The 109108-nt window shown below is 36.8% G+C and overlaps 3 protein-coding genes across 4 annotated transcripts in view; 1 reads left to right on the forward strand and 2 right to left on the reverse strand.

The window, feature by feature from the left end:
* Nucleotides 1-352, reverse strand: part of TLR10 (toll like receptor 10) — a 12186-nt gene extending 11834 nt beyond the window's left edge. Inside the window, exon 1 of the mRNA XM_012552287.3 lies at nt 224-352. The gene's annotated coding sequence lies outside the window, so the exon portion shown is untranslated. The remainder of the gene's footprint in view (nt 1-223) is intronic.
* Nucleotides 353-18015: 17663 nt separating this feature from the next.
* TLR6 (toll like receptor 6) lies at nt 18016-38498 on the reverse strand. Of its 2 annotated transcripts, none has more exons than XM_023506051.2 (3): nt 38146-38498; nt 31754-31870; nt 18016-21204 (listed from the first exon to the last, which is right to left on the reverse strand). In XM_023506051.2, the coding sequence occupies exon 3, from the start codon at nt 21171-21173 to the stop codon at nt 18756-18758; it is 2418 nt and encodes an 805-aa protein (XP_023361819.1). In that variant the 5' UTR covers nt 21174-21204; nt 31754-31870; nt 38146-38498; the 3' UTR covers nt 18016-18755. The 2 variants fall into 2 exon arrangements, with proteins under 2 accessions (XP_023361819.1, XP_003773361.1); XM_003773313.4 differs by having other exon boundaries at nt 38100-38498.
* Nucleotides 38499-38553: 55 nt separating this feature from the next.
* FAM114A1 (family with sequence similarity 114 member A1) lies at nt 38554-100726 on the forward strand. Its single transcript, XM_031943197.1, has 14 exons — nt 38554-38634; nt 44661-45010; nt 53768-53855; nt 66794-66904; nt 68062-68165; nt 72443-72577; nt 76720-76872; nt 81090-81213; nt 84517-84599; nt 87444-87602; nt 89125-89264; nt 91107-91179; nt 95117-95170; nt 97823-100726. Exons 2-14 carry the CDS (start codon nt 44669-44671, stop codon nt 97922-97924), a joined length of 1668 nt encoding a protein of 555 aa, XP_031799057.1. The 5' UTR covers nt 38554-38634; nt 44661-44668; the 3' UTR covers nt 97925-100726.
* Nucleotides 100727-109108: the final 8382 nt, after the last annotated feature.

The following is a 109108-nucleotide window of genomic DNA, read 5'->3' on the forward strand; positions in this document are numbered from 1 at the left end:
CTCTTTTACTCCTTTATTCTGGAAACTACCTGTTACCTGTAGGAGAAAGGCAATCTCCATTGTTTGACATGTAAAACTCTTCACAATCTAGTACCAGATGTGTACTCTTTCCTGAATGATAATACAGCTTTGCCTCATGCATTCTTCTATATAATATTCCACATTCCCAATCTGCTCATTTTGCTCAGGTTGTCTTCCAGGCCTAGAATGCCCCCCTCCTTACCTCTCCTTTTTGGGGCTCTTTCAATGGCGGCTGGGTGGTGAAATGGATAGCGTGCTGGTGTTGAAATCAGAAGACAAATTCAAATCTGACCTCAGGCGCTTACTAGCTAGATGATCCAGGGCCAGCCACTTAAAATTAACCCTGTTTGTCTCAGTTCCTCATCTGTAAAATAAGTTAGAAAAGGAAGTGGCTAATCACTCCAGGATCTTTGCCAAGAAAGCCCCAAATAGGATCATGGAAACTCAGATATGACTGAAACAGGTGCACAACAACAGTCCTCTTCAAAGCTAATCCCAAATAGTGGTCTTCCTTGATTCCTCCCCACCCCCTTTCCCCATTATTAGTGCCCTTCTCCCCTAAATTAATTTGTTTTGAGTATTGATTTTATTTTTGTTCATTTACATACTTTTGGTTTTTCATTTACATTTACTTCCTAGTGTTCATATTGTTCCCTTTCTGACCTCCTCACAACTAAAATGTTAATTTTTAGCCTAACGCTATTGATGGCACATAGTAGGTGTTTTATGGATGGAGCTGATTTAAATTCTGTTTCCTGTATCAGCTACAACTATTGCAGATCACACTCCTTCTCCTACCTCAAAGACCCTTTCATAAGTCTTTCTTGCTTAATAGTGATAGTGATAATGGTGAGAAATATTGTGAGAAAAGACAAAGTAGTGAGAAAGGGAGACTAAGAAGTTATAACTATCTTCCCTTTATGCCCATCATCCATTTTGTTTTTCCTGTTTGAGTACAATGATCAGATTACAGAATGTAATCACTCCCGTTTTGTATCTACTAAACCCTAATATTGTAATTCCAAATGGAATATTCAAATTTCATGCTATCCTTCTTGTTGATACTTTTGGTTGTGACATATCAAATACATCCCAACAAACAAAATTGTTCTACAAAATGCATTTCCTGAAAACAGTTAAGTAAAACTGAGAGTAGTTATGACTAACAATACATGCCAATTTTCTTTTCTTTTCTTTTCTTTTTTTAATTCACATTGCTTTATTAATCAAGAGCAAAAGAAAAAAAAAACCATGGGAGAGAGTAAAAAAAAAAAAAAAAAAAAAAAAAACAGAGAAAAGAAGTGAACCTAGCATGTGTTGATTTACATTCAATCTCCTTAGTTCTTTTTCTGGATGCAGATGGCATTTTCTGTCCAAAGTCTCTTGGGATTGCTTTGGATCACTGAACCACTGAGAAAAACCACACCTTTCATGATTGATCATCGCATATTCTTGCTATTACTGTGAACAATGTATTCCTGTTCTGCTCGTTTCACTCAGCTTCAGTTCATGGCAGTCTTTTCAGACATTTCTAAAATCAGCTTGTTCATCATTTTTTTATAGAACAATAATATCCCATTAACTTCATATACCACAACTTGTTCAACTAATTGATAGGCACCTACTCATTTTCCAATTCTTTGCCACTACAAAAAGGGTTCCCACAAATATTATTTGCACATGTGGGTCCCTTTCCCTCCTTTATGATTTCCTTAGGATACAGACCCAGTGATGGCTCTTCTGTGAGAAAGAGTATGCACAGTTTTATGGCCCTTTGGGCATAGTTCCCGATTGCTCTCCAGAATGGTTGGTTTGTTCACAATTCCATCAACAATGTATCAGTGTCCCTGTTTTCCCACATCCCCTCCAATATTTGTCATTTTCTTTTCCTGTCATCTTAGCCAATCTGAAAGGTATGAGATGGTACCTCAGAGTTGTTTTAATTTGTATTTTTCTTTTCTTTTCTTTTCTTTTTTTTAGATCTATAGAAATTTGCATTTTTCTAATCAATAGTGACTTAGGTTATTTTTTCATATGATTTATTGATGGCTTTAATTTCATCATCTGAAAATTGTCTGTTCATATCCTTTGACTATCAATTGAGGAATGACTTGTATCCTTATAGATTTGACATAGTACTTTATATATTTTAGCAATGAGAAGTTTTTCAGAAACACTGGCTGAAAAATTTTTATCAGCTTTGTACTTCTCTTTTAATCTTATTTCTGTTGGTTTTGTTTATTCAAAATCTTTTTCAATTTAATGTAACCAAAGTTGTTAATTTTGCCTTTCATAATAAAACTTTTGAAATAAGCCAACATTTCTAATACAATGTTGAATAATAGTGATAATGGGCACCCTTGTCTCACTCTTGAGCTTATTGGGAATGTCTCCAGCTTCTCCCCATTACAAATTATGCTTGCTGTTAGTTTTAGATAGCTATTGCTTATTATTTTAAGGAAAGCTCCATTTATCTCTATGCTCTCTAGTATTTTTAATAAGAATGGGTGCTGTCTTTTGTCAAAAGTTTTTTCTGTATCTATTGAGATTGTCATCTGATTTCTGTTGGTTTTGTTATTGATATGGTTGATTATGGTAATAGTTTTCTTGATATTGAACCAGCCCTGCATTCCTGGTATAAATCCCACTTGGTCATAGTGTATTATTTATTGATAAGTTGCTGTAATTTCTTTGTAAATATTTTATTTAATATATTTGCATCAATATTCATTAGGGAGATTGGTCTGTAATTTTCTTTTTCTGTTTTGACTTTTCCTGGTTTAGGTATCAATACCATATTTTTGTCATAAAAGGAATATGACAGTACTCCTTCTTTACTTATTTTTCCAAATAGTTTATATATTATTTTTTAATTATTTTTTAAATACTTGGTAAAATTCACTTATGAATCCATGTCACCCTGGAGATTTTTTCTTCAGGAGGTCATTAATGGTTTGTTCAATTTCTTTTTTCTAAAATGGGACTATTCAAGTAATTTATTTCCTTTTCTATTAATATGGGCAATTTATATTTTTGTAAATATTCATCTATTTTGGTTAGATTGCCAGATTTGCTGTTATACTGTTAGGCAAAATAGCTACTTTAATTTCTTTGTCATTGGTGATTCATGCTAATTTTCACTTTTATCTCTTAGAATTTTTTTTTAAAACAAGTAGGAGGAAATGTGATTTAATATAAATGATTTGGATTCAACTTGATCTATTGTATTTTACCTTTTTCATTGCCCTCTGGTATTGTCTTCATTTATACTGTTATGGTCATTGTGTATATTGTTTTGGTCTTACTCTCTTCATTCTGTATTACTTTATACAGGTCTTACTAAGTTTTTCTGAATTTTTCATATTCATTGTTCTTTCTAGGGCAATAACATTTCTACAGACATTTGTTTAGCCATTTCCAAATCATTTAGAAGTTTATTTCCAGTTTTTTACTATTATAAATAGTGCATCCATATTTTTGTACATATGGACTTTTTCTTGCAATCAGTAACTTTCTTGGAGGTATAAACCCACTTGTGGGATCACTGGGCTAAAGGATGTCAACATTTTGACATAATTCCCAATTGTTTTCTAGAACTATTAGGCCAATTCAAAGTTCTAGCAGCAGCAAATTAGTATACCTGTCCCCTCCAACAACTAACACGTAAAATTGTCTTAAATTCCATTAATTGTCCATTAAATAATCCATTAAATTGTCCTAAAATTCCATTATGTTCTTAAGAAGTCAGATAAAGTCTACTTTTTTGGCCCATCTCCTCACCCACAGTCATCTGTCCCTCTTAGGAACTCTCATATCACTGTATTGTCTATTCCTCTCACCTGGCATTTATTGTTGTCTTATACTATTAAAGAGATTGTCTGGCATTGTGGATTGAGCATAGGACTTAAAGTCAGAAATATCTGTCAATGACACATCGTATGACTAGGCTAGTCACTTAATTTTTCTGAGTCTCAGGCTCCTCTCTGAGGTGGTAAGTTAATGAAAAGCTACCACCAGGATGAGTCATTGCAGATTTTACTTTCTCAATCAGGATAATATAAGCCCTTCAAAGGGAGAGATCCTATTTTAACATTCATTGCATCCCCCATCATGAATTATGTACCCTACACTTAAAGTACTCAATATTTATTCATGAAGTACATGGCTGGGAAAAGATGGCAGCCAGAACTGAATCTCCCTATAGATTTATGCTTTATACAAGCATTGGAGAGAACAGTGTAAATGTGTGTGTGTATATATATATTTTGTAAATAAAAATAGATCTATCTATGTAGATATAGAGATAGATATATATGCATCTGTTCTACAATTAAGGGATAAGTGATAGCCTGGAGTCTCCCCCTGCATCCTTATAATGTCAAGAGAAATCAAGGAGAGATTGTCTCTTGGTAGTTGAAAGATCCCCTCCATTTGTCCTTGTGGGAAGCAATGGAAAGACAAGAAGCTTACTGCCTGGGCAGACATGGCTGAGTGATTGGAAAGGATATCCACAATGATAAAGTCACAAATACTTTTAAATATTTGACATTATGCTCTATAAGTATGATATGTATCTATGCCATATTATATTGTGCCATATATATATATATACATATTCATATAACTAGTAGTCACCAAAGAGAAGAATTATCAGCAAATTTATGTTTCTCTTTTGATATGAAGTATAATCATTATTTATAATTCAGAGCTTTTCTTTTTTTAAAAAGGTGATTCTTTTTTAAAAAAAATTTTTAAATTTTTAATAGCTTTTTATTTACAAGTTATATGCATGGGTACTTTTACAGCATTGACAATTACCAAACCTTTTGTTCCAGTTTTTCCCTTCCTTTCCCCCCCCCCCCCCCACCTCTCCTAGATGGCAGGATGACCAATACATATTAAATATGTTAAAATATAAATTAAATACAAAATAAGTAGACATGTCCAAACCATTATTTTGCTTTAAAAAAAGAATCGGACTCTGAAATGTTGTACAATTAGCCTATGAAGGAAATAAAAAATGCAGGCTGGCAAAAATATAGGAATTGGGAATTCAGTGTAATGGTTCTTAGTCATCTCCCAGAGTTCTTTTGCTGGGTGTAGCTGGTTTAGTTCATTACTGCTCCATTGGAATTGATTTGGTTCATCTCATTGTTGAAGAGGGCTACGTCCATCAGAGTTGATCATCATATAGTATTGTTGTTGAAGTATATAATGATCTCCTAGTTCTACTCATTTCACTCAGCATCAGTTAGTGTAAGTCTCTCCAGGCCTCTTTGAAATCATCTTTTTGGTCATTTTAAAAAGGTGATTCTTAAATATTGGTTGAATCAAATGTTAATATAATTTTATCCTTAACTTTCTGTATCAATGTGTAAAAGTATTGATTAAAGCTAAGAGAGGAAAGACTGGGAAATCCTAACATCCTTGCTAAATTTCAGTAGGGTCTTATTTGTTAAAAGTCACTAATATATGAAAGTAAAGACTAGTTCAAATACATGACTATAGGTAACAATTGAGATGGGAAAAAAGAGATCTAATTAATTTGACGAGTTTCAGTAAATATGTCCACACCTTTAGCTTGCATTCAAATCAAGCTTTTAGTTGAGCTAATTAAATATTTAATCATAAGAGGAGTGGAATAAAACCTGTTTCCCCCAAACAGGGTCTCCTCAGTAATCACAGATATTGTTAGATTCGCCTCCTCCTCCCTTTCCTACTTGAGTTGGCTTGAACCTGGTCTTGTCTTTGGCTATTCCCCAACATAATCTCTGCTGAAGATCCTGCTATACACATTATATCATCACCAATGTTTGTTTACTCTCTGGGTAGCTCAAAACCTTCTTAGAGAAAGAAGCGAAGAAGGAGCGGAGGGGTGAAGGGAAGAAAGGAAGGGAGAAGAGTTAATGGAATAAAAACAAGAGATCAAAGAACCATGGGGAAAAGGGATTGATGAAGCAACAAAGGGTACAAGAATCCAAAAAGGAAAGAAAAGAAAGAAGGAAAAGGGGAGAAAAATTGAGTTGGATTCTGAGGGGGAAATAATGAGAAAAGAAAAAAGAAAGAAAAGGAGATGAACAATTAATATAAAATGGTGAGAAAATTAAGGATGCAACACAAACTATGACATGGCCTTAGAAAAAGAGAGAGAAGATGCTGAAGAGCTAAAGGGATGAATGAGGTACAGGAAAGAAGGAGGAGGAGGTTGGGCATTGGGAGGGGTTATTGTGATCCAAATGATAGTTGTAAGTAAGCCAGCAGAGGCCCAGTTTTCCTTCCAGGAATCATTATGAAGAAATATGAGGAGATGCTGAATGGGTCATGTCCCATCTACACAGATTGTTGTTGTCTTTGTCCTTCATAATCCTTGAGGCTTACTTATTTATAGACAATGATATTTATTGTATTTGTTTTGATTCAATGTGAAAAAGCCATCAAAGTCACGGTTTCTCTTTTTGGAGTTATCCAAGTATCTGAAAAAGCAAAGAGCTCTTCTCAAAAAGTTGTCTGGTTTCTTCTGCCATCTCCTGAAATGTATTGGAATTACACCTTAAAAATTACATAGAATCATGGAATTTTAGCACTGCAAAGCTAGCTCAATTTATACAGACAACAACATTAAAAAAAAATTTTTTTTTTAAATGCTTAAGAACCCTGATCAATGATCAACCACATCTCCAGAGAGCCAGTGATGAAGCCCAATATCCATCTCCTTGCTGAGAGAAGAGATAGCCTCAAGATGCAAAAAGAGACCAATATTTTTGGATATGGCCTCTGTATAGATACATTTTGTTTGATTATTCTTTCTCTTATTTTTTAATTGAGGGAGAAGTTGAGAGAAAGGAACCCTCTCCAAAAAAAGGGGGCTATTGAAACATTTTTTTAAATGTGCAGAAGTAAATAGGAGGAAGTTCAGAAGGAAGAAAAGTACGTAAAAGCAGGACAGTTTCCAAAGTAATGTATGGAATTATATACTTTTTTAAAAAGGGATATGATATGGATATTTATAGTTTTGTAGAAAAACCTCCTTTTGTGTCTTACTATATATATGAAAATGCCTTTTGGGAATTGGAACTTCAGTTCAGAATTGAAAAGTTAAATTTAGAAAAATAAAAGAATATTTTGAAATCAGAGGATTCAAAATCCAACAAATAATTACTGATAATAATTCTGATAATTACCAATAATAATTTTGATTATTATTACCTATGTGACATTGGGCAAATTATTCAACTCCCTGCCCTTCAGTTTCTTTTTTTTTTTTTTTTTTAATTTAATAGCCTTTTATTTACAGGTTATATGCATGGGTAACTTTACAGCATTAACAATTGCCAAACCTCTTGTTCCAATTTTTCACCTCTTACCTCCCCACCCCCTCCCCCAGATGGCAGGATGACCAGTAGATGTTAAATATATTAAAACCTTCAGTTTCTTCATTTGTAAATTGGGTGATAAATTGCCTGATTGGAATAGATGGCTTATAGGTTCCGTCCAAGTTTAGAGGATGCTATCAGGAATTATTGTTCTTTAGCAGCCCAGAAATGATTGAGTTGTCTCTGGTTGGCAAGAATGAATATTTAACAGAGGAAGTTCTAGGAGCTTCTTCCTCTTAAAGCAATGCCCTAGATAATCTCCTGTGGGACCTTTCTCCCCAGTTCTGAATATAATTGTTGCTTCTTTTCATGGGCACAAAAACTATCAAAAAAAATGGATAGACATACTCTTGGGTCTAGCAGATCCTGCTGAACAAGGAAGAATTCAATTAAAGGACAAACAATAGTTTAATCCTGTTTTCTTTTTTTCCCCCAATTTTCTTTTAAAAATTCTGCATTTTAGTTCCATGAAACTGGCTTCCTTGCTGCTCCTTGGACAAAATGCTTGGACATTTTCTCTGGCTATGTTCCATACCTGGAGAGCTCTCCTTTTTCATCTTCATCTCCTGAATTCCTTGACTTTTTTCAAATCATAACTAAAATCCCATCTTCTACTAGATATATTGTCCCCCCCCCCAATTCTAATGACTTCCCTCTTCCAATTATTTCCTGCTTTTCTGTATGTAGCTTATTTTCATGCACTTGTTGTATTCCCATTAGAATGTGAGCTCCTTGAGGACAGAGACTGTCTTGTGCTTCTTTAGTATTTCTAGTGCTTCCCACAGCATCTGCCATTTAGTAGGAACTTAATAAATGTTAATTGACTGATTTAGCAAGCGCCAAAAATATATTTCCATAAACAAAGTAGAAGAGAAAAAGCTGATTGTATATAAAACCATGAATCTTTATTATATAATTTGATTTTTAAAAAATAGATATGTGGAAGTGGGAGCCATTAGGTGGTGCTATAGTGCACAGAGTCAGGGAGACTCATCTTCATGAGTTCATGAAAATGACCTTGGGCAAGTCCCTTAACCTTATTTGCCTCAGTTTCCCCATATGTAACATGAGTTGGAAAAGGAAATGGCAAACCACTCCAGTATCTTTGTTAAGAAAGCCCCAGATGGGATCATTAAGAGTTAGACACTTCTGGGGGAAAAAAAGAAACAAAAACAAACAAAAATATAGAAGAGAGATTAGACTGCTTTGGCCTGGATCTGGTCTCAGAGGACATCACCAGGAGTAATGGATCAAAGCGGAGAATGTTAAGTTTCAGCTCAATGTAAAGAAAAGGTTCCTAACAATTAGAACCACCTCAAAAAGAAACAGGATGTTTTGAGAACTAGGGCAACATTTTTAATAAATGTTGATGCAAGAATATTGTATAAAATATTGATGATCTATTGTAACCCATTTAAAAGAGGATACACTGTGACCAGACTGGATTTACACTAAGACTTAAATGAACTAAAATAGCATGATCAGAGCAAGAATGATTTCTACAATGACTACAATATTATAAATGAAAACACTTTGAAAAACATAAGCACTTTGATTGATGCCTTAACTAATTTTGTCCACAGGACTGATGAGGAGGAATTCCTTCGCCTTTGGGTGGGCTGTGGAAGTACAGGAAGGGATAGATATTCAGAAGCAATCAACATAAGAGAAATTTGTTTTGTTTTGCTATTTCTTTCAAAGGAAAGCTTTAGGGAGGGGAGGATACTAATTAGGAAAAAATTGACACTAATACAAAGAGAAAAAGAAGAGAAAAAAAGAATCTCAATGAGGAATCTAAAAATATACAAAAGAAAGCTTAAGGAATTTCAAACAAACACATGGCTTTCTTTGTGTATGGAAATGTTCATGCTGTTGATAATTTTCTAGTTAGCAATTTTTAAAAATAGTGTAGATATCAGACTGTGAAAAGCTTATTTTGTATCAAAAGTCTCATTAATTCAAACACAAGAGATCAAGATAGGAATTGATTCAAAATTAACCAAGTAGAGATTATCTAAAGATTTTATTTCTAAAAAATAGGTTATATAGTTGACAGGAGAATAGCTTCAAATGGCATGCCATTTTGAATAGACCATTATGTTTCTCAAAATTTTGCTCTATTTGTTTTCAATTAGAGAGATTGGAGGGAAAGAATGAAATTGTGGAAATAAAATCCAAAATATAGGGTAAAGACCGTGAAAAGACATTTAATTTATCCATCTGGTCAGAACGATATTCAGAAGGAAGGCCATGTATAGTTAAGTTGTTTCTAATGACTCAAAGAGTTTTTCACAATATCCCTTAGTTAATCTATTCCACTGTCAAGATAAACCTTTGTTAAATCCGATGTATGTTATTCACAATGTACTTTCAACTCATTTCTTCTCACTGGCAAATTCTCTCCCCTCTCATCCTATTTTTTCTGAAATTTATTTGGGAATAATGGAGAGACTGGAACTATAATTTCATGGATATAATATGGAACTTATGGTGAAAATATCTTCATCTCTATCAATGCAGATCTGTGACTGGTCTGTAACTTAGAGTTATCTAGGGTAATGTGAGGTTAAATGACTTGGCCGGCATCACACATGCAATATATGTTAGAATCAGGACTTAAATCCATTCAGACTCCTTGATTCTAAAACATACTTCTGACAATATAGGATTTTTTCCTATAAAGGGATCCACATAACCACCTCCTACTTACTGTTCAGTCATTTGAGTCACGTTTAATTCTCTATTACCCCGGTTGGGCATTTTCTTGGCAAAGATACTGGAGTAGTTTGTCAAATCTTTCTCCAGCTCATTTTATAGATGAAGAAACTGAGGCAGAGTTAAGTGACTTGCCCAGGATCACACAGCTAGTCAGTGTCAGAGGCTAGATTTGAACTCATAAAGACTCACATTCCAAACTCAGTGCATTATCCACTGCAGCATTAATGTTCATATTATGGCAGTCTTTATGACTCCTCTAAAGAAACTTAATATTTATACAGGGATGTTCCAAGTTCTCTTTTAACAAAACTTCAAGTAGGCAGAAAAATTCAAAATGCTCTAATCATTTTCTTGAGTGAGTTTTTCTTTTTTTTTCTTTTTTTTTAAATTATAACTTTTTATTGACAGAATATATACATGGGTAATTTTTTACAACATTATCCCTTGCACTCACTTCTGTTCTGACTTTTCCCTTCTCTCCCTCCATCCCCTCCCCTAGATGGCAAGCAGTCTTATACATGTTAAATATGTTATAGTACATCCTAGATACAATATATGTGTGCAGAACCAAACAGTTCTCTTTTTGCACAAGAAGAATTGGATTCAGAAGATAAAAATAATCTGAGAAGAAAAACAAAAATGCAAGTAGTCCACATTCATTTCCCAGTGTTCCTTCTCTGGGTGTAGCTGCTTCTGTCCATCATTGATCAATTGGAACTGAATTAAATCTTCTCTTTGTCGAAGAAATCCACTTCCATCAGAATACATCCTCATACAGTATCGTTGTTGAGGTGTATAATGATCTCCTGGTTCTACTCATTTCATTGAGTGGGTTTTTCTTTGGGCTACAGATATTGAGCATTTATATCTACTGCTGGTGGTTAGCTGGAAACTTAATTATGAAATCCTGAGGTCTGGTTTAGGAAGTTGTTAAATTTTTCAGTTTCAGTGCAAGCATCTTGAAAAAAATAGGATCACCCTATTAAGAACTGCAACAAGTTCTGGTAAAGAACAGAGTATATTTATGACTTTTCTATATAAGTTGCCTAAGTTAGCTTTAATTTGCATCGTAGAAATTGGAAATATTCTCTCACTTCCTCTTGAATAAAGCCTTTAGTATTCTTCATAATCTGGCTTCCATGTTCTTGGAAGAGGAATCACAGACTCTCAGATGGATGAGGCAATTGAGAAGACACCAAGTCCAACCCAAACCATTCCAGAGCTAGGAATTCCCTTCAAAATGTTACTGTTACAAGTACTTCTCCAGCTCCACTTGAAGGAAGCCATTCAATTTTGGAATATCTCTCATTATTAAGAAGCTATTCCTTATGTAGAACTATATGCCCATGAACTATCTATCACTGACCTCATCCACCATGAAGCATGGACTCATCGGCTCAGAGTCAAATAGAGAAGTTGAATTCCTTTTCCTTAAAGGGTCCAACAACAACAAATGTTCTATTACATTTCTTTTAAGTCTTCTGTTCTACGGAAAAAATAAGATGAGAGGAGAGAGAATTTGCCAATGAGAAGAAATGAGTTGAAAGTGCATTGTGAATAATTTACATTAGAAATATCCTCAGTTTTCTTCACAGACTCTTTTATAGCATGGTTTCTTGTTGCCTCACTCTCTTAATTCCCCCCATCTGGACTAAGACTAATTCCTGTTTTTTCTTGGAGGCTTTGGTTATAAGAATTTTGACTTTGTTATCTTCCAAGTGTGTGTTTTGATTTTCTTTGTCACCACAGTAACTTTCTATAATCAGAACTTCTTTCTGTTGTTTGCTCATTTTTTTCCCCAATCTATTACTTGATTTTTAACTCTTAGTTAAAACAGAGCTCTGCTTTCAGGGTGGAAGGTAGACTGTTCCAAGTTGTAGGGGTTTTGTGCAGCTATTTTTGGAGATACTTTTAGGGATGCCTAAGCTTTCAGTTCTTCTAAGGTAGTGGGATCTAAGAAGAGCTGTTTACTATTCTCTTCCCTTGTGTTCTGGTTTGAGTGACCATAGGCACTCTCTTCTGCCTCTGTGCTGGTAGAGACTCCTGTAATCTCCTTCTGACCTATTTTATGACCCCCTAATGGTCTGAAGCCTGAGAGAGCCACTGCTACTGATTCAGTGTCTCCTAAGACCTGTTCCTGGTCTGCTGAGACCTGGTCTGTGCTGCCCTGGGCTGAGCTAGACTGTGCTCCACCCTTACCCAGATCTTTCCTGCCAGCCTTCTAAGTTGTCTTTGGTTGGAAAATTATTTTACTCCATCCTCTTATGGGTTCTGCTGCTCCAGGAATTGTTTCATGGCATTAGTTAAAGGGGTTGGGTTTGGGGGAGAGCCCAGGAGAATTTCTGCCTCTCAAGCATTATTTAAAAATATGCTCTTATTGTAATATTGTGGGGTTTTTTTTAATTAAGGAAGAAAATATATTACAAAATTCTGCCTACACATAAATTAAGTGGAGAACAAACTCTTGCCCACTGAATCTCATAATGTTGCCCTGAGGCCTGATCAGCTGGAACAGAGCCCCAGAAAAATATGTGTACTGTGCTCCTGGAAAAAAAAATTAAACAAGCTCTAGTACCACAAATAAAAAATCCTGACTACTTAAAGTAGAACAGCTATGGTGTCAGAATTACTGAAACACATGAAACTAATCTATCTGTGGAAGTCTCGTGTATTACTGACTGTAGGAGTTCAACAAATGCTTGTTGAATGAATGAGGTAAAAAAGCAAATATTTCCTTATGAAGAGATCGCTGTAACTAGGGCATGATGACTGGGGCTTTACCCCAGGGCCTTAAAATTTTGAGGGTATTGATAGCATTTGTAGTCCTCAGAAGGTTACATGTTTAGCCCTTGCTCTCTCCAAAGTGGTCAATGATTCCTTAAATGTCAAATCTGATGACCTTTTTGTCCATCCTCATCCTTTTTGACCTCTTAGCAATAATTTAATACCATTTACCCATACTCTTTCCTCTCTGGGATTTTGAGAGGGTTTTCTTTTGATTCTCCCCCAACATATCTTATCACTGTTTCTTTTCAGTCTCCTTTTTGGTTTATCAAACACATCATGCCCTGCATTTATGCCTCCAAAGACTCCACCACAAGTCCTCCTCTTCTCTCTACACTGTCAGATCTATTGACTTCAACAGCTCCCATGGATTTAATTAGCATCTCTAGGCAGGTAACTCTTAGTTCTATATATTGAGTTTTATATATTCTCCTAGGCAGCTAGGTGATGCAATGGATAGAGCTTTGGGCTTGGAGTAAGGAAACTGGGTTCAAATCCAGTCTTGGACACTTTTTGTGTGACTATAGGGAAGGTGGATTGGCGTTGGGAGAGACTTGAGGCAGTTGAACAGTTAGGAGGCTGTGGTAATCATCCAAATAGGGTGTTGACAATATCAGTATAAAGAAAGGTATAGATGTGGGAGATGTTGTGGAGATAGAAATGGCTAGCTCTAAGCAAGTTACTTAGCCTCTGCCTGCCTCAGTTTCCTCAACTGTAGCCCCTTCAAAGATGCTATTTTTGAAGTACTTAGCAGGCTGCTTGGTACATAGCAGTTACTATATCATAATACTATATTATTATATAATATTATAATACATAGTAATTATAGCTATTGTTATTATTATTTATTCTCCTGAGTTCCACAGCTACTTCACCAACTGCCTATTGGACTTTAGAAACCAGATGGCAACATATATAGAAGAGAACGCATCATCTTTCTCACAAAATGTACCCTTCTTCTTAATCTTTTACTATGAAAGCCATCATCTTTCCAATTATCTAGGTTTACAACCCATCATCCTCCATACCTTCCCCTCACTAATCCAATAACCTTAGTTCTAAATCTAGCCATTTTTGCCTTCACATATATGCCTTTCTTTATGCTGACATTGTCAATACCCCAGATAAGAGCCCCTGATCTTTCACTCGCATGATTGTCATAGTCTCCTAACTGTTCAACCTGCCTCCAACCTCTCCTCCCTCCAATCTGCCTTCCATATAGCTTAACTGGTTTTACTAAAATTCAGGCTTGACTATGTCACTTCCCTTCTCAAGAAGTATCAGTGACTTATGATCTAAAATATCAGTTATAAACTCCCCTCTTTCACATTTACCTTGAATAACCTGACTCAGAGCTTGTTTTTCCAGCTTCATTAAACATTACCTCCTCCTTCATCAGATTTAAATAATGAAACTCTCTGTCTTAGTGTTTTATCTCTAGAAACACTCCATTTCTTGGTCTATTCCTTGCCTTGTCTATATCCCAAGCTTGGAAAGTCCTTTCTCCTGTATTTTTCCTCCAAGAATCCCTGCTGTCGCTTCAAGACTCAGCGTTAGCATCACCTTATATATAAATACTCTCCTGATTTGGAAAAAATGAAATCATTTCACACACATACACACACACATATATTTATATAATATATATAGTATATACACATATTGGACATGTTGTCTCCTCGATAGAATGCAAACTTTTCAAAGATAGGGACTTTTCCCCACTTCTCTTTGTATTACCGGCATGTAAGAAATGCTTATAAATGCTTGTTGATTGAGTGATTTATTAATTTTCAAGAATAATTATTATACCTTTTTCTTCCTCTTCCTTTCCATGGTAGCTAGACTCCAGCTGAATTCCTTCATGACCTAGCCCTCCCTTGTTACAGGTCAAAGATTGAAATGGGTTGGGATTAGAAGGGCAAAGGATATGTAATGTACATGTAACTGATATTGTTAACATTTTTATGTTTATATCTGAAATATTGTATAGACAACAATCTTTAAAAAATGGAAAACATCATTAATACCATGGTTTACCATCAGGACTTTCAGTCAAACCCCAGAATAGTCCATTTTTTCTTCATCACTTTCACACCAGATATAATAAGATATTCAATGGCAGTTGGTCAAAGAAACTAAATAATTTTAATAACCTATTTCCGATATGTTTCAATATTGGCCAGAATATGAATAAAGGTAAAACTGAATTTTTTTCCAGTTTTGACAAGAATGAAATAGGAACATTAATCCCCATCCTGCCCACATTTAATATGAGATAATTCTAAATTTATCATTGTGTTAATCGATACATCCAAAATAAAACAGAACGGCTTGTTTGGTGGGAAGACAATGTTCAGTCTTTTGGTGTGTAAGTGCTGGAGGCTCTTTGATTCCTCATTTCTCATAAGTTTCCTTACACTAGCAAAAGGTTATTTAGATGTAAGTAAGCAATGGATAGAAAATTTGATTTTCCTATTCTTAAAGTACTCACTCAGCTCTTCAACTTCAACCCAGTTGAAACAGGTTGTCAAATTGCTTATAAACAGGCAGGACATCAAACTCTTTTAAGGAGATCCCTAAATACATAAGAAATCTTTCACAAGTCATTGCGGCATAAATCCAAATATTCTGGATTCTGGTGAAAACACTGCTATCAAGGTGTTGGATTCCACTATAAGAAAATATAAACACTCGTTAAATGACAAATCTAAGACTTTTGTTTCTGGTGCTGTTTTAGCATACACTGAGAGAAAAACTGAGTAATTGGCAGCAATTTCATTTTCCACTGAGGATTGAATTTTATTTCTGAGCATTAACATAAAAATGGGAACAAAATGGAAAGTTCTGAAGACAAGTTGCCTTGATCTAAACATGTTGTTGCAATGGTGTGGGTTTTATATTTGCTACTTTGCTAAAATTATTGTTTCAACAGCTTTTCAGTTGAATCTCTAGGATTTTCCTAGTATACCATCACATTATATGCAAAAAGAAAATTTTATTGCCTCATTGCCCATTCTGATTCTTTCAATTTCTTTTCCCTCTCCTATTGTTATTGCTGATACTTCTAGTATAATATCAAATAATATTAGTGATAATGGGCATTCTTGTTTTAGTCCTGATCTTGTTGAGAAGGCTTCTAGGCTCTTCCTATAATAGATAATAGTTGCTAATGGTGTTAGGTAGATGCCTTTTTTTTTTTTTTTAACATTTTAAGGAAAAATCAATTCATATCTACATTTCATGTATTTTTAATAGAAGTGAATGTTATATTTTGTCCAAAGTTTTTTTCTGCATCTGTTGATATATCACATGATTTTTGTTATTGATATGATCAATTATGTTAATAGTTTCCTTATATTAAACTAGCCCTGCAATATTGGTATAAATCCCACTTGGTCACAATGTATGATCTTTATAATATGTTTTTATAATCTCCTACTTGGTGTTTTATTTAGGTTTTTTTGCACTAATATTCATTGGTGAAATTGGTCTATAAAAAGAATCTAAAAAAGGGGGGAGTAAAGGAAGGAAAGGAAAAGAAAAGGGAGGATGGAAGAGATTGGTTTGGATTTATGTTGGATGTTTCCAGAGAAGAGAACTTTATTGTACCTCCTATTTAAATAGAGGCCCTGGAGCTCTTGGCCCTCTTCTCTATTCAGAGAATTCAATCAGAAGGGCAAAGAATATCGATGTGATCTAAGTACCAGCCACTTTCAATCTTGCAGTATAATGAGATTTCCAATGATGAGATTCTTGGTGAACCTCCATTGGTATTCCATTGGTAAACATGGTGTGTTTTATCTAGGTCCATACCCAAAGCCTTTCAACTTGTTCATTCAATAAATATTTATTAAGTGCCTATTGCATGCCAGGAGGGCAGCTAGGTGGAACAGTGGGTAGAGTGCCAGGGCTGGAATCAGGAAGACTCAGCTTGCTGAGTTCAGACACTTATGCTGTGTGGCAAGTCTTTCAACCTTTTCTTCTCTGAAAAATGAGGTAGAGAAGGAAATGGCAGACCACTTTAGTATCTTTGCCAAGAAAACCCCAAATGGGGTCATGAAGAGTTAGACATAATTGAAATGAAAGAAGTTCAAGGGTCCTCTTTTTAATATGAGGGAAATTCTCAGAGAACTAAGATCACACCCAAGGCTTCCACAAATAATGAAAGTGGGCTTCTGGTTCCCTGCTTTTCCCATTATTATATGTTCCCTCTAATCTAATATAATGAAATACCCGCTTTTTACCACTTCTCAATTCATTGTTTGTTAGACCATGTTAAAAAAAAAAACCTTTTTTTTTCGTTTTACTCTACCTATTCATCAAATTCCTGAATGACTAAACAATGTTGAGGAAAGGATTGATGAAAATCTGGAGAAAGGTGTTCGGTGAACCACAACAATGGAAAAGAAAGTTCTTTTATACTAAAATCCTTAGCGCTGGTCAGATGGAGAGACATCAGAAGTGGCTATGGTTTTATCAGTGGAAAGAACTTTCAAAGCTATATTACTATCTGTTTTACCACTGCATCCTAAGCACATGGGACCTTTCCATTGGATTTAGAGTTGAAGTCTTGTGTTTTGGTAACAACAAGATTATATGATAATCAATTCTGATGGAGGTGGCTCTCTTCAACAATGAGATTGTTCAGACCAGTTCCAATGATCTTGTGATGAAGAGAGCCATCCACACCCAGAGGACTGTGGGAACTAAGTGTGGATCACAACATGGAATTTTCACTCTTTTTGTTATTGTTTGGTTGCAGTTAGTTTTCTTTCTCATTTTTTTCCTTTTTGGTTGGATTTTTCTTGTGCAGCATGATAATTGTATAATTTGTAATAATACAATAATGTGTAAATATGGGAATATATCCCATAAAAACTCAGAGGTATGACCAGTAAGGTAGAGAATATCAAGATTATAACAGAAAGGTTGGAACTGCCTTAAATTTAACAAGATGAAGTGGTGGATTGAATAAGAATAAAAGCAAATTCCTTTTGTTGTTGCATCGTTTTTCAGTCCTGTCCAATTCTTCCTGATCCATTTGGGTTTCTTATTGTTTGTTGTTGTTGTTATTTTTGGCAAAGACATTGGAGTTGTTTGCTATTTTCTTCTCCAGCTCATTTTACAGATAAGGAAACTGAGGCAAACAGGGTTAAGCCTCAGGATCATAGAATTAGTGCTTCTTAGCACAAGATTAGGACTCACAATAACTCCAGACCCAGCATTCTATCCACTGAACCACATAACTATCCTTCCTTTATATCATAAGTTCAAAATATCATCTGCCCAAGTTGACTGGGGGAGATCTAGTTTGGTTGGAAGTTCATTATATGAACATTATATAAAAAGAAATTTGAGGATTTAGCTCAATGGAAATTCAATGAGTCTGTAGAGTATGATGAGATTGTAAATGACATTTGATCAAGCGAATGTATATAAAACATTTTGTAAGTATAAGCTCTTGTATTTACTAATATTATTAGACTATGTTGATACAAGCACAGTTTCCTGAACAATAAACGACGGAAGGAATAACCCCAGAGTATTCTAAACTGATCAGACCACATCTGTAAGTTTGTGTTCAGTTTGGGATAGAGAACCTCAGAGACAGGAGGATCTAAGTTCAAGTCTCAACTCTGAAAAATACTTGTGACCATGTCTGCTCCAGAACACATGTAGATAAAATTACCCAGATCTCTTAAATCATAGGTCCAGCCCAATCTCATTAAACTAAATAAATAAGATGAAATCAACCATACTATTGCTATGACCATAAAAACACCCAGCGAGTCACACAAGTAAGTAGGTATAAATATATTTGATTTGTAGCAATTTTATATAATAAAAATTATAAATTATCTAAATTTCATTGTCTTCTGTAACTAATGCTAATTTGACATTAAACGCTGCTCTGATGTTAGCCCAAAAGAACACCTGCTTACTCTTCTCCTTGGGCCATTCCAAATAGGTTCTCTGCGCCATGAGAACTTTCAGCTTGTGATACCGGGTAGGAATGGTGCACTGAGGGATTGGTTCCAGTAAAACAAGGAGTAAGTTATCAGAACCTTCACGAAAAAGTTTGTGGTGAGCAAAGTAAAGCTCATAATGGCACCATTCGCTCTGAATGAAGTTGGGGGACAAAATGAAGATAGACTTGTGGCTTTTCTCTATACAGTTTATAATGTTTTCCACAATACTCTTTCCGGGGACAAAGTTTCTCTCATGAAGGCAAATCTTGATGTTTTCATCTTCTAGGTTGGGAATCAGCTCCTGCTTTACCCAGGCAGAGTCCCGTTCGCTATAGGAAATAAAAGCATGAAACTGGTACGTTCTTTCGAGGTGGTCCAAGGAGATGTTCCTGGCTCTGCGTCGCGTCCGAGTCCATTGTAATATCATCCTCAGGTACCACGGCAGGTCGAAGTGGATGCACAGAAAAGCTGTAACAATCATCAGAACTAACCCGATGAGGAGAACAGTGATGGTGATCAGAACTAAATTACACGAGAAGGGAGACAAGTGAAAGTCTTTTAACTGCGTCCCCTTATAGCTATCCGGAAAGGCACACTTATATGAATGTGGCCATCCCCTCACCACTTGGTCCGATAACGTGGCTATATTTCTGCTAAATTCTCTTAGGCTACAGGTACACGTGAATGGGTTGTCTCCTGCTTGTAGTGATTTAATATTCTGGCAGCTGTCGAAGAAATGAGCAGATGGGTGGGTAACTGAATTATACGTGATGACCAATGTGGAAAGGCTCCTAAAGGTACTGCACCCCGGAAGATCAACTAAAGAATTAGAAGCAACATTTAGTTCTTGCAACATTTCCAGACTGGTCATGTCTTTAAGGATGCTCCTGATTTTGTTTCTGTGTAGATCCAGCACTGTGATCCTGGGAGGTAGACATCTGAAGACAGAGTCAGTGAGCTCATTGGAAGACAGATTTAGGACCAATAGACTTTCAGCCCAGCTACAGTTTTTTTTATCTTCATAACTGATGGAATTCTGGCTTAAATCCAGATGTTTCAGAGACTTCATTTTCTTTGTCATGAGAGAGATTTTGGAAAGTTGTGTAAATTTGTTCTTTTGTAAGATGAGTGTTTGTAAGAGGGTTAAGTTTTCACAATCTTGGAAAAGACTCTCCGTGAAAAGACTGTTAGCAAAGTCCAAATACTGGAATGGGCTAGGCTTAGAAGGGCAAACCATATGCAACATACGGGTACTTGATAATATTAACATTTTTATGTTCATATTTGAAAAGAAATCATACAAAACATTTTGTGAAAATAAATAAACTTTGATGATACAAAGTTCTATTTTTAGTCCTTTCAGTGAAGTTTCACTATAGCTAAATGGTTCAAAATCAATTTTATCCACCAATGTGAGGTTGTAGATATGAAGATATTCCACAGATTCCAGCCAAAGAAATTGAAGACTTTTTACAAAGCATTTCCAAGTAGTTTCCATATGGTAGAGGGTAAGATTCAGAAATTTTGCCTTATTGATTAGTTTTGACAAAAAATCAGTGAGAAGTGAACATTTATCATCATCTACATTAATATTAAATAGTTCCAAATGTCTTAAGTTATATACTGACATATTCAATTGGACAGAGAACGGTTTATTTAGAGGGAGGATAATTCGTAGTGTCTTTGTATTCAAAACCGGAAGATTCTCCAGTGTGCTTTTTTCCCCATGAAATCTTTCTAGATCCAATAGGATGTGACTTAGATTCAAATGGCTAATTGGTAGCAAGTCTGATTTTTGTATTCTTGTAGCACTCAGTCCCAGGAAATCTAGTCGGGACATGTTAGCAAATTCCTCACAGATGGGGAGAGCTTCAAATTCATTGAATGAGAGATCTAAATGTATGAGGTTCATGAGATGATGGCAAGAAATCTTCCTTAATTTATTGTGGGATAAATCCAAGTATTCCAGATGCTGGTTGAATCTAAACACATCGATATCAAAATGCTGGATCCTATTATAAGAAAGTTTTAAAACTCTCAGATTTCGAAGAGATTTGAAGTCCTCAATCTGAAGCTTAATTATATTGTTTAGCGACAGATCTAAGATTGTTGTTTTTGATGACAGATGGCTCGGAACGTGACTGAGGAAGCTGTTTGAATAGTTGCCTATAAAGTCATTTCCCAAAGAGTGCTGGCTTCTACTCCCAAGGATCAGCATAAAGATGTGAACAAAATGAGATGTTCTGATGATTGGTGGCCTGGGATTAGCCATCGTGCTGCAGTGGACATCCCAAAGGGTCACTGTCATTCTTCAGAGTATCTTAATACAGGTCCAAATCCTAGAACAAAATCCAGAAGACATATTTGTTGAATGAATACTAATTCATAATAATAAAGTTCTAGTATGTTACCCTAAGCCCACCCAATACAATAACAACTGGTGTTTATTTGGCCGTTTAAAGCCCACAAAGTATCCACAATCCACTAACTCATTTGGGTCTCTTAGGAACCTTGTTCAGTAGAGCCCCAAGTATCGCTATCCCTATTTTATATGGAGAAAAATTGAGGTAGAGAGAGATTAAGTGATTTCAGGAGATAATAGATTTAGTACTGGTAGGGAGTTCAGACTCAACTAATCCAACTGGCCCATTTTGTGGGTAAAGAAATTGAGACTCAGAGAGATGATGTGAATAACCCAGGGTCACACAGCTAGGAAGTATCTGATAGGGTACTTGAACCCCTTCCTGATTCTGGGACTATATTTTGTTCTCTATGCCATACCACTTCTCTGGTGACTTGTCTATAATTACATATACAAATGTCAGAGGTACTCAGATGCCTGTTAATTCTATATTTGGTACTCTATATAATGTACTGATTCAATTAATTAATTAACTTATTTTTGGCAAGTTATTTAATTTCTCTGTGCCTCCGTTTCTTTATGTATAAATTACATAAGCAGTATTACATGGAAGATAGGAAGTTGGTCTTAGAATCAGGAAACCTTAGGTAGAAATGCTACTTCTCACAATGTTTGATGACAGGTGAAACATTTAACCTCTCTGAACTTCAGCTTCCTCATCTGTGAAAGGAAATAAATAGACCTGTAGCACTTACCTTACAACTTAGAGTTAACTACTACTTTATCTCAATGAGAGGTAATGTTGTTACCTTTGTTGTTAACATGGAGTAACATGTTAACACAATACAGTCTGAGCTTGGGCATCCCTTTACAAAGTATGGAGGAGATTCCCAGATAAAATGAAAGGACCACTAGCTAGCCGAATATTGGTGATACCCAAGGTGGTTTTTAAAAATGGAATCTGTGATTGCTGTCTTGGAGAGGGAAGAACTAAAGGAAGGAGGGAGAAAAAAAAATTGGAACTCAAAATCTCACCAAAATGAATGTTGAATTATTGAATGCTGAAGTATTGTTACATGTGATTGGAAAAACAAAAATACTCTTGCAATTTTTTTAATGAAATCTGCCAGACTTGCCAGTTCAAAATAAAGAGCAGCCCGCCCCCGGAACATATATCAAAAAGCACAGCAGTATGGGGAGATGAGGAGGATGTAAGCTGGCGTGGTGAATTTAAAGCACTGTCTCCCCTTAAAATGTATATACGTTGAACTGATAGATGTCAACTAACACTGTCGCATCATTGATATCTCCTATCAATTTCAAAATTTCAATGTGTTTGCTTTTCTGTTCTTAGAGAGTTTTTGAACTGTAAGCACTTTAGGTATACTTATATCCTAAATATTGAAAAGGAGCATGTCTTTGGATTTTTCTGGTGCTATGTAATTGTAATTCCTTAGTGTTTCTATGGTCTTTTGTAGACATGCCCTACATTTGTTCCTCAGGTACATCCCAAAATGTCATCCATGTAATGTAATAACATAACTTTTGGAATGCTTTCTTACTGGAGCAGGAGCAGACATATATGTCTGGTGGGAGGATCAATAGCAGCTAAGTTAATGCTGCCCCTATGAGAATGGACTTTGAAGCAAAACAGGAGTTTTACCCTTTTATAGTTGAAAAATCCCCATCAATCTGTGGGAAGGCGTTTTACAGCAATTAGGTTAAAATGAGGCTTGGTTTTTTAAGCAGGGCTGCTGTTGAAGGCCTGCCAACACTTTCACCTGTTCCTATCCAATGGAAATGATACACCAGTGTGGATAGAGCAGTGGTTTAAGTAAAGATAAATTCAGGCCTTATTAGAATATAGTACAGGAACAGTGCCAAGGACACTTAAAACCTTCTCTAAGTCCTTGGAATTCCCAGTGTTTGTTGTGAAAGAAATCTGGAAAATGGAGGATTACGGTTCAAGAAAAGTGAATGAACAGATGGAAACATGGGAACTCTTCAGCCTGGACTTCCATCTCCTACTCAGTTGCCTAGAGAATGGCCTTTGGGTCATAGATATTAAGATTGTTTCTATTCTATCCCTCTGGATAAGGAGGATAGAAAAGATTTGCTTTCAGTGCCCAGCGTTAACAGCTGAGCCTTTTAAAGATATGAATGGACAGTTTTACCACAGGGAATGGAAAACAGCCCTACTATGTGTCAAATGTTGTTGCTGCTCTTGCTCAAAGAAAGCATTCCCAAAAGTTATGCTATTACATTACATGGATGACATTTTGGGATGTGACCTGAGGAACAAATGTTAGAGGATTCACAAAGACCATAGAAACACTAAGGAATTAAAATTATAATAACACCAGAAAAATTAAGACCTCCTTTTCAATATTTAGGATAGAAGTATAATAAGGTGCTTACAGTTCAAAACTCTCCTTAAGAACAGAAAAGCTAAAACATTGAATGATTTCAGAAATTGATAGGAGATATCCAATGGATGCGACTAGTTGTTGGTTGACTACCTATCAGTTACAACGTATATGACATTTAGGAGACAGTGCTTTTAAATTCACCCGCCAGTTACAAAAGAAGCTCAAGAGGCTTTGAGAGAAGTTGAACTGGCTTTATCCAATGTGGTTTGAAGAGTCACTCAAAACCCTTGGAGATATCAGTTTTTGCCACAAAGAGGCACCCACAGCGTCCTTCATCAAGGACACAGTGTGATAGAGTGGGTGAACCTCCCAGCACAACCAGATCAAAGCCTTACACCCTACCCAGTGCTTGTGGTTAGAATTTTATTAAAGGCCACTGTTTGAGCAGTACAATTATCTGGACAAGACCTGATAAATATACCTTTATACCAATATACAAATTAATGTGTGTTGTGAGACCATCCCAGAGTGGCAAATTTTATTAGTATACCCAATTTTATGTATCCATTAAAGATAACTAGACTATTACATAATTGGCGTATGGACTCTTGAGAAAAAGTTTTAAAGTTCCTCTTCAAGGACCAACAATCTTCACGGATGCATCCAACATAATATTTGTGCTGTATCTCATGATCTAACTATAAAGAGGTAGTCAGAACTCCTTTCAGTCCACTCAGAGAATGAATTTACGATCATTCTACTCTTACTTATTATCCAGGAGACATAAATATAATATCTGATTCGGCCTATTCAGTAGTTGTGGAAAAAATTGCCAAGCCAAATAAATTTAAGCCTCTAATTATATATCGGCTCTTTAAGAAACTTCAAGAGCAAGGTGAAAGCATCCAGGTAAGATCTATATAACATGTCCATTCTCATAGTGGACTTCGGTCCCATATTTGATGGCAATTCAAAGGCAGATAGCCTTTCTAACTTATGTTGGTCAATCCCTTTGTTCCAAGAAGCTCAGGATCTCTTCTAAATATCATCAGGCTCCGAGCTTCGTTTAAATTTGAATAACAAAAGAGGAAGCTAGGAGCATAGTAAAAGCCTTCGCTGCCTTCCTTTCCACGCTCCCACACTGCCTCAGGGAAGAACCTCGGTTTGAGACCCAATAATCTGGCAAATGGATTGAATTATAAATCTTTTGTCGCCTGTCTTTCATCCATGTTTGGTAGACACCTTTTCAGGTTCACTTTGCAATGCCAGCAGAAAGAGACGGCCCAAGTGGTCACTGAATTCCTCATACAAGCATTTGCCATTATGGGTGTGCCAAAGCAATAAAAACAGACAATGGTCCTTTATACTTTAAAATTTTGCACACTTTTTGTCACAGTATAAATTTTACACACAAGGCATACCTTTTAATCCTCAAGGACAGGCAAGTGGAGAGGGAAACAGAGATATTAAGACACTACTCCAAAAACAAAAGAAAGGGGAGCCCAGGTAACCAGAGAACTTCTAAATCTAGCTCTTTATATTAACTTCTTGATTTTGAAAGATGCACTGGTTCCGGCTGACAGGTTTTATAACCCCGGAAGGTCAGTGTCCAATCGAGCAGCTCCACTATCTTTAGATAATCGCCAGGTGATTGGAGAGACCCAGAAAGTGGTGAATGGAAAGGACCAGATAGGCTAACCTTTTGGGGAAGGGTTTGCTTTATCTCTACAGGTGGAGAAGGAATCAGATGGGTGACGAGCCATATTCCTTGTCCATCGGAGAGGGCAGACCTTTGAAACAAAGGAGAAGACCCAAGAAATATCGGGTGGTGCTGTTGCTGATTGTGTCACCATTAAAGAGCGTGGCAGTTATGGCGTTTGACTCATGGACATCAAAAGATTGTTGGACTTCAAAACCCTCAGGAATCATTGGATTCTCTGAGCCATAGGACTGAAAACCCTCAGGAATCATTGGATTCTCTGAGCCATAGGACTTGAAAACCTCAGGAATCTTGGATTCTCTGAGAAATGATAAGACTTTACAACACTTAAAATCTGCTGGAATCATTGATTCCTAACACATAAAAAGACTTTTCAGGACTTCAAAAACTCAGGGGATCATTGGATTCCTGACATGTGAAACAATGGACAATAGATTGGTTTTGGATATCTCTTGGCTGCTGAAGAAGGGTATGTGTGACTGTTGTTTACATACCCACCTTCTAGGACTTCTGGTGATCTTTTCCAACACCATGTTGATTTATATTGTTTGCTATTCCGCTACTTTGTGTACAATTCATGTTGTTAACACCACATGAGCCCTGCACTGACTGAGGGAGGGTCATCCAAAGCCTCTTGCTATTGCTATGTGCTTGTGTAATACCTCCCATGCTGATGGGTTTGTGCTAATAAGACCCTTCAGCCCAGAAACCCTTAGCAGCCCCCATTTCCCTTTGGTGCTTTTCATCTCCCTTCCTGAGATGTCAGGTAGGGGATCATCTCCTTTTAGTGCTTTCACGCCTTTTCTGAGAAGTCAGGAGGCTGTGATCACCTCCTTTCCGGTGCTTTCACCTCCTTCCCTGAGAAGTTAGGGGCTGTGATCACCTCCCTTGGGGCTCTGACCTCTGAGGGTCAGGGATGGCATGACCACGTGTTCTAAAATAAAAGCGGAAATGTAATGGGCTGAGGTTTGAGCTGATGCACTGAGGTCCCAAGTCATGAGGCTAGATAGTAATTGGGCTATACTCTATTAATATACATGATTGGATAAAGAATGGTCCCTGCCCACTCTCCGTGCAAGTCCTGATGTGTTGTATAGGAAATGACGATTTTGGTGGGTGGAGGCAGAGAGAGAGCAAGGAAGACAAGTGGGGGGAGATTGGGCTGGGTTCGAGACTCCAAGCTGCTGGTTGTGTGGCTGCTGGTCGAGCTAGCTTCTTGACTCAGCTGCACACATTGCTATCGCCGATTCTCTTCCACCTCCGATCCTTCTTCACTGAGAATAAAGACTGACGATTTTCCCCTAATCTGAATTCCTGACTCCTGTTGATTTAAAAATATACGATCTTCACAGGAGGAAGTACTTTCTCTCCTCTCTTCCATTTTCCCCATCTCTAATTTTGCATTGTAGATACTTTTCCAAACAGAGACTAACACATCCAGCATGGAACACAGATATGTACTCAGCAGGAAGAAATAAACAGAGAGAATAATTCAAGTCAAAAAACAGCTTCAAGGAACATGACCCCTGGCAGCAGAAAAGAGAGTCAATTGTGGATTAAAAGGAGAATTAGCCCGACAGCCTGGGGATTGAAATGCAGGAAGAAAAGCAGAGAAAATCAGAACTCAACTGAAGGACCTTCCCCAAAGAGATCCTGCATCTAGGATGAAGCATTGTGAAGACAACACTAAAACAGAAAGGACATTGGGACCCTAAAATATTGGATGTACTAGTTGTCTCGGCCAGTTTTATTCCTGCGTATGTGCTTCACTACCACTATATCCCACATCTGTGTCCAGTCTTTCCATAGGCACTGTGTGTATTTGTGGGCTATTGGCCCCAGATTTGGGGGAGAAATATCGTATAGGAATTCTCCTTGATATCCCATCTTAGTAAATGTCTTAGGAACTTTTATTTTGAGCTACTTGTGTTTACTAGCTGACTCTTAGAGAGAGCCTGAGTTACATAAGTTTAGGAATATGGTCTCACAGGATAACCTTTGAATCTTGGAACCATAAAACTGCAGACATCCCCATAGTACTGTAAGGGGAAGCTACTTATGTAAAATTTCATCAGAGAATAGCTCTTGGAGTTAATCAAGATAATGTATATAAAATTCTTCATAAATGCTACAATACTACTTTATTAATAGTCTGAAGAAAAGCAGACTAGGAAGGTAGCAAACTCTGAGGATGTATATATAACACAGAGGCAAACAGGTCCACTCCACTTAAATAATCTGTGAACACATCATTGCATTGTAGCAAAACACAAGGATGCTTTGTACAGTCTATTCATAAAGATGGAAATATATGATTGCTTTCAATTGTTGATATTTTTTAAAAAAGATTCAGCACTTAAATGATAAACTTCAGTTATTCAGAAACTGATTTCTCTGCATCATCTAATTATCCCTGAATAATATCAGAAAAGTAAGATGTCACTGTAACTATAGATCAGTCTTTTCGGGCTATCAAAGCAGATGTCAAAAATAACTTTACTAATTAAAGTTTTTCTTTTGTATTTGAAAGTAACAAATCCCAAAGGACATAGCCAAGATGATGGATTAAAGTCAGCATCCTGGCTAAGCTCTCTCAACCTTCCCTTCCAAACAACTTTAAAATAACAACTCAAATCAAATTTTGAAGTGGTAGAATAGCAGCAGAATCAACATCGGCTTCCAGAACTCAGTCCATGGACTGTAAGGAATTCAGACAGCTGGGAAGAAAGAGGTACAGGGCACCCTGTAGTAACCCTGAGTATGATTGCACTGAATGACAACTTTAATGCTCATGTGTAGTTCTGAGTCATAATTATAAGGTAGAAAGGAGCACTGGTGGTCAGTCCTGAGAGCAGGCATCCTAGTTATAGTTTCAGGGCTGAAAGAAGAGCTAACACTTATGGTTGCAGGAGAATAAGGGACTTGGTCACAGTTCTAAGCCCAAGAGGAATGATAATGCATATATATAAAGGGCAGGAAGGATTCTATTTGGGTACAGATGAGAGCAACAACCACATCTCTTGATGCATCACATCACCTTGGAAATATCAAATTTGCTGACTCCCAGAATTAGCTCTGACAATAACACTGTGAAAAAGTTTGAAGCTTGGAACAATGCCTTCCCTCTCCCAGGTGAACAGAACCCAACTCTAACATTAAGTTCAAAGTCAAGAAAATAGGCTAGGAGAATGGGCAAAAAGCAAAAAATAAAAGTTTATCATAAAAACCTATTATTGTGGCAAGGAAGACAAAGACACAAACTCAGAAGAAAACAACCAAAGCCTTAAAGAAAAATATTAATTGGAGTCACATTCAATACGAATTCCTGGAGGAGTTAAAGAAAGAAATGTGTGGTAGGAAAAAAATTGGGAAAAAATGAGTGATGTGAGGTTATAAAAAGAGAACTAACAACTTAATATAAGAGGCACAATAAAATAGTGAACAAAATTGTTGCTAAATTGGCTAAATGGTAAAAGAGGCCAAAAAAAAAATCACTGGAGAAAAGAACTCCTTAAAAGGCAGAAAAGAGCAAATGGAAAGGAAGTGCAAACATTCACTGAAAAAATTAACTCCTTAAAAAGCAGGATTTGTAAAATGGAGTGGGGGTATAAAAGCTCAATGAAGAAAACAATCCTTCAAAAATGAGAATTGGTTGAATGGAAACTAATGACTACATGAGATAATAAGAAACAATAAAACAAAGTCTAAAGAATGAAAAAAAAAAAAGAAGAAAATGTAAAATATCTCACTAAAAAAAGTACCAACCTGGAAAGCAGATTAAGGAGAGAGAACGTAAGAATTATTGGGCAACTTGAAAACCATGATTTAAACTCATTTTCCTTTCTTTGCTCAGTTGTCTGAGAGGGTCTATGACACTTTATGTCTCCTACAGAGGGTTTCTGGATTCTGACATCTATCAAAATGACCCAACTATCCCAAGAATCATGGGAAAAGAGTTAACGATGTCATAAAAATATATAGTTCACTTATTGAGCAGGAAGGACCTTAGAGTTTATCTAGCCCAGCATTTTTATTTTACAAAAGAAGAAATTCCTCTCAAGTTTCCCAGGAAGAATAAAGGAAAGAACTGGCTCAAGATCATGAAACAAATGGCACTGAAGCAGCTAAAGGGCATAGGAGGATGAGGATGAGGATGATGATGATGGCATATATATAGTGCTTTAAGGTTTATAAAACACTTTATAAATGTTATCTCATTTGTTCCTCACAACAACCCTGGTGTTAATGTTATATTCATTTGCAGCTGGAGAAATTGAGGCAGACAGAGATTTTTTTTTAAGGGTCACACAATTAGTAAATATCTGAATGAGGATTTGAACTCTGGTCTTTCTAACTCCAAGTCTAACTCTCTATTCACTGTGTCATGTAGCTATGTGCCTTTTGTGTAACCCTCAGCAAATCAACTTTTCTATGCCTCAGTTTTTTGCATCTGTAAAATGGAAATAATAGTATTAGTAGTAGCACCTGTCTCCCAGGATTGTGTCAGACAAATGAGATAATATTTGTAAAGTGCTTTGTAAACTATTAAGTGTTACATACGTGCTAGCTATAATTAGCAGCAGCTTTAATTGTAGTGACTTTGGCATTCAAACCTAGGTCCCCTGGCACCAGGGCCTTTCCCCTACATTTTATTAGCCTTCAGGAGAAGATGATGACAGATAGTTTGGTGACTAGCAACACTAAGGGAATTGTAACTAGATTTTTTTAATGAGCAGCACAGGGAGCATTAAGTTCCATTCTAGGTCTTCAAAAAATCAAAGTTGAAGATCATCAAAAAGGAATTGAAAAGGCCCAGGATGTGACTATGCTGCATTCTGTTACTAACCAAGAATTGGGCAAGAGAAATTGCTTCAAGAATTGCATGATACACGAATGATACATAAGCAAAGGAGGGTGGACTAGGAAGTAACTGATAGACCAGATGATCCTCTGATACCTACGTCATGGCAGGAGAACAGGAAGATGTCTCAGCATGGCCAGTGGACTTATTTCCTCTTTTCCTTTTGCCATGGACATGTTGGGGACGAACATGGATGGGGGTTGTGTAAGGGCTGAGAATAGATAGACAAATAGATGACAGATAGATAGATGATAGATTAAATAGAAAGAGAGAGAGAAAGAGAAGGAGAGACAGAGAAAGAGAGAGAGACAGAGAGAAAGAGACGGAGAGAGAGAGGGAAGGAGGGACAGAGAGAAGGAGAGAGAGAGAAGAAGAGGGAAAATACAGACCAACAGAGATTCTCCTCATTGGTCTACTACATCAATCATCAAAGCCAGCTATGATCAAAATGGGGAACTATGGTGGGTGCTCAGTCACCTGGTTTAGAAATTCTTGCTTCCGTGCCTGCCCAAATTTCAGGGGCCAACCCACCTCTGATGGGGACACCAGCTATAACTTACAACTTGTTTTCATTGGCAAGTCTGCCAGAAACCCTGTAACAACCGGATTTCTTGGCTTTAGACCCTCTGCTCTGCATCCTGTTAACAGTTCTATCTTACCTTTTGAATTTTAATCATTGGATAACAATAGACAGTTTTGTATTTAATGACAGTTCCCTCCACCTCTGATTTCCATTCTGGAGCATCATGACTATCTCCTCTCGCCAACTCAAACTGGCTAGGAGGCTCACAACACAATCTTGGACTTCTCTAAGAAAAGACGGCATGCGTCCGCCTAGTTCTACCTGATATGTCCATCCAAGTGTTCTGTGGCTATATTTAATTGGTTCCTGAAGTCTAAGAAAAAAATGAGAACATAAACCACAAACACTTTAGCTACAAGGAAAAGGAAGAAAACAAGAAGGAGACAAGGTTGGGGGGAGACGACAATCGAAAAAAAGAGTTGGAAAGGGGGAAATTTTAAACCAAAAAAAAAGTAGTTAAGCAGAGGGAGAAAGCCATTGATATTGTGAAATTAGATACAGAACAAGAAGAAAAGGAAAGACAATAAAAGGAAAAAAGAATTTAAAAAGACTCCAAAATTAATTTACTCATTCAGCAAATAGTTACTGAGAAACACCAACTACATATATACTGTATCAAGTGTAAAGCTAGACAAGATACATGCAAGAAGTTTTCCATCTAGTTGAGTAGACAAGACACAGAGTAACATGTGATGAATGCCATGGATTATCTGCTCTATGAAATCATTAAAGAAAATAGGATAAAAAAACAAAGACCCCAACAACAGGTGAGAGAAGGCAGGACTAACAGGCTCAAAGGAAAGGATATTTGGGGGTAAAATGAACAAATGGATTGTGGCCCTCTGATTTTTCTCCCAACTACATATATATATATATATATATATATATATATATATATACACATACCCTCTTCTGTCTCAACACAGAGGAAAAGATTATACACCACTGAATTTCCTAAATTCAAGTAACACAGAGACACTAAAGAAAACCTACCTGTCTCCTGCATAATTCTCAGCGCTTCCTTCTTCAACTTTCAGAGTTTTGATTTGAAAAACAGATGTTAAGAGCAATCATTCTCAGCCAGATTTCAAGAAGTTTCCTCTGACTACCCTAAAAAAATAAAAAGATGACTGTTCAAATTACAGGAAGTAACAAAATAAGACCTTGAAGGGTTTTCTGCCATCTGTTGAACCTTCAGGGAACTACAACTTATAAATGAATTTTCCCTACATTTATCTATAAGCAATATATATTCTTTACTCAACAGAAGAGGTGTAAAACTAGGGGAGGGCAATCAGAACTTTCCTCCAGGATGCTAAATTTTTTTTATGAAAGCTTTTTATTTACAAAGCATATGCATGGGTAATTTTTCCAACACTGACCCTTGCAAAACCTTTTGCTTCAAATTTTCCCCTCCTTCCCCCCACCCCTCCCCTAGATGGCAAGTAGTTCAATACATGTTAAATATGTTGAAATACATGTTAGATCCAATATATGTATATTTATTTATACAGTTATCTTGTTGCATAAGAAAAATCAGATCAAGAAGGAAAAGAAGAAAAACCGATAAAGAAAACATAATGCAAGCAAATAATAACAGAGAGAGTGAGAATGCTATGTTGTGGTTCACACTCAGTTGCCACAGTCCTCTCTCTGAGTGTAGATGCTCTCTTAGTCACTGACTTAGGAACTGGTTTGAATCATCTCATTGTTGAAGAAAGCCACGTCCATCAGAATTAATCATCATATAATCTTCTTGTTGCCATGTATAATGATCTCCTGGTCCTGCTCATTTCACTCAGCATCAGTTCATGTAAGTCTTCTCATGTCTCTCTGAAATCATACTGCTGGTTGTTTCTTACAGAACAATAGTATTCTATAGCGTTCATATACCACAATTTATTCAGCCATTCTCCAATTGATGGGCACAGGATGCTAAAATTAATGGACACTTATTACACTCGAGCTCTTTTAATAAGTAGACGTAACAGAATTTAGCAGCAAGTAAGAAAGGATAAATTCATTCCAGGGTCATATTCTAGCTGGCTTCTCCCAGGTCTGAGGGAAAGTCTCAGTAACTGTCCTGTGGTCTCTGTTTTTCCATCTGGGATGATGTCCAAGGTCTACCTTCCCACATGAGATTTTGTGTTAGTAACTCCATGATCTCAGTCTAACTGAATCTACATGGCTTTCAAGATTGTTTTGTGATGCTTGCTCATGACACAAAAATTGTTGGCCCAAGACTTTGAGATAGCAACATGTCATTTAAATTCCCTATTTACTGCGGGAATATAATTATAATGGGTTTGCTTCAGAGATCTCACTGAATTAATCAGGGAAAATATAGTGGTATATCTTTCTGCTTAGTTTGCACAGTTTCCCCCCCCTAAAACCCTGTGTTTTCAACTAGTAAGTTAAAACCTATAGGAAAGAATAAGAAAAGGAGGCTTGTGAACTATTTGTGACTTCCTAGACCTAAGGAGAAAATGTAATCTGCTACTCTGAGGAATTGAAGAGAAAAGGAGAGTCAACAGATATTTGACAGGGGTATGCTAATAAAAGATTAATAACTGGATCTGGAAAGGGGAAGAGAAAATGTACACTTTTATATTTAATCTTTGTTATTTATATTTTCTTCATTTTTAAAAAAAGATTTTACAATCAGTAAATTAATAAATCAAGTCCGGATTTGTGGCGTTTGCTGAATTTTTATGATGTTTGCTAATTTTCAAGGTGGAAATACTCTCACTGAAAATTTAACAATCAACTCTATCTGATTGGAACTAGCTGCAGTATACCCCTCTTTATCATTTCTGGCTGAAATTTCAGGTACCCATTGCACAATCTGTGGTTCAAAATATATATATATATATATATGTATATATATATATATAATATATATATATATATATATAAAACAAAGAAAGAATCGTTTGCATAATATGTTGAGTCAATTTCTTTAACTGAAAGCTGTTATTATTAGAAGAATGGCGTTAGAGTCAAGGGACATGCAACTGAATCTGGCTTTTGAACTTTACTTGTGGTATGGCCTTGAGGGCAACATATCACTTCTCTGGGGCTCAGTACTTTCATCGGCAAAAATAAGAATTTGGGGAGGTGAAAAATATCAGACTGGTAATTGAGTGGGAGCCAGATTAAAGTATAATTGTGAAATACTTAACACAATAGATTTTTTAAAATACCACATAATGTGAATTTGTGGTTTTGTAAGTGAAAACTGAAATTAAATTGTTTCAATTTGAGTTTGAACTCAGTGTATGAGATGATCTGTACAATTTCTTCTAACTCTGAATATGATTTTTATGGATCTTGTAAAATTAAAATGAGTAATTTGGATAGAAACTTGTATCAGGCCAAAAAAAAAAAAAAAAAAAAAAACGAAAAACAAAACAACAACAACAACAAAAAACAACCACCATCTCTTCTTTCCTACTAAATAAAAGCAGACCTGAAATGATTACATTTTAAAAGTCTTCTCAGAAAGTCAATAACTATATTTAACCTATCACTGGGAAGAACCACAACTTCTCAGAGACAAATATTCTTTGGACAACATTTAGCTAAGAAAGATTGGAGAATGAGTTTTTAATTATCTTTATATTGGATAGTCTGGGTGTTCTAGAGTAGGGGATTGGGCTTTCCTTGATTAATTGTCACTGCATTTAATATTTCAGAAAAATTTTGATTTACTGGAACTCTTAATTAACTGGAATTTTTTTTTTCCTATGCCCTCCTTTAGGAAATAGAGACACACAATAACCAAAGAAGATTGTGTTTTTAAAAAAGGATCTTGTAGGATTTCTTCCAAAGATCTGTGCATAGTTATCCTAATCGCCCATCCCTTCAGCATTTACATTTACAATACTATAAGTATATAGTACTATACAATGACCTGGAAGTATTGCAAAATCCTGAATCATCCAAGAAAGGACCAGTACTACAACACCAATACCGTCTGAAAAGGTTTTTAATCCTTTATCTTACTGTCACATTTCTTTATCAGAGATCTGATCATTTTCTTCTGCTGGAAACCTTTGATTGGCTCCAGATTGGGTCCTAAATAAAAGCTTCTTAAACCATGGATCGAATGTAACTGAATGTGGGGGTCATTGGCAATACTAAAAGGTATCAGATATTCTGCTAAGATTTAATTTTTTTATGTAAAAATAAACAACCATATCCATCTCATTAATATGCAAATTTGTCTTCATCTTTAAGAAATGGTAAAATAACATGTATATCAAAGAGTTGTTTTAAAAGAAATTGCTTTATGATTTATTATCAGTAAACATTTGATTTGCCTACATATTTTATACACCTATATACCCAGATTTGGATAAAAATCTGTTGGGTAGAAAGGGATGACCAGTGGAAAAAGTTTAAGAAACTCTGTCGTATATAAATGTTAGAATAGTTTAGACTGATGTTTAAGAAAGATCCTCCACAATTTAGTGACACCTTAACTTTCCAATCTTAGATTATACTCTTTCCCTCTCTATACTTAGTTCAGACAAACTAGACTTTACCTCCATTAATGCTCAATGTTTACCCATGCCTTTCTTCACATTATTACCACTTCTTAAATATACAACCATTTTCTGCCTTTTGAAATCCTTCCCATCTCTTAAAGTTTGAGTCAAATGTCACCTCCATGAAGTCTTTTATGACTCCCTAGGCTGGTAGGAACTTCTTATGATCTCACATATACCGCTTATAATTTTGTGTTATAGTAAATACCATGCATCGTATCTCCCCTAAATAAGTTATAGGAACCAGATCCTATTTAGCAGAGCCTTTGTACACAGTAGGCCATGAAAAATGTTTGTGGAATTTGAAATGAATAAAGATCAAAATCAAAAGAAATTTATAGTTTGCCTGAATATTCAATTAACCTAAATTCTGTAAGCAGTGCAATTACATTTTTACCACACATAGGACTTTATATTTTGGTTGAGTGATTATTAAAGATTATTAATAATTATTAAAAATTATAAAATCTTACTAATCAGTATTTTTCCAGTTTTATAGACACAAAATTTTAAGTGATTTGCTGAAGGTGATTTATATAAAAAAAACACACACACATAATACCCTGCAGCTGGCTTCATCGCTTATGCATTTATTAGGAGGACCAAGACTCTGCTTCTTCCTCTCATTCATTCTTACTCATAAAAATGTAAGAGGCTTCTCAATTCTCTGCAGGTGGCAGCAGGAAACACAGTTTGGCCTTTTTAGCAGCTCTCATAGCATATCAGGACTGATTTAAGAGAGACTAGCATCTGTAGGGTAAAGGAAACCCATTTGAGAAAGTGGTATGTATTTTAACTTTTTGATATTTCTCGGAATACTGAACTTTTCTTAAAAAGAAAAAGAAAAATTAATCTAAAGAAGGGACATTTTTGTGTACGTTAGAAACTCATTACAAACTAATTCTCCTATAAAGGAATAAGGGTAACATTTTTGTGGTAGACTGATGCAGCAAATTAGAGCATCATGTAAATAGCAGACATAAAGTACAGGCATAAAAAAAGCATTTTGATAAAATAGCGGAATTCCGAATTAAATGAGATTTTTGCCATCTAAAGGCACAGCAAAGTAAAAATATGGATGGACATAAAAGTTTCTTTTGATGGCTTTTATTCTTTAACATCTTTCCAAATAGTTTATTTTCCTCTGATGATATCATGGATGCTAGAAAGATAGAATCAAGGTTTGGGTGGAAATAGCAATATACACAAAAGCTAAGGCTGTTGCATACTGTGGAAAGAGGAATACCTGGAATGGGGTGGGGCCACAAGGAAACATCATCTATTTTATCATATTTTGGTTCTTTCAGAAGTTTAGCCTAGAAACCACTGATCCTAAATCTTATAGATCCAGGTAGGGAGAATCCATACAGACTAAGCTCAAGTTGTAGTTTGTCCTTCCTTCTCTAAGAGGATGAAGTAGCCCTATCCCAAAGACAAGGGGGTGAGTCATTCTTATTCAAACTCCTTTTCTGATTAAAAGGAGCGAATTTACAGTTGGCAATAAATTTGAGAGGATTTAAAATCCTCAACCAAAACAAAATCATTTTAAGTTATGCTCTTGTAGTAGCCATCCTGAAAAAATAACAAATACGAGGTCTTTTGTAGACAACAGGTGTGACCACAAAATGCTCACCTTTCAAAATGTCTCATACCGAAATCAATTAAATTCGGATGTTTATCAAGTACTAAGCACTCAGATCACAAAGACAAAAACTAAACAGTCCATGATCTCGAAGAGTTTATATTTTCTTTTTTTCTGATAATTTTTTATTTTCAAAACATATACAAGGACAATTTTTTAACATCGACCCTTGCAAAACTTTGTGTTCCAATTCCCCCTCCCCCTTCTCCCTACCCTCTCCTCTAGATGGCAAGTAATCCAATCTACGTTAAACGTGGTAAAAATGTAAATCCAATATAGGCATCCATATTTATACAATTAACTTTCTGCACAAGCTAATCTTATCAAAAAGGAAAAAAAAAAGAGAAATAAAATAAAATTCAACCAAACAATCACAAAAGAAGTGCAATGTTGTGGTCCACACTCAGTTCCCACAGTCCTCTCTCTGGATGTAGAGGGCTCTCTTTATCACAAGACCACTGGAACTGGCCTGAAGTTGAGAAGAGCCACATCCATCAGAATTCATCATCATATAATCTTGCTGTCGTTATGTACAATGATCTCCTAGTACTGCTCATTTCACTTAGCATCAGTTCCTGTAAGTCTGGAGGAGTTTATATTTTCAAAAAAACAATCCTTTGCTTTAGAACATTACACCTGGTGACTGTTCATAATTCTTTATTTGGACCAAATTAGAATATTCCCCCTAAATTTTTGCATTTAGCAAAAGTCTGCAATAGTATTGGCTGTTCCTTAACACTTGGTTGACATTAGGCCAGATTTTGGTAGGGGACTGTCCCTCCAGAGCAGGAAAACACTATTTTAGTCTTTAGCGGGGCAGTCCCCAACCAAAATCTGGCCTAATAACCAAATGGAGTATTTCCCAACCTCAAATTGATTGCAGTATTTTTCCATGCTCTATCTAGCTGGGCATTTTAAACTTATTATTATTATTATTTACACAAGGAAAGGAAGACGCAAACCCAGAGAAAAGCTGCCCGTAAAAGATAAGCGTGACAGAGCCTAGAAGACAAATTTTCCCACTCGGACTTGATAAAGAACCCAGAGCTGGGAATGCAGAGGGTTCGGTTCTAGTCCAGATATCGTGCCTTTAAGCAGCTGGTTGGACCTCATTCAAGTTCATCTCCGTGGGCCTTCATTTCCTTACCTAGAAAACGAACTGAAAGTTCTCTCGGGTCCTTTCTGGCTCTCACCTTTTGATTCTAGGAATGATCCCCTTAAAAAAGGACTTCTTCGGCCCGACGGATACTTGCGGGGGTCACATTTCTGGGGGAACCCCGGAGAGGGTAAAGAGGAGGAATCCCTCCCTCCACACTCCAGGGTTCTAGCAACCGTGGGGCGCAGGGCAGCTAAAGAGAAAGTAGAGGGCTTTAGGGCAGTGGACAGCGGCTTGGGAAGGGTCGGAACCCCCGGCCCGGGGGGGGAGGGGGAGGGGAAGTCCCCCTCCCCGGCTCTTTAATGACCACTCCCTAGGGTTCCCCTAGGCCGGCGGGGCACTATCGGCGTTTCAGGCCCGCGGCCGTCGGGAGGCGGGGCCGGCTGCCCCGTCCAGACCCGGGCCGTCCTGCCCCCGCCCCCGGCCCGCCCCCTCCGGGTCCTCCCAGCCGCTCCCGGGCCCTGCCGACGTGGCGGGGCGGGGAAGGGCCAGGGGGCGCTCGGGGGACCAGCTCTGCGCTCGAGCGGTAAGGAGCCCCAAGCTCCCTTTTCTTTTCTTTCTTGCTTTTCTTTCTCTTGCCCCCGGCGAGGAGGTCCCTGGGGAGCGCTTCCCCACGCCCGGTTGCTCCGGGCCTCGGCCGGAGGCTGGCACGGCCCGGGGCACCGGGGCTGGGACGCCTGGAGGGCCGGGGCTGGGAGGTGTGGGCAGAGGCTCCGGCGCCGAACCGGCTCCGGGCGCGCAGCTTTGCCTTGTTACTCGCAGGTGCCGTGGGCACGGCAGCCGGGGGGGGGGGGGGGGGGGGGGGGGGGGGGGGGGGGGGGGGGGGGGGGGAGACCGGTGGCCGGCGCCTCGCTGTGCCCAGCCGGGGGGCGCCAGGGAACCCGGGCAAGATCGGGGGTGTCCCCGCAGTGGGGAGGCTCCGACTCTCCGGGAGGCTCGTTCCGATCGGCCCCAAGGAAGGGAAGGCGAGGGTCAAGGGGATGGCCAGGGTGTATTCCCTCCGGTTCCGTGCACCCCGCAGGGAGCCGGAGTTTGTACGTGACTAACCCGGTCAGACGCACGCAGCCCGGACCTCCCTCGCCCCTAGCCTGCCATGTCCATCCCGGCTTCGCGGTCCTCGCCATTCCCGGCCTCTCTATTGGGGCAGTTTTGCAAAGTTTCCCTGCCTAGCGCGCAGGTGAGTTGGCAGGTGAGGGTAGAGCCCGGAGACTGATTGCCAGAGGAAAGTCTGGGGAAAAAGCAGCGCGAGGCAAAGTTCAGCAATCGCGCTCCTGGGATAGAGCTGGGGGGCTTTTGTCTGCTTTCCGGGCTCATGGCCGTTCTCTCCAGCTCGTTCTGCCAGAGCGGACACAGCTGGCTGTCACTCCCCTGCATCAGCCCGGAGCGGTCACAGCTAGAAGTCATTCCCCTGCCTCTCCCAGAGCGGACACTTCTAGCTGTCACTCCCCAGCATCATCCCGGAGTGGTCACAGTTAGCAGTCTTTCCCCTGCCTCTCCCCAGAGCGGACATTGCTAGCAGTCGTTCCCCAGCATCATCCCAGAGTGAACTTTGCTAGCTGTCGCTCCTCAGAGCGGTCACTGTTAGCAATCACTCCCCTGCATCATCCCACAACGAACTTTGCTTGCAGTCACTCCCCTGCCTCTCCTCAGAGTGGACACTTCTATCTGTCACTGCCCTGCATCATCCCAGAGCCTACACCTATAGCAGTCACTCCCCTGCCTCTCCTCAGAGCAGACACAGCAGCAGTCACTCCCCTGCATCATCCCTGAGTGGACACTCCTAGCAGTCACTCTCCTGCCTCTCTCCAGAGGGGACACTTGTAGCAGTCATTCCCCTGCATCGTCCCTGAGGGGACACTCCTAAGCAGTCGTTCCCCTGCCTCTCTTCAGAGTGGACACTTGTAGTAGTCACTCTAGCATCTTCCCATCACATCTGCTCTGGGATCTCCCCAGTATTTCCGGATGTCTTAGAGCAAGACTCTCTTTGGAGCAATTTATCCAAAGTCCCTTTTTCTGGAAAGTCCCTCTCTCCCGGAAGTTTTGGCCAAGGCCTTCTTGTTGCCACCTCCCAGCCTACTCCTTCCCTAGGATACTAGAAGCTGCTGAGGGTTTTCCAGGGAGAATCTTCTTCCTGGATTTCCTTGCTGCCCCCTCCCCCAACAGGAAATTCCCCGTCAGATGCTGAGGAAGGAAAAAAAAAAATGTGTGTCTATCCACATAAGTCTGTTTGGGATATTATGCCAGTTTTAGGCAAAAATTGTGCATTAGACAAACTTAGTTATCAAAAATATGTCTCCTTTGGGTAGCATAGGATCGTCAATTCAGGACTGGAGTCCTTTTTAGAGATTATGACATCCAACCACGTCATTTTGTACAGACAGGAAAACTGAGGCCCTAAAGGTCACAAAAGGCAATAAGTGGCAAAATGAGAAATGTGAATCTAAGTCGTCTGACTCCAAATCTAGCATGCTCCGTTGTCTCCCCCTTTTATCATCTCTCCTTATCCTTCAGTGCCTTATCCACTCTGTGCTCTCAATCACCTTTCTTCTATTAATATCTGCTCTTTGGGAAAGTTCTCATCAATTTATTCCTTCCAGTGCAGGGATTCTTAACCTGGGGCCTGTAGACTTAAAACAAATAATAACTATTATAATATAATTAGTCTCTTTTGATATCCTCTGCATTTTGAAACGTTGTTTTGAGAAAGGTTCCACAGGCTTCTCCAGGTGCCGGAAAGGTACAATGATACAAAAACAAATTAAAAACTCTCCAGGAAGGGATATATTGTAAGCCAAGGTAATGTTAATGAATTTCTAATGACACGATTTCACATATGGAGGAACAAACGGGAGAGTTACTATTACAAAGGTGCAGTAGGAACTGATACTTTCTTGTTTACCTTTTTATAAGGCCATCCTGGTATCTTTTGTTGCTTTTCTACAGTCGTCATCAGAAACTTTAATTGTGATTCTTTTGAAAATGCCAGTATTTTTAAAATCTTAATTAATATAGCCTTAAAATGTGTGTGTGTGTGTGTGTGTGTGTGTGTGTGTGTGTGTGTGTGTGTGTGTTACATTTGTCCCCAGAAGGGGTAAAAACTCCTTGAGAGGTTAGTATCAGTTGCCCAGAATTGGCACTTTCTTACATGTGGGAAGTATATATGTAGCTGGCACAAAGAAAGAAGGGATCAGGTAGCTTCCTCCCCTTTCTTACCTCTCTTCAGGTTCCACTATAATGAGGGGCTCGCTGTAGCAAATTCGGTTCTACAATCAGGAATTTCATGATAAAATTGGAGAGATACTAGTTAATACTAGTTAATGCTCAAAGGGTGATTCTTGCTACCAGCCTATATTAAATGGACATGAAAGATTTAGTCTTTTTAATTTCATCTCTTCATATAGGAAACTCGCAGGAAATTTTTATGGCGCAATTCTGTAAATTACAGTCTTAGAGAATTAATAGAATCCTGAGAATTTATTGATGTGATCGCAACTAGTGTCAGAAGACTTGAACGTGGATGTACTTGACACCAAAACTGCCTCTCTATCCACTGTGCAATATTGTGTCTCTAACACTTTTTTTATCTAAATCAATCAAAAAGTATTTATTAAGTGGTTTTTAATTTATTTATTAATAAGTATTTATCAATAATTATATATAAAATAATAATAATTGATAATATATTATTATTTATGAAGTGTGTTCCAGTCACTGTTCTAGGCACTAGGAATACAAAGTCAAAAATGAAACAATTCTTTGCTGATTCTGATTTGAGGGAAACAACATATGGATACAAAGTAAATAAAGGACTAGAACTGAACCTGGGATTTTACTGATGCAGAGACCTCCTAGATCAGGCAACTTCCTTTGCCTCCATATCTCTATCTTATCTATAATATATACTCATACAGAGTTTCCCTAAAGAACGGATAGGTTAGGTGACTAGTCCGGAGTTATATTCCAAATACAGCATTTGGACCCAGGTTTCCTGGTTCCAAAATTGGATCTATATTCCTGACAATATGGCTGCCCCTCGTGCAAAGGGCATGCAGGGAAGGGAGAAACACGTTCTCTTAGGAGAATCAGGAAAGGTCTAACAGAGACCATTATCCTTGAGCTGAAATTTGAAGGAACAAACTCTTTGTTATTCTGAGCCAGGCGACTCGGTCGTGCAGATCTTATTTGCTCTTGCAGGGTTAGAATAAATAATCACATAGCTCATCAGTTGAGGAAGCGATGTTCCCAGCTATAAACTGTCAAGCTCTCAATTCCATTGTCAACCCCTTTAGAATTTCCATCGATAGCCATTTCAAATATAGTTGAAAAGGATATTTTAAGATTCAGTCTGAGGTTTCCAGAGTATCTGCAATTATTTTACTGCCTTTGGAGAAAACACATCTTATACCTTCCTATGCCGAAAGGGTCAGCTCCAAGTTCATATCCCTCATATGCAAGTGTTCCTATGCTGGCCAGCTTGTCAATCAATATCAATCCAAGCAACACTGGTTTAGCACAAATTAAAATTTTCTACACTAGCACAGTGTAGGAAAGGAAAAAGAAGGAACGGTCTACTCTTAAATTTCTATGTATTTCAGAAGAATTTGCCCTTTTAGTGCCAAATTTCCACATAATGTTCTCTTTCCTAAATCTGTGTTGTCGTGGGGCCTTTGTACATTAAAGTATAAAAAAGAGAGCTGATGAAAATTACTGACTTTTTATTTTTGGCTGAAGCAATTGGGATTCAGTGACTTGTCCAGAGTCACACAGCTAGGAATTAAGTGTCTGAGACTCAGGTCTTCCTGACTTCAGGACTGGTGCTCTATCCATTACACCAATTAGCTGCCCTTCCTTCCAAACATCTTTTAAAAAACTCAAATCAAAATAAAATAAAGTAAAAAAGCAAATCAAATTTCAAAGTGGCAGATCAGGATGAGACATTTTTTCAGCTTAAGCCAAGTTCGAAGGCCAGCAGAAATGGTATATGTGATGGATGGGTGGGCAAAGCAACAGCTTTGGGAGTTCTCAGCCCAGAGAAGGTAAAGTTAGACAAATGGTCAGAAAGAGATGGCAGGGACCTTTTGCTGGCACTGGGTGTGGCTAACACCGGATGCAATTGGCACTGGTTGGCAGCTCTATTACCTCTATGCAGTTCTGGATCCCAGTTCCAGGGCAGAGAGGATCATTTGTGATCAATCACAAAGGAATAGAGTCTTACTTTCAAGGAAGAAAGGAGAGCTGGCATTTGTGGCTGCAGGAGAGCAGGGCACCTGGCCACAGTTCCAGGACCAAAAGGAGTACTAGCACTTATAGTTGTAGGAGAGCTAGGGCCCTTCCTGGGTAAAGATCAAAGTATGGACCAGGAGAGTAGTGACCATCTCTCACTATGTCACCACCTTTCAGACCTCTAGATTTTGGATCTAGTAGGGTCTAGAACTAGTGCTTAAAACAGTAGCACAAAAAAGCCTGAAGTTTAGGACAGTGCTTTCCCATCCCATGATGAGCAGAGCTCAACTTTAACAAAAAGTTCAAAGTCAAGAAACTAGACTGGAAAAAGGAGCAATGGGGGTGGGGGAGGTAGAGAAGAACTTGTTCATAGAAAGCTATTGTGGTGGCAAAGAAAACAAGACAGAAACTTAAAAGAAAATAATGTGGAAACAGTCACAACCAAAGGGCCAAGGAGCTAGGATTGCAGCCAAGAATCACCTACTCAGCAAAACTGAGCATAATCCTTCAGGGGGAAAGAGGATATTTCATGAAATAGAGAACTTATAATATTATGGATGAAAAGAAGAGTTGAATAGAAAATTTGACATTTAAAAACAAGACCCAAGAGAAAGTATTGAGGGCAAAAAGGTAAACAGGAAAGAGAAATCATTAGGGACTCAATACAGCCAAACTATTCACATTCCCACTGGAGAAGATGATTCATGTAACTCCTGAAAGACTTTATCATTAATAGTACACTTAAAAGGATTTTACATCGACAGAAGCCATGGGTATGAGTTGATTATATTGGGATGTTCTCCAAAAAATAAAAAAAAAAGCGAAGGGAAGCAGAAAGAGAGATACATTGGAAGAAGGATTGGTTTGGAGAGATACATTGGAAGAAGAATTAGTTTAATATGTTCAAGCTATATAAATGAATGGAGTTTCCAGTACATTTTGCTTGATAGCACATAGAGAGCCATGACTGTTATAAGACAGTTATAGTATACAGAACAAAAACACTGAGCATTAGCATGGTATAGGGATATAGTTTTAGCCTTGGTGTAAGAAAGACATGTTTTCAAATTCTGTCTCAGATATTTATCAGCTATCACGTGGGAAGAGTCCCCTATCCACTCGATGGGTCAGTTTCTTTATCTATAAATTGAGATGATTGGACCTGATGGCATCCAAGGTATCTTTGAACTCTAACCTCATGATCCAGTGTGGAAGAACATTTACTATTTCCAAGTTTCATTTCTGGGTGTACATGTCTGCAGATCTCCATTGAAAAGCTTTACAATCAGATTCATTAATATGATTTTTTTAAATCTATATGTTGTGCAGAAATAAAAATGTCTGAAGACACAAGTAACACTATAGCACCAGAAGAAAAAACTGAAATAACCACGAATACAGATTCTTTACTTGGGGAGGCTGCGATACATCATGAAACGACAGATATTTTGAATGAATCTCTACCAATGGGACTAAAAGAAGAAGATAAAAACATCAAAGTAGAAGATGAAGAGGTGGCTGGTACCCAGCATTCTAACAATCCCTTGACAGAAGACATAGCTACAAATCAACCTCCTTCTAATGGGGAAGTGACAGAAGATGTACTTGTTGAGTGCATCGAGTCTGTAAGTCTTGAGCCAGATCCTGCATCTGAAGTGTTGAATGAGCAAAGCAACCAAGTAAGTGGAATTTATATAATTCAACTTCATTTTTTTCCAAGGTGTTCTTCACACTCTGCCAGTAAGTTTTTTTTCAGAGTGTGTTCTTCAAACTCAGCTAGTAGCAACTAGCATCCCCTCTCCCCCAAAAAGAAGTAGAATGCTATCCCTGCCTTCAAAGGATTGACCTTTTTTTTTTTTTTTAACAACAATACACAGGGAGAATATTATATTTCTTCTCCTGTGAAGGGCTTTTTACAAGTGTTTAGAAAAAGAGTAAATAAAATAATATATTTGCATATTATAATCAAGCCTGCAGAATCTCTTTCCAATCCACAAAAGACCAATTTGGCCATAGCATTGATCAATCTACAAGCATTTATTACACTCTAGGTACTATACTGAGTGCTGAGGATACAGAAACAAAGGCAAAAGAAACCCTTTCCTTAAGGAGCTTACATTTTAGTGTGGGGAGAAAACATTCACAAATCGCTTATATACAAAATACATATAGCAAAGGAATACAAGAGAGCCTGGGAGAGAATGCATCAGATGTAAGAATAAGGAAAGTTTGTAGGACTTGAACTAAGCCTAGAAGAAAGCTAGGAATTCCAAAAGAGAAAGGGAATATATTCTAGGAACAGGGAGGGGCCAGTCAATGGGCACTGAGTTGAGAGATGGGATTTGTTTGTGAGAAATAGCAAGAAGGCCCTTTTGTTGGATTGTCCTATGTGTGGAAGAGAATATATGTAATACTTCTGGGGAAAAGAAGATGGGCTAGGATGTTTAAATGCCAGATAGAGGTATTTATATATGATCCTACAGGTAATAGGGAGCAACTGGAAATTATTGAATAAAAATAACATGCAGGCAGACTTAGTGTTTTAGGAAAATCAATTTAGCATCCATGTGGTAGGTGATTTGGAGTGGAAGAGTCAAGGAGGCCAAATAGAAGGACATTGCAATGATCCAGGTGAGAGGGGCCAAGAGCTTAAACTAGAGTGGCCACTGCATGAGTGGACACATAAAAATGTATGGAAGAGATATTGTAGGGTTAGAAACCAAAGACATGGGAATAGAATAGATATATGGCATGAGAAGGCATGAGGAGTCAAGGATGACTCTGAGGTTGTATATCCAGGTAATTGGAAGTCTGGTGATAGCTTCAAACAAAAAGAGGGACGTTCAGAAGAGGAGTGGGTTTGAAGAGAGAGATGACGAATTTTGTTATGGATTTCTTGAGTTTGAGATGCCTATAAGAATCCAATTTGAAATGTCCACTAGGAAATCATGGATGTGAAATTAGAGCTTAGGAGAAAAGCTAGGCTGGTTTATCTGGGAATCATCTACATGGAGAACCAGCAGAAGTTGATTAAGTCACTGACACAGTACAAGGAGAAAGTGAAGGCGACCCAAACCAGAGCCTCGAGGTTTCCCTCAGTCAGGGGACTTGCCTAGGATGATGATCCCTCAAAAGATACTAAGAAAATAGAACAAGATTAAGAACCAAGAGAGCAGTGTCACAAAAACCCAAAGGAGAGAGTGTCCGAGAAAGGGGATTCAACATGGCCAATAATGCAGAGAAGACATGATACAACTATCAGTTGGGGGGTAGGGTTGGGATCTGTTGGTAGATGAGAGGCTTTTGTGGATTGGAAGAAAAAAGATTCTATTTCTAATTATAGAGAAAGGATGTTTCATCTTTTATTTATTCTTCTAGCCTCTGGGAAGAAATTCTTAAAAAAAAAAAAAAAAAAACAGGCTATCTTAAGTCACACCAGAAAATATTGTGTTTAGAAAATGAACATTTTCTTTCCTTTTTCATTTTCTCAGCAGTTACAGAAGGACAATTTGCCTTATGTAAAAACCCATCACTTCCAGGATATGTGCTACAATTGAATTGTATAGTAATAATACACAATATGTTTGCATGAGTGTTTTTTCTTTTAAGATGTTTATATTTTCATATAGAATTTTATCACTGCCATTTCCATGAAGTCACACCATGAATTTTATCCTTCTTTGGCTTGTATGTAGGGGCTAAGGAGGGTGAATGGCTTGGGAAAGGAAGAGGAATAAAAGCCGTGTTTGTCTGTGGTTTCTAACTAGGACCCACAACTCCAAAATATTCTATTAATAAATTCTATTCTAAATAATCTATAGATTACTTACTTGACATGGAATTGTACAGTCCACCAATTGTCTGGCTGGTTGTGATCCTCCCCACAAGTAAGATTTAAGACTACACCTTTAATAATAGACTCTTAGAAGTCATTTATCAAAGGCAGGACTACTCTCTAGGACATCTACATCTTTAAAAAGAGCACTTTTGCTTAACCAGCTAGATAGCAAAGTAGATAAAGCTCCGGACCTGAAGTCAGGAGTTCTGGAGTTCAAATCCTGCTTCGGATACTTTACTAGCTAGATGACCCAGGACAAGCCGTCATTTAACAACTGCCTCAGTTTCTTCGTCTATAAAATGAGGATAATAATAGCACCCACCTCCCACAGTTATTGTGATGACAAAATAATATTTTAAGCTCTTTACAAACCTTAAGTGTTACATTAATGCTAGTTACCATCATCATCATTATCATCATCATCTCCATCTCTAAGATCCCTTTGTAGCTCTATGATGTTATGTTAGATTATATTTCCAATGAAGAGGATCTCACAACTTTGGGAACAACCATTTTGGGCAGATGAATACTGAGAAATTTTTCCTTCTTTCATATCCTCCTCACTCCCAAGCTCCAGCCTAGAAGAATGTGTTGTTCATGTGCGCTTGGACCCAAAGGAGGAAATGAACTCAACAATATTATGAATGTGTAAGGACCTTAAACTTCATTGACTTGATATTCTTTTTACCCTCATAAGGCTAAACTCATTTGTTCTCATTTTAAAAAGGAAGAAAATTAAAGAGTGTTTTCCTTAGGTCATGTACATAAGGATAGAGTTAATAAAAGGAAACAAACTTCATTTGATATTGTGCTCCGTGGATAATTTTGTGGTTCTCACAAACTTATGCTTTTTCTACAATTTTACTTAAAATATGAGTGTTCCCAAACTTGCAAATGAACTGTACTCATTTGTAAAGCGATTATTTGGAATCCAAAATTAATTCTCCTATAGAAACAATGTCATTCATAGTAGCAATTAAAATGCAACACAAAACAGGCAATGTTAATTTATAGTTTTCCAAGTCAACATTCAGTTGGAAGGATTCTTTTCTATTTGTCTTTACCCACTGGTCCAAGTCTTCCTTTTGGATGCTGAAACTGAGACATGCCTTCAGTGATTTTCCCAAAGTCATACAACTTGTAAATAGTACAGCTATGATTTGTATTCAGCTCAAGTCCAATGTTCTATGTATCGAAACATGTGGCTATATCAGTCTAGACCTCAAAAGTCTATTTAATCCACATTGTGGCTGAAATCCATAGTACTACAGAACTTATCCCCATTCAATTTAGAACTATGTATGGTTTTCTCTAGTTATGGTTGTGCTGGTAATATTCCTTCTCTTTCCTCTTCTTCTTGTCATGATCTGTCACAAATAATGTAATAGCAGACATTTATGTATCACTTTTGAAAGATGTTTTTTATATAGTCAAGCAATAAATATCAATTAAGCACTTTTTATGCTTTTATGCATTTATGAGATAAATGATGGACTCTGTTCTCAAGGAGTTCACAGTCTAATGGGAGATTACTTCATTTGATCCTCACAATGATCCTGTGAAGTTTTACTTGCATTATTATCTCCATGTTATAGATAAGGAAACTGAGGCTCAGGTTAAGCCAGTTGCCCAAATTCAGAGAGCTAGTAAATGGTAGAGGTGAGAGTCAAGTCTGGGTCTGTTCTGACTTCAAGTTCAAAGCTCTCCCCACTATAGCAGTAGAGGACTGGGCTTACAAAGGGTCTCCTGAATAAAGACATCTAAAATGAAACCAGAAAGACATGGTTTCACCTCTCATTCTAGATGTTCTCTACACCCAAGCTCCCAAGAAGTCCAGGGTTCTGGATCACGCAACAGTGATGAACCACATGCTCCTAACTTGGGCTTGGCAGCCCAAGGTCCCACCCATGAACACCAGAAAGCACATGAGAAGGAAAAAAAAATCCAGGAGACCAGTCATGACACTGTAGGCTTGTGGAACCTTGCCTGCTGGCCACTTCCTTGTTCTTCCCATCACCATAGAAGAGCATAAGAGTTTTTACAAGAGTTGGGTCAATAATAAACTACATCAGGGCTACAGTGTATTACTATGGGAGTTACCATGTTACTCCTGTGGCTTTGTAGACCCATGGCTCTGACAGCCTCTGACTTGGACTACCCATATGATAGGCAAGTCAGTCTCCCTAGCTCTCAGTTTCCTCATCTAACCAGTGTTTAAAAACAGCACACAGACCACCAGGAGACCCTGCTCATACAAAAGGACAGAGAAATCTCTGCTTGTGCTTAAAGAGCCTTGCGTTCCGAAGCCTTCCCTTTGGTTCTGGAAAATCAAGCTAGCTCCCTAATCTCAGCTCAGAAAATCAGGTCTGTCCACGACTGTGGCTCCAGAATAGCTCACTATGGATGCAGTTCCTAGAGTTTTCTCCTGCTTGTAACAAAAGGTTGGCTGCAACCTTCACAGATGTATTGATGCAAGGTAAACACCTTCGCACATAGCATCATGAATAGATTGGATAAGAATAAAAAAATATTGGTAGGATTCCTTTGATATTATGGCCTCATCGGTCACTCAGGCTCTTTCTATCTCCATGGCTCCCCAGTCTCTCCCAGTCTAACCAATTTGCAACAGGAGTATGGGTTCCTCCTATCTTTGATTCCCTTCTCTGACCTCTCCCTCTCCAATTGATTTTATTTGCTTGTTTTTTGCATTTAGACGCTATAGACATGGTAACTCCCATAGTAATACACTGTAGCCCTGATGTAGTTTATTATTGACCCAATTCTTGTAAAAACTCTTGTGCTCTTCTATGGTGTTGGAAAGAACAAGGAAGTGGCCAGCAGGCAAGGTTCCAATCTCATAACAGATCAAAAAGAGATTTATTGAACTTTAGGCTCTCAGCCTTCCCCCTCCTCCAGATTAAAAGGAACAAATCTTTATTTACGATCATTAATAGATTCTTAGAGGATCACAGAAGTCATGTTGTCCAAGGAATTCCCAACGCTGAGTCTCGGACCAGTGACCAGCACTGGTTTCTACTTGAGTTACTCTAGTAAGAGAGACACATTCCCTCAGGAGCCAGGATCCTGGAGAAATCTAACTTTTAGAGATTTCTTTACACTAAGGTACAACCGATGAGGTCAGGGTAGCAATTCCTAGTTTGAAATAAACAGGTGACAAATTCACAATGGCTATTTTCTTTGCCTAAAGGTAGGTTGATTTAGGAAAAGCAGTTACAGACAAAATGAAGAAGTAAAACAGGCACCAGGAGTGGCAAATATGAAATAGAATTAGGAGAGCAATAGGGTGACCAAGGAAAGGAGTTTGGAAGAATCCATTAAAGGAATATACCATGAAATGTGAATACGTCATTGATTGGAAGATTAGATCCTTAGAGGACTTTAGCAGACTAACCAGAGTTAGCTGTAGTAAGGAGAAAGACACCATTGAAGGGAAAGAGAGAAAGAGAGAGAGAGACAGAGAGAGACAGAGAGAGACAGAGACAGAGAGACACACACATAGAGAGAGACAGAGACAGAGAGAGAGAGAAACACACCTCACAGAGGTTTTAGTCCTGAAAAATCTTCCTAGGGGAAATACAACCATTGGGGAGGACCGGAGAAGAATCTGAGAGCTCAGAGGTACCCTCCGATCAAGGAGGAGCCAGATGCAGTGTACCTGGCAGACCAGGTCCCAGACTCTCTAAAGATATGCTAATCAGTATCTGAAAGGTTGTTTAAAGATGCTCAGAGGTTTGAGGGATAGACCATGGAGGCTGATGCAAAGTTCCATTCTCACAATCATTTTATACAAACAGAATAGTCTGGAACCTGGTTATATGTCTTATAACAGCCAGTTGGGCTTCTTTCTGACAAGGGAAGACAGTAAGCTCAAAGTCCACATTGAAACTTCTACCCATGATCCTTAGTTCTGCCCTTTGGGACCAAGCAGAATAATAGTCCTGGGTAATAGTCCTTCAAATGCTTGAAGACTCCTATCATGGCCTGAGTGTTTTCACTAGCCCAGGGCTTTTTCCATATGCAACCCCTTTTTGCCCAAGAAGTTTTCATGACTCCAGATATATAGGTATATAAAATAGGTATACAAATCAAACGCTGATAATAAATCAGTTACATAGCATATCAGTATGTATATAAACTAAGTATACAAATCAAACACTGATAATAAACTATAGTTATATGGTATATAGGTGCATAAAATATGTATTCAAATCAAACACTTACTGATAATAAATCAGTTATATAGTATATCAGTATGTCTATAAAATAAGTACACAAATCAAACACTGATAATAAACTATAGTTGTGTGGTATATAGGTACATAAAATATGTACTGATAGTAAATCATGTTTACACAGATTCCGTACTCAGTTATGAGACCATATATGGGGATATGACCCATACTTTAAGAATCTGGGCTCTAGAGTAAATACCCCTAGATACTGCATGCTAGTAATAATAATTCCCATTTCTTCAGTACTTTAAGTGTTAGAAAGTCCCTTTCTCTTAAAAACCCTGTGATTTAAAAAGCATAAGTATCATTAGCCCATTTTATTTATTTTTTTATTATAGCTTTTTATTTACAAGATATATTCATGGGTAATTTTTCAGCATTAACTCTTGCAAAACCTTCTGTTCCAACTTTTTCTCTCCTTTCCCCCCCATCTCCTCCCCCAGATGGCAGGTAGATCAATACATGTTAAATATGTTAAACACAATATATGTATACATATTCATACAGTTATTTTGCTGCACAAGAAAAAATGGACTTAGAAATAAGGTAAAAGTAACCTGAGAAGGAAATCAGAAATGCAGTGGACAAAAACAGAAGTGGAAATTCATTAGCCCATTTTAAAGAGAAAGAAATTAAGGCTCAAAAGTAACTTTAGTTGGGTTATAAACATTGATTTCTAATCATGGGTTCTCCTGAACTATTCTTTCCACCATTCCATTCAGGTTTATCTTAGGCATTAAAACTGGGTGGGCTTTGGGTAGGAAGAGATCCCTCCCTCATGAGTAAAACTGGGGGAATAGCCCACCCAAATTTTCTAAGCAAGAATATATAAGCAGCTTTTATGTATGGGAAGAAAAACAAAAACCCAGTCCTAGATTCATGTAACATTTATTTCCATTTGCTAGTCAATTACCAGCTGTCAGATCATATTAAGTATATTGTCATTTGAGTCAAAAACTGTTCTCCCATGCCAATATTAGCCCTCCCTGATCATGGGTGGTAATTTGTTCCTGTGAAAGGATGTTGTTAATCAAATCCACATCTGTCTTTACTGTGGCAAAATCTTGTTTCTAGGTTCCATTGTTCTGATGAGTCAAATCAAAATATATATCAAAAACTCTGCTTGTGTTTTACATTTTCAGAAGGGATAAGCTTCCTCCCTCCCATTTATTAAGAATGTTTCTCACTCTTTTCTTATATAAAACAATCAGTAATTTAATTTCTATAGTATATTAGTTGTGAAAATATCATATTTGTTTAAAAGCAGATGGCATTTTAAATTTACTCAGGAAAAAAATTATAGAAACTATAACCTCAGTAGAAATGTCTCAATTTTCCTCTCTTGTTTTTTAAAACCACTCTTTTCATAGTTAATTAGCATGAGAAATCTAAGAATATAAGTTACTGGGAGGATGACCTCCTATTTGGCAAGAACTATCAGAAAACTAGAAAGCAGATTGTAAAAAATCAGCTATAGATCATTATTTTACATTACAAAACACAGTAAGCTCCAGATGAATATACAACCTAACTATAAAAGGCCATATTACACACATACCTCCAAAAAAAGAAAAGAAAAAGGAAGTACCTTTTACAAATATGAATTATTGCATAAAGTCTTAATTACTCTATTGTAAAGGAATAAGGTGAACACAAAAGACTAAATAACTTCAGTGACATAAATTTTAAAAACTTCATGAAATAATGCAGATAGTCTAAGAAGATAAATAGTCAAAGTGGGAAAATTTGGGTAAAGCATTATCGTTAATGAATTTGATATTTCCCATGTCACTTCTTGCTTACTTTTTAAAATCTTATCCAGGCACCAAAAATAATTCCATCCCTTCAATTAGCTGGCCAAGGTTCCTTTTAATTCTCTTGTCCAAATTACTTATGATTTTCTTATGTTCATACTCACATCGAACCCAGAGATTTGAAAGTTAAATATGTCTTGAGGAATGTATAAATTCAGTTGTGTAAATGTTAATGGGATAAATTTGTTGGAAGCATTTTCAAATGATCATTCGATGATAGTTTAAGGCACTCTTACTTCTTTCACATGACTCTCCTATTCCCAGCCATTAGTTCTCAGGGCTTCAGAGAACTATGGGTCAGGGTGCAAGAGATTCATTACTTTTGGTTTTGAATCACATTCTCAGAAAGCACTAACACAACTAATCACTTTGGTACCAAAGTGCACATTGCAAAGTGTGTTAGGACACTTTTATGACCCTGTAGTAATTGTTAGTGATTTTTATATCTTAGTCGTTATAAAACTTTGCTGTTGTTCTTTTTCTTTGGGAAAAGAAACTGGTGGCTGATGTGATTAATTTGTATTCCTCTAGGATGAGGATTCCTCTTCTCAAGGAAGTGGGTGGACAGGATGGGGATCTTGGGGAAAATCCCTTTTGTCATCTGCATCTGCTACGGTTGGTAAGTATTGTACATTGGCACAGGATTCACAGAGATTGAGATTCTTTTGAAAATGGATATAGCACATGCTGGTAAAGCATTAGCTCCATCAATCTTTTGCCTCTTTTTATATACTCTTAAAGCTCAAGTATTTATTTAAGTTTATTGTGCACAAATAGAAATTAGTGGGCAGGAGAAGGGTGGATTTTCAAAATAGGGGGATTAAACGGAACCTGAATGTGAAGGTACTCCTAAAAGGAGGAAGAAATAAGACAGAATTCCCTGAGAATTCATTTTCCCTTAAAAGTTCCGGACAAAGACAACCTCATTGTAAAAATGACTCATCCTTCTTCCCAACAGCTGCAGATACATGAGGAAGGGATTGCTTGGCTTGTGATATAGCAGGTACAACCCATGTAGTGTTACTTATGGGAATGTGCCTGTGCCTCTTTCTTTGTATTCTCCACTGTATATTTATGATCCAGTAGATATTGGCCATTTTAGGTCAATAGGAGTCGCCATTAAAGACCCAGCTAGTCACTAACCTCTTCAGTCACCAGTTTCTTTCCCTACTGAAAAAGACCAGTAGCAAAGTTGACATTATTGACTTCATTCTCCAGAATGTATGGCTCTAGATCAATAACCATACCATCCTGGTTATCAGTAAAGTTAAGATTTTTCATATACAGTTCTTTATATTCTTGACACCTCTCTTCAATCTCTTCTACTACTGTTAAGTCCTACCATTTTGTCTTTTATCATGCCCATTTTTAAGAGATTTTTAATCTCTTATTTTTAAGAGAATCTCTAATTTTTAAAAGATCTTTTATCTTTTCCATTCTATTGTTTTCTTCTTTTTCTTTGCATTGCTCATTTATGAAAATCTCTCTCCCTGCTAATCTCTGGAATTCTGTATTCAGCTGGGTATTCTTCCCCTTTCTCTTTCTTTCCTTTCTCAGCTATTTGCAAAGCCTCTTCAGGCAGCCAGTTTTCTTTCCCACTTTTTTCTCTTTTTCTTTGGGATGTTTTTGGTTGCTCCCTCCTACACAATATTATGAATCTTTCTCCATAGTTCTTCAGGTACTCTATCTACCAACTCTAATTTCCTTAAGTCTGTTCTTCACTTTGACTTCATATTCAAAGAGATGTTATTTAGCTCATACATACCTATATAGTTTGATGTTTTCTTTAGTTTCTGTGATTTAAATTGGAATTTAGGGTTATCATTAGAGATGAATGCTGACAGTTCCTTCCATACTTTGTTTAGAGAGGAGCAAGTATTAAGAAAATTTGAATAAAATTTCAATTAACAAAGAAAAGAAAGAGCCAATCTCTGATGACCTTCACTCTGGAGGGGTTTTGGTTGCACACTGTTGTATTCCAAGTTCCTTCTAGGTGGCTTTAATTACTGCCCTGTAGAAGTGGCCAGGAGCTCCCTTTGGTGTCTGCTTTCATCCCAACAACCGTCTTGTAACTCTATATTTAAAGTACATCCAAGTTCAGACATCTCGCAAATGTAAGAGTCGGGAATTATCTAAGCATCATTAACTGAATTAAATCACCTGTTTCTGGAAAGGAGACATTTTGCAGAAGGCATGGGAACTTAACAAGGGGAGTGAGGAGTCTGGCAGGAACTTGTCTCAGCAAAACAGTAGGGCTGCCTGGCACATGCCATCCTGGCTATCTTGTTGCTTCAGCAAAGTTGGTTTGCCAGTCTTGGAAGCGGCATTAAGTTGGCAGTCGGTGTGAGGGCTGCTCCCTTCTCCACAAAAAAGTTGCTTCCCTGAATGATGAGGACTGGAAGGGCTGGGCTGGAGGCAAGAAGAGGGTTTGAGGATATTGCCATTTCCAGGGCTCCTTGGCCCCTGTGGCAGTTGGCCAGTGGTGTCCTGGTAGTGATGAGGAAGGCAGGTGCCCTCTCCACATCACTATTTCCCCTCTATGGGGAAGGGCTAGAAGCAGGTCTGGGGATGGGGAAGCACTGCTTTTCCCAAGCTCTTGACTTCAGGGTCCTGGGCGGTCCCTATCTGAATCTTAGGGGTCAAGGTGGTAGAAGTAGCCTGACTTCCGTGGCACACATGCCCCCTGTACCTCCCTCTGGGTGCCTTACTACTTCAAGTGAAGAAGGAGCCACCGTCAGCCTTGAGCTTGTGTTTGTTTCATTCTGCCCTCTGCAAGGGCAGTCTCTAAACTTTACATAGGTTAGTGATGTCTGACGGGCACTTTCCTCTGCTGGATTTACTGTCCAGTCCCTTCTTAGATATCCTGCTGCCATCTAACATTGGTCTGAAACACTTTACTACCAGGAGCCTGGCACTGCTCCAGGCTCTCAGGGTTTGCTCCCTGGCACAAAGCATGAAAGGGGGCTGCTCCTTGCTTCCCTCCTGAAGAAGCTGGGTGGATTTCTGCTGCATCTTCTCCACTTTGGATCTCTTAGGACCAAAACACATCTTCCTTGACCTGCAGTTTGATGTCATATTCTATTGCAGGGTCTTGTTTCATGTTAATATTGAACTTCTTCTATCTCTGATACTCCACAAAGATCATGTTCAGTGTATTGTGTTACAGCTCACACCACTCTGCAAATTCCAGAGGCTCACAGTGCACAAAACTGTGTGTGTGTGTGTGTGTGTGTGTGTGTGTGCAGTAATTAATCCAGAAGAATTCTGGCAAGGATCTTTAGACCATGTGATGATCGCTTCTGTCTGCTTTACCATTTCCTTTTTGATTGTGAAAACGATAATGGCTTTTCAAAGATGGGGGGTTATTTTCTTCTCATTACTCCAGAAATTGAAATGAAAGTCTGATGTGCATAACCTTATCTTACCCTTTTCTATTTATAATTCTCCTTCAATGGGTCATTAGGTTTAAGGATTTCATATTTCTTCTTTTCTTCTTCCCTTTCCTCCTCTCTCTTTCCTTCCCTTCCTTTCTCCCCTTTTCTCTCCTTTCCTAACTCCTTCTTTTCTTTCCTCCCTTCTCTCCCTCCCTGTCCTTTCCTTCTTCCTTTTCTCCCTCCTTTTCTTCCCCCTTTCCTCTCCTTCCTTCCCTTCTTCCCTTTTTTCTTTCACCCCTTCTTTCTTTCTTTCTTTCCTCGTTTCCCCCAGTTCTTCTTCTCTTTTCCCAACCCCCTCCTTTTCCCTTCTTGTCTCTCTCCCTTCCTCTCTCTGAAATGCTGCTTCTTCCTCTGTAAAAGTCTTTCTTTGCCTATGCTAAAGGAATGACTGTCTTCAGTGAAATACCTCAGAGACATAGGCACAAAACATGAAATGTCTTATGGGTGAGCAACTGTCACTGAACTAATTAATACGATAGAACTCAAGCTTTTAACCTTTTCATATAATGGGACCATTTGGCAAGCTTGGCAAGTTGGTAATATTTATGGACTGGGTGAGCCGTTCTCAATGACTGCCTCCTTTTGTGACAGATGACTCAGCCCATTTCTTATCTGTGAATAACCAACCCCCTTTTATACAATATTTTGAGAATAATATAGTTTAGCAATCAAAGTAAAACTTAGCAACACAGAAAATTATATAGACTGTATATTGGTTTATAACCAACCATTTTATAGAATATTTTGAGAATAATATAGTCTAACAATCAAAGTAGAACTTAGCAATACAGAAAAATATATAGACTCTGTATATTGGCTTGTACAATTTTATACAATATTTTGAGAATAATATAGTCTAACAATCAAAGTAGAAGTTAGCAACACAGAAAAATATATAGACTCTGCGTATTGGGTTATAGCCAACCATTTTATAGAATATTTTGAGAATAATATAGTCTAACAATCAAAGTAGAACTTAGCAACACAGAAAAATATATAGACTCTGTGTATTGGCTTAAATGTTTACTATGAATTCCAATTTTAATAGCTGTGTGAACCTGCATTGATAAGTGAATAAAATAATTCTAGTCCATAGGCTTGTCTCTTAGAGAGTCAAGGGTTCAACACTGCTACCCTTCTCCCACTCTTACTAAATTCAACATTTTTTCCCCTTTTGGGGAGGAGGGAGTGGAGTTAATTATTGTTTTGGGTAAATCTTATTTATATATTTAGGACGGAGAACAATTCAAAATTCACCTTTCTCCCACTCTAGCTAAATTCAACATTTTTTCCCTTTCTGGGGGACGGGAGTGGGATTAGTTGTTGTTTGGGGTACAATCTTATTTATACATTTAGGACAGAGAAAGAATTCAAAATTCAACTTTCTCCCACTCTTGCTAAATTCAACATTTTTTCCCTTTCTGGGGGAGGGGAGTAGGATTAGTTGTTGTTTGGGGTAAAACCTTATTTATACATTTAGGACAGAGAAAGAATTCAAAATTCACCTTTCTCCCACTCTTGTTAAATTCAACATTTTTTCCCCTTTTGTGGGGTGGAAGTGGAGTTAGTTGTTGTTTTGGGTAAAACCTTATTTATACATTTAGGACGGAGAAAGAATTCAAAATTCATCTAGTCCAATCTCTTGATTTTAAAGTTGACCTAGCTGAGGCCTAAAAAGGTGAAATGACTCATCTAATTGGAGCTCAGATTCAAATTCAAATCCTCTGACTCCAAATCCATTGTTCTTTGCACTGTGCTGCTCACCAGCCGCACAGAACCATGCTGAAATATCAAAGAGCAGCCTGGGAGTCTTTACATGTATAGTGGAATGTGTTATTTTAAAAGGGATTGTAAGATGTAAGTCAAATCTGATTGTTTCCATAGTAACAATATTATAATAAGAGATTAGTTTCCTGACCTAATGCCCAGCTTGCTTTTTTTTATTTTTTAAATAGAAGTGACCACTTTTGAACCTCTTTGATTGAGTCAAGAAGGGAATGGCTCATTGGCTAATCAAATAAATCAATTCTGTCTCTGGGGACTTTAAATATCTGGAGAGATTTCCCTGGCAGAATAATCAAGTAGTAAGCCAGCTTAATGGCAGAAGAGTTTCAGTTTGAGGTTGGAGTCAAGGAGAATTACTCATAAGAGTGAAAAAGGATTTTCCCCCCTCATTTCCCTCACCTACTGATTATTTCATCAGAGAACACCCAATGAATCCAGTTGGGACCAAATAGAGTGGACAATAGGAGACAATGCATCCATCTAGGAGTGATAGTCACCTAAAAAAGGCTTTTATAGTTTAAAAGTGCACTAGATTTGGGGGACAGCTGTATATGGTTCCTAACACTAATATATAAGACCAAGAACCATTCCTTAATTGAAAAGTAGTCAAAGAATATCAAAGGCCATCAGCAATGTACACACACACATATGTATACATGTAGTAGTACATGTATGTGTGTGTGTGCGCAAGGGTACCTAGTAATATTGGGCAGAGGAGGCAAAAGATAGAAAAAGGCAATTAGGTAGAGATGAAGATGATAATCTGGGCACCTGGTAACTCAGTCAATAGATCACTGGACTTAGAATCAAGAAGACTCACCTTTCTGAATTCAAGTCTGACCTCAGACACTCACTAGCTGTGTGGACCCTGGGCAGGTCACAACATTCTGGCAGACCCCTCTTGTAATTTGCCAAGGAAACCCCAAATGGAGTTATGAAGAGATGGATGTGAATGAAATGACTGAACAGCAACAACAAAATACAATGGTCTAGGAAAAAGGTAATAGGATACAGAACTAAAATGATAACTTTAAGAATATGTAGGAATATATATTTTTAAAATTAATAGATGTGTCCTATAACTGGTAGACACCTATACCTCCTGCCTTTTCTGTCATTGTAAACTTTATTGCAGGAAGATGACCTTCAGTTTTTTAAAGTGCTTTACACCCATCGCCATATTTGAGCTTCATAACAACCCTATACAAAGAGCTCCTACAGGTATTCTCAACCTCATTTTAGAGATGAGGAAACTGAAGTACTGAAAAGTCCTAGTCACCCAGCTCCTATTTTTCTGTTGCTTCATTTGGAGAGCAGGGTAAATTAGTTCCTCATTTCAAGTTGAGACTAAGACGACTTGGCAGAAACATTGCTCATGGGATTTCTGCACAAGTAGCCTCTAAATGAGACCTTTTTTTCCCATCCATTTCTTTATAGGTAACTAGGTGCTTCCTTTTGGTTCATCTACTCCTCATATGCCACAGCATGTAACAATATTTTGTTGTTCACTTATTTCAGTCGTGTCCAACTCTTCATGACCCAATTTGGGATTTTCTTGGCAAAGATATTAGAGTGTTTCTCCATTTCCTTCTTCAGCTCATTTTACAGATGAGGAAACTGAGGTAAATAGGGTTAAGTGACTTGTCCAGGGTCACAAAGCTAGTCTGGACTGAGCCAAGACACAATATAATGTAACACGGTGTTTAAGTACAAACTATGTGCAATGCACTTTCTCAGTCCCTCTTAATTCTAGTTCCTTCCTTCTGTTGTTATTTCCATTTTATTTTATATACACACATCTATACACACATATCCTATAGATCATCTCCATCTTATCTATACATATATATAATATATCCTCTAGATACTGATTAACTCCATTATATCCTATTTATCTATCCTATACATGTGATTTTTTTAATAAAGACATGTGTTATATAACTATCTTGTTTACAAAATATATAAGTTCCTCAGGGTTTTTACATTTCTTTGCAGCCCTAGTACTTAGCACAGTGTCTGGCACTTAGTAGGTTTTAATACTTATTGACTAAGTGCTGAGAATACAAATACTAGTAGGGGAAAAAAAGATAATTCCTGCCCTCAAGGAGCTTATATTCCACATCTTAATAGAGGTGAGGAAAGGCAACACACAAACACACATGTGAAAAGGGAAGATGTTTGAAAAATTGAAGGTACCCATGAAGAAGTCTGGGAGGGTTGAGTGCAGTCTGGAGAAGAATGAAGGAGCCACTGGCTTGAGTATCTTACTTAACATGGAGGCTTCCCTCCAAGCCAGAGGGAAGGGCCAGAGAGTATTTCTGATGAGGGAGCTCTTAGGGATAAAATGCATTTCCAGGGTGAATAGGTTTCTAGGGTATAGTAAAGAAAGTTCGGAGAATCGGGGCTATAGTGTGTAAAGGAAGACCTATGGGTAGAGAAATTACATATTTCAAGGACATTTAATCACCCAGAAATCCAGTACTACCTATAGGGCCTTAGGCTTAGATGCTTAATTTTAAAAACACTAGATGTCACTCTAAGGAAAGTTTTAAGCTCTAATGGAGGAGATTTAACAAAGCATCTAAAATAGTCCATTAAATAAAAATAAATCTCCTCTAACTTTTTTCAGGAAAAAATTTTTTTCTTAATTATTTAAAAAATGATGGTGGTGGGGTAATAGTCATCAGTGAATAAGCTTCAGTAATCTCTTTACTTGCCGGTAGTCATATACCTAAGTACGTTCATTATTCATCTTCATACATGGGATTTGCTTCTGGAAACAAAAGGATTCTTAAAGTGGCTATTTATCCATGCAAGCACAAACTATCACTCATTTCTGAAACCCAAGTTGTCCTCTCTTCATGAATGAAAAAACGTTTATTGAGTACTTCCATTGTGTTAAGCACTGGGAATAGAAATAGGAAAGCAAAGAAAGGTCCTTTTCTACTGGAGAGCTCATTCACATGGGACAAGCAACATAACCGAGAAGTTTCATCTCCACAACAGATGGATAAGCGTGGGGTCCTATTGCAAAGCTAATTATAATGCCCCTATCATTTCCACTGATGATATAGTCATATCCGTTGAGGGGGCAGTTTTGAGCTATTTCAGATCCAGGGGACAGGAAGGTCACTCTTTGATCTCTGCTATCATCTTTTACATCCTTACTTTGCCTTCTTCTCATCCACCAAATCAGAGTTCTAATTATCCTTTCTGGTCACTCATTACCTGTGGAATGGTACTGATGAAGGTGCCCGTCTTTGGGATTGATCAGCCTTGGAACAATTTTTTCCCCCATGAATCCTGACAAGTTAATCTCCCTTAAGAAAAGAAAGCACTTGAGCTAGGTCATCTATAAAGTTTCTTTCAGCTTTAATATTATGTGATCCTGAATTCCCCTGATTTGAAAGACTGAGAATTGAAAATAAAGATAGCAAGTTAAATCCTGGAGTGGATTTCCCAGGGAGAGTACAGAATAGCCTTTTTAATGAGCTGAAAACCTCATCTTTCTATAATGGAATAGTTATAGAGAATTGTCAAGAGGTCAAAAAAAGGCGGGGAGGGTAATCTCTCTAGTGTTGCTCAAATTGGATTATTCAGTTATTCTACATCTCAGTAATCTAGCTAAAAATATTTTATTAAGCATTCTGATCATTTCCTTTTGGAAAATATACAAGATGATTTAGAATATAGATTTAGTATTTAAATAGGTAAGCTAACAAGAAAATGATCATGACTCCACTGCATTACATGAATGTATTTCTGGCACGGCTGGTAAGAAGCCAATCTTGTTTTCCATTGAATCCCATTAAATTTACATGAACCTAAGGAAAATGAAATGCAAGGAATTATACTACATTTTAATTAGACTACATTATTAAGCTTATATCACTGTTAATTTATATCTGGAAGGAAGGAAACAAGAATTTATTAGGCAGCTACCTATGAGCCAAGCACTAAGCCAAATGCATATTATCCCACTTGATCTTTATGACAACCTCAGATGGTAGGTGCCGTTATTATTTATGTGGCTGAAAAACATAAACATAAACGAAAACATAAAATGAAGATTTACAACGCACTGTTCAAATATTTCATCTGATCTTCACAACAGCCCTGAGAGTTAAGTTCAATTGTGTCCTACTCTTCATGACCCAATTTGGGGTTTTCCTGGCAGAGACACTATACTGATTTGCCATTTTGTTTTCCAGCTCATTTTAAAGATGAGGAAACTCAGGTTAAAGGGGATAAGTGACTTGCCCAGAGTCACACAAGTAGTAAGTGTCAGAAGCTATATTTGAATTTAGGAAGATGAATCTTCCTGGCTCTATCTACTGCATCACTTAACTGTACCCTAAAAAAAAAATCAGTAAACATCTTCAAAAAAGAGTTTAGTCAAGGATGAGCAGTTGCCACCATGAGGAATGAATGAAAGAAAGAAGGCAAATTTATTAAGTATTTAATATGTGTACAAGTACTGTAGTAAGTCCTAGACTTCAAGAGCAAGTCCCTGCCCTCAAACAATTTTCATTCTCAAGTATCTGTTTTAAGTTAGTCTATTCTCATTCTTCCTTACTCCCAATCTAATCTTCTTGTTTGTTACTCCTGACAGTACATATATTTTGAACAAGCTTTGCAACTGGATATTCTATGGATGGAGCCCTAAGGACCAGAATCTAGAGGACCCAAGTTCAAATCCATTCTCAGTCATTTACTAGCTGTTTGACCCTGGGCAAATCACTTAACCCATATTTGGCTTAAGGTTCTTATCTATAAAATGTAAATAACAATAGCATCTGTCTTCCAGGGTTGTCATGAAGCTCAAATGAGATAATAATTGTGAAGCACTTCACACAATGTCTGGCACATAGTAGGCACTACATAAACATTAGCTATATTAAAACTGTTATTATTATTACTTGAATAAAAGATGATTTCCAAAATTGAATAGGAGGAAAGTAGCAGGCTGATGCATTTGGGAAATAGTATCATCCTTTCAATGATGTCATTTCTCCCTGACAAAAACAAAAACAAAAACTATATTTTTCTCTTGAGTAGTATCTCAGTGATTCTTTTGGACTGTGAAATATGGACTACCATGATCTCTGAAGAATAAAAATAATTCCTCTGACCAAATGCATAATGGAAAGACACATAGTAGATATTAATAAGCTACAGCATATTATTGTATATAACCACTAGGTAGCATTGTAGTAATACATTAGTTTCCTAGTTCAATTGAATCCATTAATATTCAGGAATATGCTGGCTATCGATCACCTATTAGATCTGCCCTCCTTGACTATTAGGTATAGGTATATCAATAAGTCTCTCTAGTAGGACATTTCTTGAGATGTTCTTCCCCACTTTACTATCAACTTGTCTTTTGATTTTTGTCTAAATCTACAAGGAAGTAAACTATTACCCATAATAAGTCTTAGTTTTGTTATAGTTGTTGATTTATTTCAGTCACATCCAACTCTTCACGACCCCATTTGGGAGTTTTCTCGGCAAAGATCCTGCAGGGCTATTTCCTTCTCTAGCTCATTTTACAGATGAGAAAACTTAGACAAACAGTTAATCTTTTTTAAAATTAACCTCTTCTCACTCTCCCTTATCCCCAATCAACTCTTCTTGTTTGTTACTTCTGGCAGTATTTCACTATCAAATTGTCTTTTGATTTTTGTCCAAATCTAAAAGGAAGTAAATTGTTAGTAAATAAGACTAAGAGATCCTTTTGATGGAAGGCACTATAAAAGTATAAAATGTTGTTTTTGTTAACTCATATTGTAATTTCCTAGTTTTCTTTGACAAGTGTGTTCTTGATACCTAAAAAAAAAAAATTGCAATATCAAAATGGGGACTGCATGCAGGAATTTTATACTAATATGGTCCCATGTATAGCTACATAAAAAGGGACACTTAAAAGTCTGCATATTTTCCACACAAAAATCTGAAACACCATATTCTTGAGAAAAATAGAAACCCGTTCCCTATTGCTTACAATGTCATTGGCTGACTAAACCAATCAACCAATCCTACCCCTAATCAGCCTTAGGATAGCTGGTTGTAATTTTAATTGGTTATTATACCGTCCCTGGATGATTTGATGATGATTGATAAGTCGGTCATCTGATGATGAGGGATGCGGGAACATTGACAGATATTGGACACGTCTGCTTTTGTACCCTCTATTCTGTGGATTCAGTGCAAAAAAGTTGGTTCAGGTTCAAATGTGGGGATGAGAAGTGTTTGCTATTACTCTCGGACCCTGGAGTAGCAGCCGATGTCACTTCCTCTTCAAGCTTTTCCTTAATATATGTTTCAGCCTTCTCTAAATAACTGAGGCAAGAGAAAGCAGGAGAAAGGGAGGTGAGGTGAAGAATTCTTACTTGAAGAACCAGGTATCCTCAAATGGAGCACTGATCATTTCCCTATGAATTTTGCTCCTGGCATTTGTATCAGTTAGAGGAAGGAAATGAGAGGAAGAGAAAGAAGAAGGAGAGAAGGAAGGAGGGAGAGGGAGAAGGAGAAGGAGAGAGGGAGGGAGAGAGAGAGAGAGAAGGAGGAAAGGAAAAAGAGAAGGAGAGGAGAGAGGGAGAAGGAGGGAAGAAGAGAGAGAAGGAGGAAGGGAGGAAAGAAAGGATGGAGAGAGAGAGAAAAAAGATGGCGGGAGAGAGAGAGGAAGGGAGGAAGAGAGGAAAGGGAAGGGAGGGAGGGGGAGAGAGAGAGAAAGAAGAAGGAAGAGAAAAAGGGAGGAAGGGAAGGAGAGGGAGGGAGAGAGAAAGGAGGAGAGAGGGAGGGAAAGAGAGAGAAAGAGAGAAGGAAGGAGAGCGATGCATGTAAGAAGATAAAGGAAAATTCCATGTCATAGAATATTAATAATTGCTAGTTGCTCCTGTTGAAGCCTTAGGATATTCAGAGCATTTCAAATTTCTCATTTCTTATTCTTCTTGAGATTCTCTCTTCTCCTTGGTTACTTTTACTTTCTAGGTTTAAAAAAAAGTTATTTTTTCCCTGAAGTTACACAATGAAAAGAGAAATCACAAGTTCAGTAATTTCTAGATGAGATTGAACTTGCTTCTCTACTATAATTGAATAGTATTGGTAAATTTGTTCTCTGCCTTACTTAGCTTATAAGGAGGTTTGACTGTACCTACCAGCTTTTTAAACTGTAGCTCTCAACCCTAAATGAGAGTATATAACTGAAGTCACAAAATTATGATTTATTTTCAATAAAGGTTTGATTTATATACATATTTTATTTGCCTATATGGCCAGGTTCATGTAAAAATTTCTCTGTAAAAAGAGGTCAAATTTGTGACTCTTGAGAAGATGAAAGAAAGTCAGTATTCGGAGACAGGTCATTGTGTCCAATGCTATAACCCATAGTAGGGCACTGGTTCCCAGAATGGTTGACTTCCTGGAATCCATGTTATATGGGGATAGATTGAAAATATTCAAAGAGTCGTTTTCTTCTTATTTCCAAAACTAAGATGAATGGGTGGCAGATTTGGATTAAGTACAGAAAGGAGCTTCTTAATGATTAGAGTTGTTCAAAACTGGAATGGTCTGCCTTAGAAAGTATTCTCCATCTAATAGAGGTGAATCAAATGGTGATTGAACAAATAACTACTTATTGGAGATGGGGTTGAAAGGATTTTACTATATCACATTGCCAAAGCTAGAGAAACACTGCTTACCACCTGCTCCCCAACTGTGTAGGATAGTAATTATGAAAATATACTCTTTGGAATATGCTATTTTAATTCTTGCTTGATATTAAGCTGTTTTCTTCTGATTTATTTGTCCCAAAAATAAAAGGCAGAAAAACAAGTTCAGATAACCAAGCACTGCTTTGTCAAGCTCTCATTAGTTTAAGTACATCCCTTATTTATTCAATTTTGGGAGCTCTTAGTACAGAAACTTTCTTCCATTATAGATCAGGATTTGTTCCTTAGTCTTGGAAGATTGCCTGGAGTGCTGAATGGTAAAATGATTTACCCGTGAAACACAGCTAACATGTGACAGGAGCCAGATTTAACCTAGCTTCTTGATTCCAAGGTTGGCTGGCTATCCACTCTACCATGTTGCTTCTCCTTATTTTAATTAGATGGATTTTCACTTTGGAGCAACATCGAGTGATAAATTTTTCAGCTCCAGTAGCTTTTGACTATGACATGTAGAGGTCACAGTTTTCAGCACTAGAGCATCCATACTGATCAAATTAAAAAGTCTTTTGAGTGTAGCATTGAAATGACCAAAACTAATACTTCCATTCTAATAAAATCAAAATGTCTAAATGTCTACCTCTATCGTATTCTTACTCCCTTAACAGGTCATGGATTAACAGCAGTTAAAGAAAAAGCAGGGGCCACTCTCAGGATTCATAATTCAAATTCTAGGTCATCTGAAAGTGAACCAGTGGATACAGACAAAACACTCCAAGGTATGGTACCAGGGCACTCCTCTTAGTTGTGAGGGAGAATGGACTACTGCTAAATGCTATGTATGCAAGGACTCTTTTTTTCTATTATACATCTGAAATCTAAAGTACTATTTTGGGGAAGGAAATTCAAAAAGCAAAGAAGTGGATGGAATAAGCACGAGGACCAGGAAAAGGGGTGATATATTCTTAGGTGAGACCAGGGCTGGGACTTGAAAAAAGATAAAAATTTCTAAAGGTTGAAGATAAGGATGGACTGTCTTCCAAGCATATTAGGAAAGCTTGTGTCAAGATGAGGCAATAGTGCTAACTTTGGGGAGCAGATGACATAATTTCAGGCTTAGATGAATGGCCAGGAACCTGTGGAGCAATAGAAATCTACAGCCTGCAGGCAAAAACCAAACCCTGGGACTTGCTTATAGATGAAAAATTGTTGTTCATGCTTTGTTCTCAAAAAGGACCGTGATATCAGGGAATTAAATTGGATGGAAGTGCAGGAAGGCTGTGCAAGGTCACCTGCCTCAATTTCCCCTCCAGAGTCATCTGGGTGCAGTGGCCAGATGTAAATCGGGATGACTAGAGATGGCCCTGGATGCACATAACCTTTTAAAATCAAAATCTTTAATAGGTCTCAGTTTGACTGAAACAACATCCAATCAGTGCTTTAAGTGAGAATGGCCCCTTTAACTTAGTCCAAAAAAAAATCATTGTGGGAGGGGAACTCTCAGAGTTTCTGGCCACAACAATTGCTTTTTACATTCACTCTGAACCAATCTGGACCCAAATTATGACTAAATGGGGCTTGGCTTAGAACCTATTGTTGGTCCGGTACTGGGAGCCAGGGTGATTTGAGATTGGATGTTTGAGAAAGAAGTCTAGTTGGTAAATCCCAATGTATTTTGGGAGGTTTCAGGGATCAAAATTTCTCTTACTTCCCTGTGATGCTTTTTAAATGTCTGAAGACAGCATCATGTTTCCCCTGAGTCTTGTCTTCAACAATTCCTTGTATGAATGGACTTGATTCCTGTTGCCCTTCTCCAAACGCACTCCAATAAACTTGTTTTTACAGATCTCTCAAAATATAATACTTGTATTGAAGAAGATATCAAATCCAGGCCATTAGATCCATTCACCAAACCATTCTTTTGTGTTTTTTTTAGTAACAGAAACTGGTGTGGATCAGAGCTCTGAAGAGGATCCCCCTTCTTCCCCATCAGGATCCCGAGGGATGCTGTCAACTATCACCACCGTTGTTCATAACACAGTCAGTCATCCGGCGCTTCCTCTGTTTTCTTTTGTACCTTCCTGTTCTTTTTAAAGTATTTCTATTTACTTGTGACCTAGATCAGAGATATCCAAGAAGAGAAGGTCTTGCTCAGAACTTTGTGGGAAATATGCTTTATGTGATTTCTACTTCAGAGAAAATCTGACTTTGATATGGAAATAATAAGAATAAAATGAAAAATTACCTTTATGCAGGAAGTAAGGATAAGTTTAGCAGTAACCAAGTTCTGATTGAAAAATGACTTATCTTCAATCTTATGCTTATTCCATTGGTTTTGTTTTGGTGTTTTGGTTTGGGGGGTTGGTTTTTTCTGGGATGGGAGAGGTCCCTAACATTCACTCACATTTACCACCTTCCCCTGTACTCCAATATCTACTGAAAATAGGTCCCTTTTCCCTTTAATGCAGACTTCACTCAAATTACTCAGATACATATGATATACATGAACTGAAACATATTGAAGAATGGAGGAGATAAGGGAAATGAAAGAAACAAATGAGGAAGAAAAGGACACTATAAGATCCATGCAGAAGTATAGAGGGAATTTCAGGATGAGGCAAGAATTGGTTCCAATGGAATCATTCTTATCAGTCAACAGATTGCTTTTTTTTTCTTTCCCCAGATATCTTTCTCTCCTGATTTAGAGAATTGGGAGTAGAATGGAAACAGTTATGACAGTACTTTTAGCAGGGATAGGGACTGAATCTATGATTTAATAGATTTAATAGAGTAGATATACTCCCAGTGGAGGAACTCTCTAGTCATATTGGTCAGCACTACTAAAGAGATGCTTAAATCACTGAGAAGTTAAATGACTTGGCAGGATCATGTAACCAGTATGTGTCCAAGGCCTCCCTCTCTCTCCCTTTCTCCCTCCTTCCTTCCCTTCTTCCCTTCCTCTTTTTTTTATTTCCTTCCTTCCTTCCTTCCTTCCTTCCTTCCTTCCTTCCTTCCTTCCTTCCTTCCTTCCTTTGTTTAGCTCTTAGTTATTGTCCATTTCTTCTTCCTCTGGGAGACATCAGCTCCTTGAGGACAGGAACTATTGCTTCTTCTTTTAAAAACAAGACCTAGTGCACAACTGAGGCTTTTTTACCTCAGTGATGTGCCAGAACCCCATAGTGTTGCCCCGCCGATTACCTGGGGTGTGGGTGCTTTGTGGGTTATGGCTATGGAACGACTTGATAAAAGCTTCATAAAACTTCTCTTCTCCTAAGCCCCTCCTCCCCCTTATCCCTTTTATTCCAATTCAAATCTACACAATGGAATTATGTTTTGCCACAGTCTCTTCGGTGCTCTGGAGAAGATTTATTTTCATTTTATCCAGACCAGTGATTTCATTAATTTAGGGAATTCCCAGCAAGGGGACCCTTTCTTCCAACAGAGATGAGCAACTAACTGTTGTGCAGTTTACAGTCTTAGACTTGCCCAGAATATCAAGAGGCTACATTATGTGCATACAGCTAGTATAGATCAGACATTACTTAAACCTTGGTATTACTGGTTCCAAGGCAAGCTCTTTAACCACTATCCCACACTGCCTCTCAACTGGGGTAGATATAAAGGAGAGAGACAGAGACAGAGAGAGAGATGAGGGGGAATGTGTTGTCACAAAACTCATTTTTCAGTATTTAGATAAAACACAAAGCTAACTTTGCTAACATAACATTCCATAGTAGATGAATTTGATGGGTGCAAAACAGAGGATTATGTGACATCTGAGAAGAGAAAAGTTAAATATAAAACAGTTCCTGACTTTAGGGAGTTTACATCCTTAGGATGGGAGATGGCTGAGGGAGAAATAGGGAGAAATACAGTCCATCTTCCGTTTTGGCTATTTTCTTTCTAAGCCAGATAATTTGCAATTTAAGTCCACTTTTAATTCTGCTGGGGTTTTCTTCCCTTTAGTTTGACTGAGGACTTTCTGTTCCTTTTTACAAGCCCAATATAAAATATGGACTCCAATTCCTAAAGCATGACCCAAAAGATCATCCCCAGATGCTGAGGTCTAATCGCTTATCCTGAGTTGTATATGGGCCACAAGGACTAAGACAGTAACATTCATAGGCTGTCATGGAGGCGATCATGACTATGTTTACACCATACATAGGGAAAGGCAATCAAAGAACAAAACCAAGGCCTCCTGTCATCGAAGTGTGCCAGGGACAGGAATGTTCACCCCTTCTCCAATTACAGATTATCCTAATCAACCCTCTACAACACTGAAGTTACAATCACAGGAGATAAATGGCATTGATAGAAATAATGAACTCAGAAGGAGGAGCAGACAATGGGAAAGGTAATAAGCTTGGTTTGGGAGGAGCAGACAATGGGAAAGGTAATAAGCTTGGTTTGGGACAAATTGAGGTGGTGTTGGTGGGATAGCCAGCTGAGTCTGTTCTATGCAGCTAGAACTGTAGCTCTGTCACTCAAAAGAGAGAGATCAGAGATGGAGAAACATAGAGGATTTATGTCAGGCTGCTGGAGTCAGGTAACCAGAATTTATTAAGTGCTTCTTGAGGCACCAGGGATAAAAAGAAAGGCAAAAATTTGTTCGCTTTCCTCAAGCTCACATTCTCTTATAAAGACAAAATGCAAACAAATGAGATTGCTAAAGGAGATTATACAGAGATGAGAAGATTAATGATTAGAAGTGGGAAGATTATCCAGAGATAATAAAACCAGGAAAATGTGACTCAGAAAATCAAGGACTAGGAAATATTTAGTAGGAGAGAATATCAATTGTCATGGGATTGAGAAGGAATGCAAGATGAGACCACTGATTTGCCAATTAGGAAGTCATTAGTGAACAGTTTCAGTACAGTGATTGAGGTGAAAACTGAATAACAAAATGTACAGGGAGAGAGCCAGGGGTGAGGAAGAGAAGGAATCAGATATAGACAATTTAACAGCAAAAGGGAAGGGGGAAAGAAAATGTTTGCTGAGTAGGGTAGAACAGTTAAGGAAGCACCTTTTAACTGTGGGGAATCTTGAAGATGGAAAAAAGCAAGAGATTGAAGATGCTGACAAGTGAAATGATTGCTAGAATAAGATCCTGAGGCAAGGAAGAGGGAATGGGAGTGGAGATCCAGATAGAAGGGCTTGCTTTATTGAAGAATGGGGATGGCTCTTTTGTGACTAGAGGAAAGGAAGAGAGATTCTATAATGGATGATGCCGAGAATCTTGAGAGAATTAAAAGGGATTCTGATAGAACTTGGGCCAGATGGCTTCAATCTTAGTTTAATAGAAAAGGGCATAGAAAAAAAGTGCCTAATAGCAAGTACCATCATGTACTTTACGCCTACTATCTCAGGACTATTTCAGACCTCCAGGAATAGATCATCCCACTATCAATCTGGGCTCTAGTTTTCTATGAGGACTTATTAGACAGGTCTGGGGCTGCCATCCGGGCTACAGGAATCAAGAGAAAGTTGGACATTTCTGAACCCAAGGTCATGATTACAGCATTGCAGGGGCGTTCAGAACTGTCCTAGAGAATGCCAACTCCTCCAAGACTTGACCTCAACCATCCTTGCTGAGTCAATTAAGACTAATATAAATTGTAGTAAATGTTCTGGTCTGTCCCATGGCCCCCAGGTTCTTCTCCCTGATTGGCCTTCAAGGTAATGATGGTGGGGACAGAGCTCTGAGATGCTCGATTATATTATCAGAGAAATGTACAGGGAAGACTGTATACTAAAGAAGAATGGCTTCTGAACTCAGAAATACTAGAAATCAGCATATTCAAGCTAGCTCATGAATAGACTAATTGCATAGAGGTCCTGTTCACTTCTGAGATGAGCAGAGACCATCAAAAATAGCCTGAGGGTCTTTTATCCCAAGGTGATGGTTTAGAGAACACCACAGTTAGTCAGTGAGAATATGTGATATATTAGTAGATTGCTCTGCATAATTCTTTTGGTTTTGTTTAAATTTATTTTTTACTAAGTCATTAATTCTATGACTTTATGTCATAAATATGTATTGAATACACACAGGGATCCAGTACAATTAACCTATGATGTTTTTATATTTATTGAGCATTATTCTTCGTTTTATCCTCATAGACACTGTATGGGATTATAGAGATCCCTTAGGAAAAGAGATAATTAGGTGGGTGATAAAACTTGGTGATGAGTCAAAGTGGAGGATTTATATTGAGTTTAACATTTAAAGATCAGTAACTGACACTGAATTGTCACTCCTGCAAAACGATAGAGTAAAATTATCTAATCTTGTTGAATCATCTCCTGTGTAGGGTAAAAGTGTCTTAAGTGGGGGCCTGGATGCTTTGGAATTCATCGGCAAGAAAACCATGAATGTTCTTGCAGAAAATGATCCGGGTTTTAAGCGCACCAAAATATTGATGGAGCGAACAGTTTCTTTATCTCAGGTAGGATCATAGATTTAAAGCTGATAGGAACCATAGAAACCACCTCATCCAAGGGTTTTAATATAAGGTCCAAGAAATTGTTTGTGGATTTTTTTTAATATCTTGATAACCGAATTTCAATATCATTGGTTTCTTTTGTATTTCATTATGTATTTCATTTTATGTATTTAAAAACATTATTCTGAGAAAGGATTTACCTTTTACCAGACGGCCAAATGGGTCAATGACACAAAAAGTTAAAAATCTCATGTCTAGTCTAACCTTACAATAAATATTTATTGTAATAATTAATATTTTAATATCAATAATAGTATTTATACCACACTTTACAGTTTGCAAAATGCTTTACATATTTATTTTGTCTCATTTGATCCTCACAACAACCTATAAATTAGGTATTAGTAGTATATTAATACAGGTTGTAAGTGTCTAAATCAGATTTCCAATCCATCAGATTTCCAGTGAAATCAGTTGGAGGGAAATTATCCTTTTAGTAATGATAATCACAGTTAACTGGTATAACATCCAAATGCCTAAGGGTATTCTGCCTACATTTTAAAAATTAATCCTTACATTATCATTAACCTTTTCTTTGGATAGAGGAAGTGATTTTTTTTTTTTTACTGGAGAGGACTCTACTGATGATGATGGTGATGATGACGATGATGATGGTGGTAGTGGTGGTCATGATAATAACTTACAAAATGCCTTAAAATTTGCAAGCTAATGTGCTTTTGACACATAATCTCAAAACTCTGGAAAACAACTACAGGAAGTATTATTTCTACAGATGAGGAACCTGAGGTTCAAAAAAGTTATGTAAGTTGCTCTTGGTCCCATAATTCCTCAATGTCAGAAGTGGCGTAGGAATCAAGGTCTCCCTGAATTCAATTCCAGCCCCAAATAGCAATTTTGACTTGATTAAAGACAGAAAATGAGTCACAATAGAACACCCCAAAGCTCCAATCTCTGCTTAGTGCTTGAAGTCCTTTGCTTGATTTGTGATGTTTGTTATTAGGTATCACAGTGAAGCCTTAATTCAATAAGCCAGTACCAAACCAGGGGGTTTACTAAAGATCTATCTAAGAAGTACATCACTCCCCAAAAATAAGAAACACATTCAGTAAAGCTGAGACAATAATCACAAATACCATATCCTATCACCTTGCTGGGTAATCATAGTAGAAAATGGCTTATTTGCATCAGAGCAGACACAGTGAATTCCCCAATCCATCTCTCTTATCAAGTAATATGTATCTTATTAACATGCCCATCATCTAGACAGGAGGTCAGCATTCCCAGTGGTATTACTGTACTCCTTGTAAACTAATGAGAGACCTCATTTGCTGAAGATGTTAATTACCTGTGATCAAAAATATTACCCTTAGGACTTGTGATTTTGTTACAAGAACCATCTGGTGCAAAACATTCCCTATACATACCTGCACTAGCAGATAAATATAAATATAAATATATAGTTTCATGATTCAATCATTGGAATCCATAAGAATTGTTTTCTCTGAGTGGTTTTATTGGTCTCATATTAACAGCAATCCCTCAAAATTTTGGGCAACTGGGTGGTGCCATAATGGATAAAGTTCTAAGTTCAGAATCAGGAAGATTCATCTAACTGATTTCAAATCCTGCCTCAGATAGTTCTTGGCTGTGGGACCCTGAGCAAGTCACTTAATCCTGCTTACCTCGGTTTCTTCATCTGTAAAATGAATTGGAGAAGGAAATGGCAAGCAACTCCAGGATCTCTGCAAAGAAAACTCCATATAGGGTCACAATCAGACATGACTGAAATGACTGAACTCAAAATCTCTTTCAGCTATGGAGGCTCTTTTGTAGTAGAATGCTTTTGTAGTAAAACCCAACTACAGCTTCTCCAGCAACTGTCTACTCTAACCTGGCTTTTTTTAGGGGGCAGAGCGAGGAATAGGGCTGGGAAGTAAAAAAAAACATCCGTTTCTAGGACAATTGATAAGCAGTTGCTTATACCAGCAGGAGTTAGACATAACAGAGAAGCAAAATATAAATAGGAGCCATCAACAGTATCACCAAAAGACTGGATAGGACAAAACATCCTAGCCAGAAGGTCAAAATATTGCTGGGAACCAGAAAATCAACCTAAAAAAGAAAAGTGAAGGGGAACTGAAAGGCAATTTGCCTTTCCTAGAGAAACTTGTTGGTCATTTTCCAGGTTCAATCAACACAGAAAAAGTCAGGGTCCAGTTAATATCATACAGCTCAAGAAATCATAGACAATTGATTCATAGGAGAATTTAATTCAGATCATCCTAGAATGAGGTGATGTTGGACATTTTTAAATACTTCCAAAAAACGGCATTGGTTTTTCTTGGCTACATAGAAATAAGCATTTATTTTCTCTTTCTTTTACCAGTTGATGACTACTCCTTAGTTTCCAGTCTTTTGCCATTATAAAAAAAACATATTTAAACATTATTGGACTTATGGGACCTTTCCAATATTCTTGATATCTCTGGGAAATAGGCCCAATAATACTATCCCTGGGTCAAAAGGTATGAACAGCTGAGACATAGTTCCATTATTTTCCAGAATAGTTGAAACAATTAATAGCTCCAACAGTGCATTAATCTGCTTGTTTCCCAATAGTTCCTCCAACTTTATGATTTTCCTTTTTTGCCACATTTGCCATTCTGACGTATGTATAATAGAGTCTCAGAGTTGACATTTCTCTAATTATTAGTGATTTTAAAGAATTTTCTCACAAATGGCTCTTGATAGCTTGTATTTCTTCCTTTGAAAACTGCCTTTTTTTCTTCATTGATAAACATACAATGTCAATCAAACTACTTCAAAGATCCTATCACTGTTATATGGACTCCTTGTGGATTTTTTTGGAAAGGATATGAGTAAGAACTATCTTTGGAAGGATATGTATAAAAATGGTAATTGAAGTCATGGATGGATTATAATACACAGTGGTGAAAGGGTAAAGCAACATTGATAAGACCATGGATCCATTGGTGTATCAAAGCTGAAGTATCCCATCACCCCGCTTGGGATGGTACAAATCATCCTAAAATAACAATCTTAGTTTTTCCCTTTTAGTTGACTTTTCTTTCCCAGCCCCCTTCCCCCCTTGTGGCTACTATTCTCTAAAGTTTAGTATTTTCAGTCTCTCAATAGAGAGAGAGAGAGAGATTGGAAAAATTCGAGTAGTCATATATCTTCATTTTTGTTTGTTCATTTTCCAACCTCAGAGCTCAGTGATCATACTAGGTTACATTGAAGGAGTTAAAAGGAATTCCCAACACTAACTAGACTAGTTTAGATGGAAAGCTTTCAAAAAGCCAGAACTGATTTGGTCTCAAAGACAGATGGGAGAGAGAATCATCTGTGCACTAAAAGCATCCTGGGCACTAATCTTGTGTGCATAAATGGGAATAAAGCTGATTAGGGCATTTTTTTTTAATTTCTTGGTTATAAAATAAACAACAAAAGCAGAGTTCTTCCCCTGGTGATCTGTGTGTGAGCCAAGGCTCGGGCCCAGTGTTTTTATAGTACCTGTCATGGGTAGAAGAATAAAAGCTATAAAGCTAATACCCTCATAAATTTAACGAGGAATCAAATAAAGCCTGCTTAGGAGGAAAGAAAGCAAGTACAGCATATTGAAGCTGCCTGCTATCCTTGTGTCTAGTTTATTGGTTTTTTATTTGATAATTTATTTGAGCAAATTTTATTTGCTAAAAATAGCAAAAATCATCAATATAGAAAGAAACTTGGGCACAGCAATATTTCTGGAAAAGAAAATCCATCTTTTAAGAATCTACAAAACAGTTTTATAAATAGAAATTTCCATTTGTATTCCATTCCTGGTACTGAAAACATTTCTTAGAATTGTAGCTAGACAATTAAAAAAAAGTAATCAATAAATAAAGACATTTGCAAATGGTCACATGGAAAATCAAAAGTAGAACGTAACCTAAATATTTTACTAAGGAGGTGAATCAAAAGGAAGCCTTCCGAGAAAGGCTAGAGCAACTACAACTTTAATCTTTCCAAATACAAATTCATTTTTTAATAATTTCACTTTTCTATCAGAGGAGAGTATTTAAATAAGCAGATGGGCTTGCAAATGCTGTATATTTCTGCAGATGTTACGGGAAGCAAAAGAGAAAGAGAAGCAGAGATTGGCTCAGCAGCTCACGGCAGAAAGGACGGCACATTATGGGATGCTTTTTGATGAATATCAAGGCTTGTCCCACCTGGAAGCGCTGGAAATTCTCTCTAATGAAAGTGAACTCAAGGTATGTGGTTCATGGTGGAAATGTTCAACGTGAAACATGCTTAAACGTTTCCCTTCAACATTAAGGACGCCAGAATTTCTACCGTTAGATTCAATTCTTTTTTAAAGTCTCATTTGTCTGTGTTACTGTCTCTGTTAGTGACAATGATGAACTACTCATGCTCACAGCTTCCCCTTATTCTCCAATTTTTATTGCTTCTGCTGCCAACACCCAACACAGCAGCAAGCCAGAAATCACCAGGACCAGCAGCACTTGATGGAAAAGATTGCTGCAAAAATACGTTTCCCTCCTCCCCCAGCAAGATCAATCCTTTAAGGATCAGGTCCGGGATAGGATGCTCAATCAGGTCTAAAGCGCCTCCTTGGAGACTCCCCAGGAGCACTGCCTCGCTCCCTGTGCCCTTGGTTTGACATTCAACAAAACAGGGAGGTTCACCTGCTTTTAGATTTCAGATTATATCAGTATTTATACCACTGTTGTGTCAGAAAATAAATACCCATGGCCTGAAAGCCCAGGTTATATTTCTGTTTTCTCAGACAATAGAGACCTGGCAAATGTATCCTACAAGACAGCTAAGTAATCTCCTACTTGCAAACATGTTGCCCATAGTAGACTAAGGAAAAGGAAACTCTTATTGAGGAAGAGCTAGATAGCCTCTGTGATAATAAATATGGTCTAATGCCTAAAAGAAAGGATTTTGCAGTTAAGATTATTTCTTAATTCAAGTATCCACTCTGTTCATTCGGCCAGCAAGCATTTATTAAGCACCTACTATATGCCAGGCACATGGAGATAACTGGATGCTTCAGTGAACAGAATGTTGGGCCAAGAGAAAATTTTCATTTTTTTCTTGTTTTGTTTCCCCCATGCTTCCCCCCATTTGCTTGTAAGAACAGTTGTGCCCCAGAAAGGTTCCTTTCCTTACATAAAATTCTGTTTGTGAAATAATATCACTGCTCCATTCCTGATTTTTGTCTTAGAAGTGTTCTTCCAGTTGGTAAACTGAACTTTCAGAGCTCTTGTTTTTGAAAATGGGAGGGTCTCAATTTTGGATGTTGTCATGTTTTTACTATTTTATTTTTTTTTGTCTTTTTATTTTAAAACAAAGTTTGTGGATTACACAGAATAAATTTGTAAATTTAAAAGCAAAACAAAAAAAGGCCTGAGTTCAAATCTAGCCTTGGCTACTTAATAATTATGGGGTTCTGGGTAAGTCAGAGTAAGTTTGCCTTAATCCACTGGAAAAGGAAATGGTATCTTTGCCAAGAAAACCCCTTGGAGAGTACTGACTTGGTTTGGTCCATGGGGTTCACATGATTGAACAAATGCCAGTGACTATGCCTCATTGAGTATATAAAGTAAGTAAAACTTATGGTCCCTGCCCTCAAGGAGCTTACATTCTAAGGCAAGGCTTCTCCCACATAATTATTGCTTTCTATAAAACATCTATGGCTTAGAGCTGGAAGGACCTCTGAGATCATCTAATTTAATCTACTCTTTTTTTTAAAAAATCGAGGCCCCAAACTCTCTCTACAAGACTTGCCTAAGGTCACATAGCTAACACATATCATTTGAACTGAGGTCTTTTGATTCTAGATCCAATATTATTCTCAATTTTTAAAAAAGTTCTTCTCCCCATATAGAGCTGTGATAGAGAGGAACCTAGGTTCCACATTGACTTAATAATAATAACAACATTTATATAAACTTTATTTTTACATATTTTTACATTTTATTTTTATTTTATATCTATATATCTAATATATATATATTATATATAATATATATATCTTTATATCTAATATATTTACATATATTTTGTCTAAAGTGATTACAGTCCTTTCAGGGAAGCTGGTAAAGGAAAGCTGCTGGAAAGGATCATTTTATAAAACCGATCTATTTACTATTTGCATGTCCTAAAATGTTATGCTTCTAAGTTGTAACATCTCAATACATTATTTGTCTACAAGACTTAATCTAAAATTGCCCCAAGTACATTGATAGTCTTCAGCGGTTTTTGATTCTAAGACAAATTGTGCTAAGATACCAGTACCATCTGGAATCCTAAATCCTAAAAAAGTCTGAAATATAGATGAAGCAGCCTGATCAATAAAAGAACCACTCGTTGGATACCTAATCTTCTATAACTCTTCATTATAACTCTTAAAATGGTGCTTTACAGAATCACTTTACATCTGTTATTTCATTATCTTGTATTTTGCCCCATCTATCCTATTAAACCATAAGATCTTTAAAAGCTATGGGGAGACCCATAGCACCTAGCTTTTGCTAGCCAAATAGTAACTTCTCAAAAAATATTTACTAATGAATAAATCAGTTAATAAATAGATGAATGAATTGGATTCAAATAAAAATCAAAAGCTCTCACCTACATTATTAGATCCTTAGTCCAAACCAATCCACAAGCATCTATTAAGGACTTGCTATATACTAGTCATTATGCTCTATACTGAGGATATAAAGAAAATAATTGCAGCCTTCAAGAAGTTTATATTCTATTGCGCTAGCAATCATGACATTTCATCTTTATGTTCCCCCACAGTACCTTGCACATTAGCAAACTACCCAAAAAAGTGTTTGTTAAATGAATAAGTAATAATAACTCATATTGTATCAACAGAGATATAAAACTTTAAATTTTGTAAAATGTTTTCTTTGTCACAATCTTGTGAGCTACATAGTGAAAATATTAATACCTGTGTTTTGCAAATGAGATTCAGAGATTTTCATATTTCCATGTAACTTAACCTGTGAGTTAGCTAGGTAATTCATAACCTAGAATATGAGAGAACCTATATTCTAACTATTGCTAACTGCTCTTTCTATAATACCTTTCCTTGTTCTTTCGGATTGATTATCTGTAGAAAAGAAAGGTGGTAATATTTGACACCCTCGATGGACAAAGGAGAAGTAGTTTTTGGAGTTTTGTCACATCCCCGTAACCCAACAATTCAAAGAACTGGAAGAAGGTAGTTTCGTTCAGAGAACAATAAACTTGAGGGGCATCCCAATAATCCCATCCTCAGATCTATATCTACCTCAAAACTAGGATGAATGTAAATAGAATATAAGTTTCTTGAGGACAAGAACTATTATTTTCCCCTTTGTATTCCTAGTCCCTAGCAGAGTAGTAATTTGTATGTAATACACACAGTGTTTCTTGAATTGAAGTGAAATTACCAAATTTAGCAAAACTGACACACTTTTTAGTTTGAAATATGAACATGGAAATTACTACATCCTTTTTTTGCCCCTAAAAATTCTCTATCTTAATGCATTAAAACTAAACTTTTCTTTTGAAATTGCATTGGTTTAAGGAGCTTCTAGCAGTGAAAACTGGCACCTTCTCTGAATTTTATCTTCTAAAATAGTTGCTCTAAGGGTATTGTGAGGTTACATGAGTTGCCTAAAATCATACAGCCTATCTTTGAGATAAGAATGGAACCTGGGTCTTCTTCACTAAAATTGGCTGTCTTTCTTGCTGTCTCTTAACATTAAATGTTATTTTTGGTAAATGTTAAAAAAAAATCCACCATTTTGAAAATGTGACTATACTTATGGATGGTAATATAAATGTATGCTAGTTTGCTCAACCAACTAAAATGCATGATATATGTTCAAACAAATAGACTTAACGTGATAATCCAAAAAAGTTAAAAATTCTCAATATGGATTTGCTATCAGCTATTGACTTGCAATTCAACTTGATTCCAGCTGTTGAAGAGCTAACAGTTAATGTGGTTTTTGCTGATTATTTTCAGGCTTATTATTCATAGTTCCTCAGTTCCCTTCTCCTTGTAAAATAGGTATTTATGAAATTTTAAAATGTGGATCAGGCTTGTGTTAATAAGGAAACTGGTAAAAATGCCTTATTAGCAATTCATGTGTTCCTGTCAAGTGTTGGATCAATAATTTTAGATCTAACTTTGACCTCTCCCTTCTCAGTTCTGTACAAAAGATAGAGTGTATTTTTTCTTCCTAAGTTAAAATAAGAAATCATATTGATAGTCTTTCACTAAATGGTAGCTTCATGGTTAAAAATCTTAACTTACTCACTTGTTCCCCAAATCCTAACTTTCCTACTGACTAAATTTACTTGATGGCAGTAAGTGAGTATCAGGTACATGAGACTTAGGAAGAAATGAAACTGATACTTATTAATACAGAGACATTAAGTTGACCCATTTTGTTTGCAGATTCAGTCATTTTTAGCATCACTTGATGGAGAGAAATTGGAAAGCATTAAAAATGACTTAATTGCTATCAAAGACATCTTTACACCAAAGGAATCAGAGAATGAAGAAAATCAAGAAGAAAATGGTAAGATAAAAAAAATTTAACAAAAAAACTTGATATATAACTATTGTATTTATTTGTAAAATTGATTTTAAAAACTAACCTTTCAGATGTGTTAAATAACAGAAGTAGAACAAGAACACTATATATGGAACCTTAAGAACATGATGCACCAATTTCCAGAATTTTTATGAGTGCTACAGAAGGAAGTACAGGAGATGGTGTTAGGAGTGATGGATCTTTTGATGGATTTTCTTTTGGCAAAAGTGGAGTTTTTCTCATAGGATAAATTCAAATTCTAGATTTAAGCATTAAGATGTTCTTCTGTGAGTTTTTTTTTGCTCAATTTTTAAAGATGCAAGACTAAAGAAGGGTCTGTCTTTTATTGTAATGGAATTGTAAGAGATATAAGCCACACAAATGACCTAAGAGAGTAAGTGCCTCCTTCAGCATCCTACTTCTCAGTAGATATTGGGTATCAAGGAGATTAATCATCTAGTCAGTCAGTAAACGATATTAAGTGCCTACTATGTGCTAGATAATGTGCTAAGCTTTGGGGATACAAAAGAAAGTAAAAGTAAGTCTTTGCCCTCAAGGAATTTACAACCTAATTGGAAAAAAAAAACCATTTATTCTCTTATACAAGTGTAGCTCTATGGATATTTCCTTTGAATGATCATTTATTTAAAAGCAGAATTTTTTTTAAATGCTGTGATTGCAATGTGATTACTACTGCCTAAAGTTGATTCTCTCATTAAAGACTAATCCATACAGCTGATAAAATGTTCAGTTCCATACATTTTGTCAGTGACAAGCACAAGACCTCTTCAGGAAGTAGAGAGTGGATGAATTTAGGTGAATAAAGGGAAATCATGGGAAGTAAGACTGGAAAGATAGGTTGGGTTAGAAGTTGGAGGGCACTGAATGTTGTGATTTTGGACTTTAGTAAGCAATGGAAAGACACTGAAGAACTCTGAACAGGAAGATGACATGAGGGAGCATCCTTATAAGAACGACTTTGTTAAAAATATCTAGGATGGGTTGACCTGGAAAGAGAAAAGTAGTTAGAGCCTTGATGCAATATTCCAATGTGAGGGATATTTAGGTAGCATCGACTTAACCAACTTAACCAACAGATAACTATACACTGGTACTGAGGTCAGTTTCCAACTTCTTTTCTCATAGGAGTTCAACGCCTGGCTCATGGTCTTTTTCTCTTCCCTTGTATTAGGGCTCTTTAAAATTCATATTGATGTTTTCCCTTTTGTCTTCCAACTTTTTAGTTATCATAAATCCCATGATCTATATTTTCATTCTTTCCCCTGCCTCACATAGGTATGGCTATATATGGAATCTCACTGATATCAATAAGTGTTCTAATTCCTTAATTAGAAAATCTGACATTCTGTCTACCTATCTACTTATTCTATCAAGCCATAATCTCCTATTATTCATTCCTACCTACATCTCACCCTCCTAAAACTATTCTTGACTCTCATCAAGGCCTCCAATCTCTCTACCCTTCAGTAGTTCCCCAGACAACAAATTCTGATCTGACTTTATAATCTCAACCCTATAATTAGCCATTTCAATTCTACACCATCTCCTTCTCTTGGATCCTTTTTCTCTTGTCCTATTACCTCTAATCACCTAATGACACGGTATAAAAGAGCAAAGCGAAGGATGCTCAGGACAGAGCTTTGGATGACATCCAAGGTTAGTGGATATGACCTTTATGAAGAACAAACAAAGGAGACTGAGGACTGGTCAGTCAGGTAGTAAGAGAGCCAAAAGAAATCAATGTCATGGAAGTCTGGAGCGGTGACAGTATTCAGGAGAAAGTGCTAAGCTAAAGTGACATTTAGACAGACCAAAAAAAACCTAAAAAGCACCTTAGTCAGGAGGAACTTGATGTAGTTGGCAAGCAGAAAAAAATGAGTGACAGCCAAAAAAAATCAGTTTAGAATCACAGCCTTTTGTAAAAATCTCATAAAAAAAGGTTAATGAAATTTAATAAGCAGTGTCACTTTATGAAGGAGGGTCAAACAATGGAAGTAAAATGAGTTAAAAGAAAGCTTTATGAAAACTCCAACTCAATGATGTCATTGAAGGGTAAAAAAGGAAGGAGAATGACAGAAGAAAAAAAAGAAAAATGGAAAAAAATTTTAAAATTTAATGGTTTTCACCATCAAGAAGAGTAAAGTCAGTACATGTGGATTCTAACTCAACAATTCTCAATATAGTAATTCAGGCAGGAATGGTGTTAATGGGAATAAAAGCTGGAAAAGTATCCTAATGGGACCAATAGTACAGATAGGAGGTGCATACTGGAGGAAACATAAGCAAAAAGGAATTAAGGGATTGAATCATTAAGGATCTGAAGTATCCAAGGCATGGAGAAAGTCACAGATCTTGTTATATTAGGTGGGTCAGGGGATAGAGCTCTGGGCCTGCAGTCAGGAAGACCCAAGTTCAAATCCAGTATCGGATACTCACTATCTGTGTGACCCTGGGCAAGGCACTTTAGCCTGTTTGCCTCAATTTCCTTAAATGGAAAATGGAAATAATAACTTGCAGTGTTGTTGGTAAACAAAAAATGAAATAATATTTGTAAAAAGCCCTTAACACCTGGCTGGGACATAGTAAGTACTTTATAAATGCTCATTTCCTTCATACTTAAAAAATGTGATTGAGAAACCATCAACAGCTAATGATCCATAGGCCTTCTTATCCATTCATATTAAATTGGTTTGGGATTCATCTACATGCCCAGCAGACATATTCCTTTATTAGGGTATTAATGGGGAGCAGGCAGGCTTTTAGAAGCCCTATTATTCTGTAGTTTACTATCTCATTAACATTAGACTTTTGGAAGAGAGATCTAAGGAATACAAGGTCCCATTATGTTTGTTATTTGTCGATTATGAAAAAACATTACATCTGAGAGAACCAAATAAAAGAAATCCCTCGCTTTTCTATATAAGACTGATATAATGATGTCCTAATGTGCCGCTAAGTCATTTCTAGGTCACAGAGAACTGAAAAAAAGACATTTCCCAGGCTATTAGGAGTGTCCACAGGCAAAGCCAACAGCAGCCTAACTGGGATAATTTTCTCTCCATTATTGCTCCCCTGGGAAAATTGCTTTGCTCACTTCAAAGTCAAAAGAGAGAAAATTCACCCCTCTGCAGGAGGGAAAGTTGTTGCAGATGCCAATTTATTCGTCTTTGTCCTGACATAAAGTTACAGGGAGTTCCTGAACTCCAAAAAGAGAATAGTAAGCTCTGTTTCTGATTTCTGCCTTTTTTTTTCTGTTTCCACTTGTAGATGAAAAGGGAGAATTTGTTAGCATGCTAACGGAACTTCTCTTTGAGTTACATGTTGCAGCGACTCCTGACAAACTCAATAAGGTTGGTCATATCAAAATCACTTTGTATAAAAATTACTTTAGTTATATCCCAGAGATCCTTTAAAAAAACAAAACAGGAAAGCAGGAGTCTGAATTTATTATCTGAGAGTAAGGCAGGATGTTGAGTTCACTGGATAGTATTTAAATAGAAAAACAAAATGGAATTGTGGGTTTATTTTGTCTTCTGGAAAGAATACAGGGCATTCAGAGATCTGGCTTCTAGCTGACCTAATTGTATGACCTGAAATATTCTATTTTATCCCTTCGAATAAGATGAAAAAATTGGCCCAGATCAGAGATGTCAAAGAACAGGCCTGAATGCTCACAAGATTCCCAAGCCAAACTGAATTAAAATATCATTGGGAAATGTTTGACCAAATAAATAAGATCACAATACATCACAAATAATTTGAACTTGTGGTTTTCTGTGTCAATATGCTGCCTGCAAAAATCTAAAATGACTCTTCTAGTCCAGTAAAGTTACACTCAAATAGAAATTGAGCCACTAAGTTTTACTTAAGGATGCCTTGGCAATATATTGACATAGAAAACCACATATTAACATTATCTGTGTTCTATTGCATTTTTATTGATTTTGTTAGAGATCTCAATTACATTTTAATCTGGTTTGCAGAGGGCCATATTCTAGGCAGCTTTTTGACTAGTGGCCTAGACCACCAATAGTCAAAGTGTGGTCTAAGGTCATCTGACCCTTATTCCTTCCCTCCCTCCCTTCCCTCCTTCCTTCCTTCCTCTCTCCTTTCCTCCCTCCCTCCCTCCCTCCTTCCTTCCTTCTTTCTCTTTCTTCCTTTTTTTTCATTCTCCCTTCCTTCGTTCAGCCAAATGAAGAAGGAAATAGGGAAAAATATGGTAAAACAGAGATTTCTTCAACAGGCATCATTCCTAGAAGTTCTGGGACTTAAAAGAGCCTAGAAATTTCCTCCTTCATCTACATCCTTATTCAAAGGGAAGACTGAGATTGGACTGAGGGGGAATAGCTAAGGACAGGTATTTAGAGCAGGACTTGTTAAACTTTTTTCCATTTGTGGCCCCTTTTTGCTCAAGAACTCCAGATATATAGGTATATAAAACAGGTATACAAATCAAATACTTACTGATAATAAATCATAATTTTATGACCCCCACTTTCAATTATGAGACCCCATGTAGATCTCAAACAACAATTTAAGAAAATGAGGTTAGATGACTCTCAAGAATACAAGGAAGTGTGATCTAGCCCCAGAGAACACTAGAATGTCAACAACAATTCTTTACTCCCCTCTTCTTGAAAAGAAAGTCCATGGTTACAAAAGCCTCTGAGCCATTGTTCAGTTTCTCAGATGGATATCATTAGGCTCATAAAACATTAGCAGCTTGATGAGGAGGTCTATCTGACTAGGAGATTTTCTTCAGGAGTAACCATAATTAAAATCCTGCCTGATTTTTTTAAAAGACTATTTTTCTAAATATTTGAAAATAAATGGCCATATTTGGTTTTTCTTTTCTTTTTCTTTTTTTGGATGTGCCCATTATTTTTATATCTTAGCTATACAAGCAGCATGACATTGAATCTTTTGTTGTTTTGTTTTGTTTTCGAGGCAATTGGGGTTAAGTGACTTGCCCAGGATCACGCAACTAATAATGTTAAATGAACATGATAGTTGTTAATAGAGGATTGGCACAGGAGGCAGAAAAACCTAGGTGCCACTCCTGGTTCTGGCACATACTAGTTGAGCAATCATGAGCAAGGCATTTAAGTTCTAAGCATTTGCAGGCAACTCTCTAAGACCGTGAGTTACAGATGCTTTACTTTACTGCATCAATGTGGGGAGTTGCCTAAACTGATAAAACCCCAAATGGTCCTCTTATTGGGACTGTTTGGGTTTTGTGAGTCCTTGGGTCTCCACAAACCATTTTCTTCCATTCTGATTTGCGTCTTTTGACCCGTTCACTTTTCTTTAGTCTGCACATTGTTTCAAGCAACTCTACAAAGCAGCAGAATTATTTCTTCACAGCCAAGAAACAGCCACATTTTTTTCCTGTTTAATTTGATTTTTCTTGTGCAGCAACATAATTGTATAAATATGTATACGTATATTGGATTTAACACATATATTTTACCATGTTTAACATATATTGGATTACTTGCCATTGGGGGGGAGGTGGTGAAAGAAGGGAGAATTGGAACACAAGGTTTTGCAAGGGTTAATGTTGAAAATTTATCCACACATATGTTTTGAAACTAAAAAGCTTTAATAAAAAAAAGAAATAGAGAATCAATCCAGAGAAAAATTCTTTAAAAACAAATATTATTTTTCAGGGAATTCTGAAACGTAGTATATATATATATATATATATACTACAGTATAATTATATACTATTTTTTCTACCATTCCAGAAAATGATAATTTCATAAATACATATCAACTTTCTTAGGTAAGCCAATTTGCAGATTCTTATAAGTTTGACAGTTCTTCATGGATTTATAGAAATTGAAAAGGAAAAACATATAATAGTTATATACTATTTACATATGCTATGGAAATGTTAGGGGATAATGAAACCTCTCCTTCCAAAGTCTCAAAGGGCTGTTTTAAAGAGATAAAAGAATCCAATATGTGTACTCTTGAGAACCATTGTCCAGTGATTTCTTACAACCTGACTTTTAGATTAGAGATTGAAGAATTAGGCTGATGGGATTGTTGTCTGTTTTTTTGGTGTTTGTTAGTTTCAATTTCTAATATAACAAATGCCAGTAGATATAATCTACATAAAGATTTTAATACTCATTATCCTCCATTCTTCCAGTATAAATGTATTCCTTTGGGGGGGGGGATGTTTATAGGCTAGAAAAAAGGCTCACGACTGGGTGGAAGCAGCCCAAACTGTGACATCAGTCGATGTGGTAGAACAGCCAGTAGAGAAAACTCCAGAGGATGAAGAAGAGAATCCTAAAGTCCTTGAAGAAGAAAATAAAGAAGAAAAGAAAACCAAGACCCTAGAGGTAAACATAACTTTTCTATCTTTCTAACAATTATCTTGTGTTAATCTGTTGGGCAAGAAGGATAGAATGACGGGCCTTTAATCAGGATGACTCATCTTTCTGAGTTCAAATCCCACCTCAGACTCTCATTAGCTGGGAGACCCCAAGCAAGTCATTTAACTCTGTTTGCCTGAGTTTTCTCATCTGTAAAATGGATTGGAAAAGAAAATGACAAACCATCACAATATTTTGCCAAGAAAACCTTAAATGGGGTCATAAAGAGTAAAAAATGACTTATAAATAACTAAAGAACAACAACATCTTTTACAGTCAACACTTCTTATTTTAAATTATGATAGCATTGTTTTCTTCTACCATTCCAGAAAATGATAATTTCATAAATACATATCAACTTTCTTAGGTAAGCCAATTTGCAGATTCTTATAAGTTTGACAGTTCTTCATGGATTTATAGGAATTGAAAAGGAAAAACATTCTTATTAAGCGCATAGTGATTTTATGCCCAGGGAAACTAATTATGTATACATATACATGTTATAAAACATCATATATGTCTTCATAAATAATATAGCATAGTCTTCCATGTCCTTCTTACTTACCATAATTATTTAATGCTATATTTAAATATTGGAAGCAATCATTTATTCGATGAAATATTTGCAAGAGAAATAATAATAATACACAATTATTATATAATAGTTATTATAAATAATAATAAATAAATAATAAGAATTAATAATATTTGCATGGATGCAGAGAATGAAAATGTATGAATGGATTGCATCTCCATTGAGAAGCATGAACTCACAGCTATAAGTGTGCAAAGCTATTGAAAAGTGAGTGAATGAATAAAGCATTTATTAAGTGCTTCCCATATGTAAAGCACTATGTTAAAGAGCTGAGGATACAAATAGACAAGAAAGACAGTGCTCAAGGAGCTCACATTTGAAGCAGGAAGATGGTAGAGTAAGATGGAAGAGTCCTGTGAGTTTTAGCTTACAGCAGTAAGTTTATTCTTTTTTGGGTGGATAGGGGAGTGAGCAGTGGGGTTAAGTGACTTGGCCAGGATCACACAGCTAGTAAGGACTTTGAACTCAAGTCTTCTTGTCTCCAGACCAGTGTTCTATCTACTGCACCATCTAGTTGCCCCCAATGCCCATTCTATAAAATCATTTTTGCTGATAAAATCATTTCCATTTCTGATATTGAGTCACTTGACAATGCCAAAGATTTTGGTGACATGAAACAAAGATTTTTAAGGAGAAATAATTTTTCAGTTTGATAACACTGAGGATGGTATTTCCAATTCAAATGACTAGCATTTCTACACGTAAATTATTTTTACAGTTTCTCATGGTATTTTAGTACATTATAACAGATAATATTCAGTCACATCTAGAAAAATCATCATTCAAAGCTCTAAGCTTCATTTTGTGTCATTCCTGGGCTCAAAATGAATAGTAGCCTCTCAGCCTCTACATATGAATATTGATGCTATTTGTTTGTTTGTTATTTCATTACAGGAAGTGTACATGTTATCAATTGAAAGTCTTGCTGAAGTAACTGCTCGCTGTATTGAACAACTTCATAAGGTAGCAGAGCTCATTCTTCATGGGCAAGAAGTGGAAAAACCAGCTCAGGACCAAGCAAAAGTTCTTACCAAGTAAATATAACTTTAATTTAAAAAAAACTTTCAGTGCCTTTTACAATAGTTTGATATTTTTTCCATCCTCCTCCATTTCAGAATTCATAAAAATTAAGATTCTATATCAACAAACCTCCATATTGCTGTGAAAATAAATGCTTCCAGCAATTCGATAGGAAATGCATACTGGAAATAAGAAGTAATAGCTGCCTTCCAGGAGTTACCACCCCAAGATTGCCTGGAGTGTTCGAAGACATAGGAATTTGGCTATATTGACAATTTTAGTAGATCAGATGCTTTGAAATGCAGGCATTCTCAGGGTAAATAAATTTCCACCACAAAATTCTTGGTTGATGAATCAGCCTTAGTCAGTTTTCCTTGGCAATTTATCAGTTACAGACATTCATGGGAACCAAAGGAAAAAATCTCAAAATTGTTTTAAGTTAGACTGAAAACTATAGTAGAAATGCCTCCCTTAAACCTTCTTTACAATCCTTAAAATGTGTATGGGGTCTCGTAACCGAATGTGGAGCTTGCCAAATTATGATTTATTATCAGTAAGCATTTGATTTGTATGCCTATTTTATATACTTATATACATAGGGTCATGCAAAAAAAAATTTCCCAGGGAAAAGGGATCATGAGTAGAAAAAGTTTAAGAAGCCAGGAGATTTTTTTTCACTCATGATTCAAATCAATTCAATATTTACTGAGTGTCTCTTAGGCTACATGCTGGGAAATAAAGACAGAGTCTTAGCCTTCACGTTTACAATCTCCAAAGGATATACGACAGTCAAATCAAGTCAGCAATCATTTTTTAAGCACTTACAATGTGCAAGTTACTGTGCTGAGCGTCGGAGATACAAACACAAAATAAATGAAATAGTTCTTCGTCTCAGGGAATATATTCAGTTCAACTTTGTCTCTTTTTCTTCTTTAAAAATTCCCCAAACTTTCCAGCTTCCGACTTGGCATACCCTGAGACAAAGGCTTGGACTCCTAGCCACTACTAGGAAGTCTAAGCTGATACTGCCTATGGGATGGCAATCAGTTTACATGTTGTAGGAGCATGGGAAAGCCTCTGCAAATATCCCACACAGCCAGAATGGATCCTCTGGAAAATGCATGGTCAGCGTATCATCCACCCTGGCAACAATCACCATCATCCCCTCTTCAGAACGTGTCTAAGGGCTCTAACCATGTGTAGCAATCTCATAATTACCTACATGAGTGAATGAACTAATTAAAGACACTTATTAAGAGCTTATTCTTCGTAAAGCACCATGCTAAGGGCTGAGGATACAAATAAAAAGTAATAATAAGACAACATTGGACCTGAAGAGAGAGTGATTAAGTTATGGCAGTGATGTGACTCACATGGCACATGGAACTTCTTGTCTCTCCCATAGCTTAGGGGTTGCTTCCCCTCACCAGAGCCCATTCCCAATGAATAAGATTTCTTTGAAAGGAAAAACGGGTAGACAGTAAAATAATAATAATAATTATATCAATTATAGGATGTACTTATGTTTTATAGAAATCAGAAGTCTGCCTTATAGTATAGTGGTAGGACAGGGTATTAAAAGGGAATCATTCACTCCTCTCCTCAAATTCTAACCCCATACCAAATAATATCAGTTAGTGCATCCAAATCAAAATGTGTTTTTCATGATGTTTATATTAAAATAAAGCAGAATCTGTAGTAATTACACTCATTATCTGGTTGACCAGAACTTATGAAGTGAAAAAAAAATCTCCAGTGGCAGGATTGAATGTATTGCTTTTTAAGATTCTGATCTCAGCATTTTGATTTTTGAAAATTAACTTTAAAATAATCTGTCTTATGTGTCTTTCCTTCAGATTAACCAGTGCAATGTGTAATGAAGTGGCTTCCTTATCTAAGAAGTTTTCTGACTTTTTAACCATGACTGGGGTAAGAATATGATATTTTTGTAAATAAGGACAGGGGGTTGGGGTGTAGTCCTGTGACTTCTTCAAAATCCCCCCAGTACCCCCCAGTGAGAAAACTTCTACCAATATAAACTTGCAACTGTCCTACAACTGGAGAAACATGGAGGATAAGTGACGCAGAGTCACACAGCAAGTAATTTAGAGATGAGAAATGAAAGTAGGTCTTCCTGCCTCTGAGGCCAGCTGTCAATTGATAGTGCCATATTGCCCGGCATCTATTTAATATTAAATAGTGAGATAATTTTGTAAAGGAATATAAAAGAGTGGTGGGTTGCAAGATGGAAATTTATGTCTCCAACAAGATTTAACTAAATAATACCTTAAATGCAGTTTAGAAAAACTAGGCCGGTGGTTTTTTCTGTAATGATACCATACTAGTGGTGTGGTAGGCAATGACCCTTCACTTGTGTATCAAATTGTGAGGTTTACAACCCTGCGATATAAACACTCCCTTTGGAAAAGTTAGACTTGAAGAGACTAATTTGCCTGAAGTTGTTCCCATCATGAGTAAATGTCAGGGCTGGGATTTGAACCTAGTTTTTTCCCTCCAAATTCATCTCTTTCTGTGACAACATATAGACTCATAAAAAGAATTTGCGAGTCAGAGGGCAAAGATTTTGGTTCTGATTTGGCCACTATTGTAGCTAATTGTATGATTGGGAAAATCATTTAACCTCACAGGACTTCAGTTTTCTCATCTGCAAAATGGGGATATTCCATGGTCTGAGGCCATGTATCTTCTTTAATGTCATTTACTTTTTATTTCATTCAAATACTTTCCTTTGCTGTGTTTTATTCCATTTCTTCTGCTTTGGATTGGCCTTTAAGGCCAGTTTACAAACCACAGGAAAACCCAGCTTCGTTACTCTATAGTCATGCTTGGTTTGGTTTCATGATTTTCACCAATTTTTTATATTGTCCAATTTGTTAATGACCCTATGCAAGTTATTTCACAGTCCACTAGGCAAATGGCCATTTATTATCTTCTGTAGTTCTCTAGCCATCGTATCAACCAATCAACAAGCATTTATTAGATGCTTACAATATAATAGAAACTATAGTGAGCCTTGGGGATCCAAATTCAAAAGTGAAAGAGTCTCTGTCCTGAGGAACTTGTGTTCTTTTGAGGAGAGATCTTATAGTAAATTAATAAAATATCTATGTATTTTATATGCATAAAATTAAGAGTTTCCTAAGTTCTCCCATATCTGAAAAAAATGTTTATTAAAAGTATTCTAGAACAATGAGATTTCAGCAAAAAACGATGGAGTTTTAGTGGAATTTTGTATTTTAAGTAAGGAAAAATATGAAAGTAGTAGTTACTCTGGAAGTCCTCTCACAATATAATAGTACTTGTATTGTGAAGCTATTATTTGTGAATTTTAAGTCATCATTTCTGGGAGTTTTTCCTAGCTCTTAGAACACAGCCATTATTCATAACTAGAAGTTAATGGGTTTATATTGCTCTCCAGACTCCTTTAAGATTGTTTGTACATTCTCAAAATCAATGTCATTTTATTACCCTCATTTTGATTATATTTCAGCAGTTTATTGATAATCAGATAAACTGAGAGCAAATATCCTAATGGAATTTCTGGTTACTGACAATAAGGATTACATTTCAAAAGAGTTTCTCTCTAAACTCCATTTTATTATCCCTAGAAATAATATGCAGTACATGCTATTTTGTCTCTATGGAATAATTATAATTGATCATCATCTGAAGCTACTTGTGTTGAGGCAAATTTTGTGACTATCATCTTAGATGCAATGAGGGAAACCCTTTGAATTTCCCCCTCCCCCTTTTTGTATAGGGGTAAAATGGTATATATTAAATGCTAGATTTGGCGGATATTCCTTATCATAATCCCACCCTCACCAATATCTATATAATCTAAGGGGCCTAACATCTTATTTCCATACAATGGAATAATTTCAAAGGTCAACAGAACCTTAGAGGCTAAGTAGTCTAACCCCCTTATTTTACAGATCACATACGTCACATAGACAACAAAAACCAGGAATTAAAATTAGGTCTTCTGAGATATAAACCACCTCTTTCCACTGAACTACACTGTAGCGTAGTGGACAGAGAGCTGACCTTGGATCCAGGAAAAAAATGAGTTCAAGTCTCGTCTCTGAAACATACAGTGCTACTGTGGGCAAGACACTTAACCTTTTCAGGACCCTGGACAACGCTCAAATTGTAAATTGATAAGAAAGTAGCCATTTGCATCAGTACAGACAGTTCTCTCATCCAGTGAGCTCCTATACCAATGAAATTATGAGTCTAGTTCCTTCCCTCTTTAAGAATGGAAAAAGTAGACACTTCATAAGTACTATCCCACTGTAAAGATAGATCAGATGACAATCAAAAATGGTTTAATTTCTTAGAAGAAAGTCAGTATCTTAACAGAGAAAATCTATTCATATTTCATTGAACAAAGGAAACTTATTCTGTCTCTAGATGACCTGGATTCAAATATGGTTTCTCATAATTATTATCTTTGTGTTCGTGGGAAAGTCACTTCAATTGCCTCGGTTTCCTCAAATGTAAGAAATGAGCTAGGTGTGGTCCCCTCCCACTCTATGATCCTATAGACATTATTATTTAAAGTTACCATCTGCCCCTTCCAAGTGCTCATGTTTTAATTCCTTGCAATCTAATTCAGCAACTATAATTTGGCTTCATAAACAAAGGTGGTAAGAAGTACAAGAAGAAAAGGGAGAAAAAATGACCAAATGTTTCCCTTTTTTTCATAATGTGTTAATGTGGGCCTGGGTTCACATCCTGTTTCTGACACATAGTGGTTCTGTTACCTTGAGGAAGAAATTTCATCTGATGCCCCTCTGGGAAATTCTCTAAGACCATAAATTGCAGAGAAGTTGCTTATTTGTATTGGTAGAAGGAGTTTCTCCATGCAAGGAACTTCCTTTTCCAATCATATAAGTTCAGCTCTTATCCCTGCCCTTGTTCTATGACTCACCCTTTCACAGTCATATCAATATAATTTGACATTTGACTGGTCACAGAAAGTGATGATTTTTATTTGAAAATACTGAAATACTGAAAATAGTATTATCTTTCTAAAGATATTAATATCATTTCCCAACTCATATATAAGCTAGGGATATTGTCAAATATCAGTTGTCCAATGAGTATTTACTTACTACATTAGAAATTCTCCAACTAAATTATAAATGTCTCCAGGGTAGATACTGAATTTTGCATAATTTTATATACATGCTGTACCTAGCTTGGACCTTCACACATAATATATACTCCATAAATATTTGTTGAATAAATTTTCATTTACTCTATTGCCTGCAGTGTGCTATTAGCACTTTGTGCTATATATGGGAGTGTAAAAACTAATTTCTTCTGGCCTGAGTCAAATTATGTATCAGTGTGTAAATTATATCGATTTTGAAGGTCTGGAATGAAAATGCTTAATTAAAAATCATAGCATCTGGACTAAGAACAATATTCATTTAAAATTATATATATATTTCCACATACTATTATATTTCTCATTACAAGAGGCCCATAAAATAGAGCATTGTTTTGTAGCCTGGTCTTGCAGATTAGACATGTAAGGTCCAGGATATTAAGTGTGTCACCTGAAGTCATATAGCTTCTGAATAACAGAGATGGGACTAAATTCTAAATATTCTGATTCTTAATCCAGGATTTTTTTTCCCAAGACATCAGGCTGAAGGGAGACATTAGAATGCTATTTTCCTGTGATGTCTCAAGACCTCTTTTATTCTTAATTCACAAATCCATGGTTCACAAATGATGCCTTAACAAAGCAAATGAATTTCTATTCACTGAGATCAGCATTTTTGGAACTGCAATATAGACTTCAATTTACCTGATTTGTGTTTTGATTTGACAGAGCAACCAGAAGGCTGAGGTCCTCAACCCAATGATCAATAGTGTTTTGTTAGAGGTAAGCTTTTAACTGTCACCTGGGGATGGCTTGATAAAGTGCCTTTGAAAAGAGGCAGGTGTGGAGGATCCATTTTCCACGTCTTTCTCTTAAGAAGAAAGTGGCACTGTAATTCTCTGCTATCTCATCAACAACTCTTTGTGTGTGTGTGTGTGTGTGTGTGTGTGTGTGTGTGTGTGTGTGTGCAGAAACTAGCTGGAAAGCCTGGAGGAAATCAACAATACTTACATTTCCAAGGATTTGTGAGTGCAAAGAAAAATGCTAGCCTTGCATGTTATTTCTGCAACTGTTGCCTGAGGCTTATCAAATGCTTCTGGATGTGTCGCTGTAAAAATTGACACCAGTTTTAACACTGTAGTTACTGGATTCTGTGGCAGTCTAAAACTTGAAATTGGTCTCATGAAAATCTAAACCTTTTCCCTCTTCACATTCACTGGGTCCTCTTGGTCAGTGAGAACCAGTCTAGGTTGGGAGATGTGACAGGTGCCTTTTGCTTAACAAAGTGATGCAGTAGCCAGGTTTTGTCTACCTGTACAAAAACTCAAGAGGCCTGCCCTTTCCTGGCCCAAACCCTGACCTTCATCTCTGGTAACAAAATCACTAAGGTTACCCCAGTATCGTCTGTGACCTTGCTTGGGACTGTGATGTGGGAGAGGATAAAGGAAATATAATAGCCTTTCCCCATTCATGGAGGTGGGTTCTAGAGAGCTCTGGAAAACTCTACTGTTTTGTACTTGTGGTAGGTAAAGTGAATTTTAGTGAAGATTTTAGTGAAGAAAATTTAGGTCATTATTATATAAGCAAGTGCTTAGAGCTACAGGACATTAACAAGATAGTAGTTTACATTTATATAGTGCATTTAAGTTTACAAAACTCATCCTTTGAAATTGAAGATACAGATATTCTTTTCCACAATTTAGAGATGAGGAAACCCAGAGAGAAATTAAATCCATGGTCATAGTAAGGAGAGGAATTAGAATTTAAACCCAGATTTCTTGACTATCAAATTTACCTATTTTTTCACTAAATATATTTGCCTTTCAATTCAATCATAATTCAACTGAGGGTCTATCTACAAAATATATCATATATGGGGGCATATTTATTTAATGTATATATATTTATCTATACATATATGTGCAGATGTATATATTTATTCAATGCAATAGAACAAATATGTTGGTACTCTTGGTTCTTTGTCCTTCCTTCTTGAAAAGAACTGACATCAGGGAGATGATGTCACAAAATGCAAGTGAATTTAAGTGAGGGAAGGCCAGATAATCCCCAGCCTCACTTTCTCCTCCAGTGCCTTCTGGGTTCAATGGCAAGATATAGATTAGGATAACCTGAATTTCTCTGCCCAAAGTTTTATACCATGGATAGTTAAATTTCCTTAACATAAATCAGAAGTTTCCTACATACACATAGCCAGGTTTCCTGGAGATTGTGCTTAATTGTTTTCTTCATCATCTGTAAAATGTTGTTGGTCTTTGAAAGCTCTTTCCAATTCAGACATTACTGATTCTAAAATAGTTGTTTCCAAATAAATATAAAATAGTACCATCAAGAGTCATATATACTTTATTGGCCTGAATAGAAACTACCCCCAAATATAGTCCCAACCATCTATCCAAAATAAGATTGCCTCTTTGAAAGATGTGTAAAATAGTCTTGCAAAATTAATCTATTAAAATATTTATTTCCCATGAAGGGATTTTTAAGGCAATTTTCTCCAATTCAGATAGCAATGTTTTATTTATTTTTGTCCCTATTCCTCACTTCATCTTTATTACTTTCATTGGCATTCTTTCACTAAAGATCCAATTCAAGGTCACATTCAGATCTTGTACCAACCGGATTTGAAGGGGAAAGGCGGCCAATATTTGGGCCAATAAGGTGTATTGCAGGTAATTGTTAGCAGTGACTAATGTTCTAGATTAAGCTAAAGTGGCTGGCTTTTAGTTTAGTAATGTAAACTAAGGAAATATTTCCTACTTTCTATTCCTCAAATGCAGTGTGATATAAAAAAAATCAGCTGGGGGGAAAAGGGTTAGGACATCAAAGATGAATTCATTCATCAAATATTGGGATTTGAAGTTTAGGAGGGATTTTATTTTGAAGTTGTTTGAGGGTTTCTTTTTTTCATAAACTATCTTTTGGGCTAAAACTGAACATTAATTTGGTTTTCAATTTGACCTATAACATATCTTAATTGAAAGCAGAGGATATAGTACTCTCCAGGATTTCCTAGATATGCAGGTGTTTTGTTCCAGATCTCCTCCTCAGATCAATTAATTATCTGTTTTATTGCTGACAAACTAAGACTTCTTCCTCGTCTTGATTTGCAGACTGATGAAGAAACAGTTTAAATATAGAGGCTAATGAATGTCATTCTTATCTATATCCCAGAAGCTTATTTTCATTATTTTTCCATTTTTATAGAAATCCTTCTGCCTGATAGTTCATAATTAAGAGTTGACTCATTATGATGAACTTAGATTTCATTTATATTCCAAAATCATTAAGGAAATGGAATTAAGTATCATGTGGGGAAGGATGAGATGGTGGTGAGCAATTAAACTGGAAGGGATGATTCCAACTTTCAACTCTAAGAATAGTTCTTCAACTACACTTTTTCTCCTCCCTCATTAGGGTGCCAATAGTACTACATACATCCAGGATGCTTTCCAGCTGTTGCTTCCTGTTCTGCAGATTTCACATATCCAAACCAATTGTTTGAAAGAAGAGCAGTGACAGCTGCCAGAATCCATCAGCGTGTAAAAGGAAGCCCCGGTCACATCCTTGTCGTGTTTGTGGTTAAGGGCTGTCTTCAGAGAAAAGTGGCTCCCAAAGGCCCATCACAGGACACTACAGCAGTTTTGCACAGACAGTATTGAATTAAACGTTTAAATACATTTCTCTTAATGTATATGGTTGTTAGAATAGCTTTTTTTTGCAAATAGTAATATTTTCTTCATATTAATTTAAACTTGAATGGCAAGTATATTCAAAATAGTGTTGGCTTGATTATATCTCCTCATAAAAAATAATTCCTGTGCTTTAATTGGTAAATTACACTGGGTCTGGAGATCCCAGGATCTTGAATTCTTATGCAGATTGTTTCAAATTTCCTGTTCTTCAAGCATTAATTTTTAAGGGTTTAACTTAAATTTTTGACTAAATTGTGATGTAGAAAACATATCTTATGAAATTTTGATCTAAATAGTAAGGCAGAATGGTATAGCGGAAAAGCACCCAGTGTAGGGCGATATAGGGAACCTGAACTCGGGCTCTGCCAATGGTATAACCTTGAGTGAGTGACTTAATTTCTCCAAGTCTCAGGTGTCTCATTGTAAACATAAGGTGCTTAGTCTAGATGAGAGGTTCTTAATTGTTTTTGTGTCATGGACTCTGCTGGCAGTCTGGTGAAGCTTATGGATCCATTCTGGGAATGTTTTTAAATACAGGGGAAACCAATTATATTGAAAATACAGTTATCAAAATATCTATTTTTTAAATTTACAGATCTCAAACTAAGAATTCTTAGACCAAATGGCTCTGACTTTCTATCCAGTTCTAAAATTCTATGACAGTAAAAATAAAATAAAATTCTATGACAATATACACTATCTAATTATGTACTCAAGAGGTGTAATCAGATCTGTAATAAAGAACTTTTAATTTGGTTCTACTATAATGTACTGAATCTGAAAAAATATTAACAGTATCCCTACAGGACAAAATGTAAAGAGTAAGGAAAACAGAGACTATGTTTAATAATTGGTTTCTTGTTCATTATATATTTTTCCAATTGACTTGTAATGTAACAATCTGGAGCTATTAAATAATTTCACATCAGAAGAGATTTTTAATTATTCAGCTTAAACAGCTGAATAAATTTGATTTGATTTGATAACTGCATGACAACATAGCTTTATCAGACTGAAAGCTCTTTGAGGGTTGGAACTGATCTTATTTGCTTATTTTGCTTTTTATCCCCAGAACTTAACACAGTACCTCAAAAAAAAAAGTGCATAATAAATATGAATTGAATCAGCATAAGTATCATGGTCTTTGAAATTAAATTGCTATTTATGAATTCATTTGTATATGGAGATGATGCTTACATGACTTGAATAATAAGTTAAACCCTTAGGAAACTGTTTCAGATAGTTTACCATCTGAGGGAGAGGAGAAGAGAAAAAGGAGGGGAAAGATAAAATTTAGAACTCAAAACTTTTTTCAAAAAGAATGTTAAAAATCATTTTTACATATAATTGAGGAAAAAATAAAACATTGGGAGACTTTCATAAGTCATCACTACAAAAGGTTGTTTGCATTTATGAATCTCTCACCTTCATTGTCAATTGTGCTGCAAACTCTGACTACTACTCTCTTCCCTGTTGAGCTCTGTTGAAAATCCAGAAAGGATTATCACAAGATTTAGCCAGTGAATCCACTCAATACCACATAAGGCCATCTGGTTTACAAACCTTCTCACAACTACATAGCCCTTTGTCCACATATATCCCTTTATTTATTTCTCTGCTAGGGTATCTCCAGCCCACACACACTCCCACCCTCACAAATCCCTGTTGTGTAATGTTCTGTTCCTCAGAATTTCATGTATCAAGAATATGATGGCCTAGAAAGCCCCAAAGAGAAAACTATAAAGAATCATTGCTATAGAATCTGAAAAAAAACCATGTTTTTCTGTGGGAAGCTTCCATTATAATAACCTGAATTAAGTAGTGTTTTATAAAGATTATCTCATTTTAAGACCCCAAAATCCTCTGAGGTAGGCTTATTATTTAATAGATGAGAAAACAGTCCTGGAAATTTTAATTTGAGTTCTACTACGATTTACTAAATCTAAAAAATATTGGCCATATCCCTACAGAACAAAATGTAAAGCTTAAGGAAAATAAGAGACTGTCTTTAATACTTGGTTTCTTGTTCATTATATATTTTCCTAAATGATATGTAATGTATCGATCTGGTGCTATTAAATGATTTCTTACTGTACGAAGAGGTTTTTAGTTATTCAGCTGAATAAATTTGAATCGATTTGCTAAATGCATGACCACATCAGACTTTATCAGACTATAAACTCCTTGAGAGTAGGGACCTCATCTTGCTTCCTGAAGAACAGTGTGAGGGTTAGGAAACCTCTATATTTGCCTTTCAAACACTCAGTGTGCAAGCAAGAGAAGAATATATGCAGGATCATGTTTGCTGTAAGATATTGCAGTTCCAAAGAGCCTTGCAGACATTAAATTAATTAAGTGTGGAATTTTAAAAAGGTACTTGGAGCCAAGAGCAAGATTTCACTAGTTAGATTTTTAAACCCACAGGGGAAGATTACTTTCATGGATAGCAGTTAATGCAACTTAAACACCCTGATATCCAGAAGAAGAAAAAACGCTTTTCAAAAATTGCAAAAATAATGTCTCATTCTAAAAGAACTGTTTTACTTTTCTGAAAATAGGCAAATGCATAACAATTCCAGGGGTCTGGTTTTATGTATTTTTACAATAAAATAATCACTTAAAATGATTCTTTTTTTCTCAAACTATTCTCTCTCTTTTTTAATCAATCACACTTTCTTCATGCCTTTTATCACTTACTTTGATACTTGAAAATATTCAATAAAAAGCTATTAAAATTTTTTAAAAAAAGAAAAGATTCAAGATATAATTGACATGGACCCTTCCTTACATTCTTATTTTTTGCCATTCTCTCGTCCTTGTTACTAATAGAGAGAGGAAACAGGTCTGAGCAGATAGAGAGTTGGTCTGTGTCTGGGACACATCCTGGCTATGTGACTTTGGGCCAGCCCCGCAAGATCTCAATACCCTACGCAATTCCTTAAGACCGTAACTTGCAGAGAAAATGCCCACCTGCCATGGCAAAGGGAGCTTCTTCAACTTGAGAGTGTTCTCTGCCAATGAGCTCACACAACCAATTCATATCCCTTAATTATCTCTTTTTCTGTGCCTTTCAAGTCAGCAACATTCAGGCTATAGAATTTGGCAATCTTGGTTTTTGACACTTTGACAATCAGTAGGTTACTGAATGGCTAATATATCCAGGATTTATTCCTCTGGCACGTTCTATTTCTTCAGTAATCCTTTGGGGATTTAAATATGTTTGGTTCACTTTACTGTGAGCCATCAACACTGAAAAAGAATGCCCTCTTCCTCGTACCTAATGCAAAATTGCCACTTGTCCAAATCAGGGGTGTATGCTGTGTTTTACCCTTATTAAATGAAAACCTTTAAAAGCGTATTTCCAATTCAAAGTAAAATGTATTCAAGAAACATTCCTCTTGGGTATTGGTGCATACATTTCCTAGTTTAACAAGCAGAGTTCAACACAGGGTGTCCATTAAAGCAGCATACCTCCATGGAAAATCCCCTCCTGCTGACTAAGATGCTACCTGTTTTTGCTGGGTCTAGTTCACAAAGGTGTTTGGAACGGCAGAGTTTAATGGAAAATCCACTGGGCATGAGGGTCATCTACCTAGTTCTACCACTTATTGTTCTGACCTTGAACACCTCACTTGACCTGTAATAATTCTTGATTCTGTCATCTGTTAAATAAGAGAGTTGAACTATGTGACTTCTAAGATTATTTCCAATTCTGAAAGCTCTGTTCCTTAGCTCAATTTTATGTGAATAATAGATTTAGCTAAGTGGAGTAGCAGGAACTTTTTACCAGCAAGAACTACTTTGGCAGCATATTTTCAAGGGTGAAAGAAGGGGCATTCATGCTTGGAAAGTACTAGGGGTACAAGGTTATAAATCAGACATTTCCCTCTGACTATTTTGAAGTCAATTGCTCTCCTTTCAATTGAGTACCCAGAATTTTATAAACAATGGCTACTTTCTAAAATAGCCTGGTCATACTTGAGTTATACTGGAACTAAAAGGGGACATTTTCTGTTTGAGGCCATTTCTGATAGCCCTGAAGATAATGCCCCAGAGCAACCACTTAAAAAATATTTAAAATTAAAAAAAATGTCTCTTCTTTACTGAAAACCATCTCCACAGATAGGAACTGTGTACTGTGTATTAATTACACAGAACTTAAATGGGTCTTTCATTGAGAAAGTATTTCTTCTCATAGTCAAATTTCCAAAAAAGTGTGGCCCTGTAGTGTTACTCTTGGCTATAACCTATTTTCACACTTTTAGATCTCAAAATGCTTTTTCTAAGTATTGCTTACTAATCTGCTTCTGGAAATGGGCTTTAAAAGCATATTATCAGGAGCAGTTCTTTACATTCTAAAATTATCCTTCATCACATCTCTTTTAGATGATCAAAGTTCAAAATGTCACAGGAGTTGAAATGGAAAAAAAAAGATTTTACAAGCTATGAATCATCTTTCTCAAATATGCTTACGATTATTTCACCAAAATGGTAGGAGCAAGAGCAAGGGCAACACACAGCTAATGATTTATATGTTTTTCCCAGCACTACTATGCTTTAATTAATTTGTGCCCCTAAACCCCATTAGAATGTAATTTCTTTGGGAGTAGGAATTGTTTCACTCTTTATACTTGTAGTCCTAGTATCTCATCACATAGTAGGTACTTAATAAATGCTTTTTAACTTGATTTGATTTTTGATTGATGGACTGGCTTCTCTGACGATTTCTCTATAATTTGTCCTGTCCCATGCCTATTGAATAAAGCTAAATAAAGGAGCTGTTGTTTTCATTTTTCCTGAACTCCTCAAATAACCTATTCAATTAGTCTTCTACATAATTACAATAGTCTTTTTTTCTGTTACAATAAATGACTACAACCTGTACAGTTAGTTTTATTAATTGTGCTTTCAGTAACCTGATCAGCATCTGTAATCAAAACAGGTCTGGCCCAGGGACTGAGTGTCGAGGGACTAAATCCTGCATTCTGCATTTAGATATGCTTACCTTGGCCTAGATCACAGAGCATTTTTCTCCCCGTGAGCTATCAGCCAAAAAGTAATAAGATTATGTCAGCACTATAGTCACTGCTGATTCATTTGACAGATCTGTCTCTTCTATTGGTCTCAAAGGGATTAGACACCGAAAAGGAATTTTTCTGAGATTTTCCTATAAAACATCACAAGGTACAGGCGCTGGGGGCAAGATTCTCTTCCTTGACCCAGTATTAACCCAGGACCTTTAGAGCTGGAGAAATTATGCACAGATTCCAGAAGAGAGCAGGTATTTCTCCCCAGGGTTCCCATAGTTTTTATTCCAACAATTCAGTTCCTCCCTTTTAATGATAATTAGATGCAAAATAAAATTTTCTCCTTGTTAGTTCCTCCACTTTGGAGGTTAAAATTATCCCTAACTCAAAGTATCATTAAGTCAAATCAAGAAGTTATTAGTTGTTCTATTTTTGGCAGAGAGCTCCAGGAGATATCTAGATAATTGAAATTACCTTCATAACTACTATATCATGTATCCTATCTCTACAATATGATGCCTCAGTACCAGGCTTGTAATCTGTTTCCCAAATAATGGGTTTATTTCCTATTTTTGTCCAGTACCTTTATATCCCACCTCTATATAAGTCACTCGACTCTGGTAGAAATTAAAAACACAAATGTTACACACTCAATACAAGTGTTTGCACCATCAGCTACTTTCCATAATGGGTAAGATTTTCAGTCTTTTAAAAATACTTTTGGTTGTTTGCATCTCAGCCCTAAGCAATTTATAACCAATTATCACCTTTTAATAAGTATAACTTTACTCAATTTGATTTCTTTAGTTTTGGTGCCATCAGAACTGATGGGATTGTATATATGAAGTAGGTTTGGGAGAGCATAATGGTTCAGTTCACAACATGACACAATCATGACAGAGGCATCCATCCCAGAAGATTTGCCATTTATTATGTGAAATAATTCATGGGCTTAACCAATTGTAATGAAGCAAGGAAGAATCATAGATGATTAAGCAATGTTCTTCCATGCTCACGGACTTTTAAAGTCTCAGGGGAGAACAGGGCTAAGGGCAGAATCTCCAGAGGAGTAAAGGAGCACAGGAAAAGTTAGGGAGGACAAATTTGAGTGGCAAGATATATAAAGAGATAATTGAGATTGTCCTCAATATGCTATCAAGGCAGTCTGGGAAAACTGACCATCTTTTGGTTAATCGAGTATTTACTAAATAAATATACCAAAAAGACAGTCTGGGGAAACTAACCTTCTTTTGTGTGAGACTATGATTGATTATAGGAACAGAATGGACTTGTTTTAGCATTTATAGAATGAGCTGATTTAGAGTTCACATCAATAGCCAAACTCACTTTTCTTTCAATGGGTTTCACCATTGTACCCCACCCACCAATTTTCTTTAATCCCAAATTTTTTCACTTATATTTTCTTATATCTCTTGCCTAGTATTGCCAACTATCTTTTCCTTTATATTCTAAAATTATCTTTCATTACATCTCTTATATTTTTCCTTATCTTTCTTGAATTTATTCTTCAAATTCTGCTTTCTAATCTTTCTTGGTTCCTGTTAATTCTTTTCTATCCTTTTAAATTTTCCCAAATATTGCTCCTCTTTCAATTTGAAAGAAAAATTAGAAACTGGACTAGTATGTGTGCCTAGAGGTTGCCCTCTTTTATATGGTTTTCATTTCTTTTTAAATTTTACCAAAGTTTTCCTCTATAAATTCAGCCTTTGATCTCCTTCTGTAGTCCAATGCTTCTAACTCATTTACATGATTTCCTTTTTCTTATCCAAGTCCTTTTTTCTCTTTTCTTCCACTCTTTATTAAAAGATCTAAATTCAGTTTCACCTCTGATCCTACTTGCATTAACTTGAGCAAAGTAACTTAACTTCCCTAGACTTTGGTTTCTTTATTTGTAAAATTAAAAGATTTAGTTAAGTGGTTCCCTTTCAGCTCTAGAGCTATGATTATAATTTCAAGAAAAATTATTTGAATCTACAATTCTACAATTGTATCTAGATTCTACAATCTACAATTGGTGAAGAGAGTTTTTGCATTGGGAACTTCCAAACTGACGAAATTATAACTCTGAACCTCTCTTTATCTCCAAAATTATAAGGCCTTGGAGATATAGAGATATCAGGATAAAAGAGAAAATAATCCCTGCCCTCAAGGAATTTACAGTCAAATAGGAATTGGTCCTCAGCATAAGATTGCTAGAATGGACTTTCATTCCATTTGGCCTAGAGCCAGAATTGATAGAAAACAAATCATATTTTCAGTCACTAATACCAGCTTTCCCTCAATCAAGATTTTTTTTTCAAACAAAGCTAACCACTTCCTTTATTTCTGTATTGTTTTCTTGTCTTCCTCTGGAAGATTCACCATTCCAAATAGAAAAGTATTACAGGTGAAGAGATGACCCCAAAAGGGGAAATAATAATTTTAAATAGCAGCTAAATGTAAAAGGCTTCAAAAACACATAGCCAACCAACCGTTATAATCTTCCTATTAAATGTGGACTGTTCTGGGACACATAATGACTACAGATGCAATTTCAGAATGCTTCTGGAAGAAAAGTCATATAAATGTAAGGAACCATGGCTATGAAGTATTAACATGATGCTGAATTGCTGCATATCACATTTCCAATGGGCAGTTTACAATCTGTTCATTTTGATGAATTCAACACCAGGGAATTTGAATCCCTACATCCACAATTTCTGTCTCTCTTTCTAAATTTATGATGAAATTGTAGACACAAATAATGTGTCAGGGTAGAATGAATTTAGGGCTTCACTCTGGCCAAACAGCTCCATTATACTCCAAGGAGCAATAATAAATGGGAAGTAAAGAAAAGTCACAGGAGATAATGAATCGGAATACTAATAACCTTCCCAAAGTACAAAAATGGATCTGTAATTTACCCAGTATTGCCAAAACCATTCGCTTCCTGTAATAAAGTATAAAATGGATTTCACCATTTGGGGCAAGACAGCATAATGAGATAGCATTTTTCTTAACCCATGAAGTGTCTGCGAGCCTCTATTCCTTGTCAAAGTTTGGGTTTCCATCAATGTCAATGAAAGTCATAGTTCTAACCTATTGTGTTTATAACCTTGATGGTAATGTGATAATGAAATAATCCCTGCTGGTGTATTTCATAGTGCCTGACACTGTAGTCTGATCATTAAAAATGAGAACTAAATGTTGTTAACCAAACATAAAGAATCTAAAATTTCTTCCTCCCCCTTAAAGTCATTCAACCAATTAATTTGTTTGTAGTGAGGAATGCACAATGACTGCTTCATATTTTCTGAAGGGAAATTGGTCTTGAAGAAGTTGGATTTTGCTGCTAAATGACTCCCAGGCTTTTACTCAACTGGTCCTCATCAATCGAGATCACTGTTAATATTGCAATTGGTCAGTCATTATCGGGGAATTAATATTGAGCAGGTGATAAGCACCAAATTGTGTGAAATAGCTGAATAAGTTCGTTGCTTTTAAAAGCATCATTCAAGCCCTTCATATCTTAGATTGAAGTGCAATCTTTATTCTTTCTCAAAGAAGACAGAATGTTATACAATAAGGCTGAAATTGAAATTGAAATTACATTAAAAGTTGAAAAAAGAGAAAGATTACTATTTCCCGACCCAATATTTTCTTTGGCAAAACAGATCTCCACTTGATATTAACAGTGATTTCGCCTAAGATAGAAACAACTCTCCAAATGAATCCTAATATATGAGCATGTGAGGGAATGTCATATCCCAATATGAAACAAAGAATATGAGGAATTAGAGAAATAGAGGAAGATTCACAGAGGCGGTATGACAAAGCAGATAGAAAGCTGGTCTCAGAGACAGAATGAGACTTGGTCTTGCCTCCGACACGTAGTGACTATAACTATGGCAAGTTATTTTAACCTCTTAGTCCTCTAGGCAATTCTTCAATATGTTAAAGAAAGATACCAATATGAATTGTTAGCAGAGACTTTTTACCTTGGAGTCCCCTGTACCTGTAAAAACACATACCTAATTACTACCCCTGTGCAAAGACATGAATTTATTGTGAGTTTATGTGATGTAAATTTATTGACTTCAATTAGTCTTACTCATACTTAAAGAGAGATTTCCCTTTACAAGAGATCCTACAAGTGATTATGTTTATACTTCAATTCAATTAAACATTTACTGAAAATGTATCATGTGCAAGTTAGTTGCTTAAAAAAAACCCCAGGGTTTAAAATAATCCCTGCAATATTATTGTTTTGTAAGAAATGACCAGCAGGATGATTTCAGGAAGGCCTGGAAAGACTTACATGAACTGATGCTAAGATAAATGAGCAGAACCAGAAGATCATTGTACACAACAACAAGATTATACGACGATCAATACTGATGGACATGGTTCTCTTAAACAATGAGATGAGTCAAACCAGTTCCAATTGTTCATTGATAAAGAGAGCCATCTACATCCAGAAAGAGAACTATAGGAACTGAGTGTGGATCACAACATAGGATTTTCACTCTTTTTGTTGTTGTTTCTTGCATTTTTTTTCTCATTTTTTCCTTTTTTGATCTGATTTTTCTTGTGCAACAAGATAACTGTGAAAAATATGTATAGAAGAATTGCACATGTTTAACATATATTGAATTACTTGTCATCTAGGGAAGGGATTGAGAGATAGAGAGGGAGAAAAAAATTGGAATAAAAGGTTTTGCAAGGGTGAATGTTGAAAATTATCTACGTATATGTTTTGGAAATAAAAAGCTTAAAAAAAAAACAATTTCTGCCCATAAAGTCTTTACATTCTGCTGGAGGGAAATAACACTTATGTTGATGAGTATATGCAAAATAACATGTAATGATTTCAAAAGGAAGAGAGAGCAATTTAGCAAAGGTCTTTTTTGGTATAGGAGATGAACCTGGGGTTCCAAGAGGCAGAAGTGAGGTAAGACCATGGAAGACCAAGTGTATAAATCAGATAAAGGTGGAAGATGGACTAGAACGGAGAGTAATATAAAATAAGATTGAAAAGGTAGATGAGAGCTCGAATGCAAATGACCTGAAATGTCAAGCTACAGATTTTGTATTTTATCCTGGAGGCAATAGAGAGCAATTGAACAGTGTTGAGGATGGAGATGACATCATGATACAATTGAAAGAACATTTCTTGGCTCTAGAGTCAGGGCTCCTGGGTTCAAAGCTTGCATCTGACACCCTATGTGGGACACTGGAAAAGTCATTGATAATGTCATTGGGCCTTAGTTTTCTCATCTGTAAAACTGAGCTGAAGAAAGAAATGGCAAACTGCTTCAAAACTCTAAATGAGGTCATATGAGTCAGATTTGACTAAAACAATTGAACAACAGGAAGAAGGGTTGGATCAATGGATTTCCGAAGTCCCTTCCAGATATAGATCTATGAACTATGAACATTGTCAGACACTTATTTGAGGAATATCAATTTGACAGCATAGTGTACAGCAGTGTCAATGCAAATAGAAATGGGGGCCACTAATCCATACATAAGGATCTCTGCAGGCTCTATATTGACTTAATTTTGAAATGCAATGTTCTCTTTGTTTTATTGTATTTTTATTTATTTTGTTTAATATTTCCCTGGTTCAGATCACACTCAGGAGTACTGGAGATTGCATGATGTTTGATACCCTAATGTAGTCGAAAACTGCCTTTAAAGCTAGGGTTCAGCTCCCACCTTTAACATACATAATCTTTGCCACATTGGGAAAGTCTCTTAACCATGGCTGCTCTAGACTAGAGTGTCTTAAATTTTTTGCATTCATGACCCCTTTTTGCCCAAGAAATTTTTATGTGACTCCAAGTATACAGGTATATGAAGTAGGTACACAAATCAAACTTTTGCTCATAATCAATCATAATTTCATGACCCCTACATTCAGTTATGTGACACTATATAGGGTCTTTACTTAGAGTTTAAGAAGCTTTGCTTTAAGCAAT

The sequence above is a fragment of the Sarcophilus harrisii genome, chromosome 6 (genome assembly GCF_902635505.1).
Source record: "Sarcophilus harrisii chromosome 6, mSarHar1.11, whole genome shotgun sequence".
In the NCBI taxonomy this organism is placed as follows: domain Eukaryota; kingdom Metazoa; phylum Chordata; class Mammalia; order Dasyuromorphia; family Dasyuridae; genus Sarcophilus; species Sarcophilus harrisii.

What these genes read in the sequence shown, in the direction of transcription:
- TLR6 (XM_023506051.2), bottom strand. Translation starts at nt 21,173, where the DNA reads ATGACAGTGACCCTTTGGGATGTCCACTGCAGCACGATGGCTAATCCC.
- FAM114A1 (XM_031943197.1), top strand. Translation starts at nt 44,669, where the DNA reads ATGTCTGAAGACACAAGTAACACTATAGCACCAGAAGAAAAAACTGAA. An exon ending in CTCCTGACAAACTCAATAAG is followed by an intron (nt 84,600 to 87,443) that starts GTTGGTCATATC and finishes GGATGTTTATAG; the next exon opens with GCTAGAAAAAAGGCTCACGA. An exon ending in AGAAAACCAAGACCCTAGAG is followed by an intron (nt 87,603 to 89,124) that starts GTAAACATAACT and finishes ATTTCATTACAG; the next exon opens with GAAGTGTACATGTTATCAAT.